The sequence below is a fragment of the Corvus hawaiiensis genome, chromosome 2 (genome assembly GCF_020740725.1).
Source record: "Corvus hawaiiensis isolate bCorHaw1 chromosome 2, bCorHaw1.pri.cur, whole genome shotgun sequence".
Classification (NCBI taxonomy): domain Eukaryota; kingdom Metazoa; phylum Chordata; class Aves; order Passeriformes; family Corvidae; genus Corvus; species Corvus hawaiiensis.
The window spans coordinates 47,974,724-48,092,641 of NC_063214.1; the positions used below are offsets into that span (position 1 = coordinate 47,974,724).

At 39.8% G+C, this 117,918-nt stretch overlaps 1 protein-coding gene across 7 annotated transcripts; it reads left to right on the top strand.

Annotated features, from left to right (window-relative positions):
* Window positions 1-2,402: 2,402 nt before the first annotated feature.
* On the top strand, window positions 2,403-88,534 carry ZMYM2 (zinc finger MYM-type containing 2). Of its 7 annotated transcripts, XM_048294794.1 has the most exons (24): window positions 2,403-2,555; window positions 21,601-21,691; window positions 22,846-23,708; window positions 28,294-28,579; window positions 31,482-31,647; window positions 32,470-32,682; window positions 46,390-46,540; window positions 47,301-47,416; window positions 51,275-51,391; window positions 51,972-52,122; window positions 61,984-62,156; window positions 68,165-68,330; window positions 69,174-69,208; window positions 70,991-71,120; window positions 71,289-71,404; window positions 72,256-72,427; window positions 73,947-74,054; window positions 76,011-76,105; window positions 77,070-77,238; window positions 78,151-78,302; window positions 82,299-82,413; window positions 83,478-83,729; window positions 84,091-84,211; window positions 86,809-88,534. In XM_048294794.1, the coding sequence occupies exons 3-24, from the start codon at window positions 22,856-22,858 to the stop codon at window positions 86,999-87,001; spliced, it is 4,050 nt and encodes a 1,349-aa protein (XP_048150751.1). In that variant the 5' UTR covers window positions 2,403-2,555; window positions 21,601-21,691; window positions 22,846-22,855; the 3' UTR covers window positions 87,002-88,534. The 7 variants fall into 7 exon arrangements, with proteins under 7 accessions (XP_048150751.1, XP_048150745.1, XP_048150746.1 ...); XM_048294791.1 differs by lacking the exons at window positions 46,390-46,540; window positions 47,301-47,416 and having other exon boundaries at window positions 2,406-2,555; window positions 22,846-23,347; window positions 23,615-23,708; window positions 71,286-71,404; XM_048294792.1 differs by lacking the exons at window positions 46,390-46,540; window positions 47,301-47,416 and adding an exon at window positions 18,801-18,861 and having other exon boundaries at window positions 2,467-2,555; window positions 21,601-21,721; window positions 71,286-71,404.
* The last annotated feature ends 29,384 nt before the right edge of the window (window positions 88,535-117,918 follow it).

A 117,918-nucleotide genomic window follows, 5' to 3' on the forward strand; every position in this document is an offset into this window, starting at 1 on the left:
AGTTATCTGGAGTCATAAACTTTACTATATAAATACATTTCATACAGTTCCAAAAGTGCAAGCAAAACCATTAAATTTTGTTTGAGCTGTATAATCTAAAACATTAATGAAAATCTTCTATTGCTACATAATAGTCCTGGATAATACTGTTAGGTAATATCTCTTGCTAGGGCAGTGGTAAGATGAAAAGGATTCTTCAGGTACGTTTTTAATGACTACTAAGAGTGATAGGTTTCTCTTAATGTGTTCTTAATTAGAAAAACACTTGTTTTCTACCATCCATTGCTGGTGCTTAAGTCCTCTTGAATTTCTTTCTGAACTTCATGAGAACTTAAATGCTTACGGATAAGAACTATTGTAGAACAAAAGACATCTTCCTGATACATATGACTAGGAATGATGGCAAATATGTAATCTGTAGGACAACTTAATATGCCTTTGAGTTTTACCAACCTAGAAGATACTCCAGGCTAATAATGAAGATGGTCAGGAGCCAGCTGACTTGATGGACTGAATGGGATTCCATGTTGAAATTTCAACAGCTCTCTGGTTATGTAATTAGTTTGATTAGTGTGATACTGCAGATCAAAGTCTATCAATTTATAGAGCATCTTTGAGACCTTCAAAATGAGTGATGATGCATCTCCATGGCACTTCCTTTCTTGGCAGTGGTTGTGTTAGAGCTGTTTTGCCATCACCTCACATCTTTTTTTGCAGGCATGAGCAAGCTGCTGCCAGCCCTGAGGTAACTTTGTCCCCCCCCCCGCCCCCCCCCCCCCCCCCCACCAAGTAGCGCTTCCAAGCTTCATCTGATGAGCAGCATGTCTTGGAAAAAAAAAAAAAAAGCCCCCAAAGTCAACAAAACCAAACCCACATTAATTCCACTCAACAACATACACTAACAGTGCCGGAGAAGCTTTTGGCTTGAGTTGTTGACTGGAGCCTGTGTCTCCGGGTGGCATCATTAGGAAGAAATTAGATGTATTGTTGTGACAATGGATGATAGAAAATTTCTGGTCTCTCCCACACATGTAAATTATTAGCCAAACACATCAAAGGTGGTGGAGAAAGGAGACATCCCTTCAATGACTCCTGCGCCGCCCGAGAGGGAGGCTGTCCCTCAGGCTAATCCCGCGGGAGGCTCCAGCTCCGGGTTGGAAATGGCGCCAGCGGCTGAAACCCAGCTCCTTGCGCACGCAAGAGGCTCTCTCTCCCCGGGGGACGCTGCTTTGCGTGGTTGGCACGGATTGATCCCAGCTAGAAGAGGCTGGGCGGGTATTGCGCTCTCTCTCTCCCTCTTCTGGGCAGAGGAGGATGGGTGAATGGGGCAGAGCGGGACCAGCCCCGCCAGACGGGCGGCTGTGCTCCCCTGGTCCTCGAAGGAGCGGGCGCTGGTGCCATGGCCAGCGCAGGGGGAAGGAGCCGCGCAAGGGAAGCGCGCATCCTCCATTTTGGCGGAGGGCGGACGGAGAGTTGGTTCCCGGCGCCTGGCCGAAGCACTCATCCCCTACCCCAGTGCATTGCCGGGGGCACCCGGCTCCTTTTCCCGGGGGAAAGCCGGACGGAGGCTCTTCAAATGGACGCCCCGCTGCGCCTCACGTTGGTTTGAATTGGTACCAAGCTTCCCGCAGCGGCTTCCGACAAAATGGAGGACGCCACCACCACTGCCACCACCACCACCACCACCAGCAGCTCCTCCAGGAGCCATATCGGCTGCTGATATGGCGCCCTCCCCCGCGGCGGGCGGGGGCAGCAAGCCGTCCTCGGCTCAGGAGGAGCTGCCCGGCGGGTTAGGCTGCGGGGGCGCGGGCCAGGCGCCCTCCCTGGGAGACGTGAATTCTCCCTTTTCCCTCTGGGAACGCTTCCATTACCCATGTTCTGTCCATCATGGGAATGGCCCGAGGTTCAAAGCCCTCGTTCAGGAAGGGAAGGAGCGGAGTGGGACCCCTCGGAGAACCACTGCCAGCCTCTACAGCTCGGCGGCGGGGGACGGAGCGGGAGAGGCGAGCCCGCGCCCCACGGCCGGAGCGGTGGCGCCCGCAGGGACCGAGCGCACGGCCGAGACGGCCGGTGCACCCTGCCCGCGGCCGGCGGGGCGCAGCCGGCTCGGCGGCACCGAGAACTTCTACAAGTTGCCGCTGTCAAAGAGCGGCGCGGGGAGCACCAGCGCGACCCTCGTGCACCGGTAACGAGCCGGTCGGTGGGCAGCTATCCGGGTTCCTCAAACCTGATGGATCAAAATGGGAAGAACCCCAAGCATGGCCAGGAGGAAGATTGGCAGTTTATAGGGTCAACCGGCTGCGGGCGGCTCTGATGGATGGGCGGTGCACCCACTCGGCTAGCCCAGCGCCAGAGCCCGCCCTCTGGGAAAGCCAATGCCGGGGCAAGGAGGCGGATCTCCCCGAGCTCGCTTGGCCCGGTTCCTCCTCCCCTTCGGCAGCAGCTGCGCTTCGCCCGGGACTGGACCGAGTTAGAGTTGAGGCGCCGGAGGAGTAGCGCCAGAGTGCGTGCGTCCCCCGCGGGGGGGTCCGTGCCCGCAGGCGTTGGGGAGTCGGGTAAGGCGGGGGCGCGGGGCGCTGCGCCTCATCGGGGCGGGCTGGCGGGGGGCTGGCGGCGCTCAGCTGCCCCCAGGGCGGGGATGGGAGAGCAGCCGCCGTGCCTCCCAGCTACCCGGGCGAAGTACCCCGCGGTGCTGTCGCCGCGCCGCCACCTCTGGCGGCGGGGGCACGGACGGCACCGGGGACAGTCCCGCGGATAACCATCGCGCCACGGCGGGGGGCGGCGGGGGTAAATGGGGGGCGCCCGGGGGCAGCCCCGAAGGGGGGGGCAGGGGCATTTGGGGGAAGGGCCGGGTCTGCTCTAGCGCCTCCTATTTTAACTCTCTCCCTCCCTTCGCCGCCGGGCCCTCGGCTGTTGTTCTGCCCCGGTGCCTCCCCCACCCACCGCCGTCGTCGCCCCCCCCCCCCCCCCCCCCCCCCCGCGGGTGCCTCCCTCCCCTCCCCTGCCTGGCGCTCCGCCGCTTCTGCCGCCGCCGCTGCTCCCCTCCCGTATTGTTCGGCTGGGTCCCTCTAATGGCGGACAGGAGGCGGCAGTGCTGCCGGCCGACTGCAGGGGGGCAAACCCGAGACCGGGGGCAACTGCCGCGCAAACGGGCGGGGGGCGCGGGCGCTCGCCCGCTGCCGGGGCGCTGCCGCGGAGGGCCCCGCGGCCCCCCGGGCGCCGGTTCAGGGCTGATAGGGCAAGTTCGCAGGTAACACTCGCTGCTCCCCGCCGTGGGTGCCACCGCTACCTCTGTCCCCCACACTCGCGCGTAGAAGCCTCCGGTGCGGCGGCGCCCGGGGAGGGCTCCTTGTCCCTCCTTCCTTCAGCGGGGACAAGCGGCGTGGGTGTGCCTTGAGGAGTACCCCACCGCCCCCGGGGAGGGCAGTGAATTTATTTATTTATTTATTTATTTATTTATTTATTTATTTATTTATTTATTTATTTATTTGAAAGGTTGGGATTAAGGGGAAGTGGTGAGTGATGGAGGCAGTACCTGCCCTGGCCAGGCGAAGGAAGCGCTCCTTGGGGGCGCTCCCTGATCCTCGCTGCCCCGTGTTAACCCTGTGTGTTTCCCTTAGGCTCCAGCCCAGTTTGGTGCAGGCTTGGCAGAGACCAACAAGGAGAGGGAGCTCCATTGTGCCTGCTATTTGTGTATCTGTTTCTGCCTCTGCTAGACCTGATTAAGGAGGGCTTGAACCATTCCCCCCGCCTCGTATTCTCCGGGGGCAGGGGTGGAATGAGGTCCCTCCAGGGCTGGGTGGGGAAATTCCTGGGTCCAGCATCCGCTGCCCTGGGGCGAAGCCCCAGTAATGGCTGTGAGGCGGCTCCTCCTCGGGGTGGGCGCTGCTGCTGCAGACATCCTGCAATACCAACTCCGGCAGGCAGACGACGGGCTGCTGCCGCTGCTCACGTTACCCGGCTCAGGAGGGAGGAGGAGGAGGGCATATTTCGGGTGCCCTCTAGAGTTCTGGAGCGTGTATGAAAATCCGTGACTAGACACCTTCAGCCATCTTGAATTCCCCCCCCCCCCCCTCCATTGCTCGAATCGCGTGTCCTGCGTGTCATCTCGAGGCTAAGAAGAGGCATGGGAAGTTTAAAATCACCCAGCAGTTGGCGATGGAGAAGCGTCTCTTTGTGCATTTAGACTGGTTCTCTACACCCGCAGATTTGTTTGGGTGGTTTTGTTGGGTTCCTTGGCTGAGCTTCTGAGCCATCCACTTTGTCCCTTCCCCAAAAAGCTGGAGGACACTGGGGAGACCTACAGGTTCTCAATAGCGAGCATTTGTGATGTGTGCATGTCTGTGTGGGATTTTCAGAGCAGATTTTGTTCTCTGTTGGGTGTTAGGTTGGCTGAAGGAGAGGCTGGTTGCCAATCCCTGTGGGTAGGACTGGGGTGTAACTTGACTCTAGTTTCTGCCCTTGTTAATAATGGGGCTGTTTTTTAGCTGCATGGGGGATTCCGAAATGGCCAAGTAGTGCAGCGAAGGAGCAAGTGAGGCTGTGAGCGCACGGGGAGAAGCTCGGGAGGTGCCGCGGTGGGCCCGGGCGCGGTGCGCGGGCTGTGCCGCCAGAGGCGCCGGCGGGCAGCGCGGCGGCTCCGCTGGGAACGTGCAGCCCGAGAACAAAACAAAAAGGCAGCGCCTGGCTTGCGCTCTGGGTCCCTCGCTTGGGTACAGCCCGGATTCAGGTGTTGCAGTCTTCCCCACCACTCGTATCTTAATTTTTTTTTTTTTTCCTTTATTTCTGTCCCTTGCTGTTTTACGTGGTAGATTTTCCAGATCCGCACAGCTTGCAACTTTCTTTGTCACTTTTGGTGGCTTACGTATACAAAGAATGAGTGATTCGCTGCAAAACCTCACCGCTTAGGAGGAAGGCATCAGGTCTGGATTTATTCTAAGCATCTAAAATTATGAACCACACCAAAGACTCTTAAGAGTTTGCGTGGCATGTTGTCATTAATAAAGTGGTCTGTTCTAAACCTTGACTTGCTACTGCAGTTTAAAAATTTTAATCGTAATTTTTTAACTCTACCGTGTCTTGGATGTAAGGCTACCATCCGATTTTATTTCTGATTCATTATGCGTTCCAGTCTAACAGCTGTTCTGTTTTTTCCAATCCCTCATGTCAAAAAAAGTTACTTCTAGGAGCAATCCACGCAAATAATGCTTTGGAAGGAGGGGGACTGTTATGTACTGGATCTGGTTTGACAAAAATTATTGCCGCTTTGTGTGGCTGCTTAAGAAAAGATAAGAATACTGCCAAGAACAGCCATATAGCTAAGATTCAGTAAACCTTACTAAGATGCAGTAAAAAAAAAAAGCATCCTGGTAGGTGGCACACTGTCCTCCTCCAGCTGTGATGATGGTAGTACAGCCTTCTTATGGCATGTGATGGGACCGTGCTGCTCTAGGAGGGAATGTATTTGGTGCTTAGTGCTGCAAGGTCATCTCTAGGAACCAAACTCCTCAGCCACGTTATTACGTGGTTAAACTAAGTAAGTTGTTTTAATAGAAGACTGTCTTAATTAGAGCAATAAATTCACTTTATTATCTACTAAATTTGCTTTATATTGTTGTTATTAATCTTCTTTGACCTCAAATATATGATTGCATTCTGCTGTTGCTTACCCTGTAATAACATGCTAAGAGGGATTTGCATCAGCAAGAATGTCAAAGTGGCAGTGAAAAAGTGAAAGCAAGTTTCTTTGTCTTCTGTAGAGCTTGTTCAAGTATACAGAGGAATGTGGTACAAAACCGGTATGTCTTTCAGATTTTTGCTGGGGCTGTTTGGTTTGGGTTTTGGTTTTTTTGGTCCTGCAGCATCAGGAATGGTCTTGTGTTGTTTAAGACATTTTCATTTTGGTTTTGAGGACTAAGTACAGAATTACTGAAGTTCTGTCACAGTGTTTGAGTTTGCACTCAATTGGTATACCCTGCAACAAAAGCAGTATGGGGAATTCTGTTAAGAACTTGTATCAAGAATTGTTACTAATGGAAAATTCACTATTCATGGAGAATTGTTTATTTTTTCCATCACAAATAACAATGAACTCAACTGATCTGTGGAAAGGGATTGAAATTTGAAGTTCACAAGCGTTCAAAAGACCACTCAGGAGTGTCCTCTGAGAAGTTTGAGGTAATACTTGCCTCATGAGGGTCTTAAAACCCCCATATGTTGCAGTGGAGTTTTGCGTCCACTGAAATTGTGTTTAACTCCACAGCTGAAAGTGTTTCCAACTTCTTCTTAACTTTGTTTCAGTGATTTTATCTTAGTAGTTGAATGCTTGTGTGGCTGACTGGGTTGCTTACGCATTAGAGTTCAGAGGAAACTTAGCTTGTCTTCCGTATTTATAGCCTGCCCTATGTGCTGCTGGCAGATATGGCTGACACTAGATGCCAACTTGATGTATGAACAATCTACTCGATTTAGATGCTACTATTTACGTTCTTTGTTTTGGACCAAGATTTGTAAGTTTGTACTTCTAAGAGAAATTTTAGGTAGAAGGAAGAAGTGTGGGATTTCTGGAATGCAGTTGCATGTTATGGCCTCTTCAGTTAGCACTTTTCACTATACTGATTTTTATATCATAGTTTTCCAGCTGCACAGTGGATTCCAGCTCCTCCTGTTTGTTGCCCGTGCTGTGTGCATTGGTGTAAATGCACTTCATTGGGACTATTCATCCTGCAACCTGTTTTGGGAGAGAGGTGCTGCTTCCTGTGTGACTGTTCTCAGGTGATTCTGTGGTTTCTAATGCATGAAAAGGCTTTGTGTCTTTGCTGTCATGGGAATCTCCATCCCTTAGCCCCTACTCAGATGGTTAAGCAGCATTCTTTGCTGCTCTGGTTGGCTTGGTTGAAGATGATCCAGCGTTTGCACATTGGCCCAAGAAAGCCAATGGCATCCTGGCCTGGATCAGCAGTGGTGTGGCCAGCAGGACCAGGGCAGTGACCGTCCCCCTGTACTCGGCACTGCTGAGGCCACACCTCCAATCCTGTGTTCAGTTCTGGGCCCCTCACTGCCAGAAAGACATTGAGGGGCTGGAGCGTGTCCAGAGAAGGGCACCGGAGCTGGGGAAGGGTCTGGAGCACAAGTCCTGTGAGGAGCAGCTGAGGGAGCTGGGGGTGTTTAGCCTGGAGAAAAGGAGGCTCAGGGGGGACCTTATCCCTCTCTACAGCTGCCTGAAAGGAGGCTGTAGCCAGGTGGGGGTTGGCCTCCCAGGTAACAAGTGACAGAACAAGATGGCCTCAAGTTGCACCAGGGGAGGTTTAGATTGGATATTTGGGAAATTTTTTTCACTGAAAGGGTTGTCAAGCCTAGAAACATGCTGCCCAGTGGTAGAGTTGCCATCCCTGGAAGTAGTTAAAAGATGTGTAGATGTGAAACTTAATGACATCGTTTAGTGGTGAACATGGTGATGCAGTTTAATGGTTGGACTTGATCTTAAGTGTCTTTTCCAACCTAAATGATTCTATGATTTCAGTGCCATTTACTTATACTTTAATGGTTTTGACAATTTAAAGCTTTTCCTTTCCATGAACTTCCAGAAGCTATCAGTTTTATATTTATTCTGTGAAACTCAATGCCACTAGAGTTCAACAGGGCACACGCACACCAGGAGTTTGATTATATGTACGTATGAGAACATCAACAGTTGCAATAGATGCGATCGGTGACTGTCCTTTATGGACAGGGTCCACTGAGGGTTTCTCATGCCTTCACCTGAAGTATCTCATGGACTGGACATGTCAATAATGAAAGTTGTTTTCTTGCTTCAGTTTGCTGTCAGAACAAAATGATTTCAATCAATGGTTGTAATACAGATTTTATTAGTCCAACATAAGTAAAATCTACAGAGATTGTTAACTTTTGTGTTCAAATGACAGTTTTCAGTGACAAGATTGCCGCCAACATATTTTTCAAGTTGCTGTTGGTTCAGAGGGCATTTGTACTTTGTGAGTTTGTCCTCATGTTTAAGTGCTTAGCTTAATTTTTGTCCATGTTTCCTAAATTTTTTTGAATTAGCTTTGCCATAATTTCTTTCTCTGCCCCTTTCTCACCATCAGCTATTAGAGAATAATCTGACGGGGATAGCAGGGATTCATCACAGAGGTGGGGTGCAGAAGCAAGTCTTCAGTGATCTGAACAGCGTAGCTGCAGTACTGGTTTGAAACACTCGGGGATTGTCAGTGCTCTAGCCAGCCATACTGAGTGTCAGTATTGATGGGCTTGTTTGCTTTTTTTAAGGTTGTCTGAGATAAGACTACTTAATGGTGTTTGCTGTTGTGCAAAACTATGGGTTTGGGTCTCTAAAAAATGCAATGTATAATATGTTACTTCTTTATTGAAAAGGTTTGTGAACCCTATTGTACGGCTTTTTTAACCCTTACAAGACTATCAGAATCCTTCAGTTAGCATCACTGTAGCTTCCAAAGGCAGTAATACCTAAATCTGTGTACCTAGTGCTGTACAGAAGTGTGTTGAGGCATAGTCCCTGCTCATCAGTTTTACTCCCAACACATGCTGAGCAGGATGTCATCTCAGTTCCACCATTCCCCCATGGAATAGTTTGTACAAAGTAGCGATGTATGCTTCAGCACATGCTGTTAACTGATGGGACAACTGATCAGAGCTACTGATGTAACTTTTGCTAGGCCAGATCATTAGGAGAGATCAGTGGCATTATAGAAGAGTTTGTGTTGGTTTCTACATATAGTTGCCTCTAATCTTTTGCTGTGAAAGGTGGTGTTGGAAGAAGATAGAAAATCATGCACATAGAATTGTATGGGTTATGCCAAATATTATTAATTGGGGGCTGCTTACAGCTCACAGTCAATCCAAGAAACATGAATGTCTTTGTTTTCCTCCTGCAGACTTGTTGGAAGTGAATTGGCACCTTATGTTTCTTTAAGCTCTTCTGTGCAGTGCAACCACACTGAACATGGAAAAAAGTTAATTCGTTTTAGTTAACTCATAATGCAACTGTGCTTTTTTTTTTTTTGCTTTTTTTCCCCTCTCCTTGAAAATAACCTTGGTGAAAACCTTCTCTTTGCAAAGAGTTCCTTTTCCTTAGATCTGTGCAAAATCTTTCCAGCTTGGTATTTACTCCTAGTACTACATCGAATTTCTCTGAAGTCATTTTGTTCATCTCATTAATAAACTCAGCTATCATCCCTGTATGGATGACCTTCAAGTCTCTTCCAGGCTTGCTGCCCTCTAAACTAACTAAACCTCCGTGTGTGCTTGTGACTTCTCTTTGTGGATGTCTGACCTTTAGCTGAGGCTACTATTGCACAGGAAAACTCTCTGTGCTCTTGCTTGTAGACAGCATTGTCATGAGGTCTTTGGTTCAGGCCCATAATCTAGCCCTGGTTTTAGACATAGCACACACTCTTCTAACAGACTGTAGATTTCTCCCACATAGTAAGTGGTGTCTTAACTGTTAATCAGCAATTAAGTGTTTGTTATTTGTGTTGATAAATTACGTGACTACATCTCTGTATCATGTGGTAACAACTTTTCTTAACAGATGTGCTAAGAACGATCCTGCTCTGTTGATTTGGATTCAGAAGCCTATACCAGAGTGCTTTCCTGGACTCCTCTTTTGACTGTCTGGTCTTTTTGCATCTTGTATTTTATGGCTGTAAAACCAACAGGTTTTATTTACCTTTAATCTCATGTTGGGATTTAACTGTGAAGGATATTATCTGCCTTTTGTTAATGAGATTGTCAGTGCTATTTAGGAAGTGGCATCATGGGCAGTTAAACAATTTCGTTCATTCTCCTGTGATGCTCCTCATGCTTGGAGAAGTTCTGTGTGTGCACCCTTACAAGCAAGCCAGTTGCAACCTGTTAATGCAAAAGAAGCTGGCTTTAGGAAATAAAGCCTACTGAAAACAAACCAAACCACCACCTTTCCTGTCACCCTGGGACTCAAACACACCATCCTTAGAACAAGAACTAATTGTAACCATTGTTTATGGTGGTGCTGTTTCCTTGTATTCTCATTTTTGTCTCTCTCCATCTGTTGCCCCCTGTGTTTAGATTGTTTGCTCTTTGAACAGTTGTACTCGGTGTTTGCACAGTGGCTAGCATGATGTGGTCTACAGCTTTGGCTCCTGGGAGTCTGTGATAACAGTTGTGATCTATGGGTGTGGTATTGGTGCCTTTTTTGCTTTTTTTTTTTGTGTATGTGGAAAGGGGAAGAAGACCTAGTGTTGTGTTATACTTGAAATAATGTCATCATTTTGTTTGAGCAACAATTGATCATTAATATACCAATCTATAAATGTTTAAGAATTTTTATTAAGCTGGCAGAATTTACCAGACATGTTTTGAATTTATAGCTAGTGTTTGCATGTGTGCATGTTTGGGGTTTTGTTTATTATAATAATTAGTAGTAGTAGTTGTAGCAGTAGTTTTCTTGTGAGGGTGGTTGTTTTTTGAAAAAAAATGTTCATTTAGGAAATTGTTTTGTTCTGGTAGGTGATGCCTCATTAAAGAAGCCAAGTAATATCTAGAGAGGCCAGGTAAGAAGTCCTTTGTAATCCATGTAATAAAAAAAAAAAATCACAATTTAGAAATGGCAGAAAACGGAGAGCTCAGCAAAGGTGATTTGCTTTTTACCAGAAGCAAAAATTGGATATTTGCCATTGTCACTGTGTTTGACGATCGTTTTTTATACTTCTATCCAAAGAATTAACAAATAGAAGTACAGAGATGGTCTGACTAAAACTGTGTATAGTACAGTAATGGTCTGAACTAAATTCAGCTTTTTTAGTAATTTAAAAGAGCCATAAAGTTTGGAGAAGATACACAAGAATTACTTAAGGAGTGGAAAACATGTTTTCTATTAACAGAGTTCATAAACTCAGGCTATTCCTCAGTTAAAAGAGATTAGATTAGGGTGTGACTTAATCCTGATCTAGGAGAGACTGTGCGTCCAATAACATATTAGATAATTGGGTGTGCTTCCTCCATCTCCCTTTCCATCCCCAGTGTTAAAGGCTGAATTTCTGAGTGTCAGTTATTGCCTAAGCAGTACAAAATCAAACAGGGAACAGTGTGTAGCCTTTCAGCAGGTACAATAACTAGGAGTTGGAATAATTTACTGTGGCATCACTTTCTCCTTTTTAGGCAAAAGTTCATGGAGGATTTGAAAAGCTCCCCGCTAGGAAAGCTAATAGAATTTTTTTTTAAGGCTCAGAATATACTTCAAGTTGCAGACTTGGTCTCAAAAGACAAAATACTGGCTTAAAACAAATACTACCTTGTATATTTTTCATGGGTTTAAATTTAAGGTATATATCCTTGGTTGTATGACCATTTAAACCAGACTAACTTGGGTTTGTCATTGTCCTTTCCTGTTTGTATCAACACGAGCCTTTTCTGGCATTTTTGATTGTTTTATGTTTTTAATTTTGGGAGTCAGTTTAGGTCCATGAATCATCACAATGAGATTTGGGGGTGCGGAGCTATGTAGGTGTAGAGTATTTGCTCTTGGTTTTTTCTGTTTCAGCTTTCTACCATGTTAGGTCCCATGACGGACTGGCTGTTAGAATCCTTAAACAGCTAGGGAGAAAGGAAGAAAGGAACAGGAATTCAAAACCACAGTAGGCCTGTCCAAGACTGAATGTGGTTTGTAGTTGTGGAACTGTGGTCTTAGCAAATACAATATGCATCTTATTTAAAAATAAGACTATCTTTTACGTTTTAAAAACAGTTTGGTAACCTGGAGTCTTGATTGCATAATGTAACTTGCAGCCAGCCAGCCAGTGCAGCTGTGAAAACCTATCATACTTGCCTTGCTGACCGTATCTATTCTTGCCTTGGATCCCGTTTCCCGTCAACCTTACCTCATATAGAACTTGAACTATTTTGTGGCTGGTTTTATTTTCTCCCACTTCCCTTTCTATCTCATTTTGTTTGTGGTGATAAGTTTTTCTTTCCTTTGTTATGCTGTAGCTTCCTTGTCTGTTTACTTGGTCGTAGTCTACATGGGCTTCCCTCCTACATATAGCAATAACATTACTTACTCTTTTGAATTCAGTTTTCTTTGTTCTGAATTACTAGATGTATTGAGTACTAATCACCGCAAATAAATTGTGTTGAAGAAGCTTGTCCATACCAGGCCCAAAATACTAGATTTTTAGCCAATACTTGATTATTTCTCAGGGATGAAAAATCTGGTTGAGGCTATTAGCTGATGTTAGGTAGTTCTGCTAAAGGCAAAGAAAATGGTTTGTCTGCAAACTTGTTCATTTACAAACTATGGTATGACAGTTTTTCCTCTGTCTAAGCATATGCAAAAATAAAGTATTTTAGAAGCATTAGTCAAAAAGATTTGTGTAATCAGGCGCTGAGAAATGGTGTGCCATTAGGCATGGTGGATACCAGTTATCCAGGCAGAGCTACTTGTTCATGGGTTACACATATATGAGTGTAGACTGAATGCTAATTAAAGATAAAAATTTTAAAAACCCAACCAATTAAGAAGAAGCACTAATGAAGAATAATGTTAAAAGTCCATGTTGACAGTTAAAGTGTCTTTGTTTCCAGAATGTTTGGGAATAGTACAATCTGGGCTGATAGAAGACAACTTTGGCTAGTCCTGGTGAACAGCAAGTTAAACATGAATAGTGCACCCTAGCGGAATGAATGTAAACAGCATACTGGACGGAATTAAGCAAGACTGCAGCCAGCAGTTTAAGGGGAGGTGTTGTTCCCCACTGTTTGATATTGAGAGAACACATCTACAATGTTCGGTCTGGTTTTGGTTAGACTCCATCCTAATGAAGATATGGATATTCTGGAGTAAGTGCAGTGTAAGGCCATCAGCTTGGAGGGTTGGAACACATAGCAAAGAAGGAAAAGCTGGGAGAGAGGGGTGTGTTCAGTCTAAAGAGAAGGCTGAAGGGACAGGTTACTGCTGTCTTCAGCTAATTAGTGAGAAAATACGGAGAAGACAAAGCCAAGCTCTTCTCAGAGATGCCTATTGATAGAATGGCAGGTAATGGGCATAAGTAGCAACAAGGGAAAAAATTGTGCATAGCTAAGATAATCAAACACTGGAACATTCTTGCTCTTGAGAGGTCTATTCTTTCCTGTCTCTAGTTGTTCATTCACATTTGCTTGGTTTATATACGATTGGCTGTACACCCAATTTCTTCAACTTGACAAATTTGAACGATTGTGTGCTATTTGTGTATGCTGGGTTTTCTTGAAATGCCAGAAAAACGTAGAGCCTTCATAGATTTGAATTCGCAATTAATCTTCATTGCTCCCTGTGGAGCAAGAGTAAGGCATGTTTTTGAAGTGTGTGCTGTGACCCACTGACACCAATGGCCTGTGTTCTATTGACCAGGCCTGACATCTAAATTAATTTACTGTTCCCGGCTCTGTGTCTGATCTAGCCATTCAGTATTTGTTCTTCCTATTAAGTGTTACATTTTTTAAAGTTACGATCCATCAAATGACAATTTTACCTCTTTGCATGCTGTAGTAATGCCACTTTCTATTTATTTCTCAGGATTTTACTTGTCTTTTTCCTGTTTTCATATCTTTAGCACAGTGTTTCTCTGCTGTTTCTGTACTCCTTTCCACTTAGCCATCTTTCTAGTCTGTTGCTGTGGTCTAGCGTTGCCTGTTTTCTGGAAATAGATAGACATTTGGCTATAAGTAATAGATAAGCATTTACTGTGGGTCCTTTGTTTTTTTGTCTTGTTTCACCTTTCTATTCCATTTATAATAAAGGACATCCTTAAGCAGCATCTTGCTGCTTGAGTAGTAGAGAGATAAAATTTACTGTCCTACTGCATTACACATAATGGCTTTTAAGGCTAGAAATGGTGCTATGTTCTTGCTGATCAGTATCTTTCCAAGATTAAACAGCCATGAAATACATTAAAAGTGTGTGGATAAGGGGGAGATACATGTCAGTATGGCTGCCCTAAAACAGCGTTGGTCAACATTATGATTTTGATTTGCCATGAATTCCTGTGCCACGTTCTGCTCATTCTTTGATGAGTAATCTTGAGAATTACTGGTGCTTGGTTTGGATACCCCTTCATAGAATTAAGTTTGAGGTTGAGTCTGAATTTTGATTCTGTTCATGCATGCAAGGAAGCATTTCTTAACATTCATTGAGTAGGAAGACTGAAGGAAGAGGCTGTGTTAAGTAAAATTATTCAAATATTCCTGGAAGCATCAGCTGGAAAACAGACGTCAGGATTCACATGTAACAGTTGTGGCTGCAGTTCAGTTAAGATGCTCAGAAGATAGCAAAGTTTGCATGGTTTTGGTAAGCTTTAGTTGTGTGTATATAGTTACTCTTTTGAATAAAACCAAAATTTTCTGACTTGCTTTGAAATATTTCACTAAGTAGATCTTGCCCTTTTACTGTTCTTAGTTGCCGTCTCTGCTGGATTACAGATCTTTGCATATGCTTTTTTTGTTGAATTCTATGAAATCTGCGTGACAAACACATTTTGAGTGTTACATAATGACTTTTAGTAAGCTAATTTCTTCAATCCATACAACTTCTTTCAAAATGAGGGGAAATAATTAAATTTGAAGCAGCTGCAAACCTACTGGAAAATAAATTCTAGAGTAGTGTCTCAAGACTGAAGTAATGAGATATACCAGGCTTTTGTAGTGATGGTACTCAGGCAAATAGAGAAATTAGATTTGTGAACCTAAACTTAGTATCCTTTTCCTGAAAGCTCTTACCTGTGTTCTGAAACACCAGCAATATAAATACATTGATGGGTTTGTGTTAAATGTTATTCAGACTCTTTAATAAGCCCGTATAGTAATTTAAGACCCTTGTTTTACTTTCGTGTTGTGAATACTTGCACCTGAGTTAGCCCAAAATATGCAAGTATTCCTATTGAACTCATTAGCATGATTTGTATGTGAAACTGGCAGATGAAATAGTTGAGTCATTGTGGCATTAATGTAATATCTGAGGCTTCCTTAAAGCCTTGCTCGTTTCAGATACACTACTCAGTGTGACCAGTAGATATACATGTTGTAAAACTCAGTCTGACCTGTTATAATATTCAGCCTGTCACTGCTTGCTGTGTTGTCAGTTAGCACATTCATGTTGAAGTGTTTTATATGGTAGTTGCTATCAGGGTAGAGCATTTCCGTCTATGGCCATCAGCTTGTCGTGACTGTCCTGTCTGCTAGAAGGATCTCTGTGCTGAAGTTCAGAGCTGTGGCACCAACCTTGATCTCTTCAGGCATAGCTGTAGTATTCTTGCACAGAAATTTTTGGTTTGGGGTACTGATCTGGCTGGAAAGGATTCCAGCAGGAAAGTCTCTTTTGTCTGGCTATGTGTGTGGTTGCAGAAACAGCTGGGCTGCATGATAGCGTAGCAATGAGACTGTGGACCTGGTAACTAGGCAGACCTTCAAAAGTGCTAAAACTTCTGTTAGAGATGTAAAAGTTAACAGTAAATCAGAGCTACCATATGTCCAAGGCATATCTGAACGTAAAAATGCTAAGGCTGATGACTAGATACACCCCTCAGGAAAGGAGGAAAGAAACCACAAACCAAAACAGCTTATGTGGTTGCCTGTGTTAAGGGTTTTATATCTAGTGACCCAGAAGGGCCCTGCAACTGCTTTTTCTCTAACATGGAGTTCTATTCACATAGGTAGGAGTCTCTCCATACACAGTATAAATCATTCAGTATGCCCAAATTGAGACTGGAGTAGTAGCTTAAAGCTGGCTTAAATTGCAGTGCTTTAAAAATGCTGGGCTACTTTTGTTTTTCTAGCACTTTTCAGTTCTTATATGTGGGTATAGTTGGGTTACTAGTTTGCTTCAATTCCAGTGAAAAGTGCTACTTTTAGGTGATTTTAATTGGAGTGGTGTGCTTTGGTTTTGGGGTGAACTGTGGCATACATTCAACCAGTCACTAGGTTCATGGATTCATACCCCAAGAAGGCTGTGGTATGTAGGTTGCATCTGGTTGTGTAGGGAATGAGTGTTCCTGAGCTGTAGCAAGACATTAAGCTGGAGAGCTTCTTGATAGCTGCTTTGCAGATAGTCTTTATTGAGCTTGTAATCATCAGAGTTAGGAGAAGTCAAGTGATAACAAGTGATTTTCTTTAATAAGGATAGGAACTTTAGAAAGCAGCTGAATTAAAGAAATAAATGATGTTATGGTCAAATGAATGTCAGGGTCAGGAACTGATCATTAGAACTGGATGGCCTCACAGAACATCGGGACATGTTCAGATAGTCTCTAACCTTTTACCAAAATGTTGACACCCATCCCCCAGCTCCAGTCAGCCTGAGAGCCATAGGCTGAAATCCAGATTTTGGATAAATGGGTTGAGCTTCCATGAGGCTAGTGGTATTTCTTTTGTATGCAAGAAGATAATTATTCCTCTACTAGGTTAGGGTAATTGCTGTACTAGGCAAGTAGACAATTGGGTAACCTGTTTGCAACCAGGATGTCTAGGAATAGAAGCTTTTCAGTTATAGCCTGATTTTTCTGCAAGTGTATTCTGGTTTTCAGCTGGCTGGCTAAGAATTTTGTAGAGTTGCCTTTGGTCCACTGTGTTTAAGTCATCAATGCATTTATTTCATTAAATTGTTACGTGTATTCTTTCCCCCCCGTTCATTACCTTGCATTTATCACTAGTGATTTTGCCTACCACACTGCTTTACAATCAGTTTCTGCTTTCAGCTGCTGTGAACAGATTTGTATGATTAGCAAGCACTCATTTCGGGAGTCACTCTCTTTGGCTGACTTATATATGTTGATATGTTGGAACCCCTCTGGTAACTTGTCCTTATTGTGATAACAACAAACAACATGTGATATTTTTCTCTTTAAATAATTACAAATCCTTCAGAGAACCTTTTCTCAAAATCTTTATTATAGATAGTTTCCACAGCAGTCTTCAGTGAGTACAGTGTTTGAATGCCTTTTGGAAAAGTTAAGTGGGATATAGCAGTTTAATCAGGGTTGCTCAAAAAGTATGTGAACCCTTCAAAAGATTTCAGCAGTAGTCCTGAGAGACATTACCTTTTATTTGCAAAATCCATGTTACTCCCCTCCCCCCCCTTTTTTTGTGTATATTTATTCAGCTGTAGTTTCTGTCAATTTATTTAGTGATAGAGATAGGACTGTAGTCTGAGTAATTGTTCTCACCTTTTGCTTAAGTAATTGGTTGCAAATACTGAAATAAAAAATGGCTTCAGAAATCTTAAGTGACTGCCACATGGCCCTAGTGATTTGTTCTAAAATCCCCTTGTGTTAGCACTTTGATGCAACATTTTTCCTCTGACCTGACCCCTAGAAAGAGAGCTTAGATGTGATTTTCCCTGATCTTTTCCTTACTGAACATCAGTGCAAAGAATTTATTCTGTGTTTTCCAGTTCAGGCTTCTTGGGTATTCTTTTACTTCTGGAAAATTTTACCGATTGTAAAATTGACAAGAACTGGGATTTTAGACAAACTGTTGCTCTGACATAGGTCAGTAGCCTGTTTCTAACCAAAAAGTGTATGAGATGTGTGTGAAACATTCCCCCAGTACAATTCCAGCACCTTTGTAGGTCAGAGACTTCCTGATAGTAGTAGTTACGGGGTTTTTGGAGTCTTTTTGGACTGATTGTATGCATAATATGGTGAGTTTTCAAAATGCTTTCATGCTTTCAAGCTTTTTGTTCTAACTGCTCTATTTCTGTTCCTCCCACTGAGGTTGTTCTTACTGAAGCCAGATGTTGAAGTAATGAGGTATTTTTAATTTTTTTTTATTCCCCATGGAATTTAAATATGCTTTTCTGGAGTGCTATCTGGATAATTGCATCTTGAACTATGTTGCATGGCTCAGAGTTAGACTAGGATTTGCTTTTTCTTCAGAGAGTTCTCTAGATAGTTGAAGTTGGCTCTGTTGTAAAAATTTGGCCCATCATTCACTGGTGGGTTGGTTTTGCTTTTTAACCCCCTAGTTTGCACAACAGTAGTTGAAATCTTCAGTTACTACTTTGCAGTCTCATTTCCATTATCTCACCCATGGTGTCACTTGAGTGGAAGTGATTGATGGTCTACCATTAATAGGCTGTTTCTTCTGCTTGGGATGTGGAATTTAAATGTAGCCCTGTACCTGTTGAGGTAAATAATTTAGTTATGATACTGTGCTTTCCTAGCAGAAAGTAGTTTTCTTTCGCTGAGGCAAATAAACCCCTTTCTTCTTGTTCCTGTATTTGTGTCTTAGGATACTGTCTCCTAAATTTTGTTTGTCTGTTCACATTTGAAGATGTCTCAGTTATGTATTATCTCCAAAGTAGTCTTTCAAGTTTTTTTCTTTTTATTTTTTGGCTTACAGCTTTTATATGGAAGCAGTTGTACATGCTGGTCCTACTTTGGATGTCTATTTCCAATGCCCTGTTTTGGTGGAACTGTAGTTTTAGCCAGATTTCAGTGACTCCTTTTGATTTTTGTGCTTTTGCTCCAAGTGTACATAACTGTGACCTTCTGTCACCTTCATTCCACATGTTATTAATGGCACTTGGTAAAAGCATTTGAATTCCAGTTTCTGCTTTTGTTAAAGTGGAGTTGAATTTTTTTTTTTTTGTTTGAGGTAGTCATATACATCACCTGGATTTCTGCAATTCATGAATTTAACTCTCTTACCGTTCATCAGTGGAGTTGACCTACAAGTATTACTTAGCTGTCTTAAGAGCTGTGGTAGTTGTCATCATTCTAAAGAAGTGCTTGCATTTTGCCTTTTATTTCTTCCAGCAATTAAGCCTTGAACATAGCAATGGATCGTAATTTATTTCAGCGTGAAGACTTTTAATAGGTGAGTGATGTAGCTTAAATTAAGAAGGACAGACAAAGCCTGATTCAGGAAGGGCTGTTGAATATTGGTAGTGCTTCTGTTTCTGTCCATCTGAAATTTTGGTGTGTGCGTACCACTACAAAGCCTTCGGCTTATTCTGCAGCAGTATTGAACATGCATTTTCTGCAGACTAGGTCTCACTAGTTTGTGGGTTGGTTTTTTTGTTGTTGGTTGGGATTGTTTGTTTGTGGTTTTTGTGGGATTTGTTTGGCAGGGGAGGGATTGGTTGGTTGGTTGGTTTGGTTGTTGTTGGGCTGGGGGTTTGTGTTGTTGGTTGGTTGGGGGTTTTTTTGTTTCAGTTTTGCTTTTCCCCCCAAATCTCAGCAATTCATCCAGTGATCAGTCTAATCAGTCTCACAGGTTTCTAACAATTGTATTTCTATTGTAAAGCATCTTTTGCTGTTGCCAATTTTGAGGTGTGAGTTTTCTCCTAGTTTTCCATTCTAAACCTATTTTTTTCACTCTAAGTCACTCTTTTTGGGTAGTTTTTAATTTAGAAATACTGACTGTGACATTGCTTACGTTGTCTTTGTGTTTCTCCTTGCTCCTACTTTTAGAAAACAAGCTACCTCATTTTGCACATTTTATGGGTGATTTTGTTTTCTAGTTTTATGGAGGTAGGAGCTATTGCAGGGAAGTATATGCAGATTTTGCTTATGACTTTGATGCCTTAGGTTTTAACTTCTGTATTTTTCAAACCCTGTACTGCCCAGTGTGTAACTTTAAAGTTTCATGTGACCTGTTAGCTGCTGTTCTCTCATGCTGGTTAGACGTAACAACCCTCTCTAGGTTTGCTCTCCAAGGACACCTAGATTGTCCCAGGCCCCAAAATGTGTAAACTAAAAGCCCTTGAAGAGGGGGGGCAAATTTGGGGTAATTACATCATTAACTAAGGCTATAATTGGAGAATTAACCCTGATATGCAAATGGACCAAACTTCTGAAAGTGTGAAGAACCCATGACCCAGTGTCCGTCTTGGGTGTGGCCTTTTGACTGCCCAGGGTGTACCTTTGAAGGCCCTTAAAATAAAAACCTCCTTTTATTCTCTTATTCTTGTGTAGTCTCTGTTTTCAGGTGGCCACTTCAAGGCATCGGTTTTTCCGCAAAACCTAAGGCATCAACTTTGCACTGGTAGTTAAACATAAATTCTAATTTTTTTAATACTTAATGGTACAGTTCAATAAAACCTCAGAGCTTTGTGGAATAAGTAAATATATTTAGGCAAAAAGATACAAGTTTTGAGTCTTAACTTTGCTACATATTACGTGCATGTACTATAATACAGCCCAAGTCTGTCTCTCTACTAAGGATTTGTGAAAATAGGAATAGTAAAGGTTTTGAGTCAGGCCTGGCATGTAGTCTTGGCATAGTCTCATTTTTTCTCTGCTCACATCTGTTCAAGTATATTTAAAACTTTATTAAAAGCTTTATGTGCTTGTGATGCTTTTTTCCTTGTAGAGAAAGAAAATATATAGAATAAAACTGTGAAACTTTAAAAAATGACTTAATTCTTTTCAGCAGAAGCTGAGATGCAGAAAAATCTAACTAAATTATTCAGCCCTAGAGGAAAAAGTAAAATAGATGAAAGAGAATACTGGATTAAATTAATCGTCAGTGTAACTGACTGATTTCCAGGGAGGTACAAGCCAACTGCATTGATAATACAAGTTTTTTTTGTAAGAAAACCTTTTTCATTCCAATTCAGTGTTACCTTTATTGCAGTTCAAATGCTATTACATAATGGCATTTGGCTGTAAGGCTAACATAGGAAGGAATTAAAAGGTGGTCGCCTCTCCTAGGATTAATCTGGTTCACAGCTTTACTGTTTGGTCCTTGTCCTGCCTCCCCAGCCCCTGCTCAGTTAATGGGCAACAGGGCTTGAACAGTGTAAATGTGTAGAAGAATATTGGAGCTTTATTCCTCTGGACATCTTTACTGTCTGGGGATTTTAAGGCTGTCCTCAAACAGTAGATTACTACACAAGTTGATGCTCTCTTGCTCTCTCTTTTAAAAATGCTGCCAAGTCTGGAAAACCTAATGACTGTTATAAAACCTGAAGAATAAATAGAGGCTTGAACTTTAAACATTTTCAGTCTCTTGTGAGTGATCACATGTGTTAATACAGGCTATGGATACCTGAATCTGCACTAAGTATCACTGCAATGCATATATACAAGTTGAAAATTATTAGCAGTGTAAGGCTTATATTGCATTGTAGGCCTGATTTTATGTTCTTCAGTTTTCCTTTTATATTTTAATTTTAGCATAGTGTATTCTGCTACAGGCAACAAGGAGGTTGACCCAATAGAAAAGAAGGAAATGTAACTGCTAAGATTTTTTTCTCCATTTCTTAGTTTACTTGAATCATTTATTTCCTTAATATTCTATTACACATATACTACTTAATTCTAATGTTTGATTACTCAATTGCAGTTAGGTGTGTCTGTCTCTTACCAAACATGGCATATTTTTCCCCTCTATAAAGCCATCTGGAAATGTGATGTGACAGAGTAGAAGATCTCAAACAGTACTGTTGCTGCTCACATGCTCTCTTACTGTAGGATCACAGTGCTGAAAGTCAGGTTTGAACTTAAACTGTAAATTTAGTAGGAAGTCAGTTTAAGGAACATAGCTGGCAGATGATGCTTGAGATGAGGAAATCGTTTTAGATAGCTAATGTTTGTTTTAACCCTGTTTCAGACCACACTACTTTTGTGAAGGGCAGCAAGTTGGTACAAGAGCAGTTTCCCCACAGGAAAGAAAATAAAAGTTCTTGGAGCAACTTATTAAGGTAAACAGATTGCAGTGGATTTCTGGATGGGTAAGTATAGATGAGCAGGATATTTCTACTTCATGTATTTACCTTCCTATATAAAGATTTTATAAAAAACCACAGAAAGCTACTTCTAACCTTGCACAAAAACTAAGTGATGTCACACATCAGCATATACTCCAAGACATACCCAAATTATAATTATGTCTGTATTTTTCTTGTAGTATTATAGCAAGATCAGTTTAACTTACTGATCTTCAGTAAAGATGGTTTTTAGAGCAATCTTAGGTCCTTTAGCTTTGATTATATCCAGGTTGACTTTTATCATTTTTAATTCATGGTTGAATTGACAATTACGAAGAACAGATTCCCCAAACTGAACAATTATGAAAAGCAAACAGATCTCCCCAGGCAAAGTAGCTGTTGGGAAGTAGTCTGAATAAACACTGCTTGCTCTTAAAAAGAGAAGAGACAAAGTTACTGGAAGTTGTAGGAGCATGAGGTAATAAGTCAGGACTTCAAATGAGCTGCCAGTCTGTAGTGGCTACAAATGAGGGGTTACTGTCCACTTTGAGCTGCTCAGTAATATATCTATTCCTGTCATGTGCAAGGGTTGCCTATATATCTCTTCCTTACTCCTTTGTTCCAGTCATTTTGTGGCTACCTAAGAAGCTTAGGCAGCATGGGGTTGGGGGAAAATCAGTTGAATTTCGAAGTTGTTAACATTCTTAATAGGACCGAAATTTAACAGGAATTCAGTTTTTCTTTCTGTATGCCTAGCTCTTGATCTTGCTTTGCAGTCTAGCAAAAGCAGTGTTAAAAGATCATGGCGTGCATATGTGGGGTGGGAAAGGGACTGAGAGATCAGGATCATGTAATAAATAGCACTGAAAATTCTATTTCCTGTGTATGTATGTATTGATAAAACATTGTGATGTGTAGTGACTGTATTTTTCTGCTAGTACAGAATTAGAAAGTTAATGGATGTTAAGATATTCAAAGAAGAGCATAGAAAAACTTCTATCTTTTCTTTATGTTATCTCAGGAAGAAAATAAAATAAAAGCTGGAACTATTAATTCTGTAGTTATTGTTAAGAACTGTTAATGGAAAGTTTTATCTTACTCTGAAGTTGGATGTGGTTTTTTCTTGCTTTATGTTTTTCTTCAAACAGCAGATCTGGAATGGACACGAGTCCTCTGGGAGGATTAGACTTGTCTCAACATACTCCTAGTCTGCTAGGAAATACCACCATGGCAGCAGGTCTTGCAAATGTAGGAAATACATTTGGAGGGCCACCGAGTTCTTTAGTTTCTAGACCTAATAAATTCCAAAACTCGCCTATAGAAGATGATGATGATGTAGTTTTTATTGAACCTATACAACCTCCGCAAAATTCTGCATCACTGGTAGCAGACCAAAGGAACACTGCATTTACGTCATCAAAAAATGAAGAACTTAAAGGAAATGATTGCAAAATGCTTCCTTCTCCAAAAGACTTAAATTCTCAAAAGGGGAGTATAAGTGAAACTATTATTATTGATGATGAAGAAGACATTGAAACAAGTCAAGGACAAGAGAAGAATACTTCCAGTTTTAATGAACGAAGGCTTCCAGAGTGTAAAAATAGAACCAACGAAATGGAATTCTCAGCTTCCAGTTTTTCAAGAAGTAAGGTAAATTCAGGAATAGGTAATAGTGGTATAACCACAGAACCAGACTCTGAAATTCAGATTGCTAATGTTACTACATTAGAAACAGGTGCTATGAGCTCTGTCAGTGACGGTCATTTAGAAAATGATGCTGATGGGTGTGACATGAACCTAATGATTACACATGTAACGTCACTGCAGAATGCCAGCTTGGGAGATGTATCTAACGGACTGCAGTCAAATAATTTTGGTGTTAATTTGCAAACATACACCCCATCTTTGACTTCACAGACCAAGACTGGTGTAGGACCTTTCAATCCTGGTAGAATGAATGCGGCTGGAGATGCATTTCAAAATGGAGAATCGGTAACCCATCATAATCCTGGTAAGTTGCCATTTTGAATGTTTCCTTTAAGGCTGAAAAGAAATAGTAAAATACTAGATTATAGAGTTTTAGATTTACGTATGTTTCACAGTGGCACTGCTTAGTCTTTTAGCTTAATATGTATGAAAGATCTTGGTTCCCTTCATGCCTATCACTACCTTATCTGTGACTAGTTAGTTATCTGTAACTAGAACAAAATATGCTCAGTGACATAATACATTAGGAAACATGTCTTCACCAAAAGGATTATTAAGTATTGGAACAGGCTGCCCAAGAAAGTGGTCTCCAACCCTGGAGATGTTTAAAAGGAGTGTAAATGTGTCACTCAGGGACATGGTTTAGAGGGAGTGCTGGGTTAATGGTTGGATTTGATGATCTTGAGCATCTTTCCCAACCTAAATGATTCAGTGATTATATATGTGGTTTGGAAGATTTCTTCTGGATCAGTGTTAGTCTATTCTCCTTCACTAAGTACCTCCACTCTGTACGAAGCAGTAGGTGCATAACAGGAAAACTTCTGTCCAGTATGTTAATTTAGAGCCTAATGTCCCCAGTAAGCGTTGGAGTACATATGATAGAATGGTTTGGATTGGAAGGGACATTTAAAGATCACATAATCCAACCACCCTGCCATGGCAGGGACATCTTTCACTGGATGAGGTTGCTGAAATCCCTATCCAGCCTGACCTGGAACATTCTTGTGGTTGGGGCATCCATAGCTTCTCTGGGTAACCTGTTGCCCTGTCTTGCCACATTTATTATAAAAGAATTATTCCTCATGTCCAGTGTAAACCTACCCTCTTTAATTTAAAGGCATTGTTTCTTGTCCTGTTGTTACAGTAAACAGTCTCACTGCATCTTTTTCAGTAACCCCCCTTTATGTGTTGAAAGGCTGCAATACGGTCTCCCCAGCCTTCTCCAGACTGAACAACTTCCAACTCTCTTTGCTTTCCTTCACAGGAGAGGTGTTCAAGCCTTCTGTCACTTTTTGTAACCCTCTTCTGTGCCTGCTTTAATAGGCCCATTTCTGTCTTGTACAGGGGACCTCAGAGCCAGATGCAATACTCCAGGTGGGGTCTCAGCAGAGCAGAGAAGAGGGACAGAATCACCACATACCAGAATATGATTGACTTTTTGGGTTGTAAGCACATGTTGCTGGCTCATGTCCAATTTTTCATCTACCAGTCCCCCTGCTCCTTCTCCACAGGGCTGCCCTCAATCCTTTCAGCCCCCAGTTTGTACTGATAGTGAGGATTGCCCTGGTTGACCTTGTACTTGGCCTTGTTGAGCTTTGAGTTTCCCATGGGCTCATTCCTCCAGGCTGTCAAGGTCCCTCTGGATGGCATACTATCCCCTCTGGTTTACCAATTGCACCACTCAGTTCATGTTACCAGTAGGCTTGCTGAGGGTCTGCTTAATCTTACTCTGTGTTGTTGAAGAAAATACTAAACAGTATTGGTCCCAGTACAGACCCTTGAGGGACACAGCTCGTTACTGGTTTCCACTTGGACATTGAGCCATGAACTGTAATTCTTGGGATGCAGTCATCCACCCAATTCCTTATCCATCAAATATATATGTCTCCAATTCAGTAGCAAGAGCATTGTGGGGGACCATGTGAAAGGTCTTCATCCAAGTAGATGAAGTGCATGTAGATAGGCTTTGGACTGGAACTTAGATTTTGTTTTAGTGGAATCTAGTTTTTGTGCTTCAAAAATGCTCCAGAAAAAGAGCCAACACCTCGTAAATTGAGGATACAGTTTGCAATTGTCCTGATCTGAACCAGGTTATTAATGCAAATGTAGCTCAATATGTTTCAAGAGCTCCATACCTCTATAGAACTTAAGTACAGTCTTCCTCCCCACCTCTGCCCCAAGTTGTACTGACGCATTTTTTTCAGCTTTTTAAAAAAGATCTCATTTTTCCAAAATGGCTCTGCAAATAAATGGTACAAATTACAGGAAAAGATAATTTTTATAGCACTTTAGAGCAGCAATGAGTAAGAAAGAATGGGAGCAACCTGAAAAGCTGTAACAATAAGAAGTAGTTGAACATGAAACGGTATACATGAAACAAGTCTCATAAACTTGGCCGTTACAGAGTTGCAGGTAGGAAACTGAAGGATGAAGATGTAAGGGAGTGAGGTTTGGAAACTCACTAGGAGTTAACTAAGGAAGTGGGATACACCTCAGTTCAAGGACATAAAAACTGGATTTTACAGATCCTTTGTAGAGAACTTAAAGGAGGTAACATGGCTGAGAAATAAGATGTGAAGAAAAGGCATAATATAAAAATGGGCATCTGTGAAGATGGGTTATGGAAAAAGTAAAAAAAAAGTCAAGGTCTTTAGGTGTTCTTCTGGTATGTTTGTGGAAGGAGAAATGCAGCAAAATGTTGAGGGAGGCTATCTGAGGCCTTAAGATTAAGTAAGGAATAATTGAAATAACCTTAATGAGATATTATTACCTACCTTAATTAGGTATTAGTCATGGTGAAAATTTCAAACCCAAATGAGTAGCAAACTCAAGTTCTCATGAGTGGCAGTTGAGTGCTACTGGAATTACAGCAGATGTAGCTCTATTGCATGTGCTGCGCATTCCTGATAAGAGAGACAATGTGTTTTCACTTGAAATCTAAGAGAAAAGGGGAGAATTTCCAAATGTTTTGAGGTGTTAAGGTGCTACTGGGATGTTAGTATATCTGAAGTAGTAGAAGTATAGAAAAGTTGGAAGAGGGCACACAAATGAGTTTTAACTTTAAGCACTTTGGTAGCTTGTCTTAGTTTGTCAGTAAGGATATTCATAAGAATATTTCTCCGTAAGTGAAGCCTTCAAAGGTAAACCTCTTTAATGCTTTAAAGAAAAATGTGTTTTGTTCTGTGTCGTTTCCCTTCACCTCTTCATTCCAGCTCTTCTGTTTACCCTGAAGCGCTACAACAGGTAAATTTCTAGCTTGCCTTAAATGCCTGAGTAGTAGGACACCCTTGACAGCTACAAAGTCACAGCAGAAAATTATCTGTTACCTGCTAAGTAATAGATGTTGTTTCTTGCACTAACAAGGGTTCTTGGGACTTTGTCCCTACATGGGTTTTAAAGCTATGCATCAGAATGTTAATAAAATCCTTTGGGGAAAGAAAGGAATGCAGAAAATAGGAGGAAAGGGTTCCTTCTATTCAATGAACGATTATGGACCAAATCATGTCCCTTAAGATATGGGCAGTTGCTCATGTCTGTAGATTAATGTTTTTGTTACCTGAAGTCACAGAATTTAAAATCATCTTTCTTATATTTGGGTATTAGCTATATATTAGTTGTAATAACACTCCAGAAATACACTTAATCACTGCAATAAGACATTCAGGGCTAGGTAAGTCTCAAGTGCTGTCACAGTATTTGGTATAACTGACACACTATTGAGAATCTGTGCAAATGTTTTTTATAATGCAAAATTGATTGTGTTCAGTTTTAATTCATGCTTAAGTAATGTATTATTAGTGGCAGTCTTGAGAAGGTCAACATTTCTAAATTCTGGTGATGATTACTTTAAATGAAAGCTTAAATTTCAGAGAAAAGCCTAGAAACAACATTTTATTGGGAGATTTCTTTTCTCCCCAGAACTGTATCTTCTGCTCCAGACCAAGATATGAAACATGTAATTTAATATATGGTCTTTCTAGATGTATTTCTTTCAGAGAAAATACTTTGCTTACATTCATATTATGCGAGTTACTCCTGTAACAGGTTATGCTACAAAAGATTGGGCAAATATGACTTCGTTCCATGGTAGTTTATTTTCCAAAAACACAGATAGAAAAGTAGTAGAGTCTGAAATATGGGAACATGGATCTGTGTACTGCCAGAACTTAAGAAAATATTATTTTCTAGGTTAATTGATTTCTACTGAGGAAGACTTGTATCTCTCATGACTTTGCAAGTTGCTACATTAACGGTTATCATTACATTGGAAAGGTTATTGAGCATCCAGGAACTCTACAGGAATCGATTACATAGATGCAGATCTTGGATGTGGAGCCATTGTGTTTTGCTCTCACTACTATACAATATAGTTCTCCTGCTTCAGGCTGGACTAGGACCTTGTTCTAGGCCTAGGCCCTGTTCTAGGGTTTACCACTGAGGCTGGACACACGCTTGTTAAAGCTTTAGAACAAAATAACTAATAAAAATTTCAGATTTCATGTTCTTCTAAATTTGCAGAGTTTGTCTCAAACATTGGTTTAGAAATTCTGTGTATTTTGTTGGTCTCTTCTTTTAAATTCAGTTTTGTTTGTCTGAAGATAAAATTGCCAGCTTGCAAACTCAGTGCAAGTGAATTGAAATCTGCAAAACCTGTCAGTAGATGCAGGATGGGACCATCATGAAATTTGTTCATGTTCTGAAGCTTTGTAGCAATGGAGAGTGGTACCATGAAACAGGATTTTTTACATTAAACCTGAATTTAAAATACATTTCTTCTGTTGTCAGTCCCAACAGGAAGATTATGATCATGCATCTGTGAATACTATTCTGTACATGTGTATATGTCTCTTAGTTTACTTTTATGTTTGTTTGGGTTTTTTGTCTTGAAGATTCTTGGATATCCCAGTCAGCTTCCTTTCCTAGGAATCAGAAACAACCAGGTGTGGATTCCTTGTCACCTGTAGCATCACTTCCTAAGCAAATTTTCCAGCCTTCTGCCCAGCAGCAGCCTTCTAAGCAGGTTAAAGTCACGTGTGCAAACTGCAAAAAGCCTTTACAAAAGGGACAGACTGCGTATCAGCGGAAAGGATCAGCTCACCTTTTCTGTTCCACTACCTGCCTCTCATCATTTTCACACAAACCCACTCCAAAGAAACTTTGTGTCATGTGCAGAAAGTGAGTTTTTTATTTTGTTTTACTCTAGCAGCTAAAGCCAGTACTATTGAGATTCTCATGCATGCATGAGAGTTGCTCCATTAATGATAAAAAATCTGACTATATAATTGCTTTATATAGTGTCACTTCAGTGTTTGGAAATGTTGAATTCACTGTGTCTAACAAAATAATACCAGCACTTGAACTCAAGAGTTTGGGATATTGTTTTATTGAAAGCCAGTTCACTAAAAATAGCTGATTTTTCTTTTTTTTAAAGAGAAGGTGTCCAAGTTATGGCATACCTTGTGACAAGATATACTTCATATATAAAGTCCTTTATGAAAAAAGTGGACCTTGTGTTGTGTAGAAAGCACTCATTTTGATAGATGAAGATGTAAAATCAAGAGGCTTCAAAAGGATGAGAAAGTGATACTTGAAAGAAGCTGGAAGAAACTTGGAGAGTCCACTTTTGCCCATATGGGGAGAGGAAAAGCCTTGGATTTCATTTTCCCCATGAGCAGGGCAACTGGCAGTTTTGTAGCTGAAGATACCTGAAGTGGGCAGTACAGAGAGTGTGACAAACATAGCTAGAAGTGGCTTATTCTAAATTACTGGTTAGGTTTGACCTGCAGTTTTTCATGATTTGCCAGACGTGGTATTGCCAAAGACAGGTCTTCTGTAATTGTGTTCTTGTAGTGTTAAGTGTACAGAATAGCTGTACTGTCTCTTTCTTTCAGCGTACTGTTTACTGAGCTTTTTGCACTTTTTCATATTCTCAGTCTGGTACACACTGCAGTAATGCTGGTGAAAGGATGAATTCTTGCTGAACTAAAGAAGGCTTGTAATAAAGACTGCCTTTGTTATTGTGTGCTCTGGAGAGCGTGGTCTTTGCTCAGTCACAGATTTAAACTAGTGAAAAAAACCTTTTACTTCACTGTCCAGTGTGGTGGATTAGTGGCTAGTATTCAGATGCAAGATACTGGTCTTTTTTTTTTGTCCTTGGCACTCAGTAAAAATAAGCTGTAGTAAACATTAGTATCCTGTATATTCATACCTTGGTACTCTAAAAACCTAGGAAATGTAACATAGTCTAGCTTTTAAAAAATAGGTATAAAAGCTCAAATTCTCTGAACCCTTCCCTCTACAGGGCTGGTTAAAAGCAATCCTTGCTCTTTCTGTTGGCTTATTGTGTGGTTTTACACTATTATTTTTTTTAGACCTAATCTGGTGACTACCATATTCAGCTAGCTGCATGATATGTAAAGATGAAGATTAGACAAATCTTTTTATTTGACTGAAATCATGGGTAAACTCATGCTCCCTTGCCACTTTGGAGATACTTAAACTGTGTATTGCCAAAGGCTACATACAAAACTGCCCTAAATGGAAAGGCTTTATTTTTGAATGATGAGGAAAATACCCTATTTCTAGCTTTTGAGGTTACTTAAAATAGTTTTAGTGTATTTAATTTCCAGAAAATCTTTGTGAAGTCACCTTTGACAGTTTATGAGGTGATGTTAGTCTTTGCTTTTCCACTACTATGCAGTTTTTACTCAATCACAGTTAAATAGAAGGTAGTATATGCACTAAATTGTTCCTATGTAGCGCTGTTCCTCTATATAACCCAATGGGAAAAATCAAAATTCTTAGGTATTTTATTACCAATCCCTTTTCTTGGATTCCTCTGGACTCTTCTGTAACTACATAAGTAGCAAGCTCCTCAGAGCAGGAGCTCTGCCTTTGTTTTGCTGAACAGGAATGATAGCACTCCCTGACACAGATCTCAGTAGTTCTCTAAAGGGTCAAGCCAAACTCTGCTGACTTCCCCTTGATGGAAGAAGGGAGGCTTACAGGTGTTTGTATCGGGGCTGTACAAGTTTATTTTCAAGGAAGTGTGTCTAGGGAAACATACATTTTCCCCATTTTCCCAGTGTTTTTTATCCATCTTAGTTTTAGGGCTTATAGGTAGGAGTGCGTGGGGCATGTGTTTTCCAACTGGTGGTCCAGATGTGCCCAATCAAATTTTTAATATATTCTGCCCAGTAGCATTTCCTGTATGTCAGTAATAGGTTTTGGATTTTTTTGTGTGTTTTTTTGTTTAGAAGGCAAAGGAAGAGGCTTTTATTTCTTCTCCTTACTTCTAATATGGTGTATATTAGTTTGGGATAGTGTAAGCCTGGTTAGAACAAAGTTTGTTAGATTTCAAGTTGATTTTATTTCTGGTTTAAGTTGCATGAAATTGGCACAACTTCATGGACAACTGCATGAACTGCTCAGATGCTTTGGAACTTTAAAGTAATGATGGAAATAACTTCTAAAAATTTTGAATGTTAAAAATTTCTAGGCACATTTGTGGTAGAGCTTTAAGCTTTTTCGTTGTGTTTATGAGTTTGAGAAATATGAGAAAACAGCTTTCTCTCTTCCTCTCATCCTGTCCTGAGATTAATACTGGAAATGGTGGAATTACCTACAAAGACAGACCATGACTTACTTTTTATTATAAATCGGAATTTTTCATATGAAACTTACATACAGCCTTTGTGTAAAAGAAAAAACCATTACAAAAGGGCTAGTTCAAATTTGCCATGTTAGTTTTTTGTGTAAAATTGGGTTTGCCATAACTGCATTTAATGGTACATTACTACTCCTTAGTTCTAGAATAATTTAATGGGGAAAAATAACCCAATTCTAAAGAAAAAAATAGGCGTTTACATAGTAAAGACTTACTTACAGTAGTTGTAAAAATATTATTAAACTTAGTAGTCTTCCTGTGACCAACAGCTAAACAAAACTGTTTTGAAATGTAAGCATTGAAAGGAAGGCTGAATCTTATAACATGAGAAGTGTTCTTGTTTATTTATGTGTTTATAAACAAGCACATGATTTATTTAATTTTTTTTTTTTTTTTTTTTTTGTATTTCAGAGATATAACAACAATGAAAGGTACCATTGTTGCTCAAGTAGATTCAAGTGAGTCTTTCCAGGAGTTTTGCAGTACATCGTGTTTATCCTTCTATGAAGATAAACAGAATCCCTCAAAAGGAGCCTTGAATAAATCAAGATGCACGATCTGTGGTAAACTAACTGAGGTCTGGTTGACTGTTTTTTGTCTTTCTCAATAATGACATATTAATAGTTATATACTGAAATAAGAGAACTGAAAATAAGAAAATGTAAGATCTTCAGTGTTTTCAGACACTGTGAGATATTAAAATATGCAGGCTTAATATTCACAAAGAGCAGCTGAAGGAAGAAAGTATTCCAAGAGGTTGATGTTGGATATTTGTTTCAGAAACTTGAAGTGCCTTTTGCTGATAATGTGTTCTATTAGGCATAGAATCTTGAAATTATAACACAGATCTCCCACATAAAAGAATTGCTGATGAAAAAATGTCAAGACCCACTGTATTACCTATTTTTTACTCTATGTTTTGAAAGATAATGCCGATGGTTTTAGAGATCTGTAGAATGTGTGTAATTTCAAAATCTCATTAATGTATTTATTTATTCTTGCTGCCTTCTTGATTATTGAGCCCAGCATAGTTCAGGCTACTACTTTACACAGCATATTGTCTGGCCAGTCTTCATATGCGAGGTTCTTCACCTGTAAATTGAGCATTTTATAAAATTGCATAAATTGACCTTCTGCTTTCATACACAATTACCACATCCTTCCCCCTGGTCTTTCCTTCTAGGTGAAAGAGTAGATGAGTCTAAGAGTTTTTTCCTAGAGCTTTGGAGACAACAGGAACATCCGTTTGTGTCTCTGTATTTCATGATCATTTCAGGTTTTTAAATAGTGAGATAGTATAATCTAGTTATTTGAATGTAAGACTTCTGGCTGGTCTGCTAGTTTCAGGCAACTTTGTGCTTGTCTAGTGATAGAATACTTCTTTATTTTTATTTTTTAGATTCGTCATGAAGTTAGCTTTAAAAATATGACTCATAAGCTGTGCAGTGACCATTGCTTCAATAGATACAGGATGGCAAATGGTTTAATAATGAATTGCTGTGAGCATTGTGGGGAGTATTTGCCCAGTAAAGGAGCTGGAAACAATGTCCTTACTATTGATGGTCAGCAGAAAAGATTCTGCTGTCAGAACTGCGTTGGTGAATACAAGCAGGTAATGACTTCTTTACCTCTAAATTAAAATTAAATAAACATGAATACTTCTTAAGTTTATCCTATTACTAATAGCATGGGTTTACTTCTCCTAAGAAGACATGTGTAACAAAGACTTCTAAAAACGAAATTACTGCCAGTGAGAAAAAATTATCTGCAATGGACCTTTTACTGCTGTCTCCTTTTGATGTTGCTTTAATAGCAATACTTATTTGTTATTAATGAAAATGCAATTGAAAATAAATTTTGTTAATAATTTCTATTTCTTTTTATTGGGTCTATCTGGAGTATATTAATAGCAAGCACAACACAGGCTTACTGGTCCTTCAGTTATGCGGTTTTTTATATCTAAAAGCTCACTTGTATGCAGTTGAGATATTAAAAAATATGCAGAACATACAGATTGGACATTGCTGTGAGAAAGCTCTAACTTGTTACAGTTTGGCTGTGTACTTGTACTATGTCTCATCTCCACTGTACAGCATAGGGTTTTAAAAATTGTTACTTTCATCCTTCCATATGTTAGATTTTATGCTTTCATTTTATTTACTTGGTTTGTTTTTAATTTATTTATAAGACTGTTAAGATAGTAGTAATTGTGTTTAAAAATAATTCCAAATCAAGAAATCTGATGATGATGTCTTTCGCATATTGCAGTGGCAGCTTACCTCTGAACTGTTGCTGATGCTGGCTGGAAGGTTTAAATGTTAATCACAGTATTTACAGTATAATAGGATAGCTCTGAAATACCAAATATTTCAGGGGAGGATATAGAATATGGGAACTTGAGGTTTTTTTATTTTTTGGGTACTTTTACTTGGTATGTTCTGCACTGAGTTTATAGGGGTGGTGTTACGAAGTATGACAGTGCTGTTTTACTTGCAAGAAATTTCTGGTTCTGGTTTTGAAATGCACACTTGAATATGAGTGCCCCCAATGCTGCACATTGCTTGGGGTTCATTCTTCATCTCTTCCCATTTTTAAGAAACCAGTGGTCCAAGAGAAGAGGCGTTGCAGTGCTGTGTTGCAGAGTTCTTTAATGTTGCATCAGGTGTGCTTGTATTTTCTCACTGGCTGCTGAGCTCTGATGCTTTTGGGGATGGCTGTTCCTGTGTATGTGCTGTGTGTAAAGAGCAAAGCTGGAAACGTGCATATGTCAACAGCCTAACTGGAAACGTAACATAAGCGTTATTTTTTTGCCACAGCTGTACCAACAGGGACAGGATAGGTTTTCAAGCTACTAAAAACGTAGGCATGCCCAGAAGCCATGGAAAGACTTGAAGAAACATTGAATACTGTCTCTTGAAGAAACAAAAGTGCAGGAGATTAACTTTGAACATGAGACATTCCCACACCACCAGTGTAACTTACACTGCACATGGAATTATGAAATGAACACGGAATTTTGAGGTTGAATAATAAATTTGTACTTCAATGACAGAATATACTGTATTTGTTCACATATTGTTGTATTTTGTGTTTAGATATGTATTTGAGAATGAGAAGGATATGGGTAGCAAGTTGTATGTTCTGGTTTAATTTGGGGAGGAGGAGCAGTTTGCAGTACCAAGAATCTTCACAAGTAGTGTCAAGTTCATGCATTATTGTGAGAACATCTAAAATTGAAACGTTTTGGTTCATTCATTTGTGACAGCAGATTTTATGCAAGCAAGTTCTTAATTCCTTTATCAAAATATTTGGTACTGTGCAACTATAATAGGCTGTGAGAAGCTTAATTTGAGTGCTTGTGTGTATCTGTGTTGGAATGGTGGTTATGTGTAATTCTTAATTGGTAACTTTCAAATATTCATGGAGTGAGGAGTTTGGGGTATTATTAAGAGAAGCTCTTAAGGGAAAATCCTGGCTGACCAACTGAGTGGCTTTCTGTTATGGAGTAAACTGTATCAGTGGATAAGGGAAGGGCTATAGATGTTTATCAGGACTTCTGTAAAGCTTTTGACATAGTCCTCCACAATATTCTTCTTTCCAAATTGTAAAGTGGTGGATTCGACAGGTGGACTGTTAGGTGGATTAGGAATTCGTTGGATGGTTGCATCCAGAGGGTAGTGGTCAATGATTCACAGTCCTGATAGACATCAGTGACAAGTGACCTCAGGGGTCCATATTTGGACTAGTGTTATTTCTTGTCTTCATTCAGGAATAGACCAAGGGACCAAGTGCATCCGCAGCAAGTTTGCAAATGATGCCAAGCTGAGGGTGCAGTGACACACCTGAAGGATGGGATGCCATCCAGAGGGACCTGGACAAGCTTGAAGTGGATGCATGGGAATCTCAGCCATGTCAAAGGCTTTACAGAAGTTCAGATAAAGGACAAAGAGCAAGTGCTAGATGCACCTGGGTTGGGGCATCCCCCAGTATCAATACAGGCTGGGGGATGAACAGATCAAGAGCAGCCCTGCTGAGAACGACTTGGTGGTGCTGGTGGATGAGAGGCTGGACATGACCCAGCCATGTGCCCTCACAGCCCAGAAAGCCAGAGGTGTCCTGGGCTGCATCCAAAGCAGCGTGGGCAGCAGGGCCAGGGAGGGGATTCTGCCCCTCTGCTCTGCTCTGGTGAGACCCCACCTGCAGGGCTGCATCCAGCTCTGGGGTCCCAGCACAGGGAGGACATGGAGCTGTTGGAGTGAGTCCAGAGGTGGGACACTGAGATGATCAGAGGGATGGAGAACCTCTCCTATGAGGAGGAGCTGAGAGAGTTGGGGTGGTTCAGTCTGGTTAAGAGGCGGCTTCAGGGAGAACTAATTGTGACCTTCCAGTAACTGAAGGGAACTTACAGGAATGATGACGCAAGACTATTTACAAGAGCACGTAGTGATGGGACAAGGGGGAACAGGTTTAGATTTAAAGGGAATAGGTTTAGATTAGATATTGGGAAAAAAATCTTTCCTGTAAAGGGTAGTGAGGCACTGGAACAGGTTGCCCAGGGAAGTGTTCAAGGCTAGGTTGAATGGGGCCCTGAGCAGCCTGGTCTAGTGGAAAGTGTCCCTGACCATGGCAGAGGGGATTGGAACTGGATGATCTTCCAACCCAAACCACTCTGTGATTCTGTGAGTGTATGAAAGTCAAGCTATAAAACTGGAAGTTCTTCTAGTGTACGCTATAGGTGTCCAGAGTTGCTCAGGACACAAATACTTAAGAATATTTAGTTGTCTAGCAGGGTTTATTCAGGTTTGAAGTTTATTTAGTTTTTTTGAGCTGAGTATGTTCAGGGAGTTCTGTTTTTTTAGAAAAGAAATTTAGACTGGAAAATGTAACCAACAACCCACTGGGCCACAATTGGTAAATTATGGGTTGTTTTGTTCAGTTGTTTCCTTGGAAATTACTAGATCTTGCTTTTAAAGGAGAACTGCTGAAGGAGAGATTTTGGGAGAGTCATTATTACATACTGAAATAAACGAAAGAAATAACACAGAAAAAGTTAATGTCATTTGATTCCAGCATTGTGTTGTACAACTAATTATTGTGTGTGACGTAAGAGTTTTAGCAAATGTTTTCCTACAAACAGTTGTAAAATAAATAGGTCTTACTGGTATGAGCTTTGTATTAAACAGTTCATATTGTAAATGTCATGCACCTATCAATATTGCTATACATTTGTAGTAGTAATAAATGAAAACTCCTTCTCATTGTACCTATCTATATACTTAATCACAATTTAAAAAAATAAATAATTCACTGATTTGAACACGTAATTTTTCAATAACTCATCATGGACATTTTTTTCTTCTTTTCTTGGAATGAAAAAATTAAACTTGTGGGTAATAAAAATTACAGTGGCTTTCAGAATGACAAGTAATTGGATTACTGCAAGTAATCTGTCTGCTGCAAAGTATTTCTTTCCTTTTCTTTAAACTGTTCCTGGGAGTAAGAAACAAGAGGTATTCCTGGGATGGAGAGTATGTTTTTTCTTAAATGTCCTAAATCACCCTTCAAGGTGATTCATGCACTTAGTTTCCTATGTACCAGTTTCAGAACCTGCTTTAAAAACGAGACACACATAATCTTTAATATTGCATTATCTGTTATGATTTTCTGAGAGGTCATGGCTTTCTTTCTTTCCTAAATCTTGAAGTGATTGCAGAGCTCAGCTGTCTTTTAGTATTACAAAGTCATGAAATATAAATAGTAATTTCTGAAATAATTAGAAAATAATAGGCATAACATAACCAGTGCTCACTGTAGCTATATGCAAGAGCAAGTTAATTGCTCTGTGACACAGTAGCCATTTGTGAATACAGCTAAGTGCAAGTCAGGCTTTTAAAAAAAAGATAAAACAATGATAAAATCATTTCTCCAAAAAGAAGTGTCACAATTTAGATAAAATATGAAAACAGAACTCTCATTAGAAGTGTTTATATTTTTTAAAACCTGAAGATGATAATTATTGCTAGATTATACACTCTAACTGTTGCACTGAGGTTCAAACTCTTCACATGTAGAGAGTCAAGAGGGACTTAAAGAATGACAATAAACAAAATGAAAAAAAACAACAATCGAAAAAACCACACAAGAAGAGAATGAAATTATATCTGAACAGGAGGTGACTGAAATTGTGTTATTGTACAAATACTGAAATACCTTATTTCTTTGAGCAGACATTTCGTATAGTTAAAATGAAAATGTAACCATTAATAAAATTACTTTAGTGAATCATTTGAAAATTAGTATGTATGCACCAACTTGGAAGTGACCTCAACTATGCCTGCCATAAAGACATGTTAACCACAAGCATATACCTAGGCTGTTTCAGTATTTCTGTTTCTGCTACTATTTTATGTTTTCTGTCTTCACAAAATTAGTTGACTTCCTTTCCAAGATAGTTCCTATGTTTGTGTCGTGGTTTGCTGGATTTAGGTTCAGACGTGACAACCTTGTTTTAAAGAACAAGTGGAATATCCTGTGATTTAGCTTGTGCAACCGACCGTACCTTTTAATTTTCAGCTTTTCCAACTAAGCTAAAGCAGCATCCGTGTCTGTTTGCTTCCTTGTCTGATCAGTCCACAGTGCTCTTGATTCTACCAAGAAAGTAGTTACTGCCTTGCTAGTTTAAAACGTTCCTTTGCTTTTTAAACTTTGTTTCAGTAACTAAGATTATTCTTAGAATGTGACCTGGGATTTGCTTGCTTTGGGGGCTTCTTAAAAGTGATGGTCTTCATCTACTACCAAAAAGGGGGATGGGGGCTTGGATGGGGAGGGAAAGGAGCTCCAGCTATTTCTTCATAGGCTTTTTGATAGCTCTGGACTGGAGTGATACTGGATGAATGCAAGCCTAACAAGAGTTTTTCTAGTTGGAGAGGATGCTTGCAATGTCTTTTCTTTCATCTAGTGAAAATTTTTCAATACTGAATAAAAGTGCATTTGGTTACTTCTTGATTAGGTGAAGACTTAGTACTGAACATGCTTCAACAAGGCTATGCCATCCCTGTAAGCTGTTCACTTACAAGCAACAGAAAAAAAAACACCTAGGCAGTTGTGCTTCCTTATTCAGTTTCTGCTCCTTGCCAAGGAACTGCTTTTGTGAAACTCTTAAAACTCATGTGTCTATTTTATCTCTCTGCAGGGGCTTGAGAGCCTTCACTGTATACAATAATATGCACATCAGCTCTGCAGCTAACAATTAATTGCTTATGTAGAGTTTGTACTTTGTCTCATAAAGTGTATTGTTACCTACTGGTTTAAATATCCCAAGATGCTGTGATAGAATGTCCTGTCAATTAGCACTTCAGTGGAAGCATCTAGAGTTTTCTACTTTGTCTTGTCCCATGCAGTGTCTGGGTTTTTTTCTATGCTTCTTTGCTATTAAGACAGAGTGTCCTTCCTGTCTTCCTTTTTATCTTGGTAGTATTAGTAACTACAAAATCTACCACTTCCTGCTGTTGTTACTGTTTTATAAACTCCAATTTCCAAGTGTCTGTTTCAAGAGTAAGCACTCTGGACAAAGTCAGTAATTCTGAGAGTTGAACAGCCCATTTACATTGAAATGTTAGAAATACTGGTGCTTTTTTTCTTTTTTTTTTTTTTTTTTTTTTTTTTTAATTTCTGGTCACTTTTAAAGAGAAATTTTGTGGTTTCAGCCACATCAAACTGTGGTTTAATAGCGGAGTTTCTTCCTCATACAATAAACCACTTCTGTTTGCTTCAGGTAATAGTCAGTTTGGTATTAAGTAATCTCTGATAATACTGTAGAAGTGCACACTATTACACCTGGACATAGCTAGATGCTTTTTACCCTATCTACCATGGTTAAAAGACAGAAATCTTTATCAACCAAGGAATAATAATTTCCTCTTTCTTCCTGCTTAATGATGTGGGGAGGTTTTTTGAGACCTCTTTGTATTTATGATCCCAAGTTTCTTGCATCTCTGATGCAAATTAAGTCTTAGAAACTCTCCTTTTCTACCTTTTCTTCTACTGTTTATTTACTCCTGCTTTCTGGAACCATTTGTTTTGCCGTTTCCAAATACCTGTCTTCCAGTTGTAGAATTCACTGCTCTTCAATGAAAACGATGTAATCAGATTCCTTAGACATCTGAATATCATTCATCCTAACTGTTCAGAATACTATTATGTCAGTATTTTAGAAGATAAAATGAGATGGGTCCATCAGAAATGTTAAAATGGCTTTGTAGTTCTGAAGAAAACTACATAGGTCAGTGAAAATTGTGAGGTGTGATTTGTGTAGGAACACAGGAGATTCTTGGGAAGAGGAGGCAAGGGAGGTGATATGACTAGGTATCACAGTTATGATGGATATAACCACATCCATACACTGGTGTACCTGGAGTAATTACCTGGGTGGGGTTGAGGGGAAGAGAGGAAATGCAGAACAGAAACAGCTGAAACATTCAGTTAATGTAGAAGTAACTTGCTTTTCTGAAAGACAGGAAGACACATGTCTTGAGAGCGAGAACAGAACCAGCAAAAAGACAACACTGGGAGTTCAAGATGCCAAGGAAAAGTACTGTACAAGTTACCAATTTAGCTGTTTGCAGAGTTCAGCTGATGGAATGTAAACATAAATCACTTGGTGTTCAAGGGCCACAGAAGCAATTGCTTCATCCTTTGCTTTTAGGACTTGGGCAAATGCTTTTGAGGAAGAGTTTACAGGTGTTACTCTTGGGGGAGAGATGATTTGGGTACAGTATTTTAGGAGAAAATAAATTACACAGTTTCTTCTTTGCTGATACCTGATTCTGCTTATATCTGGTTCTTAGACATGCATGTTGCCTCTGGATCCATCAGACCATCCTTTCAAATGAATATGAAGTAGTTTAGCTGCTATCTTCTTGATTACCTTTCTGAGGGATCTCTTTTATCATAGAATTCCATGTAGTGAATATATCTGGTTTTCTACTTAGAGAAAATTTTGTCTTCTTTTCTGTTTGAACATAGGCATACTATGTGTCTGTCCTGGAATTTCCTGGTGTTTTTCTTAATTCTAATCCAAACCTCTTACTTCATAAAGCTACCAGAGTGGTTTGCCTGGATTGAGAAGTATTTAACAATCTGTTTTACCATGGAGTTTTAACTACGAAGCATTTCCTTAGATTGGAAGCACATCTTTGGGCTGCTACATAGCATTGTAGCAATCAGCTGCTGTTCTGATATTTTCTGTTGACTGGCCCTTGCATGGGAGAAGTAGCAAGAATGCTCTTACACTGCTGGCATGTGCTTCATCATGGTCTTGTCAAGGCAGATGAAGCAGATTATACTGTATTTTTTTCAGTCAAGAATAAAAGTTTGTAGCACAGATACCTAGATTCAAGGCACTAACAGCTTTGTTGAAGTAGCTGGGAGGTTGAAGAACAGAGGTTTTCATTAGTTTCAGTTGCAAACAGAAATGAGGCTTCTAATATGGCATGAAGTTATGTTATTGGTCTGACATTTGTTTTGGAGTTAGATCTTTTTTCTTTGTGGGGTACATTGCAACAAGAGCTCTAGACTTCAGCTTACATGATCCTTTCAGTAATATGTAAAGGAAGATCAGGATTTCTTCTAAAATCTTCGTTGCTTATAGTGGCAAGAATAAAAATTCCTCAAAAACCCTCTAAGTGAATTTGATTTCCAGGAATTTGTATTTCTGTTGAAACGATTTCTTCAGTTCTGGAATACGTCACATTCATCTGCTTTGTCTTGCACTTTGGTAGCTGCTTTTGTAGTTGTCCATTTGTGTTGAACACTGTCTTAGTGAACAGAAGGGACATTTGAAATATATCTAGAACTAGTGACTTGCTGGAGTTTTCATATCCCATTGTTTTATGTCTTTTATCTGTCATGAGATACATACCATGAAATAGACCTAGGATTAAGTCTCTTAAGGATATACAAACAAGTATGAGTGAGTAAAAGAATGAGTGAGTTTAGAATCAGATAAAACAAGATTATTCAGGCTTCTGCATCTACTATAGATTTTGTGCTTTGGAAGAGGTCAAACATGCAATAGGATCTAACAAAAATTAGGTCATCTTCATGCAGAATCTAGGTGGAGTAGTGAAGGAGAGGTGTAGTCAGACTACTGTGCATCAAGCTTCCCCTCAGAGGGCACTGGGCCTTTGTTCTTTTGAAATTTTGCTTCTGGATTAGCTTAGTTTATTAGTACTTAGTAATTGATACAGTTTTCTTTACTAATTTGATTATGTTTTAACTTCAATTTTACTTAAAATTACAGTTTTCAAATGTGCATATGTTTTCATAGGATGCTGTAGATGTGAATTTGTACATGGGAGGAAAATGCTTGATACTTTCTCTTGCGGGTTGGTTAATTTCATCTTTGAAGGAAACATGAAGCTGAAGCTAGTTTGTTTAGGTCTTGTGAAGAGGTATTTTTCTCTACTGTTGGAATACCATGGGGGGAGCACAAGATGAAGCTAATGCTTCATCTGAAATGGAAGATAATTGCCAAGGAAGCCGCTTTGGAGAAAAAGACTTTGGTATCCCAGTGAAGAAGCTGAACTGGGGTTCGGAGTGTGCCATTGCCGCAAAGATGGCCAGCTGGGTCCTGGGTTGTCTCAGAATGCCTGGCCTCTGGGGCTTGTCTTGTCCACCCCTGGCTCAAACAGGGTCACCTGCAGCAGGTCCTCCAGGACCACATCCATTTCAGTTTTTAGTATCTCCAAGGATAGGGACTCCACAGCCTATGTGGGCAACCTATTGCTGTATTAGCAAGAGTATAGCCAGCAGGAGGGGGGAGGTGATTTTCATGCCCCACACCCCCCCATCCTTCTTGAGACTGCATCTGGAGTACCATGGCCAGTTTTGGATTTGACAGAATGAAAGTCACTGTCATACTGATGGAAGTTCCATGGAGAGCTACCAAGATGTTTAGATGGCAGGAGCATGTGACGTAGTAGGACAGGCTCGGGAGGTGTTACTTTGTTCAACCCTGAGAAGCTTTAACGGGATTAGTTATCTAATGGGAGGAGACAGAAGAAGACAAAGCTGAACTCTAAGAAGAGTTGCATAGTGGAAGGAAGAAAGGCAAGAGACAGCTTGAAAACAAGGGGAAACTTAGTTAGATAAAGAAAAAAGGTTTTTTTCCTTTTTTTCCCCCCTTCCTGTAAGGATGGTGAAATCCTCCTGAGGGGTTTTGGAGTGCTTGTCCTTGGAGATGCTCAGATTTGACTGGACAAGATCCTGAGCAAACACATCTGGACCTGCTTTGAGCAGGACGCTGCACTTGACCTCAGGAGATTTCTTCCAGTCTATATGATTCTGTGATTTTGTTCTTCTGAAACAAAGAAGCAGTGATTTTTAAAATAAAGACTCAGGAAGTTTTGCATTTTTTGTTTTACTTAGTCAGTACTTCACTTGTCTTTACTTAGTCAGTAGTGAAGATTTTGGTATTTTGTTCTGGTTTTCTGCTGGCAATGAAGATCTGGTATCCTGCCATGAAGTATCAACAACACTGACATAGCTTTACATTTTTCTTAATTTCTTTTCTGAACCCACTTTTCCTTGAGGATGGTTAAAATATTAAATTAAAAATGTGCTGTAGTAAGAACGTGAGAAAGCTGTTACAGTCCTCATCAGGGATTGAGACTCCTGCAGTGATACAAGTGGGCATGCAGGGATGCAGGGAAGAGTAAGAACAGAGCAGGAACTTAGGATATTTTCCTCTGAGCATTCTCTTAGCTTCTGACTCTCAGGAGGTCAGGGCATCTCTTGAACTTTATGCAGTGTTCCTGTATGCTATTTTTGGCAAATCTCTTTAATTGGTGCATGTCCAGTCTCCTTGTGAACACATACAAACAGTTTTTCCATCCATGACTCTCTTTGGTAAGAGGTGCTGCTGATCTGCTGTCTGTTATATTAAGATCTGCCTCCTGTTTATTTTGAAATTTCAGTTGATATCCATGTGATTTAGCATAATTGTTAATATTAGAAAATACACTGAGCAGTTGATCCACAGTGCCCTACATAATACCATTTTTGGTTCTGTCATTATTCTCTTAAATTATCTTGTTTCCAGGCCAAAAATCCTTACCTCATAAGAATGCTCTTTGACCCTCTGTGTTACTGTAGCTCTCCTTAGTTTAGTGAATCTTCTGTTGATGGCAGCTAGAAGGGTAGGTACTTCAAGAGAAGGGATTCTCATATGTTGTTTTTCTGCAGAATGAAGTTAGTACAGCAGGTTCTTAGAGACTAAAGAGAATATGTTGGGAAGAATTTGAGAGTAGAAATGTAAGTTAGCTGAGAAACTTGAGTCTCATTTCACACTGATGAACAGAAAAAAATTCTTGGTTTGCATTATGGGTATTCAAAAACATCAGAGATATAGTGAGGTTCTCTGTGTATTTTGTCAATGAAGGAAGTCTCTGAGCTAGGCTCTTAAAGAATAAATGTTTGAGACACGTGTATAATACTGATTAAGTACTTTCAGGTATGCATTAAATTTTTTTAATAATAGTGTTGTACTCCTTGCTTTTTTTGAATGGTTTTAATATTTGAACTTGGAAGTTTAGGGAGTGCTGGAAAGAGTAATAAAAATGCAAGAAAAATGTTCAGCTTGAGGGAGATAATGATTACAATATTTTAGGAGCCATACATTTAAGGAGGGTTTGGAGTTTCTAAACTTCTTTATTTCCACCGTGTCCTGTCTTCTTCACTTGTGTAACAATATGTTTAAATTTCTAATAATGCAGAAATGCTCAAACATACTTTTTAGTTGTTATTACAAGAATAAAGTGAGAGCTTTGTTATTACTGTTGTGCTCCTACCCACAGAATCAAATGCATAGCTGGAATGTTTTTTGGAAATTCATATTCTTTGTTCTCTTGATAAATTAGATCTAGGTTTGCTAGATATGAATAAAAATTTTTTCTTGTTGTTTTTAAATCTGGAAGAGATAGGGTGAAGTCAGTAAACAACTCCAGTGTTTTGAGGATGTATGAAATTCAGAAGTGATTGACATGCTGTTGCACTGTTCTTTGTGTGCATGATCCTTTCTTGACATCACCTAAATGATGAGGAATTTGAGATGCTGGTTAGCAAAAGCTATTTCTGCTTTCAAGGAATTTTTGTCAAAACGTGTAGTTTGCTGACACAATGACTTTTTTTTCCAATTATGCTCTGATCAATTTACTATAAATTTATTAATTAAAACTTGTACTTTTGTCTTGCTGTTTCTTGAAGTCACCGTGGGCTCTGTTGGATTTCTCTTTTGGATGTGGAACTTGTGGAAGTTTCATTGTTTTCTGATTATATTGCTGAACTCTCTTAGTTATTTGCCAGCATATTTGCATCAATGCTTCTAGATTTACATTTTGGTTTGTTCTGGAGCTACCGAGGTTATTTGTGCAAGCAGATTTTTTTATGGTGGTTGTCCATTAAATACGTTCCAAGAAATGAAGTCCTTTGTAAGTTGTAGCCTCCTATATTGTTACTGGTAATATAACTCAGAGTTTTCTAGATGCCCTGCTTTTGTCTCTTAGCCTGCCAGAGGAGATGACTGTATAGCAGCAGAATAGCTCCAACTCACAGAACAGTGTAACTGCTACATTTTGGTCTTGGTACTTAGTGTGAATTCTGTCAGTACTGTGGCTGATTAGGAAGGTAATGATGTCCTGGGTGACATGTTTAAAGGCAAATGGAAAAAAAAAATTAAAATAGGAAGTATCCTAGAGTTGTATTTTATACCCTCTTCTAGGTAAGAGTTCAGTATTTTGACAGATACTCCTTTTTGGAGGACATCCCCAGCAAAGGTTTCATCAAAACAGCATGTGGAAGTTGTGAGGTTGTGTGGAAGTTTTACTGGTCTCTGCAAGGTGCTACATCCAATTTGTGTCACAGGCATGTGGATTTGTATGTTTACATGTGGATGTTCTTAGTATAGCAAAGATGACATTATAAACCCATAAATTTCACCTCTAGCTCTGTAAGATTGGATTTAACTAGTTCTCAAATTTGGGTACTGAAAAATAGGAAGAGCAAAGATATCCTCTGAAGTTTCTCTTACTCTGAACAAGGTGAAGCACCTATGAAACATGCTTTGCCTTTCCTTCCCCCTTCCATCTTTGAGAAGAGGGAAAGAGGAGGGAGAGAGAGTGCAAAAATAATTTCTTTAAAAGGGAAGAGATCTTAAGTGTCTAAGTGAAGATTTTCTAATATGTAATAAGGTGAGAGTCTGTCTAGTAGGAGGCCCATCGTTTTTGGTGAGGAATTTTCTCTGTCACTGTCAAAACCATACAATTTCTATGGGCAGAGAAGGTGTCTAGATACTTTGTTCTGCAACTTGCTTTATGGTGCTTGAGATATTTGCCTGACACTGACATACGTAATACATGTAGCACATCAGAGCTAATTATTTTGTATATTGACTGTGTCATTGGCATTTCTGCTCTGTGCAGCTTTTCTGTGCTTTTTATAGCGCGTTTGTTCCGTTCTGTGGAAAACTGTTGATGGACTGACTGCTGTGTTGAGAGATGTCAAAGTTGAGTCTGTTACCAGCTTCATGGAGTCACAGTTCAGCATAGAAACTCTGCAGTGTGTTCCTCCTGTCTGGAGGATTTGAGATACAATTTTTTTCTCTCCCAAGTTTACTTTTTCTTCATATTCATAACTTCTTTGCTGTGCCAGTGACTGCACAATGGAACAGATTGCCCAGAGAAGTTATGGAGTCTCCTTCACTGGAGATATTCATGAACCATCTGGGTGCAGTCCTGTGCAATGTGCTTTGGGAAGACCCTGCTTGAACAGGGAGGTTGGACCAAAGGTCTTTTCTAAGCTTACCCAGTCTGTGAATCACATTAGCCATGCCAGATTCCTGTTCCTTTCCTTACAGCCATTGTCCTGTCAAAAAGGAGAGAGAAATAAGAGTTTTTCAAACTCTTCAGCTCAGCACAACTTGCTGCATGCTCTTACCACAGTTCACAGTTTGCAGGTGGTGGGGTTTGGTATGGAGTTGGGGTTTTTTGGTTGGTTTGAGTTTTTTGAAGGGGGTGTGTATATGTGTGTGTGTCTTTACATAGAATGTTAGTTTCAGCTGGTGTTTTCCCAGGAGTAAAAGACCCAACCATAGTGCTAAATGCTCTTGAGAGGATGATCAGGAGGGTTCATATAGGAAGGATCTGATGAGGGAGCAGATGACAGAAATACAACTTTTCCTTTGTGTTTTTTTAGACCATAATTTAAGTCAAAAGCCAAGCGTAGTTTTAACTAATGCATTGTTTTGCTTTGTTTTATGTTTTAGAAGTGTGGCCAATTAACATCCTGTACTGGCTGCAGAGCTCAGTGCAGGTTTTTTGATATGACTCAGTGCATAGGACCTAATGGATATATGGAGCCATACTGCTCAACTGTATGCATGAACACACACAAATCAAAATATGCAAAATCACAAAGTAAGTGAAAAGGATGATGGATTTTCATCACTGCTAAGAGTAGACTTTTTTTTAAGTTTGAACACTGGGTGTGGGTGCATTTGTTTTACAGTTAGTCTATGCAGATGTGGCTTTATAGTTTTTAACTTCTTAAAAAAAAAAAAAAAGAAAAATACCATCTTCCATTGAATACCAGTAGATTACCCATGAGGATTCATTTTCCTCACTGGCCTTTTTTCATGATGTTGGAAAGAATTTTCAGCTGTCCTAAGGCTTCCTGTGAAAAAAATGCTGAAGGATGTGTTCTGATGTGTCACAGAATGATAGTGCAGGGTTTTTTTGCATATGAATTAATATTCTCTGAATTCTTGTATGAATCCCACCCTGATTTTTTTTTTCAGGCAAGTAGGAGGTGGATAAGAAGGGAGGTAGTTATAATGCATATAGGTACTCTCTATCTAAAGTTTTTGATCTGGTAAATAACTCAAACGTGTGTTCTTCACTATACAAAGCAGATCTCAACTTGAAGTTGAAAATGCTCCAGTGAATTTTATGGACAAAGGTGTATTTTCATATTTAGTACTGATCTTTAGTGAAAGTATTTATCAAATTTGCTATTTCTTTTGTTTTGTGTGACTTGCAGAAGCTGACTGGAAAACAGACATCTTAGTTTTCTACATTGAAAAACTAGAAAGGGCTGACCTGTAATACTCTTTTTTTTTTTTTTTTTCCCCTATTACTTTCTGTTTTATTTTGTTTGTAAACTACATTTTTCTTTTAGGTATGGAAATTATTTGCCACTTTTGTAAACGAAACTCTTTACCTCAATATCAAGCCACAATGCCTGATGGAAAACTGTACAACTTTTGCAGTTCCAGTTGTGTAGCTAAATTTCAGGTTAGCTGTTGTGTTAAATCTTTTCCTCCCTAAATATTTGTGTGCCTGTGTTTGTTTTAAGTATTTGCATATTAAACTAACTTGCTTATATATACAGGCTTGAGAGTTACAATTAACATAGCAGGTGCTTCTGGCTCATAACAATTTCTTTGATCAAAGTACTGTTCCATAATGCTAACACTAGCTGCTGTCTTAAACTTACAAAATTGGATAATAACAACCGGTTTCTGCTTTATATTGTTAGAAAATACAAAGCAGTATCACTGCTCATCTTACTTTTACCACCTCAGCCTCTTCATGGATGTCAGCCTTGCTGTTTCGCATTGAAGATCAACCAATTTAGCCTCTTTGGTACTAAATACTGTAACAAAATTCTCATATTGAATGTAGTACTAACAAAGGTCTGCCATGGAGAATAGTGATTGCTTCTGAAATGAAAGGTTAGAGCCTCAGTCATGGACAAAACTAGCTTAAAACTAGTTTAAATTGTGGCTAGAAACGAGTGTTGCAAGGCTAATGACATGCACTCTGGATGAGGCTGCTATGCTTGTTGAAAGCATCATAGTTATAGTATGGCTTAAGGTTAAAGTGAAATGTGTTGTAGCCATTAATCTCTAGGTGATCAAAGGATATTTTTAAAGAATATGTTTCAATTTTTGTATGTAAAAACATTTTTCCCAGATGTATGCTGGATAATTGGTAATTGCTTCCTCATGTGTTGTTCAACAGTTACAGCCATGCAGGGTTTTCCCATTTGTCACTGAACGTTGCTGTTTTCTGTCAGCTGGACAGCAAATCAGTCTTTTAATTGCTTCTGGGTCCTGGGTAGGACCTCTTATCATGTAGCCATGTTCTGTGGTTCCATCATAACGAATTTGGTAGGTGTCAGTGGAACTGATTAACAGAATAGCTGCATATTGTTAGTATGTGATGACACACCTGTAATACTTCTTGCAAACTCATTTAGCATCTACTTTATTGTACATGATTTTACAATTAATTGCATCCCCAAGAGCTCTCGGAACAAATACAGCCAGTGAATGACAAATTCAACCTGGGCCTTCTTGGATTTGCACATAAGTCAACATTAAGCAATATTTTTGAATAGAACTGCCAGATCATTTAGTGCTGATTGTGGGTTTGTGATCTTACTGAGACCCTGTGCTCATGTTTCTGTTGCACTCAGTGCTGCATGTGGATCTCTCATCTGTGTTGTAGTGGAGTTTAATTGAAGCAGCCTTGCAGTCTGTGAGTTCTCGGTAAAGACCAAGAACGGGTAGGTGGTGACTTGCTTACAGTTAGTTTGCTCTACCAGCACTGCTGGATTTTAACTTTTGATAGCTTTTGTATAGTCAATGTGTAGAAGAATAAAATGTATTCACCATAAGGTTGGAGTTGAATGTATGAGAACACCTTCTTTCCCCTGTTCATTTAGTGTTTAGGTGGAAAGGATGGTATATCACAATGTGAGCAGTGGCCTGTAAGTGTTCCCTTGAGGCTTCTTTTGTACCTAAGTGACATGTAAGTCATTGAACCAAATTGAAAAAATGGTTGATTTAATATGGTGCTTTGTATTTTTCAGTGTTTACTAATGGAGATAACTCTTGTCTTAATTTTCTGGCTTCATATTCATCCCTTTTTCCTGCTGTACCTGTTCTTCCTAGACTTTTTTCTTTAAGGGTTATCCTTCTCAGAACAAAATACTTGCTATTTCAGGCCTGTGTTTCCTCCCTTCTGCAAATATTTTTGTCCTTTTGGTTTAGAAATGGGTAAGTTTGTTTTACAGAACTTTAGGATTGATTATAATTTTATCTTACAAATAACCTTTTGCTTCTGGCTAGTTGTTCTTTTAATGTATTGAAATATTGGAAAGATTCAGTTCAGCTGCTTGTTGTACAGTTTATGTATGTTCTTCTTTGAGCAACCAGCCTGTAAGAGCATTTGATCTTGTAAGAAAGAGAGTAAAAGAGAGAGAACAGCTGCTTTATGTGATTTTTGTTTGGTAGATGGTGGTAGTGAGACTGAATCTTCCACACTTTGTCTTGGAGGATGTTATTGCAGAGTTAAAAGACAGAACTGTTCCCAAGGTGTGTTGTTTTAAACCAGTAATTCAATGGGTACTTTTACTGAGTCAGTTGAAGATCTTGCTGTTTAGGGAAAAATAAGCTACTTATTATTTATTGTGAACTGGACATTCCTGAACTGAAGGTGCTGAGTATACTTGCTTCCTGATTCCTTCTTGTTTTCAACAAGAGCTATCACTGTGCTTCCATAACCCACACAGTAGCAGGTGTTGACATGGTGTTTGCTCTGTGAAGAAACCTGCAAGTGCTGAAGTGCACAGGTTGGACCTTGCAGTTAAAAATGCTTTTGTTGTTCTCATGGTAGTGCAAGTCTTCAGCTATTTAGAGCAGCCAAAGTGAAGCAAACCTTCCTCAGCCACAGGGACATTTGCTGGATATAATGGGAAAAATGCGATAATACTGTGTGTGGGCATCAGAAAAAAGTGGTTATAGAAGTTATATATATAAAGTTGTTAGGGGACAATGGGCCATTGAGGTAAAGGTGTCATCTTTTTGCTGCTTGGCATTTGGTTCTCGGGTCCTGCTTGTGATTAGGAAATGTGTATCACTACTTAATGTCTGCAAACTCTTGATACAGAATTAATGCATCTGCATAAAATCATAGTGCTTGCATGGCCAGCACAGATCAGGGTTTATATCAGCAATAAGTCTCAACACAATTCTTTATTTATTTTTTAGTGTAGGTGAACCCTTACTAACATGGGAGTCTGAAGAAAAGTATCCTGTAACAGAAATGTTTTGAATTCTCACTGTTATATGCTAGAGAGGTAGCAACAAATCTGCCTGAAGAGAACTTGTCTTTAAATATATTTGTTTTGTTGCAAATAGTGTGGGAAAGTTAGTTGAGAAGACAGGTGTAAGAAGTTTTTCCTGGATTCTTCAAGTGTCTGTGATTACTACTGATTCAAATTTTTTGTCTTGACCGTCATGTCCGTAATACACCAATAGTTTTTGCTTAATCAGGGAATATGCAAAAAGACTGTGTTCTGTAGGCACATATAAGACATACTGCAAGACACAGGTACTGTATAATTGAGTTATCTTATCTACTGCTTGCCTCAGAAATGCATTAAAGAAATTACTCAGTTACAGAATTAAATTCTCATACCTGCACGTGCAATCTGTAGTATTTTTCTCAGTCTTCAAACCCTGAATTGTTTAGGGGCTGGCTGTGTGAATAATTGCATCTTCCTGCCATGGGATTGAGACTGCCTAGGACTGTTAGCTAGTTTTTTCTTAATCTGAGTAGATGTGAGTTTTCTCACTGAAAGCCTTTTACTTTAGTATTTTGTATTTTCAAGTGGTATGCTTACGTAAGGTGCTGATATATCATCTGCCTTGGTGAGATTTGGATTTGAAAATGTTTTTTGGTCTTTGTTTGTCACTAAAATAATGCCAGCTGTGAAATGTATTTATCTGAAAATACATGTTTTGTGATTAACAAAAATAATCAGTTTTGGGATACTTTTTCTTAATTTTTACAAAAAAAGGTATTTACCCTTAAATAAAAGACAGTAGAAAGGTAAGGTAAAAAAAAAAATGACTTCAAGTAATTATGGTGGAAGCAAGGGTAAAGATTCAAAATTGGAAAACCTGAGATGACAAGGGAAAAGGAATTAAGGTAAAGAACCAACCTGCTGTGCTTTTGCCAGAAATGCTCTTGAGTTTATTAAATAAACTCCTAAATTCTCAAACACTGTAAGCTTAATTGAAAGCAACCCACATTTTAAAAGTAACTCTGTTTTTTAGTGATGTATGTATTTATGTTTTTCAGACTCTCAGTGTTCAGTCTTCAACAAATGGTCAGTTTGTCTCTCCCAGTGATATTCAGCTGAAATGTAATTATTGCAAAAGTTCTTTCTGTTCAAAGCCAGAAGTACTGGAATGGGAGGTAAGGGGGGGTGTTGGTGTTGTTATTACTAGAATGATGATGTGTTTAAAAATTTAAACTTAGAACTCTAGTACAGTTTTTCTAGCTATTTTATAAGGTATTGAAGCTTCTTTAAAAAGTTCAGTTGAAATCTACCTGGTTCTGTAGAATATCATTTAACTTCAGTGTGGATAAAAGTGAATGTCTTTGTTCATAAGTAGTATCTGTGGAATTTAAAGAAAAATATATTTTCTCAGCTGTAAATCTGAAATCTGCTTTCATCTTCAGTTATTGTAGATATGATAGAGCATTATTACACTTCATTATGAACTGAGAGAAGTATCTAAAGAGGATATGCTAAGTTTGAGTGGCATACTTTCTGTTCAGTGTTTTCATGTGAAATGATGAGTATTTGTAGCACTGTCAGGTTAATTTGGATTTACAAATTTTAGCGTTAGAAGTCATATCCTGATCATGTGTTTGCAGTTCAGTTTACTTTATAAGTTGTCTTAATGGCAATTATTATTTCAAGTTGCACTAGTCAGAATTTAATATTTTATCCATTAACCTTATTCACGATGCTTTGCAACTTTGCGTTTAGAACAAAGTGTATCAGTTCTGCAGCAGAGCATGTTCTGATGATTATAAGAAACTGCACTGCATAGTTACATACTGTGAATACTGTCAAGAAGAGAAAACGCTCCATGAAACAGTGAATTTCTCTGGTATCAAAAGACCCTTTTGCAGTGAAGGTATGTATGTATGTATTTGGTTTGTTTCCTGAGGTACTGGTCATTGTTCTACTGCAGTTGACTTACTTTGTTAATATATAATGTTAAAATAAGGTAACAACTCATTCTGTTGTACTTACTTGAGGCTAAATCAGAAGTCTTTTCATTGCTATTACTGAAGCGATTGTACCTGTTATTATTAGTGTATGTACCTTTTAATTTATCTGAGCTGCCTTTAGAGCTTTTCACCACTTATTACAGGTTAAGGGTAGCACTCTTCAGTGTATGTGTATAAATGCATGCACATATGTATGCACATTGCATATATACATATGCACAAAAAGTTATACATTCTTTTTTTAAAATGTATGCAGTAGTGCATATACAGCATTAACTGCGCTGATGAACACCAAGCTTTCTCTTCTGTTAGTATTTTCTAAGTTAAGTACAACAGTAGAAGTTCTACGTTGGCTTAGAATGGTTACTTAAGCAATAACTTGAATGATGCCTGTTGATGTGTGTTGATTACTGCCATGACAATTTGCTTGACTGATTACTTGAGTTTTGAAAAACAGAACAAACTAAAAGGGGACTCTATGGGCCTAGGATTCTTTTAAGTTGCATTAAAGCACAGCTTTAATAGAAAAAGCAGAATAGAGTTAACAAGGCCCTATCCTTTCCACTTCTGGTGAGCTCTCCTTTGATACTGGTATTTAATCATGATCTTAGAAGTTTAACTACAGGTTTGGATGAGCTATCACTCACAAATATGGTGAATATTTTTTTCTTTAGTTATAAGAACAACATTTTCCATGTCATTTGATAAGACCTGTGGAAGATCTCTGCTTTCAGGCAGATTAAATAGCAGATGTGCCAGCTTACTTGTAGGAGGATCCTGCTAAGCTGGAGAGGGTTGGAATGCAGGGCTGGAGGTAGGCTTTCCTCCATGCCATTCCCTTACAACTCGGGACTCTGCAATCTTTTCTTTCTGAAGAATGTTCTGGACTGTGAAGTGATAGCTGGAGAGTAAAAAACGGGCAAATTAAGGCCCAGCCTCACAGTGTATTGTTGCATCGCTCAGCAACCTCTAGCTAGGAACTGTTCCTGTGAATGAAACAATTCCACAGAATACATTCAAACAAGAGCAAGATGCTTTTCTGGAGATTAAAGTATATGGTTGTATTAGTGTGAACATTTGCAACTCCCTCATTTTAAAACCTGGTGGCTGTTACAAGGAAATGAGTAGGATTCATAATGCCAGCTATGCCATTACTAGTTCTGTATGAGGAGGCTTGAAGTAAGTGAGGACTTGTTTCCTATTGGAAAATTTGAGGAAGAAAAGAAATAAAAACAGTCTCTCCTGTGTAAATATAGATACTAAGTGGGGGGAATCTATTGCCAGATGTCGTAGTGTGGGTCTTGAGTTTGCGGGTGCTGGACTGCCAACTCAAGAGCAAATACTGTATTTATGAGGGTGAGTATGCAAAATGTTACCATATAGACAAAGTTTATCAGCTTACTGTGATGATCTGAACCACTGAGTAATAGAGAGAGGATAGTCAAAAGCACCATTAAGTAGATTGTAACTTGAATAAATACAGTGCATACCTGCCAGCTGTAGGTGAGGTGTACTTTGTGATGCATATGACAAAGAGCTGTATGTGTTCCTGTTGCAAATAAACCAGTGACCTGGACAGAAATTCTGAAGGAACCCTAGACCATTTATTTTGAAGGAAAACCATCAGTTGTCATCAATGGCTGCAGAAATAGTGCAATCCAAGAATTAATAGTGCTTAGATCTGATGTGGGAAGGAGAGGGCCAGGACTTTTGGTGGACTGAGTGGAGGTCAACAAATAGAAGTTCCATCATCAGACATGATAGATTTTTCTTCCCCCTTTTCCAGGCACCTAAACATAACCAATCTGTCCTTAATTTCAAAGCCTTTTTCCAGATACATGTCCAACTGTTTGTGAAATAACAAAACCAGTACAAGTACCAAATGCTTGCTGGATATGGAGGCCATTCTGGTTTTAATATTGCAAAATGTTCAAGGAACCTCACCAACACAGATTATATTTTTGAGCATGCAATTATTCTTCATCAGAAGACAATGTAATCACAATTTGAGAAGGAATAGCCAAAGGTACTCAGTGAAAAAAATTGCTGGCATTTTTGGAAGAAATTGAACTCTCAAGCAAAAATGCAGGGAATTTTCAGGGGAGTGTTTAGAAAAGGCTCCTAGATAAAATCAGAAGTTAAATATGTGTTGAAATTTCTGCAAGTGTACTTACATGTTCATCTTCGTGCAAACTGAGGGGAAAGCATATATAAGATCAACCGCAAATATCTCTTGACTGCTTCCAGCTGCCCAGCTGGAGTACTGAAGATGTCGTCATTGCTCCCATTCTTTATACCTGAGGGGTTTTTTTCACACATGCATATACAGTATATATTTACACACAAACCCTGGAACTCACATTAAAGCCTCTTGGATCAGTATTTCTGTGCGGTTTTGTTCCAACTCTGTTTCTTTATATGTTTCTCTTGAGACACTTAAAAATATGTGCAGGGAGTAGCTGAAACCTCCATTACAGTAAGGTGTAATTAGAACTGACATAGATTTTGTGCTAAAGATGGTTATTAATTCTTTCATGGAGTATAGTATGTTTTTTCTGGTTTTGTCCAAAAATCAGATGCTATGTGGGGAATGAACAACCTGAATGGACTAGATGTAAGAGTTTAAACTTTTCCCCTGGTGCTGAGGCTTTGGAAATTGAACTGTCCTGGTGTTTTGCCTCTAGAATGCTACATTCCAAAATATCTGTATCTAAATTGAATAAGATACATATTATGTATGCTAAAGTAAGAAGTAGCTTGTGGATTTTTGTGTATGCATAGTTGCATGAGTGACAATTGAGGATAGGCTGTACAAGTTTTTAATCCTGAGGAAATCTTCAAGTTACTGGATTTGGGGGTTTTGGGGAGAGGAGTTTGTTTTGGTTTTGTTATTCCTTCTGAGAGTCTGGCAGAACAAATCAGTTTTTGGCAATCCAGCAATGAAACTATTTTATGATGAGTATCACCATAATTTTATTTTACTTGTAGACTTAGTTAATTCATCTTTCCAGTAGAACTAAGTGCTATGACTTAAACAACACAGGCTTAATAATTTTATAATGCAAATTTTAATAACACTGATTCATATCTGGTAGTCTGCTTCTAGGCAGGAGAAGGTCATTAAGCTGTGGAGTAACTCAGTTATCTGATGCTTGGGAATTCTTTTCAAATGGATAATACAGATAATAGACAGCTGTGAAACTAGCAACTGTACTATCACCTTGATAGCATGCTAATAACTTCTTGGGAATTACAGCTTCTGCAAATGAAACTCAGTGTAGACATTGAGTTTTCTCTGAAAACGTCTCTGATGTTTCATCTAAGTAGGGATAACCTCGTTATGGTTATTTTGGGGTGGGGTACATCGTGGCTCTTGGACTGTAAAGCCAATAAGTGGAAAAATAAACTTAGGAAATCGATTAATTGTACCTTCCTCTAGGAAAGGAGTGTATATTCAGTTAAAGCATTATAGATTTTAGGTTGGGACTTTTCCAACCACTATTGCACAGTGGATTGTTTGGTAAAGTATACTATGAAATTATTAGTTGATGAATTTTTAGATTTACATGAAAATATTACAGATACTGAGATAGCCTAAACGTGTGTGTTAAATTTTATACAGATGCTTACATATCAGTGTTTCACAATCAGTTAGGATACCACCTCATATTTATACCAATTCCTTTTGTTATTAGAAACAGCAAAAAAAAAAATTTAAAAACTGACATGTGATATGAAGTATTGTTAAGACTTAGTTATAGTTGCTGGGCTTCTCTGTTGGGTGGGCCAAGGAAGAGTTGGTGCACTGGCCCTGCCGTGCCGAGCTGCTGTCTCCCTCTAGACGAAGGGAGTTGCCATCAAGCCTGCATGAATCTCTTTGTTCCTGATGTTTGGTCTCATTATTTTTAAAGTGAGAGCTACAGAAACTGTTTAAACACAACTTTTTTAATAGTTTACATTAGCAACTATCTGTTTTAGAGACACCGATACTGCTTTTAAATCAAAATGTACAGAATTTGGCCTAGCATACAGAAATTTTTGAAGACAGTACAAAATCACTGTTTTACACACTCGTGGATTTGTGCTTCACAGAGTTGTTATGTCCCTTTCTACAGCTCTTGATAGAGGCCTACCATGTTGAAATAACTTGTTCTTTCTATGGTGCTGAGTTTGGTTTTGCTCATGACCACTTCTTTTGGCAGTGTCCCTCGAGATAAATTCTAACCTGAAATGTCAGTTTCCTTGTGGCTTTCATTTGAAGTTTTATTTGGTGCCGAGTTGGGATATCCTGGCAAAAGGAGACAAGTGAAAAGCAGAACATGTCTTAAATACTGCAAAATGCGTTATCTGTAAAAATGGTCTTTCACAATTGCAAGAGTCATATTGTTACTGCAGGAAGATATTCCTTTCTCACAAATTGGGTTAGTAGAAAAGTAGCAGTGAATGTTGGAGGGATTTAGAGGTGCCTGGGCTCTTCTGAGACACTATGACCTCCTTTGACTGCTATGGACAGAAGTTACAGTGGGACATCCCTGGCATCCCTTTGAGCCAGGGCAGTTTTCTTCAGCGAACTCTGATGGCACAGCACAGTTATTCAGGCCATGTAATCTGATTAAGTAGTCTGGTTTTAAATCTTGGAACTGCAGATGACTATTCCAAACAAATTTTGTTACTGAAAAAGCTAAAATAATCTTTTTTGCTTATAAAAATGAGTTAAGGCAAAAGGGACAGCATATTCAATTCTGAAAAGTCACTTGGGAAATATTTAACAGGCTCCCTTGCTACAGAAGCACCAAGTGAAGGCTCTTGACTATGCTGAAGGAAAGCATAGTTCTGCACCTCCTAGATAAATGCACATGGAAGAGCTGGACAGTTGGTTCTTGTAGTATTCTGCTTGTGGAGTAGTCTCATTGTAGATGTAGTTTCCAATTAGTGCTTTTTGGATGCATCTCTTCTGAAATTACTTGACAGTTTTAACTTGTTAACCTGGATGTTGACATTTCTGACAGTGTTCTTGTAGTTGAGAAATGGAAAGATAGAACTATGCTGTGGAAGAGATTTTGTGTATCTTCCTTCTGTCTGTAGAGGGAGAACATTGATAGTGTTCAGGCAACATCATTTAAATTTTCTGTACATGTATTGAGTCTTAAAATTTTTGTTTTTCTTTCTGGAGAGATAATTTGTAACAGGGTAAATATCAAATGAAATCCTGTGCATTGTTCAACACCAGTGGTCCTTGTTAGATTATCATTCTTCAGTGTTAATTCCACTGTTGTATCTTTTAAAGAGGTTTGAGATACTTTTTAAAGAAAAGACAGCACTGGCTGTTGCAGATAAGGGGTGATGCAATTTAACATGCTGGGATTATGAGCACAGAAAGAAAAAAGCTTATAAAGATGCTTCTTACTAACCTGAAAGAATAATCAACTTGAAAAGATTTAAGAATAAGCAAAACATGAGTAACTGGATTGGAGTAGGAAGAAGGAGAATGGAAGGAGATAGTAACCTAATATGAGGAAATACTAGGATAAACTGAGGTTGTATGAAAGTTGGATTGAATAATAATAAAAGGTTCTTAAAGTGAAGACAGGGAAGGAAGGGATGTACACAGCTTCTCTTTACACAGAGAGGGTCGGGTCTGCTTTAACAGTAATCCAAGCAGAACCCAGAATTAGGATACATTGCATCTGTTTTCCTAAAAATAATGATGTTTATTATGAATCCAGAGACAGTAGGTGATAGCAGTGTGGGTATGGAAGAGGTTTTGCATGCAAATCAGTACAGAGGGAGATACAGCAGAACGATCTGGGTGGAACATAGCTCCAGAAATCTTCTGAGATGTAGCTTCGATGCTACAGGCCTGTTGTTATTCTTCTCTAAAACAGGTAACAGTTGAAGTTACTACAAGATGAGAGAACAGCAAGTCTTGCATGGTCCTTGAAGGACAAAGGTAGATTAGTAAGGACAGCCTTTCAGAGGTAAAAAAACTAACTGCTTTTAGGATGGAACAGTTACTTTCTATAAAAGATACTATTCCCTGTGGTAAAAAGGGACTGGTGTTGAGGACTCAGGATTGTTTCTGCTTCAGCATTCCTTTTTACGCAGCTACGCAGTGTAGAAATGTTCTGAACTTCCTGTCATTCAGGTAGGTGGTGCTGGTAGAATAGGATCGTGTTCTTAGTAGCTTGCTTGCACTGGGTCTGCAGTCAGTCAAGTGAAGCAGGTTTTCTGCTGTGGACAACTCTGCAGGGCTGAACCTGGTAGTTTTTGGATCTTCCAAGAGAAAGGAAGTTCTCCTAACCTGGAGCTCCCCTGAGGTACAGGTTTTGAGGAACTGCCTGGGTGTTGTCTTGCCAGCAGTATTCTCTTGCATGTGTTTAGATTGTTGCCTTCTCTCTGCCATTTATGTGGGGAACCAAAATTCAGGGGTCTTAAGGGATAGGTTTTGTGTTGGGTTTTGCTTGGAAGCCAGAATTCTAATAGCATAATTAAGGATATGTTAAGATAGCAGATGCTCACCTACATGTTTTTTGTTTGCTTCAGATTTTGAGTTGGAGATACTTCTGAAAATGGTCCTTAGGGGTCTTTCTGAGACAGCCAACTTGTGGGATGATGTTAGAACTTTGAAAAAGACTGTAATTAAAGACTGGTGTAGCTTGAGCCAAATAAACTGTGCTTATACTTTTCTTGAAAGTAAGAGCTGTTTTCTCTCAGAGTTACTTTAAAGCAGTAGAGGTTTCCATCTGATCACACTGTAACTTGGGGGTCTGGTGCTGTATCAGAAATCTTGAGGGACTTAGGATTTTTCTCGGATCCTTTTGTTTGAAATGTTGGGACTGTCAGCTGTTTGTTTTAGGCAGTGCTTATACTCATGAACCCCAAGTCCCCAGGGGAGTTAGGTTGAACAAACCCTCAGGATCTTAGTGTTGATATTAGAAAGGTCAGACAACCAGTGCTTTTTGTATTACTCATCCAGAATGTGCTGTAAATCAAAGCTCACTTCATGGTCACATCTACAAAGCTAGCATGGGTGTTACTGTTAATGTTGATTCTGGATTTCTCTTGAGCAAAAGAAGACCAAGTTGTTTGAGCTTAGAATCTGTTTTGCCAAAGGCAAATAACTTTTTCCTTACAAAGAAAGTCTTACTCTTTTAGTCCAAACCCATAGCATTGTAATAAAAATGTGTATCTTGGATTGCAGACTACTAAGGACCTAAGAAAGGCATTTTGGTTGCTCTTTGTTTGAAGTCACAAGATCTTGAAGCTAAACTAAATTTTCCCTGGCCCTATAGATTAAGTTACCTATAACAAACACATAAAAGAGTTTCAGACAAATCTGTAGATTTTTGCTCATGATGTTGCAAAAGAAAGTCTTTGGACTTCTGCTTTAGCACTCTTCAGGGTTATAACAGTCTCCCGTCAACATCTGAAGTTTTATAAAAATGGATTTTTTTTATCTTCTGTAGAGGCCTCCTTCAGCAAGAAGCCCTGCAGTCAGTGATCTATAAAAAAACCCCCATCTTTTCCAAGCATTTAGGTCTTAAGGGCTGGAATTTTTGACTTTTTGTTTCCCCTTACTTAATGTTCACTGATCATTATTTTCCATGAGTTACAGAGATGTGGGAGATGTTTGACTGTAGTGTGGAAAATTTCTTACCTGATAACTTTTTTTAATAAAACAGCAGCAGCATCTTCAAGTTTACTTCCTGTAGTTCAGCAGCCAAGAAGAATGTAATTTTTGTCCATTCCTTTTTGTAAACTATTTAGCCAAGTGGACATAGGTTGCCTGGTTGGTAGTAGAGGAGTACTACTAGTCTATAGTCTTGAAAGGGTGATGCAGCGTTGGGTGGCTTTTCTGAGAGACAGCTGAAGAGGAGGATGCATTGTGGTACTAAGATATCTCTGGATTTTAAAGAAGTGGGAAGAATATGATGCTCCATGCAATAATGAGAGATACAGCCAGCAGAAAAAAATACTGGCGAGAAGTTTTGCTTTTAATTGGTACTTTTAACTAATAGCTTGCACACACTGTTATCTTTAGGATTATTTCCTTCAAAGCAATGTATTTAAAGTCCAAATCAGTTGCACTGTAAGGATAGTTGCTGGATATGCCAGTTTCCATCTGTGCTAGTAATTTTCTTTATTCTGTTGTTAGAGAACCAGATATAGAATTTAAAAGAAAAAACCCAAAGAACAAACAAAAAAACCACCCCAACAAAACCACTTTAAAACTGATTAGCTACAGTGTCTTATTTGTGCAATATTCTATAATTGTCTGTTTTGACATAACTAACAAATTGCTTGTTGCATTGCAAGGTAAAGTTCCTCAATAACCTTTTGTTTTTGGAAGATTCAGTCTGCTGCATCTTCCATTTGCATTCATGTGCCTTTAGTGATTTAAAAATAGTATCTCAGTTTCACACATATGAATTCTTCTCTAATAGACAACAGCAGAAGTCACATAATTGAAATTACTGAATATATTACAGTATTTTTATATTCTGTATGGCAGAGGAAGTACAGCATATATGTTCCATACTGACTTTCATAACTTATCAGAAGTACAGAAGTCTGCATCTGTTAGATTATATATATATGCCCCAGCAGAGAGGACACTTGGAAGACTTGAGTTTTGGTCTTGGGTGATACTGTGATATTTGGTAGATCATAAAAACAGGTGCAGTACCTTAGATTAAAGGTCTGTGTAAATGTTATCTTGTCCCTCCAGTGTTTGATACAGACAGTTATTTCATCTTCTCATTCCGTTCTCTCCTGTAAAATTAGGACAGTTACAGGGGTGTGTAGTATATGATCTAGGCCTCAGCTGAATAGGCGCTGGATTTGAGGTAGTTTAAATACAATATATTCTGAAATTGTCTATATAATAGCTACAATATTAGCCTTTTAATGCATTTAATATGTTAGAATGTCTTTTCTAAATTGCTTGAGGGACGATCAGATCATGGAAGAATACAGCTGTCATTATGGCAACCTTGAAATTATGACTGCATAGTAAATGAAAAAAAACAAAAAACCCCCCAAAAAACCCCACCCCAAAACAACCAAAAACCACACCAACACAAAACAACAGCCAACCAAAACCAAAATAATGAACACCTCCACCCCACCCCAATGCGAAAAAAAAAAGATAATTTACATACAAACTCTTCACAAATTTCATGTGTAATTTCCTGTCATTGCATAATTCTCACTACTGACCATTGCTTGCTTTATAGTTACATTTTTAAAGAAATGCCTCAGTTCTTAGGTCATCTTGTACATATTAGTGTTCTTAAATATTAATGAGTTAAGTGGTTTGTTGCGTTCATATAAATAAGGGTAGTCATAAAATTAAGTTGATACATGAAGATAGGTATTCTTTAGTAGATAGTGTTGTCTGGATCTCTAGCATTTTGAGAATGTGTAACTGAGCCATGTAACTCCAAGTCAATGCTTTTGCATGGGTCTGTATTAAAAGAAAATGATGTATTTTTTTCCTGACTGTTTATTCAGGGATTTGATAAACAAAGATTCAGCGTAGGGTTTTTGAAAAAGATGCAGGCATCACAGGAAACCATAGAATTGTGTAGGGAAGGTATTCGGGTAAAAATGTCTTGAAATGTAGTGTAACTGTGCAACCTGAATTTGTCTGAAGCCCCAATTGTTAGCTGTTGTTGTATTCATTTAATTTTCGATTTAACTCTTAACTGTGATATCTCTCTCTAAAAATTACTTTGTTCCTAATGTTTAAAATCTGTTTCCAGGCTGCAAGCTGCTATATAAACAAGACTTTGCAAGACGGTTAGGACTGAGATGTGTTACTTGTAATTACTGCTCACAGCTGTGCAAAAAGGGAGCAACTAAGGAACTTGATCGTGTAGTGAGAGATTTCTGCAGTGAAGAGTGCTGTAAAAAATTTCAGGACTGGTACTACAAGGCAAGTAACTCAGAATTTTTGACGAGAGCTCCACAATTAAAAAAACCGAAAATGCACATGTGAGGATATCTCAAGGACTGTGCAGCAAATATGGCTTACTTCAGCAAAGCATTTGCTATAGAATAAGCAAATGTATTAATTTCATCACTTGAGTTTCTGTAGATCTTAGAGTAGCATTTCTGTCATCTGATTTTATTAATTCGTTTGGCAAGGAAGTCTTGAGTTAGAGAAAAACAAGCAATTACTATGTATATTTGTTACTTTACAATTCCGATTTTTTCTCAGTTAATACCGCATTTTTCTTGTCAAAACTTCTTAAATGTGTATTCAGAATGTTGAAAACACTGTTAGTAGCATCTGGATACCTTGAGTTCACTGACGTTAGTGGAGTTTTTCTTGCTCCTGTTTTTGCCTCCTTTTTTGCCTCTTCCCTTCTCCCACAGTTTGAACTGCAGAGGCTTTGATTGTTCAGTATTTCCCAATGGAAATGCCAAAGGAAAAAGAAGGACCAAATGGATTTCTAATAAAAGTTTAAGTCAAACAGATGGCATCTATTTCTGGGTCTCTGGACGCTTAACTGCTTTGTGAAGCACAACCAGCAAAGACTTCACTATAAGAGGTTTTTTGTTTACATTTTTTGAAAGGAAAAGATGAAATTGGACTGGGTTTAACCTGCGATTAATGCCATGGATAAAATATTTGATCTCTGGTGTGAACGTCCTGGAAAGCTACACTGATAATTTCAAAACAAGAACTACACTGTGGATGCAATTGCAAAAAAAAGACAGTACAAAATTCATCACCACCAAAACTCTGCACACAGCCTGGAAGGCAGTAAAAAGCTTGAAATGTTAGAGGGCTAGATACAAGTCCTGTAATTCAAGATGATCTACCTACCATAAAAGAACTGAATATGAAGACAGATATTTTGGAATGTCTCGTTCCAGAAATGTTACAGCCAAACATTGTAAATTCTATATTTTGAATAATGTATGTAGGGTCCTGTTAGACATTCCTAAAAGAAAACTACTGAAGATCACAGTGTGTTTCTTTTGTCTCACATGAAAACAGGGTTACAAAGCTTGGCTGCAAAGTTCTTAACTAAAATACTAACTTCATACAATAATATTTTATCTGTCTATATGCCTTAAAACTTAAGAGTGTGGGACGAAATCTATCCCTGTGAAAAAAGTGCCTTCTGATAGAGAACTTAAAATCTTTGGTGTGCTTTAGAAATCTTTTGGTGATTCAGCAAAGAATGTAGTCTGGAGGTGTGCATAGCAAACTACTTTCATGTACCTAAGCTTCTGTGGAAGCTTGTACTGTGATTCAGCTTTGAGAACCACTTGAAAACTCAGACTTCAGATTATCCTGATTCATGGGATAAGATAATAACTGGCCCGTGAAGTCTCCTTAAATGCTGTTGGTACTGTGTTACAGGAAAATTAGATCTGATGTCATAAAAAGGCAATTTAAACAGATTTGCTGGAAACTATTGACTTTTGATACTTTTGATGATGCTGAAATGTTAGATATTTCTACTTTTTGAACCTTACACTTGCTAGTGGAACTAGTGTTCCTTTATGAAGAATTGTTGATTGTAATTTTTTTCAAGTGCTTCTTAAAGCTTTAATGTAATTGAGTTTTGTTTATAAAAGCTTGAGATTTATTACATGGGAAAGACATAGAATAGGTTTTGGGAAATTGTCTTTTGCTAAAATTCTCTTTTTTATTTCTTTACATCCTTGCTGGTTACTTCTCCCACTTTATAAAAGTCAGTCCAGATACCTTAGATTTGGTAGTGCATTGTTAGCTCATATTCTTACCTAGCCAAAATAGACAATGATCAAAACATAGGAAGACAAAATAGATAAGGACCATTCTCTGAATTTGTACTTCATTAGCTGTTTTGTCTGTTAGCTTCTTAAAAAAATAGTTACATATGTATGAGCTTTGTCTCATTTATGCAATGTTCAGTGTTACTTTGGAGTTTCAATGAATGTATACATTAAGAGAAATAAGTAGTAATAACCTAGCAATGTTTTAACATCATCATTGTGTTCATTAAACAAGTGTTTGTCTCCATCTTCTTTGTCTACTTTTTTTTATGGACACATCTTTCTCATGTAGTGTTATCTGAAAAACATTGTAACCTTTTAAAATAATCAAATATTATGGGAGCACTTCCCTGAATGCCAAAATTCGCTTCTCAGAAAGTCGAAAGAAGTTAGCAATGGTAGAAGCAACAACTTACCTAGAAGTATTGAAAGTTCATTAGACTTACTTAGATAAGAGTCCTTTAAATCTTAATATGAGGCAGTGGAATGTAAAAGAACAGTTTTAGTCCTGATCATCTGTTGGGCAACCGCTGCAGTTGGTGCCAAGTTCTGAGGAAATTTCTGCTCCAAGGGGTCCATGCACCTCTGAGACAAGAGGCAAGATTTTGGGTGTCTTGAGGTTAGCTCCCTGAGTTTTTAGTGCTCCTCCTGTAAACTTGCATGCAGCGGTTTGAATGTTAATCCAGAAAATGCCTGGGAAATGTCAGTATAAATCTTCTAGTAGCCTGATGTTTGATGAGAGTTTGAATCGTTTGACGTTATATTAGAGCACTGAAATTACCTTGAAAAAGAGTATACAGTTCTGAGAACAGCACAGAAATCTGTTTCTTTAAATATACATTGAGAAACATTGATGACAGTACTACAGCTGAAGTGCACCCAGGTCATTTGAGGCTACAGTGGAGAATTGATTAGACTTGGCATGTGCAGTGATGACTCTCTATTCAGTGGCGGTCAGGTGTCTTCAGCAAAGACTAAGGAGGAGGTGGGGAACTACAGTCTGAGGCAAAGAAAAATTATCGTGGCTGGTGAGCTCAGCAATAATTGCCAGAAGTGGTAAAATTTGAAAGTGCAGCCAGCATTAATCAAAATGGTAAAGACAGCAAGACAGCCTTGTGGAATTTCTCTTGGCGGAATTCAGCCGTTCTCTAGTTAGCCATCTCAGCCTCCAGTAAGTACTCTTTCCAGAACAGCTGGTCTCCTTTCTCTTATAATCACTCGCTTTCTGGGAACAACCTTTGTTTCCTATTTACTGTAGTTGAAACTGGAATAGACAGCTAAGATTGAGTCAAGTTAATAGCAATCTAAAGCCATTGGAAAACATAAGGAACAGGTGATGGAAGGATTAAAAATGTAAACAAAAGCCCCACATATGAAAATTTTGTTCTTTAACCCAAATTTGGGGCAAACATTAGTGATTTATACTAATTGCCGTGCCCATTTGAACATGTTGAAGTAATGGGAAAAGAAATGTACCAAAAAGTAGTGCTGAGTGGCAAAGGACTTCTGTGCAGTGCAAGCACAGCAAGCAGAGATGGGCTTTCTGGAACACAGAGACAAGCAGACTTGAAGGCAGATATTTTGTAGATTCAATTAACATTTAGTGCCAGTATCCCAGGAAGACAAATGAAAAGAGGAAGGAGGGTGGGAGGGAAGGAAAGGAAGGAAGGATCATGTCACAAAAATCATTAATTCATTTTCACTTTCAATAAATTTGATGGTCAGGGAAGTGGGTGAGTAAGAAGGTAGCAGGAAATTTCAGTGCATGGAAGGGTATATAACATTGACTCTAAGCATCATTATGGAAATAGTAGAATTAAAGTGTAGCAAATGTAGAGGTGAGAAGTGAAGCGTCACTATAGAAGAATCTCAGGCTTCCTGAGGAATAGTAATTTCCATGTGGAAGCAATCCAATTTTTTTTTTCACCTAAATAACTTAGTAGAAGCCCAGGAAAGACAATAATATACTTATTCAAGAGCCTAAATGTAAAAGCAAACCAGGGGAGGGAGAGAACAGTTGCAGGAATCAGAGAATCACAGAATAGTTGGGTTGGAAGGGATCTTAAAAGGCTGCCTAATCCCAACACCTCTGCAATGAGCAGGGACATCTTCAATGAGATCAGGTTCCTTGGAGTCCCATCCAACCTCACCTTAAAAGTTTCCCTATCTATAACCTCTCTGGGCAACATGTTCCAGTGTTTCACCCTCATTCTAAAAAAACTTCTTTCTTCTATCTAATCTATGTTGACCCTCCAATTTAAAACCATTTCTCCTTGTCCTATCACAACAGGCCCTGCTGTAGGAAGGCTGTAGTTGCTGGATTTGACAAGATTTGACCCCTTTTTCTTTCTTTGAAGGAGAGAAAAATGAGCAGAAAGTGGTGCTTTGATAGTCAAGCAGCGTGCAGCAGGTCAGAATAGATGGGCTTTTCTGTACGTGAGTCAGCTGTCGTTCTTAATCAGTGTTAGGTGGGTTTGAGATTTAAATTTAGATTGAATTATACTTCTTTTTTTCTACTGGTATTTCAGTCTTTTGGTGGCTTTGGAAGTTGCATTTGCCTTAAAGGTGTGAATTCACAGCTTTCCTGAACTGATTAAATCTAGACTATTTTGGCAACACTCTACATTTTATCTTCTTCCTTTCCAAGAATACAACTTACTTGCTCTTTTGTCCCACTGAGATGATCTGCAAAAGGAACTGTGGATCAGCATCAGTGGAAAGTCCAAGTGACAACTATAACAAAAATTGGGGATAAAGCGGTGCTGTAAGGTCTCTGACCTTGTGTGCCTTACAGGTACATAAGTGCTGCTGCTACCTGCACAGAAAAGAGGGAGGAGAATTACCTGCTCTTCCAGGGCCACCTGGTGCTTAGTGTGAGGTTATCTTGAAGCTGCAGCTTTAATTGCTCCCAATTTAAAGCTGGTTATACTGTTAGAGACAAGTCTCTCTATGTATCATCTTTAAATACTTGAAAATTACAACTGAGAGTTTCTTACACTGCCAGAGGATGGCACACTGTTCAAATACAGAGAAGGAACTAAACATTGAATTATTTTTAAAATTTGAACTAATTGGCCTGTTCATACTTTTCTGGAGTCACAAAAACTACAGTTGGACTTTGTTTTGTTTTTTGTTGTTTTTTAAGCCATCAGAGCCTTGTGCATAACTGCAATGTTGTGTATGGTTTTATGTATTAATGTTTTATGTTGCATATATTATAACTTCCCTCTTTCTCTCCTGGCTGTATTATTAGCTGGCTTACTTTGGATTCCTGAGCATCTTTAAAGCTTTCAATTTTTTAAGGTCTGCTTTAGGATGGAGGTTGCAAACAATACCGAGGCAAGCTGTAGTGCAAACCATTATTTGCTTACTTAAAGATGTGAAATTGAGGCTACTACTGTTCAGATAATAATTTACAGCATGGAAGATAAAATGCAGTAGAATCTATTTTGGAGAAAAACAATGTCTGTCTTAGTGATGCCTCATGAAAATAATATGCAAGCTGATGAAAGATATATTACTTAAACATTAGAGTTTCAAGTTACATGCTAACTAAATTTTGGGGAGTCCTCTTTTTTTGAGAGGAATTGATGTTTATAAGTCATAGAGAAACTTGGATGAACTAAAGAATTGGAATCTAAAATTGGTGCCAAACTACTAAAATAACAGAAACATAACAAATATTTACGATGATTGATACCTAGAGAAGTGATTCTTTTGGTGACTTTTTAAACTTTTTAGAACTTTTGATTTTTTTTTAAACAAAACCTGCCAGATTTTGGAAGGAGAAAAAACAACTTGTATTTACCCTCGGTTCAATAAAATCATTAAAGAGTCTGTCACTTTCTGCTCTTGTTTTGCAGAAGGCTTCAATCAAATTAATTAAAATTGATGCACAAAATTCTTTTTTTGATGACTGTTTAGAAATGAGGTGGTTGGTTTTTTTTTTTTACATAGTGACAAATTAATAGAACAAAGCAGATTTATTCTGGGTGCTAACCCCCAGCAAACAATTGGAGAAAAGGTAGCTTAACTATTGTACATGAGTGAGGCTTAACTGTGGAGTGGTACTTAATCCTCAGTACTCTTAAAAATGTAGCCTTTTAAAATGTAAAAATAATTTTTTCCCAAGGCCTGTTTAAAAATGTGCAACTCTTCCTTTGCATTAAGGCTGTACGGTGTGACTGTTGTAAGTCTCAAGGAGCCCTCAAAGAGAAGGTGCAGTGGCGCGGCGAGATGAAACATTTCTGCGATCAGCACTGCTTGCTCCGCTTCTACTGTCAGCAGAACGAACCCAATCTGGCCACCCAGAAAGGACCCGAGAACCTGCACTATGGTATGTGCTGCTTTAGGGCTGAGAAGTGTCAAAGCAGATGCTTCATTTAAAGGAAAAATTGAAAGCTGCATGGATTATTTATTTGTCATAATAAACTGCATTAGAGATTATCCTTTTCTGTGTTATCATCAGAGGCAGCATTGAGCTGTTCTGCGTTAAGTGTAATTTTAGTGCTGTATCATCATGGGAACAGAAGATGTTTTCCTCTTTCACTGTCCTCCAGTTTGTCATTACTTGCTCTGTGGAAACACTTCTCAAAATGCCTTTTGGTCACAGAGAACAGATAAATGGACTAGGAATTTAAAAAAATAAATACATTAAAGGGAATTAAAGGAAATAAGTGAAATGGAAATGGAATGAGAATAGAATGAAAGTATCTAGATAAGAGGAATACATTGCTTTTTTTTCCTTTCTGTTGGCAATAGGTACTGTGTAAATTTGCTGATGGGCACTGAATACGTGTTTGTGTGGTTTAAATGGCACGTCAGGCAAAGTTCAAATAAACCAGCTTTTAAATTAATGCAATTATGGCAACTCAGCTTCTTTGTATAGCCTTTTTATACCTGAACATTTTGGTGTTTACTTTTCTGAAAGAGGCTGTATTCACATCTGGCTAGAGCATTGATTTAGCATTTGCCTTTGTGTAAGGCTCAATACCGGAGTAGGAAGATGTCCATGAAGGAAAAGTTTTGTGTGCACTTCTCACCTGCAGTATGATACTAATGAGTTCTCTTGATTTAATCTTACATTGGTGACAGGTGTTATCTTGAGTTGCTTACTGAAATTTGCTTTGATTTTGAAAAAGGGAAAAAAAATTCTAAAAGTGTTTCCTTGTACTTTTAGATCAGGGCTGTCAAACCCCCCGGACAAAAATAACAGTAAGTACATATATTTAACACACTCACATATCTAGCTCTATCTCTCTCTCTCTTTCTCTATGTATATACCAAACATAATTAGATGTACTTAGAATGTGACATCCCATTGAATTAGAGGGATGCCATTAAAAACCAAAAATTACTGTCTTTGAATGATCCTAAGCTAAATTTATGAAGCTGTTTAGTCTTTTTCACATGTAGTTGAAATAAAAATTCAAATATTCATACTTATTTTTCAGTGTCTTCTGGGAAACTAAATCATCAGCCATGTGTTCTACATCTGCTGTGCATATAAATGTTGCTTAAAAGTTAATCAGCAAAACATGTGTCTTATTCACGTTTCAACCTACTACATGTTTAGTCTGATTAGGTGTATTTATTGAGTATAGAAAGGGAAGAGAATTTCACTGTCCAGTTGGAATATTAAGGTGGTAGCTCAGGTTTAAAAAGCTGAAAATAAGTCTTGAGGTCTTAAATTTTATCCTTCCCAAGAGTAGAATTCTCTAGGTGCTCAAGGTCTGATTGACTTTGCTGTAGAGTAGGGAAGCATAACCTTTTGCAGGATTGCTGTCTGGAAGGGTGAGGATCATCAGTGGAGCCTTCATTCTGAGTTTCAGTTTTTCTCAGCATGTCAAAAATACCACTATTAATATTGTTTCCAGTTAGCTTAGTGTATTTTGATTCAAACTTAGTTTTGATTTGATTTGTTTGTTGCATGGAAGGTCTCAGAGACTTGCCTTTTAAATGCAAATAGGCATTAAATATAAATCTTAGATTTAAGTGGAAATTTTTTGGTGACAATATAAATGTATTTATGAAAAACACAGAAAATAAAATTTGGTAGGTAACTAGAAACATCAGACAAGCTAAGCTGTCATGTTAAAAACTTTTAGTATTTTGTGTTTCATGATGTTAATTCAATCCATAAATTTTTAAAGATTGTGTCAAAGCTATGTGTGATAAGGTATTCTTTAATATATTTTAGAGAGTGTACACCTGGTAGAGCATATTGGTGTTCTTGGGACTGGGCTTTCTTTCTGTATCTCAAAGGACATACGGGGCTAGTCTTCCTACATATGACCAAATAAAACCAAGAGTTTGTTTCTCAAAAACGGTTCTAAAAGAGTTACTAGGGTACAAAAACCATGTCTGGAGCAAGAGGGTTTTTTACTTCTTGACTGTAAGGACTCAGTTTGAACATTATGGGGTGTTCCCAGGTATTCGTTGTCACTGTTGTAGAGACAGCAGGGGGAGCTCGAAGTTCATACTTTAGGTACAAATTAAGTGTTTAGAGAATTTTTATTCAGAAATATGTTAAAAAAAAAAGTGATCTTTCAACTATGGCATAATTCAAGAAGGTTAGGTCTTGAGCCTAAAGTTTGTTAATGCTGCTCATAACGAACTCTTTTTACAGCTAAAATTACTTTGTGTATTACAAAATTGCTTAAGTGGCACTTTCACTTAAACAAGAATGTACATTTAGAGTACCTTCAATTAAAAAAAAAAAAAAAGAGAGAGAGGAAAAAGAAGGAAAAGAGCCAGAAGTGCTAGCCCCGAGTAAAGTACAACTCCTGTTATGATCCTGGCAGTGGCAGCTCAATACTAGGAATGTGGAATAGCTTGCAATTACAGAATAGTAGTTGGTGCTGTTGTGTTGTGCTTCTGTGAGCTTCCTCTTCAGTATCTCATTTATGGAAAGTATCAGCTGATACATTAAGTCAAGAACTTTGTGTTGGAATCAGTGTGGTGCAGCATCACCTTCTCTTATTTGCTTGTCTGCAGGGCTCAGCTCCACCACCTTCTCCAACACCTAACAGAGAAATGAAGAACAAGGCAGTTCTTTGCAAGCCTTTGACAATGACGAAAGCCACATACTGTAAACCTCATATGCAGACAAAATCTTGTCAGACAGGTAACTCCTGAACTGTGCTAGAACTAATTTCTTCATTGCAGCTTTTTCTTAACTGTTACTGTCTTTTAACATATTTCAAATATTCTGATTTTCTTTTTCACTAAATGACAGGTGTAAAACATATTTAAATACCTGGCAGTATTGCCTTTTTCCTTTTTCTTTTAGTAGAAGATGAGTGGAAAAAAGAGTATGTCCCAGTGCCTATTCCTGTACCAGTCTACATTCCGGTGCCTATGAACATGTATAGTCAAAATGTTCCTGTTCCTACCACAGTTCCAGTTCCTGTAAGTGAGACTTCATTTTAAAATTGGCATCCCTTCACATGCATGTGTGGGACCACCTTGTGTTGCTGGCTGTTCTCCTTCTGGTCCCTCTAAAGGATTACAGGATGCTGCAGTGCTAATTACTGAAAAAGTATTAGAATCTGACAGTGTCACTTAATTCCCTGATTGTTCCTTAGGACCTGTCTGCCTGCTTCCAGTGTGAAAATCTTGTGCTGCTGAACTTTCTAGGAACAGTTCTGAGTGATACTTCTGTGTTTGCTGAAAATGCTAAATAAGCCTTTAACAGCAAGATTTGTTCTGGTAATAAGGAGCTGAAAAGTTTGTGTTGGGGAAGGATGGCAGAGTGGGATAAACAGTAGGAAAAAGGCAAAGGAAAAAATCCCAAAACCTGAACCTTGTGGCAGCAAAAGAAAATAACCCTTAAGTTTAATTTGTTATCACTTACGTACTTAAGTTTGTCCAAATGGTGAAAAAACCCCCTGATTTCCTAAAATTCCGTGTTTCACAAATAAGCTACTAAAACAAGATGCTGATTTGTCCAAACTGTTAGTCTGAGGCTATAATCAGACAGGTTGGAAGTTTCCTTACACCATTCTTTCTTTGACCAGCTATATTTTGTCTTTTTTTTCCCCCTGTGTCCTTTCCTGCTTTCCCTTCTGTTCTTAGCTCCTTCATATTGAGTTTTTAACCTGTCAGCATTTTTTGTTAGCTCACACTGGAGTGATTTGTTTCTAATCTGTATCAACTCTGTCTTTCAGACGTGGAGTATAGATCTTTTTTTGTTTGTTTGTTGGTTGGTTTGTTGTGGCATTTTTTCTTTTCTAATTATCTCTGCCTCCCTGTCTGCACAGGTGCCAGTTCCAGTTTTTTTGCCCACTACTCTGGATAGCACTGGGAAAATCCTTGCAGCAATAGAAGAGCTGAGGGGAAAAGTGCCCTCAGATCCTCTGGAAGCTGAACTACTGAACTTGTCAGGGGTGGTACCTGAACATGCTGGAAAAGCTGACACTTCCGATGTGGCCAGTGAGTTTCCTGATGAGTTTTTTGACTATTTGGAGTGCTGGGGGACATGTGTGAAATGGAGGATTGGGTTTGTTTTTTAATTCTAGGGAAAGTTCTAGTACAACAGTGCTGTCATTGAGGTCTTATATTAAGTTGCATTGTGCTTTATAACCTCAGATGGCAATTAAGTACCTCACAGCCACTTGCTTAATCCTCTCACACCTGGTGGAGAAGAGACTTGGGAAAAAAAGTAAACCTTGTGAGTCAAGACCAGTTTAATAATTGAAACAAAATAAAATATAATACTACTAATACTAGTAAATACAAGTAAAAGAGGGGAGGGAGAGGAATAAAGCACAAGAAAACTAAGTGATGCACCATATAGGTGCTCACCACCCACTGACCCTTGCCCAGCCTGTTCCTGAGCAGCAATTGCTGGTTCCCAGCCAGCTTCCCCCAGTTTATATATAAACTGAGCATGGCATTGTGTGGTGTGGGATACCCCTTTGGACACTTCAGCTCAACTCTTCTGGACATGCTCCCGCTCAGCTTCTTGTGCACCTGCTCTCTGGCAAAGTGTGGCAAACTGAAAAGCCTATGATTTAGAGTAAGCACTAGTGAGCATAGCCAACACATTATTCTCGTAATAATTTATATCTGAAGATCAAAAAGTCCCACATACTTTGTAGTTATAGTTTCTCAGTGCCCATGTCTCTTTGCTCTTCTTCCCTGGCTCTGCCTGCCCAAATCTTCAAGTCTCTTCTGTATCTTTCCAGGAAAATTTGCCTTCACTCAGGTGTAATTTGGAAGGTATTTTCCAAGCTCTTTCAACAGATTTCTGCAAGGTTGTTGACAAATTACATGAATTTACACTTTGTGCCTGGTATACAGGAGGCCAGTGGAGCTGCAGTCCCAGGAGGCTTACTGTATTCCAATCTATTGCCATTCTCCTACTAAAACTGCACATTTCTGCTAGCACTGCAAGGTTGTCATTTTCAGTTCCTTGCTCTCTTTTGTGAAGTACAGCTAGCTAAAGGAGCAGATGTATGGGATCAGAGCTTGCTCGCTTGCAGAAGACTGAATGTGGAGAAATCAGTGTTTGCCAGAAGTTGGAGAGAGGTCAAGCTTTGTTTCTCCCTGCCTGCATGCCTTATTTGAGAAACAGATCCTACAAAAGCAGACTTGAAAGTCTGTTCTGTTGTGACAGGATCAGGTAGGAAAATAGATAGTCAGGTTTGTCAAGCTTTTTTGAGTTTTGGGATTGGTTGATATGATCCAGCTTCACCAGTATTTGATTTTCTATATATGTGCTTTGCTGACTCACCTTAATGGAGAGTAACGATGGGCTAGTAAGTATCTTTTATGTTTGAAGGAAATCAGATGGGAGAAGTAAATCTGAGATCCCAAGAACAAGAAAATGTAGTGAGCAGAACAATCAGTTTTATAACAACTCAGCTTATAAAGTTATAAGTCTGCACCATTTGGCTAACTCATGTGTTGGTTATAATAATGAGGTTTTTTCCTTTTTATTTTTAAACAGGTGGGATAGTTGAGTCAAATCTACTAAACTCAGAAACAGAGTCACGGACAAGCTTGCCTGATGTTCCATATGAGCCAGACCTTGATATTGAAATAGACTTTCCAAGAGGTAATTCTTCTGTGATGTTAGTAAATACTATGACTCTGTGAATAGCCATTGAACCTTGTTTAATCATCCTTTCAGAGGAGCTTTACTTGATTGCAGGATCCACTTGACTGACTGTTAGGTAAAACTTTGCCATGCCTTTGTAAGATGGGGGACTTCTGAATTAGTTCTTCCATCTTTCTAAATACAGTATTTGAAACACTTCAAAGAAAAGGAGAAGTTAACCTTTCACAAAGAACTTGACTGCATCATTTGGGTTGAACATGGATTTAGGAAAGTTATTTTGAAGGCTCAAGGACTTGGATAGCATATGAAGAATGAATGCATTCTTCAATCACCAGGTATTTTCATGGTTTAGAGAACAAATTACTAAAGGGTCAATTTCCCACTCAAGTTTGTTAGAAAATTGCAAGTTGGCATGCTGCACACCACTTGTGTTTTACCTTTTAATATCTTGTTAATGTCCCTATCTGCATTTGAAACAGTAGCATAATTTGAATTAGGAAAAAAATCACAACTTTGAGACCTTTCTTGAAAGAAACTCTTGATGCTATATAGTACAATTTCTACCACTCTACAGAATGCAGGGAACAGTGTCTGTTTCCTTACACCATACCCTAGTCAATCCAAGATCCAAGAAAGCTTCTGGCTGTAGTTACTGCCCCTCTTGACATAGCTTCTCTCGGACACACGACTCTCTTACCTCGCCTGGGTAGGTTCTGTAGGAGCTGACAGGCTCCTTTTGTGCTGTGTTGTAGATAGCTGCAGTAGATGCCCAGAGTGGGTTTCTCAGTTTGCTTTATGCCTAATTTAAAGAGAAAGCCTGCAGGTTAGTCTGACCTTAGTCTTGGGAAGTTTACTAGTCAGATGCATACTAGGTTTTTAACCCACTTTATAAATGAGGCTGGGTACATGAGGAAGAAAAACCATAGAAGAAAAGAAATAAGCAAGTTGGAGTAGTAAGTAGCAGCAGTCTGTAAGAAAGAAGCATTGATTACACTGAAGTGCTTCTGAGATAAGATTCTTTGTGGTATCAGGAGAAGTGCTGCTTTTGAGTCTGGGGCAGAGTTCTGAAATCTCTGTGTGTAAGTGCTATTTCATCTGCACCAGTTGGAAAGCTATCCTGAGAAATAAGGTGGTGAAATCAGATTATCAGAAGAACATTCAATTTTGAGTGAAAACATTGTTTGATGGCTAAACAAGGGTTGAACCATCTTCAATAAAGTAAACAAAAGTGGGACTTGAAACATTAAATCCATTCATATGTTGTCTCATTCCTCAGCGTTGCCTGAAATAGAGTCCTCAATCCTACCCCTGAAATGTTAAAAAAAGAATATTTGGACGTACTGCCATACATCTGCTTACCAAACTTAACTGTAATATCCATCGTGAGCTAGACCTCTACCACTTGTATAAATATAGACTAAAACCAGTTTCTTTGAAGGAGCTTGCCTTCTGATTCTTAATGTTTTAAACCAAGGGTAATGTGCTACATGAAATAACAAAACATGAGTAGAAATAATCTAAATACATGAACAGAACTGCATGTACTAAGTTAACGTGTATTTTGTCCAGTCATAGCTGCTCGTTCTCACTGTACCTTAAAATTCTTGATACCAAAGACAGCCTGGGCAGAAAACATTATGTAAGAGTCGACAGTAAGAGATGCTGCCGTAGCTACTTAAGATAATAGTTGAAATGTTGAGTGTTGTGTCCTCTAACACTTACTTAGAAATAAACTATTTGACAGCTTTGTCTTACAGTTTGGCAGCTTTGTCTTACTTTGAATATAAGAATCGGTTTGTTTCCTCGTACCAAAATCCAGTCTTTAGTTGTGTTTATATGTGTGCCTTTGTGGATGCCTTATGTTAAGGCACACCGATATAGTTAATTTGTTTTTATCATAGCAGTGTTATTTAAAAGACATTTAGAAATAAGTTTCTGTTAATGTATTTTCAGCAACTGAGGAGCTTGATACAGAAAATGAGTTTTTGTTACCTCCTGTTTTTGGTGAAGAATATGAGGAACAGCCAAGGCCTCGGTCCAAAAAGAAGGTAATTTTTTCATGCTATTAAAAAATATCAAGAATAACACAAAATTTATGTAGGAAAAATATTTGTGGATTTTTTTTAGTTCTCCTACTGATTTACAGCGTGTTACTGTCTACTCATACCTGATATCCTATCTTTATGACATAAAACGATACATTTCAAATAATAAAATTATTTCAGTGGTTTGTCTGTTGCAGATAACTGTTGGATTTGATAGGAGTGTGATTTGTAAATTATGATCCTATTTTTGCTTCACAGTGACAGAATTGTTGATGGAATGTGGCACTGCGTATATACCTACTGTACTCTTAGCAATGCTTTTCTACCTTCTACTTTGAACAAAGATGTCTTGGTTTAATTTGATAGTAAGATGGAAAAACATTACCATGGTTTATAATGGGAGCCATAGCATTTCCTTTATAAAAGAGTTTAAAAAATTTATTTGCTTGTATTTTTCCCAGATTTTATTTTTAGTCAGTCTTAGTTTAGACATTGCATAGCAATTAGCCACAGTCTTTTATTTAGAAGGACACTACCAAGAAATAGTTTCCTATGCCTGGCACAAAGCTGAAGTGGTTTTGTTCCAATAACTGAGCAGATACTGCAGCTTTAAAAAAACCAGTCAGCTTCTAGTAAAGCTTTCTAATAATAAATGTGTCCTTCTAGTATCAAATCTGGAGTCTAAGCTTTCACTATTATCCACTGGACATTATCCACATATCCACTGCTGGGCCTGCTTTAATCTGGGACCAGTGCTGGCCCTCCCACTGGTGGGTTCTTTTGAGCCTACGAGTGGAGCCTGTGACACAGACTTGTAGCATCTTTTGTTCCCTGCACATTAACACGATGAAATTGTGTGAATGCCCTGAGGTTCAGTGTGCCCTTTGGCCTGCAGCTGGCTGTGCTAGGTTCTGTGTCCCTGCTGGTGGGGCTGCTGGCAGCGTTAACCTCTGTGTTCCGACGGCAGGGCGTGAAGAGGAAGGCCGTGTCGGAGTACCAGTCGCACGATGACAGCTCTGAAAACTCCGAGTGCAGCTTTCCCTTCAAATACGCCTACGGGGTAAATGCATGGAAGCACTGGGTAAAGTCTCGGTATTTAGATGAAGAGCTTCCGGAATTAGAGGAACTGAAATCACGTAAGTATTTCCATAAGTCTCACATCCAGATTCCTGCGTGCAAGGGAAAATTGCCGTACGTGTGTGATTCTCAGCTGGAATTTTTGATAGAATTTTTCTCATGTCCCTAATGTTCCCACCATGACTGATATTATTTTACCACAGAGTTGACAAAGTCTTTTTTTTCTAGTTTTCCCTATTTGGTTCAAAATGCTGGGTCTCACACTTCTCATGAAAGCTAGGACAGCACCTTCTTGGCTATTCTGATTTTCTGTGATCATTCTGATTTTTTTGTTTGCATCCTGTTTTTCCTCATATTCTAACTTAACCTCAGAGTTCACACCATTTCTGGGCTTCTAAATGGCAAGGGAGGGACATCCTCCTACTCTTTATCCTGTAAGGAGATCTTCATCTGAGACTGGCATTACCTGGCTGTGGAGCTCTGGCACAAGGTGGCCTTCGATGCCCTGGAGCCGTGCTGCTCTGTCTGCAGCTCTCCTCTCTGTATACATTTGTACTGTGAGGGAAAAGGGGAATTGCTGCTACTCCTGCTGTTCTTCAGCTGCCACACGCATCTCAGCACCCTTGTGTTATGCTCTTGGATCTTTGGAAACTGCTGTTTCCCCTGAAGGTGCCCCTCTGCACCACTGGCTTCACTTCAGCATCTTGGGCTGCTTCTGTGTCATACTGAGCTGTGCATGACAGTACATTTGCTAGCAGGTGTTAACTGCATTTGGTTAACAAGAATTTACTGTGGGAGCCTTGATTGTTTTAATACAGACCTAACATTTTAACTGCTTAGTACATTTTAGTCTCATGCATTGGTTAATGGAGAGGACATCAAGCCAGTTTTCCAGTCAAAAAATACCCCATCCCACCTTCACTGTGTGACAATTCTGTTGTATAATGTAGCATTTCTTCTCTATTTTACAGTAAAGTCTGTGAAATTAAAGGAAGATCTATTATCACATACTTCAGCTGAGTTAAACTATGGGTTGACACATTTTGTCAATGAAATTCGAAGGCCTAATGGAGAGAACTATGCACCTGACAGCATCTATTATCTGTGTCTTGGAATTCAGGAGGTTAGTAGAGGCTGTAGAGATGGGAAATGGAGCTGCTGATTTGACTGTAACCCACTTCAGTAGAAGAGTAGAGATAACATGGATTTGCTGGCTAGGAGCTACTCTTAATATATGGCTGTGATCAGGCTGCTGTGTAATCACATTGTAGAAAGCTGTCTGTGTAGGAAATGAGTTTGCAGACCCATCCTGGAAACTCAAACACAAATTGGTACATTGTAATTATTTTAAGCTTCTTGCTGGGTTAAAGCAAGTAATTAACCTAGTCAAAAATTACATAGTCTTTTCAAATGCTGTGCTTCATTTTGTTTGCTAAAGATGTCCAATGTAAAAACAGAATGAAACAAGGCATGCTCTCTAAGCATTTTACTAATTCAGTTACTTAGCATATAGAGGAAACAACCTAAATTAAGTGTCTTTTGGGGAGGGTCTAATTTACTGAGTATTGCAGACTGTGGACAGGCAGGATAGAGTGCAGGAAACTCTGCTATGTTGACTGTCTCACACAGAACAAGGTAGGAAGGAGTCAGGTTAGATGTATGTGAAGGCAGTAACCTATCACTAGATAATAAGAGAATCTGTTTCACAGCTTGTCTTTTAAACAGGGAGGGCTGTCTTAATTTTTGCTACGTAAGGCAAAACATAGATAAAATAAGCAGTGTTCAGAGCTGAGAGCACAGAAAAATTCATTCACGTTAAAAGGCAATAAAAGATGTGTATGATGTGGAAAGCAAGCTGCTCACAGGGTTTGCAATCCTACTTAAACTGTTCCATACTTGAGGCAGAGGACTTGAATCAAGTAACAAATTTTTTAATTGAAATATTTTAAAAATAAATAGTGAAATAGTAATTTTCCTGTGTTGCAAGTGTGCAAAATTAGAGTTAGTTGCTACCTTTGCCTTATGGTTGAAATTTGAGAAGCAAACCTTGATTTTAGTCAATGGCTTTTTAGTCAATATTGCTACAAGGCGTTTCAAATTCAGCTAGCTTTCTGCTTCTGCACTTGCATGATACACTGTCTCTCTGTACCTTTCTGTTGAATTGAAAACACTCGTGTTAAGCAGATAAACAATACACAGAGTGAAGTATGTGTTTATAAAATGAAACTCAGATAACATTTTTTTTGTCTTTCTCTTTGTACCTTTGACGTTGTCTATTTTGTCAGTCATGAAAGCTAGTTATGTATAAAACGTCTTTTTTTCAGCTCTTCAGAACCATAATTTGTGTGGTAAACACAATTATCATGAGCCCTAATACACATACACAATGCTGGAACATTAGTGGAGCAACATGTGGTCATTTTACTGTGATTTTACTGCTTATACTTAGTGTCTAGTATTTAACTCAGGCGATGTTAACAGCCCTGATTTGTTGGCCAAATTGTGCCACTGCTGGTGAGACTGGTAGGAAGATGTGCCCTGTTCTGATGAGTTTGCATTTCACAAAGGCAGACAGCAAGTGAGGGACAGAAACATGAGCTGTGAAGGGCTGCAGCCATCATCTGTGTGCTAATGGTGAATATTTGGGGGTGTGTTACTACCCCTCTGAAGAAACATGCTTAAGCAAGCTAGTGGTACACTAAATGCAATGTAGTTGTCACAATGAACAAAAAAACTCCATTGCCTTCCAGAATTTGCTTTGTCCTTTCCATCTGACAACCCCGATGTGGGTACCCTGAAAGAGAATAAATTGTCTAGTACTGCATAAAAGGTATTGGCTTTGTTGAACTTGGAAAGGGCTCAGAGGAGATTAAATGGTGCCGTTTAAGGATATAGTTGGGCCAAAGATCATTAATATTTTGCTAACTTAGAGTAAGTTTGTCTTCAAAAGAAGAGAATGTAGGAGCCATAGGCTAGTAAAAAAGTACTTTCCCCTTCCACCAGCATTACTGCACTCACTGTGACTAAGTATGCACTCAGTTTGGAACTTTTCCTCATGGATATAACGTGGTTTGAGCCCAGGAGTCTTCAAAGTCCTAAGCTGGCTGTTTTCTTGGGGTTTTTTAAATTTTGTAAAATAATTTTTTCCTAAATGAGGCACTGTAAAATCTGTTCCAGGAAACTGGTCCCTGAGTCAGATGGTGCAGTTTCTCAGATCAGGTTCATTTGCAGCTGAAATTGTTCTGCTTTCAGACAGAAGTGGTTCAATAATGGTTTTGATAACTCTGAAGGAGTGATCCTGAAAAATATCACACTTAGAAGTAAAGGCTGCTGCATGGTCAGGCAGGCATCTGGTGGAGAGGGTTCATCTAGAGGAAGGCGTTAGCCTGCTGTGCTCCTTTGTTGCATCATGGCCTTCATTCTTTGTCCCTAATTGGGATTACTGGGATTTGGGGTTTGGGTTTTTTTTTCCTTGTTTTTTGTATGTCTGGTAATGGAGTTGTTTGGGCAAAATTTGGGCTGATAGTGTTTAGCAGATGTTTGTCTGAAGGTCAGACGAAATCACTGTGGGCAGCAATTCAGCCTGTTCTTCTCTGCTGTGGGATTCAGAGACATGTCCAGTTCCTTCCCGTGCGCTGCTGTTACAATAGAGCTCATCTCAGGTGGGAATGGCTTACGCTGATCCTGCCCCTGTAGGGTTTGTAGAGCAGCAGAGCACAGCGTTGTGGTTTGGGAATGAAGGTTTGCAGGTTTGGGGGATAGGTTGGAATCTGCCCTGCTACACAACATTGTCCTTCTGTAGACTCTGCGGTGGTGGTCCAAGGGGCTTCAGACTTCTACTGGGGATGCCAGGGTTTAGTCAACACTTACTGTGAACTGGGAAGAAATATTTGTAGATGAGTTCTCACAGGCCTGCATGTGAATTGGTTTTGAACTGGTTTTCAGTCTTACTTCATTTTCACTGCCAGCATTCAGTGTGATTGTTTAATGCAAACTGGAGAAAAAGAAAAATACATGGAGAAAAAATGTGCCAGAGAACAGAGGGGCAAACACCATGAAGCTTTTAGTAAGCTGTATTATCTGGCTTAGAATTGCTTTATAAAGTCAAAACCAGTGTATGTAGAAACAAGCACATTTGGGGGAATATTGTGCTTTGAGGAATTAGTTAAATGTATCATATAAAATAGTTATCTGGATGAAAATGTAGTTGAAAACCTGTGGGAAGTGTACTCATCCATTTTTCTTTATTATATAATTAAGTGTAAAGATAAGGAAGCCAAGATACACTGAACCATGATCACCTGTTATAAATGAGTGTTGTGTCTAATGTGATTTCAAGTATGGGTACAGAACTAGATGCCATTTCAAGAAGCAAATGCGTTTTTTGTCTGTCACTTTTATTGTATTCACTAACAACAGACATGTTCCTGCAAAGATAATGCTGAAGTGGAAAATTTAAGAAGCCAATCCTCCCTTTCTTAGAAATGTCTCCAGAGAGAATAATGCCAAACAGTAGTCCTCAGCCATTAATTCTTGGTAAAGGTTCAAAAGAATTTCTGTCTGTAAGGTCAAGAGGAGTAAGATAATTAGATTGCAGGATAGGCTGGCACCTTGGACCATCCTATCATCTTTCTTGCACTGCTATATATTACTACCACAAATATATGGGGGTTTTTTTTGCCTCCCACTTTTGTGTTGAAGATGCTTTTGTCACTGTCTGGAGTTCACATTTTAAGTGGTAGATCCTTGCTAAATGTGGGTTGGTTTTGGTTTTGGTTTTGGTTTTTTTTGAAGGCCTAGGCGGAGGAAAAGATAAATTGTTTGTGGTTTGGGGTTTTTTTAATGACTCCCCATTCACTGGTACAATGTTGCACACAGGAAATCTTAGAGAAGAATGTTAGTTGTAATAAAACTGTGATTCATATCCAGTTAGAAATTTACAGCATACAATTATATTGGAAGTAACTATTACCTGTTAGATATTGGAAAGTAGCGTAGCTTTACTTTTAGATACTGTTTTGCGGTACAATGCTTGCACAGTTATAAAAAAAAGAACCCTGTAGCACATGAGTTGTTCTAATCTGGAATTGTAAATACTGTGTCTCTCTCTTTTCTGTAGTATTTATATAGAAGTAATCGAAAAGACAACATATTTATTGATCCAATCTACCAGACATTTGAACAGGAATTAAATAAAATCCTTCGAAGTTGGCAACCAAGCATCCTTCCAGATGGTAATTTTCTTTTTGGTCATGTATGTTTTTCATGTCTTAAATAGTTGTGTATTCTTAAGGCATATATATATATCTATATGTTATGCATTGCAATAGTAGTTGATGAAGAATTACAGAGATGTCTTCTAAGATATAATTTAAAACTGTACCTCTTTTTCATTGTCTTGTTTCTGGGTAATCCATGCTACGAGAGTTGTTTTTGCCACTGACTGTTAAAATTGACTATCCATTTTTAGGAGAGAAAGTTTAAAATAAGCTCTTTGACCTGTACTTTTTACCTGAGCTGAACATACTTTTTTGCCCATCTTTTTTCCCAGATGGAAGCAGGCAGGCAGGCAGGCACTGGACTAACAAGTGATGTATTTTAGCGTTTCTCAGCTGGATTAGGAGGACTCTTTGCTGGGAATCTTCTGCTTAGAAGGATCATCAGTTCATGGAGAAAGCAAATTTTTCCCAGCAGACCAGTGTTGGTGCTGAACTGCAGAATCAACTGTTCTTTTATCTTTCTCACAATCCTCTCTTGAGTGAGGGCTTGTCCTTCCCATATCCTTCGCTTTCTTTTCTCAATATTAGCTTCTCTCAGTACAGCCCAGAGAGCCTCTGTGTTGGGCCCTTCCTGTATCCTGCTATGGTCCAGGAGTGCTTTCCAAGTGAGAGATCCATTAGTAAAAAGAAAGAAGAAAATACTATGTTTGGAGGCCTTAACCTGAGCAGAATAAAATGAACTCAAAAATATGCTATTTATGACAGAATTAAGGTTACTCCCTTGAATATTCATTTCTATGAAATAGCACAAGAGACCTGCATGTCAGCAATGCTGTTGTAACTAAACAGAAATGTGTTTTCTGTGAAATTGCCTGTACTGATATTCCCACTGTCTCAGTGAGTGTCTGTGTCTTTAACAGGTGGGTTTGGGGAGTGTGGACATATAATTAAATAAGTTTATCAGAGGCTTCTGTCATGAGAATTTTGTTACATTTCATAGTAAAAAAAATTGATTTTTTTGCACCTTACAGTTCATGGGCTAATCCACTGTATTTTCTCTAATATTCTTTTTTTTCAAGGATCAATATTCTCTCGAGTTGAAGAAGATTACCTCTGGAGGATTAAACAGCTAGGATCGCATTCACCTGTTGCTCTTTTGAATACTCTGTTCTACTTTAACACTAAATATTTTGGCCTGAAAACAGTGGAACAGCACTTAAGACTTTCTTTTGGCACTGTTTTTAGACAGTGGAAGAAAAATCCTCTAACAATGGAAAGCAAAGCTTGTCTTCGATATCAAGTGTCTTCCCTGTGCAGAGCTGATAATGAAGGTACTATGGCCGTTCAAAATTAGTATTGTAGGAGCATCCACATGGCACTGATGAGGGACATCTGGGCACCGGGCCAGGAGCCAGGGCTCTTCCTTTGCATAAAGTTTAGCTGCTCTCAGCTCCCAGATCTCTGATTGGAGCATGTGGTCCATGGGGACTGCAGGGTCTCGGCGTTAATTTGCGCCCACTGGTCTCCATGTGTGACTTTGCTGTGGCTGTGGGTGGCATTTCCAGTTTGCAGATTTGCACAGTTGTGGTGACCGCCTTGTGGTACTTGGTGGGCTACTTATGGGGAATTTTACTGAGAAATGTGAAATAACTTCAAGTTATAGCTTAGATTTTATTGATTTTCTTCTTAAAGATAAAATTGCTACTGGAAAAAGGAAACACGAAGATGATGTGCCAGTATTTGAACAAATTGAAAACACATCTGATCCAGCTAGATGCCCTGTGAAAATGTTTGAGTGCTATCTGTCTAAAAGGTAAGTATGATACAGGGTAATACAGACAGGGTTTAAAGTAAACCAGGTACAGAAAGGAACTATTTTGGTGCAACATGAAATGTGCTCAAGCAAAGGGAAGAGATCAAGATGTTCTGAAAAATACTGAAATGAAAGTATTGATGTCTCCAGTTCTGTGTCTGGACAAGATGTGCAGAAAGTATGGGAACAGTGAAGTACTTCAGTGTTAATTGTCAAGGGCTCCATCTGGAAATGACAATACAATTCAATTTTCTTACCTGGGAATACCAAGTATTTCTGCAGAGAATTGCCAGCAAGGGATCTGCTAGGTTTTGCTACTGAGGGTTTTGTTTGTGAGAGCCCCATCTCTTCAGTAAGAATTGGATTAAAACAATGGATTTGCTTCATTCTAAGTTATCAGGCATCTGAAATGTAGATGCTTTGAGGTACCTAGTGTGGAAGCATGTTTAAAATATTGTAGTAGGAAAACTACTATTGGCAGTAACCCAAGTATTTAGAAATAGCTTGTTTCCTTCCAATCTCCCAGTTAATTGTGCAGGAAGGAAGCAGAAATTAGTACATTAAAACAAAAAGCTTAGGCAACTCTTAAAAAAAAAAAATTAGTAGCTAAGTGTTTTGGAAGCTTGAAAATGAGATTTCTTGGAAAGTACTTTTCCTTAATTGTAACAGCCATTCAAGTGACTGATTTTAGTGTAGATTTTATGTAACTCTAAGGGAAATGTGGAAAAGTGATACCAAAGAAATAAAATCACCTTGTATATACAACACAATAAATTAACTAGGAGACTCAATGTGTGTTAGGAAACAGCACTGTAGTCTTAAAGGTGAAGAATGAGCTCACACAGCATCAGCAGAAGTACTAGCATGTGATGTTACAGAGAGAAACAAATGAAGAGTAGCTTGTGCTCTGTTAATGCAACCACCACCTGTTTTTCATAAACTTAGTTAATTCTGATTGTTGCAGGGGGATTTTGCTTTCACTCAATTCTTTCATGATTTGGAGAGGATTTGTCATTAAAAAGTTGAATTTTTGGACTGAGCTACACGGTTACTGGGGGAGAGACCACATAATTTTTTTTTTCTTTAGTAGGAACATTTCAGCTTTAGGAAAAAGAGTGCTCTTAAACCCATTTGGAACATGATTTATGATGTGGTTTCAAGCCATGCTGTCTTGCAGACATTGGTCACCATTGTTAACTAAAGCAGCAGACTGCTTCTCCTGGTTCTGCTTCTAATTTTATTGAAATAATTTTAATGGAATTTTTAGCTCTGTAAAAAGTATTGTAAAATTTTAGGTAATGCCAGCTGTTTGAAATATACTTGGCAACCAGTGGACAGCTGCAGCTGAAATTTCAGGATGCTTTCATTCATAGATATGAAATGTTGTACTATTGTCTCATTATAGTCTCAAACTGCACAAGGGGGGCTTTAGGTTGGACATTGGGAGGAATTTCTGCACAGAAGGGGTGGTGGAGTCATCATCCCTGGAGGTGTTTAAGGGAAGACTGGATGTGGCACTCAGTGCCATGGTCTGGTTAACATGGCAGTGTTGGGCCACAGGTTGGAGTCGATGATCCCGGAGATCTTTCCCAACCTAATTGATTCTGTGATTCTATGATTGCTTGTTGCTATAAAGATAATGTTGTTTCAAGAAAGTAGGGAGGAGTTTAAAATATTTAAATTATTAGAATATCTTAAACAACCATATTTTATTTCTTATCCGACTCTTAATCTGATTTATGTGAGAGCAGAACAAGCCAGCAATCACCCCAGCAGGTGAAGAGCAGCACCTGAAATCTTATCAGCCAATTTGGGAAGGTGAGCTGGTAAAAATCCTTCTTTTTACTGAAGAAACATGACATAGAGTTGACTCCTGAAGTCTGCAGTATTTGTGAAGGAGGGAGCTTGAGTGAGCACTTGCACATCCAGAATTGAAAATTCTTTTCTGATACTTGCCTAAAGGATGGAATTTCCATTCCATTCCTAATGCTAGAATTTCCTTAAAGAAGTCTTCTCTAGTGTCTTAGAGAATGTTTCTGAGCTGGATGAAACTCCATAGTAGAGCGGGTAAGGAATTAAGGGATTAAGATTTATAACAACCAACCTTTTAAATAGTAGGAGGAGGGATTTTAGATGCTTACATTTCTGTGCATCTCAGAGCTACCATCCTTGACTTTCCAAGGGAACGCCAGGCTCTACATTCAGAGGTAGCTGTGTCAGCCAGTAATTGCGTGAGCAATTACTGATGTCAGTGTTGGGCCTCTTTGCAAATCATGGAAGGTACTTTCTGGTTTAGCAAGTCCTGGATCTGCAGGTTATTGAAGAATGTGTTGTCTCTTGTGTGGTTGCTGAGTCCCAGGTATCTGGGACTCTGAGGATGTGGGACTGGCTGGGCTTGGGCCAGACCTGGCGCGGCTCCTTCTATCAACAATAGCACATTTCTCCACGTTATTCTTTTGGGGTTGGTTGGTTTTGGGGTTTTTTTGTAACTTGCCGAGGTACAGTTAAAGTTTTGTTTGTGCAAGATACTGGAACTGCTAACATACTGTTTTGTCCTGTGAGGCTGTGTTTCTAACCCCGTGTTTTCTTCCTTGTAGCCCACAGAATCTGAATCAAAGGACAGACATGTTCTATCTGCAGCCAGAGTGCTCCGTGTCCGCGGAGAGCCCCATCTGGTACACTGCCACTTCACTGGACCGCAACACTTTGGAAAATATGCTCGTACGGGTTCTTTTAGTAAAAGATATTTATGATAAAGACAATTACGAACTGGATGAAGACATAGATTAAAACAATCTTCCAAAAACTGTCAAGAAAACAAACAGCATTAGATATAGTCATGCTGCTAGACCTTTACTACGGAAAACATTTCAAGTTTACCCTTTGTTTTATGAGTTTTGTAGCAGTGTGTACCTTCACCCGGGTATTACCATGTAAATAGTTTGTGAGTGAAAGTCTCCATTATTCTGCGTAGTGGTTTTAGGATACATAACAAACACATTTCAGATTCTTTTTTAATTATTTATTTGGTTAGGTATGTTTGTAACTTTTTACATTGCAAAGTAGGAATGAGAATGTGCCATGTGTAATTCTTTTTCCCCTTATAGTAAGATACATCCATGTTGCACAACTCTGCTGTTGGAAGCTCCCTTGGAGGAGGCTCTTTTAATGGCTTCTTAAGCCGGATGGTTGTGTTTGGGTAGCACTACTAAAGTTTAGAACTTGCTGTGTCTTTCAGAATTTTTAAATGACTTGTAAACTAATAGGTTTTTTTACTTTTTAGTTACTGAAGCCTTATAAGGTTATGTAGAGAGATTCCATCTTATGTACCAAAAATAGACAAAGGAGAATGCTGTCCATATTGGTGTACTGTAATGTGAATCTTTTCTGGTGAAAACATTTTTTTGTTGCCCTTATTAAAACCTTAGTGTCCTTTTGTTATTTGTGACTCTCTCTCAATTGCCCCCACAAATAAAATATATATGTAAAAATAAATGAATATAAGCTTAGAGCATGTGGTCATCAAGACATGTATTTTGTAAAAAAAAAACCTAAAACCAAAAGCCCCCCTCAAAAAAAGAAAAAAAAAAAGGAAAAAAAAGAAAAAGGAAAAAAAAGAGATGTCTGATGACAATGCTGTATAATCTTTTTTCATCTTTACTTTTCCAATCATAAATGCCAGTACCTCATATTAATGTAAATTTGTCCTTTGTAGCCTTATAGAAAGGGGTTGTATGCCATATTACATGAAGTAATATGGTATAGTAAATTTTTAACTTCTGTTTGTCCTTGCATTGCTGTATTTAAATACAGTCAATACTTGACTATGGGTGGGAAAATTCTTTTAACTAATGCCTCCATTCAAAAGCCATATGAGATGCGAAGTTGCAACAAGTCGAAAGATAATTTTTCTTGAAGAAAAATCCTTTCATTTGCTCTATATCCTTTCCTTGTGCTTACTTTACTAAGTAGTCTGATTTCAAGATACATGTTTAAATGCTCAAGTTTTGTTATTTGCTCTTATTTAACTGATGCAAACAATATGGTGGTTCAAGCAATGGTTTTGCTATTGTACTGAAAAAATGTAGTAGAATATTCTACTATAAAGTACTCATAAGCTTAAGTCTCTCCTAAATGGCATTAATTATCTGCTGAGAAGAATCATCTACTAAAGGAGAAACTTTGTATATATATTACCACCTGAGGATTTATTTCTTGAAAGGGCTGCATGGCTTTTTCATTTTCCATAGCTTAAAAGAATGCACACAAGGATGCATCTTCCTATATAGATAAATAAAGCTTCAGTTGCTTTGTTTTGTTAAACAAGTTTATTTAAATTTCTGCAATTCTGGTGTGTCTGTGAGTATGTATTAATTTTAGATATACCACTATTTCAAATGGAGATGGAAATGTACATGTTTAATTTTTCATTTCTTTCTGGTGGTATTACCTTTCCTGTGAAATCAAGAAATACAACACAGCACCAGTGAGTAGATCACCATCAGCTACAATGCACTTTTCCCTTTATGAGTGAATATGTAAGAACTTAGTTCATTAACACTTGTGTTTTTTTAAACAGCAGCCGTAGAATATGCCCATGATACATAAAAGGGATGAAATCAGGAATTGTAGTAATTGTTTTGTTCTGGTCTCTCCAGCTTTTTTAACACCTGACTTGACCATAAGTTAAATTTACATGTGTGAATCATTACTAATTACCTGTGTAAAATGAAATTTGAAATATTTCATTTAAACATAACTTTAAGTGTTTTTATAAATAGCAGTAAAGATCACTTGCACCCCCCTCTCTATAGTTCAGACTTTGGGTACTTCAGCAGAGGCATCAATTGCTCCCTGATTACAAGAGTGTTTAATCACAAACACACTTTTGTGAAACTGCAAACCTTTAATGTGAAGCTGAAAGTTAAGTATATGTGTTGGGTGTTTTGTCTTAAGCAAGAGTTTTAAATTCTTGTTCTCAAAATCAGATTAAAGCTATTTCTTAAATAGTAAGGTCAGACTTTAGTATGGCATGTGGAACAATATATAGGCATTTTCAGCATCAGGAGGAAATAATTAATGCTTCCTAAATTTTATCAGAAACCACATTATTGTCATAAATCCTTCCATTTTCTACCCAAGATTCGTCTGCCATCAGAAAAAATATCCAAGTTGGGGTTTGAAATAGGCATTTTTATATATAGATCCATGTTGGAAATACAAAGATGGTTGTCAAGAAAATAACTTTTATTCCAGAAGATGGAGCTATTCCATCATCAGCAATAATGTTTTTCAAGTCATTCATGTGTTCAGATTGAACATTGTAAACTGCAGAGATATCGCAGTCAAGTCTGCATCATGGTTTGATGTATGCATTTTATTCCTAAATTTGAATGGTGATGCAAAATGCAATAAAATACCTTAGTTCTGAAAAAATAAAGACATGCAATTTTATAATAATTAGGAGTTCAGGGCAAATCCTTTTTTTTTTTCTTCGTCAGAACTGTCAGCAGCTGGGCTAGAACAAGGTTGGTGTCAAGGCATTACATGTGCACTGCTGTGCAGGACAAAATATGATGCCCTGTTCTACACAGGCACACAGCTTTCAGGTGGTGATGTGTGTAAGAAACCTGCCCTCACTTTCCTCCTTAAGAGGGTGTGAAGTGGCACCTTTGCTGTTGTGGCCATCCCTGTGAGCTCTGTCAGAGCTCTGAGAAATGTAATGTGGGGACTGCACCACTCTCTCCACACACAGCCCTGCACTCCAGTCCTGGCGGGGTTTTCCTAACTTCTCCAGTCATGCCAACATGTGCTCTGCATCTCCTTACTGTCGGATCAAGTTTTGAACAATTCCCAGCTGAAGTAGTAGCCTTAAGACACTAAGAAAGTTAGACAGCAGCACTAAGAAAATTACATAGAAAATATAGTGTGAGAAACAGTGAAAAATTCATGCAGTGCAGAAAACAAATTTACTTTGTTAGTCATCTTTTTTATCTCTGACTGTGTTCAGTCAATGAGAATAATGCAGCTTTTTTTAATTAGGGAACTAAGCATAAATTATGACAGTTGATTTTTATTGAACAAGAGGTTGTGGTTGTGAAATAATTTCACTGTGTGCAATATTAATTACCTTTAAAGTACTCACACTGGGATGCTACAGTGCAGCAAAATTTGTTTTCTTAGTATCTATGACTGTCCCATGAGAGGCTGTATAAATAGGTGGGGAAAACAGAAGAGGTGGTCCATAAACCTTGCAGTCCCACAAGGAGGTGGTGTGTGAGATGGAAGAGAAAAAGGCATGAGTGGTGGTAGGAACTCATCCCATACCCATTTTTGCTGACCTTTTTTATTATATAGGAGGGTTTTTTTCTGTTACACTTTCCCATTTTTGTCTGTTACTGTTAGGAACAGCAGTTAGATATTTTAATTTCCATTTTTTAAAGTATCCACTGTTCAGTTTGTTGCACTCACGTTGTGCATTATATAATGCACGTTATGTGCAGGACTGGGTATGTTGCAGAGTAAGTGGAATGGGAGCTTAAGTTACTGAGATGTAAGAGGGTGTTTGGTCGTCATAGGTGAAACAAGTCTCTGGATTATAACACCAAAGGTTAATGAAGTTTTGGAAGCATTGGAAGTTTGAGCTAGCCTTTGTTTGGGGTTAGAACTAAACCATAGGGTTTGTGTGTCTCGTGAGGGTTGTGAGTGTGGCCTGCTGTCCCCAGGGGCTCAGTTATATGTGGCAATTTCCCATTTCCCAAGTGAGAAATAAATCTTTCCTCTGGCAGCTTTGAATTTGAAGTGTTGAAACGCAAAAGCCTCAGCGCACAGACCAAGCCCTTGGGACCAGCATGTGATGGGGCACTCGCATTGAAGCTCAGGCTGGTGTTTGTGTCTGTGATGCTGAGGAGCATCTCTGACCCGCGGGCCTCTCCCGGAGGCACAGAGTGACGCGGGGATCGGTGCCTGCTCGTCGCGCTGCTCCGGCTGGAGCTGGCAGCCCCTGGCAAGCAGCCCGGCCTTGGGAGCGCCCCAGCCATCTGTGGGCACTGGTGGGCAGTGCTCCCGCTCTGCTGCTCGCAGGGATAGGGCCTGCGCCATGCTGGGGGGGTCTCTTGTGCTCTTTGCTTTGCTCTCAGGGAGCTCCCAGTCACTTCAGAGTTCCCTGCTGTTGGTTTATGATGGAAAATGTGTGACTACTGTCAGCACTCTCCAGCCACGTTCTCCGCTCAGTTCTCTCAGGCAAAATACCAAAAAGGATTTGAGTGGGACGCTAGTTGTAGTAAGTGCATTGGGATGCAGGGGGAGAGGTATGTGATGGTCACTAGACAGGCTAGTGGCAAGAGAAGTGAGCAAATGCACAGGGAAACAGGACAGAAAAGGTTGACTGTGTCCACTTTGAACAACTACCAGAGTTTAAAAGCTGCAGGTTTAATATGTACTTTCTGATGAGGCCTTCTGAGCTTCTGACACCTATTAAAACTTCCCACATAGCCTGGCTCAAAGCTTTTCACCCAGCATTTCTGTATGCATGGTGGATGTGGAAAAGAGGTATGTATTTAAAATGGTTTAGTCTGGCTAGTTTTATTTTCAGGAAATTGGTGTGTTGGTATTTCCAAATACATATATCTAGAAAATTGTTTCCTCACCCAAGAACTGGTTATCTTTATGGCAAAAAGCTACTATACAGCAGTCATGCATGGCACATTGGCAAGTGCATAATTCGAGTCAGGAAGGATGCAGTTAACTCTCTGTATTGTGTCCCAGGTACTAGTGAGGTATTGCAGCATTTGTACTGATTGTTTCATGAAATGTTTTTCCATCTCCAGTGTGCTTTTTTCCCCCCCTTTATTTGTGGTTGGTTTTGTTTTGGTTTGGGTTTTTTTGGTGTGTGAAATGAAAGAAGAAAATCTCTGAAGATACCAGAGTTCTTGGAAAAATCCTTCAAGGACACCATCAGCCATTTCCTCTTTTGCTGGCAGGAGGGTATGAGATGTGACTGCTGTCAAGGAGCCATGGAGTAGCCCTCTTGTTTGTCATAGCTAGGAAAAGCTATGACATGAGTGCCCAGACTCTGCAGCTCCCCTCATGAAGCATGGTTTTACCCAGGCAAACCAGTGTCAGTGCCAGTCCTGGAAACACTTCTGAGCAGAGCAATTCCTGCAGATGTTCACAAAAAACAAATAGAAAAAGAAAATAGAAGATCAAGCTCAACTTTTATTTCTTACTCAACTCCTTTTTCAAATTCCAGGAATGTGAGTATGAATGAGACGTGAACATGATCTGAGTTTTGATTTCTCTGAAATGTGGCGTTTCCCAGAGGTGGCGTGTGGTGCTTGGTGAAGGCCATTCCTGGCTGCCACCCTGCCTTGGGGCAGGGGACAGTATCAAGGCAGCAACAAAGTTGCTGCTTTCCTTCCTGACGTGAGAGCTGAAAGCTTCCTAGAATTGTTGTCCAGGTTTAAATCTTTCCTGTATATTACCTGCCTCAGTCCAAATGGGTGTGAGCTTGATGGAAGTGCAGATACTGAAAATGCGTGTCCCTCTGTCACTGGGTGCCTACAACTGTGCAGGAGGTGAAGGCTTTGGAAGGCAAAGCCCATGGATGCCAAGCAGGAGAGAAGGTAGTTTGGACTTGAGAGGTCTGGAAAGAACAAAACGTAACATTAAACCAGCTCCTTCTTTGAGTTATGACCGTTCCTGGGTTTCAGTTTGTATATTAAAAAAAAAAAGGTTTTGGTGGCTAGGTCTTCCCAAGCAGGAGAGCAGGCTGCTTTGGTTTCTCTCAGAAGAGCTCCTCAAGGATGGGTCGCCTGCCCAGTACAAGGAGAGTTAGGTTTATTAGCATCTTCCTCCTTTATTTATGTATTTGATTATTTGTTTACTGAAATAATTGTTCCTGATTCACAGTCACAGAAGAGGGAAGTGTTCAAAGCATGAGTGGGTTGTGTCATGTATAATGTGCCTAGGTACTTGCAAGTACCTACTCTATTCTGGTTTTCTACTAAATTCTGGTTCATGAAATTTGAAACCTCTGTGTCCTGTCAGGCAAAGGAATGGGAACATCCCTGTCATCTGTGTAATTTAAACTGCTGACATTTCATTTGCGCCAAAACACTGAAGGTGCTTTGCCAGTTTAAAATATGGAAAATTGTTTTATTTCTTAGTATGTTAGCTGAGTAAGTCACGAAGATTACTTCCAGTCATGAAGGTTATTTCTGCTTTCAGCATGCATTATACAAGGCAATATGTGTAGTATTTGCATTTCTAGTCTTTAATTAATCTTTATTTTTTAAATACCCTACTTGGAAGTGAAGAGAGAGCTTTTCAGCTCAGGATAAAGCTGTGTCACTAAGGGAAAGGAAGGGGCCCACCATCATTGCAAAATCATCAACCTCAGTACCTGTGGAAAAAAACTAATTCCAAAAATCTCTTCTCCTCATTATATCTTAAAATATTTTCTATTTGTCTTTTCTCCAGCTCCAGATGTGACATCCACACTAGTATGTAACAACTCTATTGTGGTAATCAAAAGAATAAATACAGGAAGATTTATAATCTGATTTCTATTAACTTAAGAAATAAAGCTTTTTTTTGTTCCTTTTTTCCCCCCTGATGAATTCTGTATCAGTGACCAACAGGGATTAAAGGTGAAAGTTGTAAAACATAATAAATAAGAAAAGACAAGTTTGTAAGAGAACAGGAGGAAGAGCAGTCTTTGGCCCTAATGTGAGCTGAGGGAACTGAAAAGGCCTTTGAATTCCCTACCAGTGTGTCCATTCAGTTCAGGTTGGTTGGAGGATAGAAGCCCAGGCTCCTTTAGCAATGGACAGACTTGTTCATATATATGTTCCTGTATCTTGGACAGCTCCTATGGAAGCAGACATCTCTGAGGTCCTTCAGGCAGGAAGTATTTCTTATAATAAAATCCCACTTCATCCCCACAGGTGGTGTCCAACATGTATTTTGGCATATTTTTAAAAAAGAGTGTTCACCCTCAAGGGAGGGCTTTCTGATCTATATCATTGGTGTCTCGTCAAGATACGAGGTGGTTTCTTCTCCAGCTTCAACTAGAGAATCCCACAAATGAGGAGAGGAGGAGGTTCAGTAACTCCTCACATCAACTAAATCTCCAGAACCACAGGCCATTGGTGGGTTACGTTTCAGTACCAGAATAGGAGAGAATCCTGTGAAATACCAGGGATTAGCTCAGTTTGTTAGAGAATGGTGCTAATAATGCTGAGGTCATGTGTTTGATCGCTGTATGGGCCATTCACTTAAGAGCTGGACTCGATGATCCTTGTGGGTCCCTTCCAACTCAGAATATTCTGTGGTTCTGAAATTCCTTGGTGGCTCTGCAGTCAGTTTAACAAGGGGCCAGATTTAGTGCTGCAGCTACTGAACTTACTAAGGACCTGAGCACAGCAAAGGCGTGAAAGGGATTTTCTGGAAGAAAGGCTGAATGATTTGGACTGTTTGAGTTCAATAGAGAGGAAGTAAATAGCAAGGGATGTTAGAACAAACTGTTGAGCAAAAGAAATAAAAATCAACAAGAAGAGCAATGTCCCCTCCACAGTGTTTTGTTACTGTGCAGTAATCCATTGGGATGGGATCTCTGAGAGGAGGAACACTGCTAAGTCTTCTGTGTAAGGGTGGATGTATTTTTGCATCGGGAGAGCCATCACAGAAATAATGTATAGTTTCTCTTTTTAAATGCAAGAAAGTGACACTTCTCCCTTGTTTGTTTGTTTTAAGCAAGTATTCTACCTTCTTCTACTCCTTCAGCAGCATCTTGGGACAGATTTCTGCAGGTGAGCAAAAAGAGCCTCAGGGAAACAAGATCATCTATGAGTTGTCCTGTGCTCTGCCTTCCCAAAGGTATAGTTGTTACCAGTATAGTGAAGGAGGTTCCCGAGTTAAAGGGGAGTTGTGTCTTGCTGCTGTCATCTTCTGAGATGAAAATTACCAGGAGGAAAAAGATTTCTTAGTGCCATTGTCATCCTCACTGCCACCATGTACTAGAGATGCACCAATGGGGGCTGCTTTTGGTCTGGTGGAGGAGGCTGGGGGCTGAGGTGCTGTGCTGCTGCTGCTGCCTCCAGATGTGCCTGTCCTGGGAAACACCTTGCCAGCCCACTTTGTTTGCTCTGGTGTTTGGCTGCTCCTGTTCCTTCTCACTAAGAGAGTAATTCCGATATCCTGCTGGAAAATGTCTCAGTTGCAAAGAGTGAAGCAGTGGCAGCTGCACCAGCCATGCCTGAGAACTCCTGATCGTCATGCCTCTGGCAGAACCCTGCCAGCTCCCCTAACTGGTGTTCCTGCCAGACCCTAGGAGTGCATGGTAGGGATAGGGTATTTGACATAAGCTGGCTCATTTGAATGCAGCTCTGGAAGCTCTGCTACAACCTGTTTTTGTGTGATTCTCAACTTCCCAGCAGGAATCATCATTCAGCTTCCCAAACTGTATCTTACAGAAAACACAGGTACCAGGGAGAGTTCTAGGAAGCCTTTAAGGGCTGGGATTGCTTTTTCTTTGAAAAGGTTTTGAAATGAGCATTTATAGCCCATTGTTTCTAGTTCATGACAATCGCTGCTGAACTGTTGCTAGAGGAATCATTAGATCCAAACTTCCGGCTTCAGGAAGGTAACCAACACGGGAGTGAGACCGTGACTATAGCAAGTCTGTAAAAGGTCCTGTGGTTTCTCCATCTGGTTAAGAAAGGTGAAGAATTGCCAGGGTCAAAGGAAGGACTTAACCCAGGGTGCCCAGCAAGGTACCTAGTAATTGGGTCCAACTCAAGAAAACCAAATGTTTTCATCAAGACAATATTTCAACTTCTGAGAAAAACCTTATTTAGGTACAGCAAGGAGATCAGGCACAGAAAGCCAATCTTTTCATGAATCATTTTCAGCCCACAAGCAACTGGGTTTGCATCCAGGTCTGGGGTCCTCAGCACAGGAAAGGCATGGACCTGTTGAAGCAAGTCCAGAGAGCTACGAAGATGCTCAGAGCTGGACCACTTGTCCTGTGAGGAAAGACGTAGAGAGCTGAGGTTGTTCAGGCTCTTAAGGAGAGCTTGAGGGGGCTTATTGGAAAGATGGGAACAAATTTTTTTAGCAGGTCCTGTAGTGGTAGGACAAAGGTAATGTTTTTAATTTAAGAGAGAGTCGATTCAGACTGGATATGAAGACATTTTTTACAATAAGGGTGGTGGAACACAAGCAGGTTACCCAGAGAGGTGGTAGATAGCTCATTGCTGAAAAGATTCATCCGTTAGGTGGGGCTCTGAACAACCAAACAATTCCATGATTCTATGATTCTAAGCAGTTTATCCCACTGGGATCACAATTGTTGGTGAATTCTGAGCACGTGTAACATACCTGAGACAAATTAACATTTTTCTTTCAACAAAAAATAGTATTTTCAAGCTAAGCATTTTGTGTAATAATTACATTTTCCCCCAGTGCCAAACGGTATTTCTTAAATACAAAAATGCTACATGTCTTTTAGCCTTTTTAAGCTGTATCACCTGCTGCTAAGATGTCCTGACCCAGTGGTGGCTGTAGGAAAGGAGAGCAGTGATAACGGCTTCCATAAGCTTTGTACATAGATCTGCAGGAATATGATGGTGATTCTGTTTCTCAGTTACAGTAAGAATTAAATCAGGTGTTTTCCCTGTAAAAGGGAATAAAATTAACCCTGTTTACTGTATACTGCTGTAGATATATAAAACTCTGCCAGGTTTTACTTCCATACGTCTTGGGTTAGAAGTTCATCTGTCACCTTCACAGAAGAAACAATGTATGTCAGCAGGCAGGTAGCTTATATAATGCTACTCCATAATTCGTAGTAATTTTCATCATAATTTTCAGTTGTGCAGTGTTCCAAGTGCTCTAAAAGAATCTCACTGGCAGTGCCAGCTGAATTAGCTGGTGATGCATGAGGGAAGGCAGACCACAGTGCAGCCATTGCATGTTTCTCACTGAGGCAAAAAAGCATTAAAAGACAAATGATAAATCAGAGCTTTTAGTAAAATATATGCTCTTCCAACAGAAGACAATTGTTTGAAGTCTTTTTCTTTCTTTTTTTGACAAATTTGGTGTTGCTGACAAGACGAGAGCTTTTTTATGCCATTGTGTGAGATGTCTGAGATGGTCACGTGGGCACGTGCACAGCCAGTGCCTAACAAAGCCCACAGCACATCACTGACACCACATACAATGAAAGCTTGGTGTAACCACATTTTTGTTAACTCTGTGAAAACTCAGGAACATGGACAATGCAGGTCCCAGAGAGTTTCATATTAAAGTGAAATGAGATACAATAATTACATGGTACAGTTAACAAGCAAAAGATTTCAAGAAAAAAATCAATTTCATTTAAGATTGAGGGGGAAAATAATTATCTAATTTCAACTCTCTTACTTTCCTGAATTTTATTTTCAGTGCTGCTGGTTTCCAGGCACATGGATGTGCTATAATAAAGCAGGGCAAGACAAAGCCAATGTTAACCAGATATATTCAAACAAAAATATGTGATTAAAAAGCAGTTGGAGAGTGACGGGAATTTTACGCTGCATGCTTTTCTTTCTAATTTGACAGAAAAGAGAGAAGTGAAGTGAGGCAGCAGAGCACTGCAGGAGGCCTGCAACCACCCCCAGCCACAGGGTGTGTAGGTGCCTGGAGTGGAGGAGGACTGAACCAAGCAGCAGTGATTTCATCACTGAATCCCTCAGCATGGAAGGAGAGGTGTTGGGAGACCAAGTCTACTTGGAAACCACTGGGTGCGTGGAGATCACTCCACCTAACGTGCACACCCAGCAGCCTAACAGACCAGGTTATATTCATGAAACCAACACATATTCTCTACATTTCTATTACATATTCATTACATTTCCTGAATACATCCATATATGCTAATTATATCTGTGGACTTAACTTGGATATGAGTAGGGGTCTTTTGAGGGTCTTTGACAGTTGTTTGGGAACATGCCATTCCCTAAATTTCCCTTTCATGGTTCCAGATCTTCTAACAAATCTTTTCTCCTTGAGAGTATCTCAAATATGTGGTCAGGTCATGATGCACTTTTCTTTTCTTTGGCACACTATCTTTGTTTTCAAAACCAAGTAATCTGCTAGTACATATTAATCACTGATATAAGTAAATAAGGAAGCTCTAACTGGCACAAGACTTACTAGTCACAGATGTAGGGAGTTAACACAAAGCCACATTAATCTCTGTCATTTGTACTAAGCACTATATGGTACAAAAATAAGCATTAACCATGGATATAGGGATCAAACACTATTGTGCTAAAGTTAAAAGAGTTTCCCAACATCTTCCCCCACTGCTGCATAGACTCCTTTTTAATGAAATATTACTTGTTCGGTACCACTATCATGGAGGCTTGTTAGAGGATTATTTCTGTGATGATAGCCATACCACATCATGTTGTTGTAATAGCCCATATGAGCTTGAGTTTCCTGCGCTGGCTGCACTGTGGCTTTTCTGTATGGCTGCGGGCAAACAAAATCAAAACCGGAAAACCAAAGTAACAGAATTCCCCTTAGTGGCCTGGCTGCTACAGCATATGAGGAGGTTAGATAGTACAATAACTACCTCTATGTGAGTGCTGGAATGATCATTTAACTATTTAACTACTACTTTTGCTGAGTAAGTGCTGATTCAGTGGTAAAATAGCACCAGTGGGGGCTGGATTCTGGAAGAAACAGCAGATCTCTGTGGTAGCCAGCAAAAGGATCTGGGTTTGGTGGGCAGGTTCCTTTCCCATGGGAAGAGAACCTCTGACAGCTGCAGGAATGGTCACGCTGATTCCCACACCTGACCCTATTCATGTGTTACCCTATGCATGCTCCCAGGTGTGAGCCAAATGGGACAGCATTTGACTGGCCAAAGGGGCTGGATCCAGGTAGGAGGAGAGCTGAGGTTCAACAGGACTGTGAAAACTATGCAAAGGCAGTATATTATCAGCCACACAGGAAGAATAAAAGAGATCCTCTATAAGGCAGTCCTGAAAAATGTACTTTAGAAGATATAATGAAAAGTATGTTAAACAATATAAAAAAAAGTCTGTGGCAGGATAACCAGTCTCTGCAAAATGAGCAGAGAAGATCTTGTTTAAATTTGAAAACCTGAGCAATGTCCCCCATGCGAGATGTAAAATACTTTGGACTGTGGGATGTCTCATGTGGTTTTTTCACACAAGGGAGTTTGTACACATTTTTTGAGGGCTGTGAGAGATCTGGGGAAAGCCTGAGCCTACCTTGTTTTTGCCAAGTGAAAAAGAGGCCACTAGGACAGACTGTCTCTGCGTCACAGAAGAAAACACAAGCAACTGAGAGAGGAGGAACACGCTGTGGAGTAGGGCTTCAAACAGAAGAAACTGAATCTGTGATTCAGATTGATTGGGGTTTTTTTTCCCTCAGGAAGGGGAACCACCTGGATTTCAGCAAAGCTGGAGAAGATTTGGTTCAGAAGATGAGTTAAATTGGCTGAACCAGAGGTGTAGCTTGGAAAGGTGCAGATGGATGTGTTTGGGCCCAGAAGCAGGGTATGAGGGCAAGGGGTTGTCTGCAGCCTCACCACTGTGCCACACCATGTACTTGGCCATCAGCTTTCATTCAGACCTGCTACTATGAGGCTATTCTAAATATGCTAAATAAAAAAAATCAAGACAAAATCCCCAGCCCTGAGGCACCGGGAAAACAATGTCCACAGTGCCCCAAGCCAGCCCCATTGCATGGAGAGGTTGGTGGCAGAGCCCATAGTAAAGCAGTGTGGACATGACAAATAAGGATAACTAAGTGTAAGTAGCAGAGGAGCAGAAATGTCCAGGCTAAACTTCAGGCTGGGATCTCTTTTGAGCTTGGGCTTTCTCACTGTATTTCTATCTGGAAGCTCTTGGCACAACCCAAGGCAAACAGGCTGTGGTACCAGTCCTGTGGGCTGGAGGCGAAACCCTCCTTCCCTGCCTGCCCTCCAGCGCCAGCAGCAGCCTCCCTGTCCCTCCGCTGGCCTCAGGAGCCCCCGGCACAAACCTGCCAGTGGTTCAGCTCTAGCTAAACTGTTTTACTCAACTTCAGACAGCACCTCGCTACCTTTTATTTTCACATTGGTTTGATATGCAGATCTCTTGAAAGATAGCAAAAAGAAAGAGCTAAACCAAGAAAGATCTGGTTTACTTGTTCATATCACTCAATATAAGACATGAAAACTATTTTCATGTTGTTATCAGCATACCATCTGTAACAAAATTGACCCCCTAAGGTGCATTTTTGTTTTATTATATCTTGATTTCTTTCCTAAGCAGTACATGCAGCAGTACATCAATGCTGCATTACCTATTACAAACCAAATAGATTACAAATTACAAACAAAAAGATCTAATCAGTAAGCCTTCAACCTTTTGATATTTATCCTCATCATACTCTACTAGTGTGCCAAGAAAGAAAATAAACACTACTAAACAGTGATAGTGCATAAAGTATGGAGATGATACTATATTAAATCAGGTTGTCTTCAGTGGTGTCCTATAGTTCTGTGAAAGAAAGTTCTTGCTCACTGGTTTAGCTGGTCACTTTATTTTAAACACATCAGGACATTTTTTTTTTGGAAGATGGAGATTTCAATCGAGCAGCGTTGGCCAGACTCCAGATTTCTTCTATTCATTGAGAGCTATAACAGTACTGAACACATAGCTGTGAGTGTGAAAGCAATGTTCACCCCTGCATTTTCGTTTCTGTTCAGTCCTCTTGTCCTTTTAGACAGCATAATAGAAGTGCTGCAGTAAGCAGGGTCAAGTAGGATATGCCAGTGATAAATGTTAAAATGAGACTATAGGCTGCGATTATGGGCTCTAATGTGTGATGAATCCTTTTTAATCACATGATATGAACTAATGTCACCATTTATTATAAAACAACAAAGTGTTCAGCTACAGGAGGAATAGAATGGATGACACCTGCATTTTTCAATGTTTTGTTTAAGCAAGTACAGTGTGATCTTTTTAGATAACTAGGAAAAACTGAAGTTAAAATAAGTGCAAGTATTTCCAGATGGTTTTGGTTAGAACAAGTGTCTTTTCAGGACATGAGGATTTATCCCCTGAAAAGGGGATATGTAGTCAGTATCCACCTGCATCTCTGAGCTCAAGTGAAAACTAAACTTGGCTATTATGCTAAAAAAGTTTTTAAAAATTAATTTGTGTTTTTAAAAGTGTAAATACAAAAAATTTAACTGCAATTCTGTTCTAAAATGATTTCTAATGGTTATTTAAATATAATTTTCTTAAGTGATAGACTTCGTTTCATGCCAAAATGCCAGAGGAAAAGTCTGAAAATACTGTCAATTTTGATACATCTTCAACTGTCTGTCCAATCTTCTAGGTAAATATATGAAAAAATATTTCTAGTGTTCAAGACAGTCAAAAAGAATTGTACCTGAAGAGAACATGGTGAGACATTCCAGGGCCTCATCATCGTTCAGAAATCATGGTTACAACACTGTTACCAAAGTGGAGGCCAGCTTGCCCAGCCACCCCAGATCTTTTGCTCTAGACCATAGAGCTGATTTGCTGAATATATCCTACTTATATTATAACTAATTCAGTTCATTTCTTAAGTAGTTTAATTCATAGGACTAGGAAAGGTCAATAGCTCCTGGCAGGGGGTAAGTGGGAGTATCAGTGGGAAGCACTCATTTAACTCAAATATCCAGCAGCCAGGTAAAATTATTTGATAATAAAACTGGGGGCAGAGTCTCTCTGGATAGCCTTTTAAACTGTTTGGAACTCCTGATTGGAAGCACAAAAGCATTGCTATAATTTCCTCTGCCTTCTGTCACCCCAAACCAGACTGTCATGCCTCCCCTCTGCACTGCACAGCCCTGATTCCTCAGCCTTTTGGAGCAGGAATCTACACTGCTCATCTCATCACCCTGCTCCCTAATAATCAGATTTTAACTGAATGTTGCTATAAAGCTACTGGTGTCCCTGAGACTGGGCTTCCATGACCGTGTGTATCACTGGAACCTCAGCACCAGGACATTATTGGTTTCACAGGTTTAAAGTGCATTGATTAAGACAAAAACTGGCAAAAAAATCCTTGTGACTTGTGCTGTAAAATAGATTTGTAGGAAATGGTTTATAAGTATATGAACCGGGAGATTTAAATTTGGAAGAGGTGTACCATGGTGGAGTGTCCTATGGGGAACAACACTGCAGTGACAAAGAGTTTCTTCCATTTCCAGAGCTTCAGTTTCATGAATAAGAGCATGTCACCATTCCTGCACTAACCCTTTCTTAGTGTGTGACCACCTTTTTAGTTTTTGAAAGAAAGTTCTGCCTACTATTGTCTGGCTTTGTTGTTACAGAATCTTTGCTGATAGATGATATAAGCATTGTCAGAGATTGTTCTGTTCCACAGCCTTTCACAGAGTCACAGAAAGGTTTGAAGTGACCTCCACAGACCACTTGGTTCAACCTCCTCCTCCAGGAGGGCCACCTAGAGCTGGTTGCCCAAAACCATGCCCAGATGACTGTTGAAAATCTCCACATGATAAAAACCTCATAACCCCTCAGTAACCTGTGTCAGTGCTCGATCACCCTCATAGTAAAAAAAAAGTGTTTCCCAATGTTCAGAGAAAATTTCCTGTGTTTCAATTTGTGCCTGTTGCCTCTTCAGTCCCTGGGAAAACTCTGGCTCCATCTGCTTTGTACCTTCCCTTAAGGTATTTATATATATTGATAAAATCTCTCAGAGCCTTCTCCAGGCTGAGCAGTCCCAGCTCTCTCAGCTTTTCCTTCTAGAAGAGATGCTCCCATCCCCTTATCATCTTTGTGGCCCCTTGTTGGACTCTCTCCAGTAACTCCATGTCTCTCTTGTTTGGGGGTGCCCAGCACTGGAGTCAGCACTCCGGGTGTGGCCTCATCAGGGCTGAGTGGTGGGAAAGGATGCCCTCCTGTGACCTGCTGACAGTGCTCTGCCTAATGCAGCCCAGGATAACATCAGGTTTCCTTGCTGAGAGGGCCCACTGCTGGCTCATGTTCAACCTGGTGTCTACCAGCATACCCAGGTCTTTTTCTCCCAAACTGCTTTCCAGCTGTCTGGTCCCAGACATATGTTGGTAACCTGGGGTTGTCCTTCCCCAGGTGCAGTACTTGGCACGTCTCCTTGTTGAACTTCATAGGTTCTTGCTGGCCTGTTTCTCCAGCCTGTTTCTCCAGCCTGTTAAGGTTCCCCTGGACGGCAGAAAACCAAGTGGTTTATCAGCCACTTCTCCCAGTTTGGTGTAATCTGCAAAGCTGAGAGTACACTCTGCTCCACCATCCAGATCATTAATGAATATGTTAAGAAGATACGCTGGTGTAACCCAGAGAACAATGCTGTTGTTCTCTGGTTTACACCCCTAGTGACACCACTAGTTATTGGCCTCCAACTAGGTCCCTCTGGTCACCACCCTCTGGGTCCAGCCCTTCAGGCAGTTTTCAATCCACCTCACTGTCTGCAGATCCAGGCAGTGTCGGAAACCCTACTAAAGTCTAGGTAGGCAACATCCACTGCTCCAACGTGCCTCCTAACAAGCCACTCATCTCATCATAAAAGTTTGTCAAGTGGTCAAACATTACTTCCTCTTGAAGGTATGATCTTTTTGTTGTAGCAGACAAGGTAGGCTGACATCCTCAGAAAAAGGATTCTTTTTTCTTGCTTACATGCTTCTGCTGACTCCTGCTATTCTAAGCCTGTTGAAGAGCTATAAGTAAACCAAATCAAACCAGTATATAACTGGGTGTTCTGTAGCACTGTCTTTCTTGTCAAGTGAAGCATAAGAATGACAAAGTAATCATGAATAACACAGCTGCACCTCACTGTCCTCTCACATTCAAGCTTTACAAATGCACATTAAGAGAATTATAAAGTTGAGGCTTTTCTAATCTGAGAAATCAGGACAAAACAGGAGAGTGTGAAGGAAAGAAAAAAGCAATAATTCTGTAGAGAAAGACAGCTAAGGTTGGACAGGGAGCCAGCAGCAAAGCTGGAGCCTAGACCTGTGTCTCAGCCTTTCTCTAGTTCAACAATCATAAAATCATTCTTATGTTGATTGTATATGGAAAATTTCCCCTAAGTTCTTGATGTCTTTTATGCTGACTACAATCAAATACTTTTAAGAATATATTTACAAAGTTTGCAACTAATAACATTCATGTGCACCAGAATTCACAGAGGAAATCATTACATCAAATTAGCATAAAAAACTCTGAAATCCAAGAGAACTACTGTGTTCCCTGGAGACAGGGAAGTGCAGACAGGATGTCTATGGTGAAACAGGAGTTACTAGGGAAGATAGACACAGACCTGGCTGCACATCAGAAAATCTGTAGCTCTGCAGCGAGGCAATACAATTCACATGTCAGCTATGTATCACTTCCCTTTTTCATACATGGGGACCCCTTTCTACCATTATTTCATGAATACCTGGCAAGAGCATGGTGCAACATTCTGCGCTTGAGGGATAAGCCTGCAAAAAGCATGGGTGGAATGAAGAATGTGGCTGCTGATTGCTGTGCCCACAGTACTTTCTCTGCTTGATTTCTGCCTCCTTTATAGTGATGACAGCAAAGCAAGTTCAGAATGTGGCTTCGGATCAGAAACATTTTCACACAACTCTGCTAGAAGGAAAGGGAAATTAAGGTCAACAAGAAAGGAATACTACTGTGTGTTACCAGAAATCACGTCCACAGTTTCCCACATCCTGGAGTTGCATGATTTACTGCTGACCTAAAGACAATACTGCTAGAACATTGCAATACAGTGCCCCATCTAAATGGTCAACATGGAAATTTTTTTGTGTTTGAAAACACAGAATTGGAAAAGCCTAAAGGAGCTAAAGGGAAGATCAGTCAAGGACAAAAAAAATTCCCTGAACAACTCAAAGTTCATTTAGAGTGGAACAACAGTTTGTTCTTCATTGCGTAGTCAGCACGCAACATTTTCTGCCTTCAAAGCTCCCAGGAGAACTAATGTCCAAGGCAAGGTGCTGCTCTCTGAAACTGGAGGAAGGGAAATGTCAGAGGACACCTGGTGATTTATCCTTGTTACCTCCTCAAGAGCAAGAATCATGTTTTCCATGTGAGCAGAAGCTTACAAACCCAGATACTACACAGGAAACTAGAAAGGCCTGTCTTCATCATTCAGCAGTTGGCACCTTTTTGCCTCAGCACAGGTTTCTCAGAGAAAAGCATTTTACTGCTCTGTAGGCAGCTTCACATAACGTCCTTACAGTGACCATGGCCTTCACATCCAGCTGGCTTGCTCTTGGCAGCTCTATTCTGCTGATGTTGGGTGGGGACATTACGTGATATCAGTGTCTTTTAAACCTCTGACCTTAGTGAAACAGTGATTAACGAAAGCAGTATGAACAGTTTAAATGGCAGGAAGGATGCCTGTAGAGCCTCATAACTAAGGCAAAGCCCTAAAACTGTGATTGCTGTATGGCAACAAGCAAAAAAACGAGCCAGAAAAGCGAATTATTTATTCAACAAATATGACCTTAGGAAAGGATTGCTCCTATTTCTCCTAAAGGATACTGAGGTCCTATATCCTTGTGTGGGAGTTGGGTGGGTTTCCTCCCCATGGCTCACCAACCCTGGGGAACCTCTGATACCTCTGCCCTAGGTTAGGAAAGCACTTGCCAGAGGAAAAGACGGGAAAAATAAAGAGCTTGTCGTGCGCTGGGGCATCAGAGGACTGAGGAGTAAATCACTATCTGTCTCCCCATTGGCTATTGGATGAGCCTGCTTGAATGGGATGGACCAGCTGTGTGCCACTTCAGCAACCAGCATTGAACGGGATTGTGTTCCTCCCTTCACATGGGAATATGGGGTGTGGGAGTAAGACATGTGACCTGAGGACTAGACTTTCATGTGTTTGTGCCCTGAAACATGTTTGTCTATTGTAGCTGGGCCGTTAGAAAGCTACTTGCAATTCCCCAGTCCAGTCATCCTCTGCATTTGATGAACTGCTCTGGGCTTTACTGACAACTGTTCTTGGACTTCTGAGTGAGCCCTTCAGAAGTCATAGCAGGCATGATCATCTCTCTGGGGAAGGAAGAGTAAAGCACATGGAATTTCCAGGTGTTGGGGTTTTAGGAGTTCTCCTAGTTTTTTTCTGTTAAAGGCATTTTCCCCATACGGGTTGCTAGGGGGACAAATTTCTGAGTTCTTCAGAAAAACAAAAGAGCTAGCCATTGGGGGTGGGGTGCATCTGGCTACTCTTTCGTTTCACCTGGGTGTGCAGACAGTGGGTCCCCGGCGTTTGGACGGAGAGGGAGGCTGCTTTCTGCAGCTACTTTTTTTTCCCTTCTGCTGGAGAAGCCCCGGGATCCCAAGCCCGCCTTCCCTGCCCCGCTGGGAGCTGGGCCATGGCCACCCTGCCCTGCTGCTGCTTTGAGCCTTCGCTGCGTTGTAGCCGTGCTCGCCCTGCCTGCCCAGACCTCCGGGGGTTTCCCACCACAGCTCCACAGTTTGGATACATCTGGTCTGCCACCCGGGATTTGTGCTCGTCTCTGCCGTTCCAGCCTGCTGTTCCCGAGGGTCCGGCCGGACACCGGGATTGGCTGCCCAGGGGTTTGTGAAGCCTTTGTTCCATCCCTTCCCGGGATCCCGGGGCACCGGTGCCGCGTGCTCCCCGAGCTCGCCCCGGAGCGCCCCCTGCAGCCGCGGGGGAACCATCGCACCTGCCCTGCTCACCGGGAGCCGCCAGCGCCCCTGCCGGCTGCGAGCGGAACTGCACCCGAGGGGAAAGGGCCCGACAGCCGAGAAGGCTGGCACTGGGTTTGTGATTGTTTGCTGTTACTGCCATGGTTATTGTCGTTTGTTTGACTTGTTATACACATACAGATATAATAGTAAAGAACTGTCATTCCTATTTCCCACATCTTTGCCTAAAATGCCCTTGATTTCAAAATTATAATAACTCAGAAGGATGGGGGGTCGCATCTGCCATTCCAAGGGAGGCTCCTGCCTTCCTTAGCAGACACCTGTCTTTCAAGCCAAGACACCAGGAAAGGGGCTATTGTTGTTCCTTGACATTTTCTGAGAAAAGTAGGAGCCTAGCAGGCCATACGGGACCACAGACATACAAAACCTTAAATATCAGGTAGACTCATGACTGTATCTGAGGTGTGAAAAGATGAACAACACAGATTTCTGGTTTGTGTACATGGAAAAGCCAGGTAGGACCAGAATTAGGCAGAATAATTACTTTCCCCAGCAGAGGAAAGTTTGTTCAGGTCTCCAGCAGGTAGTTCTTCTGAAATTCAGAATAATTTTTTATTTTCTTGGCAATGTGAATACATATAAAGCGTAGAAGGAAAAATCAAGAGTGTGGAAACACATCTTTTGGCTATATTTTAAAAGCAGTTTTATTCCTTTGACATATAATTTTTCAGTTTGATCCCAGTCTTGTAGAAATGTGAAGAAGCCTTTAAGACTTCCAGATCAAACCCATAAACTGGAAAGCTATTTTCCATCTTAAAGATAATTCACCAGTGTCCACTAACGCACTTGTTCAACGTGCTACTGGGACAGTGTTCAGCACACATGCCTTCTTCATGGTTATATCCCATTTTGAAACTTCCTATAAGGGAGAATCTGGGAGAGGGGGAAGTGGTATAATTTTATAAAGACCTTGCAGATACCTGGATTTTCAAACACACGGTTCCTATGCAGACAACTTGTGAAAGGAGAATCAGACTTTGCATCATGGGCATTTTTGCCATGTTGAGTCATTTCACACTAAATGGATTCTTCCTGAAATTATCTGGGTCTGTTTGTTCTAAAGTATTGTGGGGCTTATACAAATAAAAATTCCAGCAAATTTAATTCAAGCTCAAATACTAGCAAATGAACATTTTCTCTTGGGTTTTTTTCTTCTTGGCAAAGCAAAGCCTGCAGTATTGATAGTAAAATCTCTGAGAGAATGGATCCTCTGCAAAATCTTCAGAGATTACTAAATTGAAAAATATGTTGATCATGGCAGGGCAGGAGACTTAGTTGCCTGTTTACAATATTCTGACTCTCTTTTCTGACCACAGGGTCATCTTTTTCTGAATGGGGGTTGTTGAAATTATTCTAACACGCCTCCACTCAGGCTGGGGCAGGATGGAGGCACAGAAACCCTACAACAGCTGTGTGTGGCCTCATGTGCTTCTTCAAGCAAAAATGAATTTAGGGGGTTGTTTGGGACTTGTCATTATAGAGTGTATTTTAAAAAAAAACAGCAAAAAACCCAACTGAGAAATTGAAATATACCAACAGTATAGAAAAAGGGGACCAGGTTTATTTTCTCAGAAAACAATTGTGGATTGTGGTTTTCTTTTGTTCATCACTTATTTTGTCTAAAACAGCAATAACTTGTTCCATCTTAAAGTATCTTCCTGGCAGCAGATATCCTGTGTACAGACTATGAACAAAAAGATGGTAGTGTTCATGTTCAAGTAAATAAGTGCCAAGTGCCAGGACAGCCTGTGCTAATTGCCCTAATGATGTGGTTTGCTTTGTCTCTAGCAGTTTTAGACATTTATTTGCAACCTGCATGAGGCCAATGTAGTTAACACAACAGTGTTAAATAAGATTTAGGTATCAAAATGATAAAATGCTACAACATTCTACTTTTTATCTCATTCAAATAACTCTTTATTTTCTGTAAAAGTAAAGCTGAAAGAAACAGCTTCTTTTCTGGGCAGTAGCCACAACATAACTTCCAAACCTCATGTGCTGGCATCCAACTTGTCATCTGTTCTATCTTTACATCTGTCATCACTGCATCTTTTCAATGTCTTTGCATCTCTTGGTCTTTGCATTATTCATCCTTGCATCCCTCAGTCTCTCTTGGTGTTCTAGTTTAACATCAGCCTGTAGCTGCAGCACACCAGTCAGATCTGTGCAGCATCTACTGCTAGTTTGTTCTGGGAGAAATTATCTCCAATCCCCCTCTATGTGGCACAGCATCAAAGGAAACATTATATTTTACCATCTGAATCCAATGCCAAAATAACTTCCCATAAAGATACTAAAACATTTCAGCTTTCTCTTTATGTTAACCATTTTCCCTCAAGTGTTCTGTCAAAGCTGAAAGTTGCTGTCTACTGGGAACAGCAATCTGGTGAAGCTGAAGTCTTCTTCAACAGACCAGAAGCATCCTCTTTCATCCACACCAGTCCAGAGTACTTCCAGCTGGGATCTCAAGTGCTGGCATAACAGAGGAGAAAGAGTGAAGGACTGAGTGTTGTTGCACTTTCAGTGCTTGACCTCATCACTAGCACTGTCAACAAGTTGTCAACATCTGCATAGGACTGGGGAGACGAACAGCTGGGCACCATTTCTATTGCTGCAGGCTGGAAAGAGTCACCTCCACAGCCCAGAGGTTGCCAGTCCCCCAGTGCCATCCTGTCCAAGGTCTAGCTCATGTCCAAGCCTACTCCAAAGCACTTTTCTCCACTTTCTGAGATCCTCCAAAAACAGATGACCATCTGCAATTGCTTTCGAAAACCAACTGTAGGTAGATATTTTCCTCTCAAAGATTCTGGGGCAGCATTAATAGGATCTAAAAGACAGTCTAAGAATGCAGAATCAATTAAACATTATAAAAATAGTTGTCTTGATCGTGAAATACATTTTCAGCAGTAACCTCCTGAGACATGACCATAAGCTCCTTTTGTCTGTGTTAGTTGTCCCAGTTTCATGAAGCCATTGCGCTTGGATTTTATGCCAGACATAGGGATTCTTCAAAAATAAGACCTCCCTTCTTGAGAGATCCCACAAAACGCAGTCTTCCAAAATGTGGAAAGTTTCTTGCTGTTTTCTGGTGCATGAAACAACAGTTAACACAGATAACCAGTAACACACTAAGTTTCCTCCTCAGGATGGACAAAAGGAGCCTGGAGAAGCACAAATTTGTCTCTCAGCTCATTTTGCCATGTGGAACCGTCCCCCTCAGTCGTGTTTCGGTGCTTTCTTTGTTACACTGAACATCTATTGCTCATGGAAGGTCTTCAAATTCTTCCTCAGTTTGGAGCTTTTCTCTAAAATTACCCTGGCTTGTATCTTAGGGATTTGTTGACAAATAATTCATATGAAAGATGACTATGTTAAATGTCATGGAACAATATGGCACACTTCAAGGTGTCTGTAGCTAGTTAGTGAAGCAATAGACGCATAGCAGGGATTTTTAGAGCTGTAGTAAGGGATGAAGTGACATACAGAATCAGCAGTGTTCTGATTAGAAATAATTTTTTTTTTTCTTAGGCTGTTTTCTGCCAGACTTGTATTTTGCCCATCATATTCAATTTTTCTAAATCACATTTGCTTAATTTCAAATATTATTGTACTTTGCATGGAAGAGAAAGCTTATACTAATTACCATAGTCCATTTTTAAAAGTTCAGCATCCTTTCCCATGAGTTAAAGTATCTCTGTACAACATAAAGCTTCTCATGTGCAGATGTGAAAGCACTTCTTAAGGCAGATTAATGTCATGGGTCCCTTTTGCAGATGGGGTAAGGGACATACTGGGCAGTGACAGGACTTCCTCAAGGTTAACATGAAGACATTGCTAAGAGAAGTGAGGCTTCATAGCTGTTGGATTAACACTGAGCACAAAGCATTAAAATGCTATGGAATTGTTTTGGAGAAAAGTCATATAAAAGTAAAGTACTGCACTTACTTCGTAAGAAGGGCAGTAAGTGCCAAAGCTTGCCTGCAGTGTGAATCTAGTCTTGGCAGGGGGTCATTTTTAGAAAAGGTTGCTCCAGCCAGAGTAGTGGCCTTCAGAAACACTGGGCTGACGTACACCAACAGTTTGCAATTCCTTGCCATAGGATATGAACTCAGACATACAGGAAAATGCTCAGTCAAGTCAACAATCAGCTGGATTTGTGATACTCAGAATGTGCTTTTCTGGCTTGGTGTCCTGTACTTTGCAGTCTTTCTTTAAACAGAGCAGCTGAGCTTGCAGGAGAAAGGGACAGGAAGCGGATTATGCTTCCTGGGCCCACTTCACTGTGTCATTCACGCCTATCTCTGAGCAGCACAGTGATAATACAGTGCTCCATACAGAAGGGAAAATAGTTGCTTGGTGACTACTATTTTATATTTAACCCTTTAGCTCTTCTCTTTGGTGTTATCCATATTTGGTGCATGCATAAGGACAGGTAATAAATCGCACTTTGACACTAATAGACAGAATTTCATTTCTTACATGTAAAAATTAGGCATCTTAGCCTGGGAAGCAGAGCTTGAAAAATTCAATTGACCACTGGTGGCCAAAAGACCATCCCACTAGCCAAGTGCTGGATGGAGGGCTCTGTCTGCAACATCAAAGAGGAATAAAATCCTGGTGAGGAGAGCAGCTAGAACTCCCTGCAGGCAAAAGTTTTCATTCTTTGCCAGTAGCTGAAAACAGTTAAAAATAAGCAAGTTCCCTGTGCATATCACAGATAGTAATTTGTTATTCTTCTAGTACAAAATGTTTATAAGTCAAGCTTGGATGTATTCTGCAAGCCTGCCCCTTTTGGTCCAGGGAGGCAGTAAGATACCCACTGATCTGTTCCATGATCATTGAGGGGGGAAAATGCAGAAAGACCCAGCAAACAATTAGAAGAAACTCTGGCCAGAGACACTGTGGCACAGGGACTTGGTGCAACAGGGCTCCTGCTGCAGGCAGATAAGCATCCTGAAGTGAGCAGATTCCAGTGTATGGAGATGTGTCAACGCTATTGACTGCAGCAGAATGCAGAGATGGCTCAGAAAATGAAATAAAATAACCTTAAGACCAGAACCAGAACAACAGTCAATTCAAGGACTCAGTGTTTAATGAAAGCTTTCATTCAAGGAAAAAAAATTTCTGAGCCATGAAGAAGGTTAAGTATGCTTTCAGTCTGCCATGTCTGGATGATAGTAGCCAATCTATCAGGAAAAAATATTTTATTTTTACAGGCAAAGTGCTCTGTTTGTCCTTGGAATCTGTCCCAGAACCAAACAGGTTTCTACATCTGGATCTTTTCATCATGTGTGTTTATCTGCGAGATAGTTAATATGCATAGCCCTGCTTCATTTTTCATGACTGACCTTATAGAGTGCAACCCAAGCGCCTTTCAAGTTTGCACCTTTCAATTTTACACCTTTTTAGACAGTTATCTTTCAAACTGTATTTTAAGTGTGTCTCAAGAAATTGATTATGAAATTCTGCTTAAAATTATGCTGAAGGAAGGTACACAGTAGCATTAAACTAAATCAATACATAAGCACATTTACATGAAGGCTAGTTCTAGAAAAAGGCTGAGTAGCACCTGCTTCTATGCGAAACTGATCTCTCCGTTTTCTAAGTAACTCATATTTTCAAGTTGATGAGCAGATTCAAAGCAGGAATTTCAAGAAGCTGGAGATCATTTAGAAGCAGAAATCAACATTGACTTTCACCAGAACATGGAAATCATCATTATCCTGAAAACTTCTTGTTGGGCCTTCACAGGGTCTAAATTTGGCAACTCAGTCAGCAGAAGAGATTGTTTAACTTTTGTTACAGGGCTGATGGTGCCAACCCACCCTGGTGAACGAGACTTAGCAAAGAAATATTATACAGAAAGACCCTTATCAGGCCTTGTATTACCCACAGTGTAGGCAGGGCCCAGCTGTAAAAATGTGTAGAGACACCTCCATAGAAAATGCAAACCCAGATAATGCCCGTAAGCAACCAAATGGATGGTTTAGTAATTTAAAATGCTTGCAAGTGAAGGTCATAAGCTGTGTGAGCTGGAACTGATGAGCATCTTCAAAATTATGTATCTAGCAGGCTGAAGTTTAACTTGGAAAGTCCTCTGAGGATCTGTGATAGTCTCAAGGAGACGATAGTTAAGTTCGTAAGAAGTTTCCCCAAAATCCATGGTCTGTAAAGAGAAGAATGGGACACTAAGAAAAGGGACTCATGAAATTCATACAAAGAGATGACTCCTTGAAAGGAAATCTGGAAGACTTACTAGCAAAGTAAGCAGAGGTTAAGGAGAAAAAAGAACTTCAGAAAGAAAGAAGCACAAAATTTCAAGAAGAGAATGGCTCCTGAGGGGCTGAAGAGTGTAAGTGGGAAGGAACAACTTTGGGCTTTGGCCAGGAGGAGGGCATTAAAGGCAGCTTGATATGTGTGATGTGTTAGCAGTAGGGAAGGAAAACAGAGTAGAGGGAGGCAAGAGTGAGACAGAAAAAAATACAGTTACAGGAATAAATTCTGAACTGCAGTGACTGAACTTCAAAGTACAGGAAAGTGGGTGACAGACATCAAAGTATAGACCCAAAGGTTTTCTTTTTTTTACAGGCTGGAATGTGCTAAAGCTTGTTGTGTATAGGGAAGGAGCTGGAGGATAGGCAAACAGAGTAAGATAATGGGTTGAGATGGAGTGAAGAAGAATAATAAAATGGGCACAAGAGGTCAGGAGACCATATGTGCAAATGCAGTTACTATAAGGAGAGAGCAGAAGACAAACTGCATTTTTGATGGCTGTTGAGTAGAGGAAGAAGAAATATAAGCTGGATAATGGGGGAAGTTGGGCTATATTCTGCAGGGACTGGTAAGATCCTTCATGAGAAAAAAGAAATCTGATGGAAGGATATTTTGAGAAGTGAGCCAAAAGACTCCTGGGAAGGCGAGATGTTTATCTGGAAGAATGAGTTACAAAGAGCAGCACAGGGGAATGTTGGAGCCGACAGTGACATTTTTAGATGAATTTGGTGTTGTAGAGACAGCAGGAGAAGGTGGAGAAGAGACAGACACATCACAAAATAGTGAGGATGAGTGTCAGGCAGAAAGGACAGAAATGGGAATGGCTATGGTGTTTACCAGCATAAATAGAGAAGGATGGGGATGTCGGATTAGCTCTGAGCTGTTCAGGTGAAGGTAGAAGAGCAGCAGGCAAGGGAAGAACTGTAAAGGGATGAGAATGCAGAGCATGCATGGACAAGAAAGGGAGGAGAAATAAGCAGAGTTATAGCAGGAGTCAAAAAGAATAGTCTAGATGAGGTTTCTAAAGAAGTCTGTCAGTGTGACGTTTTCAGCTGTTCTTGTGAAGTCAGGAGGCAGTGACCTGTGCCTCTGGAGAGACTGAGCAGGCTGGGAACATCCTTGAATGTGATCACATGATCCTCTGTTGGCTTCTCAGCAACCTCACCCGGAATCTTAGTCCAGCCCCAGTACTGGTTGCTTCTCTTAAATGAGACTTTTTAAATCTCTTAACACATGATACAATTTAAGGAAAATCAAACCAGTAAAAGCCCTTCTGCACTGCAGAAAGTTATACTGCTATCAAAATATTCCTTTGTAGATATAAAAATGAGGATCACTTTTATAGCATGTGGTCTGGTTAAACTTAAAATTGATGAGTTAGGGGCCAACACTGAGAAATAAGTTCCCTTTTTCTGAACATTACATTTCATAATGAATTCGTCAGTGATTATGTAGATCCCATGGCTATATCAACATAGCTCCCACTGTCAGTGCTTCAGGGAGTGCCTACAAATTCCTTAACTGGGGGTGAGGTACTTTGTACCAACAAAGCGGGACTCCAGTCCTTCTGGAAGTTGGTTCCAATCAATCTTCTACATCTTCCCCCTCTTCCTTAGTACGGTTTTACTTCCTAATACTTAGCATGGTGGTTCAAACATCACCTTTTGTCACTTTACCTCAGGCTTTTCACAAAGGCCTGATATTGAGCAGAAAGTCACTGCAGACAATATACCAACCTCCAGCATCTGGCTTGCAGGGCACCTCCAGTCTCATGGTATCCATAGAAACCAGCACAGCACCAGACGCAGCACATCAGCCTTTGTCCATGCTGTTCAGAACACGTGTTCTGATCACCACCAGTAGCTTGTTCACTCTCTACATTACAGCCTCCTTACTTCTGCTGGCGTTTACCTGAGACCCATCACAGAGACAGAGACAGTGCCCTCAGCATGAGTGGTAAGAAGTCCCTCAGCCACACTGCCCTCAGTGGCTGGTTGAAAGGGGGACAGGATTTTACATCTCATTCCAGGATGCCAAGGAGTAAGACAGTAAGGGAAAAAGGTTTAGCAATGCAAAACCTTAGCACTTATCACCCTGGGATCTTTTGCTCTCTTTACAGATCAAGGACATTGTGTTTGCCCAGTGGCCTCAGTGCCTAGACTGCCACTGCCAGCACCCAGAACCAGTACCAAGGCTAAAGAGTCCACAAACCCAGTCTCCAGAGGGCTCTGACATTTCATTAAGTGAACAACAAACTAACTCTGACACCACAGCCAGCAGTATCAGAACTTCCCAGGATCTTGGACACCAAGAGATCTCCTGGTTGTATTCAATGTATTTCTACATAACTAGCAACTACAGTCACTAAAAGTAGTCCCCCAAGCTTCATGGCATATTGTCTCTGTCCCTGCCAGTAGGGACCTTTCCATTGAACAGAATATTTCTGAAGTACCAACCCTCTTTAGTACACCCTGGTCATTGCCCAGCCAAACTCTAAATGTGTGGGACAATGTTGTTGAGAACTCCCAAGAATCTCTGGGTCATAGCAACAATCAGTACTTTAATCCCTGCCTAAATTCCAGGTTGTCACAGTAGCCATGCAGGAGAAAAATCTGCCAAGCTGCCAGCGTGCCAGAGGCTGGAATGCAGCTCAGTCCAAACATGTCAGTGCAGTGAGGCCATTAACCTTGCAATTTGCAACTCTGCAAAGTTGCAAGCAGAGTTGCAAATTGCAAGAAAATATTGTCTGGCATTGCAAAGATGAGACTAACCCCTTGAGTAAGATTGTCTCAGGGTACTGAAAAGTTAACAGTATTAAAAAAAAGGTGGGTGTGAGCAAGTTGCTTGAACAGATCTGCTGGACCACAGACACTGTGGTTGCAGCTCTAATCATACAAAAAGCATCACAAGCAGCAACTTTTTAAACTCTGAGAAAGACTAACTTCCTTTCTCTTTGCCACTGATAGTTGCCATGAGATCCCTAGTTATTTATAAACCATGCTGCTGTAGGGAACCCTATAAATATCCAGAGTGATAAGCATGCCCTTACTGTTCTTGGAGTGGACAACTAAGTAAAAATGGAAATCACCCTTGGCCTACTGGAACTTCTGCAGTCCCATCCTCTGTCCCAAACCCATCAAGCTAAAAGCAGCATTGCCAGCTCTGGACTTGACCTCACTGTCATAATCAGCTCTTTGGTCATACCTCAATCTCTGTATCTGATAAGGTGACAGCTGGGTATCTGACCACCACACAGTCAATGAACCCAAGAGGAGATGCAGGACATTTGATAGACAGTGCAGGAAAATGGACAATGCACAGCATAGAAGATTATATTCTTCTAAGTGCAAAGATTATTGTTAGGAACAGCCCAAATAGGTCCAAATGTGGCCCTAGCCATGACAAAAAACACCTGTAAAAACTCGGTTTTGCACAGGAGTATTTGTTGCCTAGTTCTTCTAGTATATACTATGCAATGCTTTCAGTTTACGCTTTTCTGGGCTCACTTGTTTTTGACCTCTTCTTGCTGCTGAAGACTTTTAAAGGGCTACTTCAAACCTACCTGTGAATGAATGAGAAATCTACTCCTGTTCCAGCAGAGAGCTCAGTGCATACTTCTCTGAGTGCTCACTGTCAGGCTGCAGCTGCCCTGGGAATTATCATCTCAAGGAGGAAAATAAGGGCAAACTGCTTGATTTTATTTGATCACCAGCGAGGCCACACCTGGAGTACTGTGTCCAGTTTCATGGCCCTCAGTTCAAGGGGAATGTGGAGAAACTGGAGAAGGCGCAGCAATGGTCAGTCAAGATGGTCAGGGGCCTGGAGTCCCAAAGAGAGGTTGTGGGAGGTGGGCTTATTTAGTTTTGTGAAGGGAAGGCTAAGGGAGGATGTAAGGCTGGCTGTAAGGGAGTCACAAACACAAAAAAGCCAAACTCTTCTTGGTCAGGGCAGATGATGGTGTAAAACGTGGCAAAACCATGAAGAAGCAAAAGGCATTTATGCAACTCTGACAGATAGTGATTGCCTAAAACATTCAGCCCATGTGTTCCTCTGGTGGAGTCTGAACAGACAATGATCTCCAAAACCACTGTTGTTCACTGTTGGCTGAGGGATTCAGCAAGTGTAGCAATGTCTGGTACCAAAACATTTATAACTGAAAACTACACAGAAATCAGGCCTGAAACCAGAGAAAAATTAATGTTATGTTAACTTACTGAAAGCTGAATTAATACTTTCTGGATCTGATTGGGTTTACTCTTCACACTCTTTGACTACTTGTATTACTTATGAGGTCTCTTCCATAAGAGCATTTCAATGCCTTTTGAATTAAAGGAATAACTCAAAGAATTAAACGTTTCAGAATTGGTGAAACTATTTCTTTCTCTCTGTTTTGTTATAATATTATTTCTAAGTGCACAAAAGAGTTAAGGCATAAACATCCCAGAATAAAAATTGTGTCTGACAGCTATAATGTCACTTTGTAGCCAGAGGGAACATTCCTGCTGTCACTAAAATACCGCGGATGTAGCCAATTGAACAAAAATGGTACTGTCTAAACAAACTCAGCACACAATGGTTAGTTCCTAACTTCAGAGGTTCAGCAGACCAACTGTGCTCCAGACAATGCTGAGTTTGTTT

What these genes read in the sequence shown, in the direction of transcription:
- ZMYM2 (XM_048294794.1), top strand. Translation starts at nt 22,856, where the DNA reads ATGGACACGAGTCCTCTGGGAGGATTAGACTTGTCTCAACATACTCCT. An exon ending in TCTGTGGTAAACTAACTGAG is followed by an intron (nt 31,648 to 32,469) that starts GTCTGGTTGACT and finishes TTTATTTTTTAG; the next exon opens with ATTCGTCATGAAGTTAGCTT. An exon ending in TTCAGGACTGGTACTACAAG is followed by an intron (nt 62,157 to 68,164) that starts GCAAGTAACTCA and finishes CTTTGCATTAAG; the next exon opens with GCTGTACGGTGTGACTGTTG.